The sequence below is a fragment of the Syzygium oleosum genome, unplaced genomic scaffold (genome assembly GCF_021117445.2).
Source record: "Syzygium oleosum isolate NSW1041296 unplaced genomic scaffold, Sole_v2.1 Sole_v2.26, whole genome shotgun sequence".
Classification (NCBI taxonomy): domain Eukaryota; kingdom Viridiplantae; phylum Streptophyta; class Magnoliopsida; order Myrtales; family Myrtaceae; genus Syzygium; species Syzygium oleosum.
Genome location: NW_026607510.1, coordinates 1882132 through 2026310, shown reverse-complemented (window position 1 = coordinate 2026310; position 144179 = coordinate 1882132). Strand labels below are relative to the sequence as shown.

At 41.9% G+C, this 144179-nt stretch overlaps 5 protein-coding genes and 1 long non-coding RNA gene across 9 annotated transcripts; 1 reads left to right on the top strand and 5 right to left on the bottom strand.

The window, feature by feature from the left end:
• Nucleotides 1-36699: 36699 nt before the first annotated feature.
• LOC130134984 (uncharacterized) lies at nucleotides 36700-39102 on the bottom strand. The gene is made up of 2 exons (XM_056303125.1): nucleotides 38928-39102; nucleotides 36700-37373 (listed from the first exon to the last, which is right to left on the bottom strand). The coding sequence occupies exons 1-2, from the start codon at nucleotides 39031-39033 to the stop codon at nucleotides 36700-36702; spliced, it is 780 nt and encodes a 259-aa protein (XP_056159100.1). The 5' UTR covers nucleotides 39034-39102.
• A 20835-nt stretch (nucleotides 39103-59937) lies between these two features.
• Nucleotides 59938-68069, top strand: LOC115682442 (auxilin-related protein 2-like). 2 transcript variants are annotated; one of them, XM_056303181.1, is made up of 9 exons: nucleotides 59938-60027; nucleotides 60124-60699; nucleotides 61520-62993; nucleotides 63078-63213; nucleotides 63307-63404; nucleotides 63521-63586; nucleotides 64146-64235; nucleotides 65964-66140; nucleotides 67195-68069. In XM_056303181.1, the coding sequence occupies exons 2-9, from the start codon at nucleotides 60212-60214 to the stop codon at nucleotides 67231-67233; spliced, it is 2568 nt and encodes an 855-aa protein (XP_056159156.1). In that variant the 5' UTR covers nucleotides 59938-60027; nucleotides 60124-60211; the 3' UTR covers nucleotides 67234-68069. The 2 variants fall into 2 exon arrangements, with proteins under 2 accessions (XP_056159156.1, XP_056159155.1); XM_056303180.1 differs by having other exon boundaries at nucleotides 59959-60699.
• Nucleotides 68070-70899: 2830 nt separating this feature from the next.
• Nucleotides 70900-76812, bottom strand: LOC130134519 (probable glucan 1,3-alpha-glucosidase). Of its 3 annotated transcripts, none has more exons than XR_008814496.1 (7): nucleotides 75081-76812; nucleotides 73633-73906; nucleotides 73404-73539; nucleotides 72948-73158; nucleotides 72639-72845; nucleotides 71509-71965; nucleotides 70900-71162 (listed from the first exon to the last, which is right to left on the bottom strand). XR_008814496.1 is itself a non-coding variant. In XM_056303179.1 (7 exons), the coding sequence occupies exons 1-6, from the start codon at nucleotides 76662-76664 to the stop codon at nucleotides 71597-71599; spliced, it is 2781 nt and encodes a 926-aa protein (XP_056159154.1). In that variant the 5' UTR covers nucleotides 76665-76812; the 3' UTR covers nucleotides 70900-71162; nucleotides 71591-71596. The 3 variants fall into 3 exon arrangements, 2 of the variants coding, with proteins under 2 accessions (XP_056159154.1, XP_056159153.1); XM_056303179.1 differs by having other exon boundaries at nucleotides 71591-71965; XM_056303178.1 differs by lacking the exon at nucleotides 70900-71162 and having other exon boundaries at nucleotides 71265-71965.
• Nucleotides 76813-78862: 2050 nt separating this feature from the next.
• Nucleotides 78863-85485, bottom strand: LOC115682478 (uncharacterized). The gene is made up of 10 exons (XM_030606708.2): nucleotides 84941-85485; nucleotides 83762-83859; nucleotides 83625-83670; nucleotides 82653-82735; nucleotides 82501-82565; nucleotides 81280-81341; nucleotides 80984-81043; nucleotides 80731-80763; nucleotides 79550-79615; nucleotides 78863-79451 (listed from the first exon to the last, which is right to left on the bottom strand). Exons 1-10 carry the CDS (start codon nucleotides 85346-85348, stop codon nucleotides 79407-79409), a joined length of 966 nt encoding a protein of 321 aa, XP_030462568.1. The 5' UTR covers nucleotides 85349-85485; the 3' UTR covers nucleotides 78863-79406.
• A 2367-nt stretch (nucleotides 85486-87852) lies between these two features.
• Nucleotides 87853-88811, bottom strand: LOC130134981 (uncharacterized). Its single transcript, XR_008814481.1, has 2 exons — nucleotides 88584-88811; nucleotides 87853-88224 (listed from the first exon to the last, which is right to left on the bottom strand). It is a non-coding gene; the product is annotated as an uncharacterized LOC130134981 (long non-coding RNA).
• An 8164-nt stretch (nucleotides 88812-96975) lies between these two features.
• Nucleotides 96976-111956, bottom strand: LOC115682470 (beta-galactosidase 10-like). Its single transcript, XM_056303124.1, has 14 exons — nucleotides 111876-111956; nucleotides 106096-106184; nucleotides 104759-104864; nucleotides 104149-104236; nucleotides 103922-104040; nucleotides 103260-103421; nucleotides 102872-103080; nucleotides 102318-102427; nucleotides 101863-101972; nucleotides 101453-101560; nucleotides 101026-101130; nucleotides 100699-100910; nucleotides 100365-100494; nucleotides 96976-97023 (listed from the first exon to the last, which is right to left on the bottom strand). The coding sequence occupies exons 1-14, from the start codon at nucleotides 111954-111956 to the stop codon at nucleotides 96976-96978; spliced, it is 1677 nt and encodes a 558-aa protein (XP_056159099.1).
• Nucleotides 111957-144179: the final 32223 nt, after the last annotated feature.

Sequence of the window (144179 nt, the reverse complement as noted above, 5' to 3'; positions counted from 1 at the left end):
CCTTTAATCGGCACATCATCGACTAATTAGCCATGCGATTGTCAATCAAAGCCACATGATCAACTTCAAATCTCTAATAAGCCATATGATTTCATTTTATCACATCCTAATTTAATCTAAACCGTAGGATCAAAATTAGCACATAATCATGATAATTAAGCCCTAAAATTAACCTTAACCAATCTAGAACCAATGGGGGCCATATGATCAATGTCCAAATCATCCAATTCAGCCACTACTACATGATTATTGCACCCACAAGACTAACCCACGAATTTAATTAAAACAACCACTAAACAATCATAATTAGTCAAATTAAGCACAATTAACAACATTAAACATATGCTCAAGCTCAAGTCACATAATCTACCTATCTTAACATTCAAATCAGCCACATAATCATCAAATCCAGCCAACAACAAATCCTCAATTCAGCATCTACCATAACCCCTAAATTACCCTAACAACCCCTAAACACTATCCATTGGTAACCGACTAACCTAATCAAGGTTTAGGGAGTTACTTACCACTAATTTAAGCTAAGAACCAAGCCCAAACAGCAGCAGCAAGCCACGGCCAGATCAGGAATTTCCGGCGAACGGCGGCGGCCAAACGGCGATCCGGCGAACGGCGGCTGATCCGGGCGTGAACGGCGGCTTGGGGCTGGCTCACGGTGGTCCACGGTGACCAAGGGACGTGGGCTGAGGTGCTGGTGGGTGGTGGTGAGGCTCACGGCCAAGAGGGAGGAAGAGAGAGAGAAAAAAATGAAGAGAGAGAGAGCAAGGAAAAGTGAGGAGAGAGAGTGTGAGCTGAACATATCTCTCAAAATAGAGGGCTACGATGAGTCCTTGATGCCTAAGCAAAAATCCAAAGGCTAGGAATGCATCTTGGCAAAAGGCTTCTAGAAGGGTATTTTTGTAATTAACCAAAACGGGCAAGGGCAAAGTTGTCCAAGAGGATTTTCGGCCACTAGGGTAAAAATACCAACAAGTCCTTCCACTCAACAAATAAACTCTAGAACACACAGGGGTAAAATCGTCTTTTCCAATTTTCGAGCCAAATTTCCCTTTTTTGCGAATTTCTGAGCAAACCGATAATAAAGCAAGCTTAATGCGGCGTCGTCCAATATAATAATTTTGATATCCTTGAAAGTTCAATACCAAGTTCGGATTACAATTCGTGGCCAAAATCGATCAAACGCGACTTTCGTGTATCTCAAACTAACGGGCAACTTTTAGGGTTTACGTGTGTCGACCCGTGGTTGATTTGATATCAATCCACGTTTAAGATTACTCGAGCCATGGTGACTTCGGTTGTCATGTAATTACGAGGGTCAATCATTAGTTCCGAATGACACGATCGTTAGAAATTTGATTTTGGAACGTTCGAAATGCATACAACGATTAAACGGAATCACCCGTGACTCAATTGTATAACATTGTTAAATTGTTCCATAATCATTCTTGGATCGGCCTATAATGGCCCAAAATATCCCTTCGTCAATCCTTATGGTCGAAGTGTCGATCCAGATTCGAGTTCTTGGGTCATGGGTACCAAAATCCTAACTAGCCATTCCCTAACGATTAGTATTCTCAAAAATGGCCAATTCCGAGTGAGATATAACAGAAAGTGCATTGATGATAATATCATTTCATAGATCCCGAAAGTGGGTCGAAATTCAGAATGTCACACCTTCTGCTCGTCCGCCCGTCACCGTCGCTCGCCGGCTAGCTTGCCCGTCGCCAGCTCGCCCGGCCAGCTCGCCGTCCCCACCCAAGAGCTGCTCGCCCGCAACTTGTCTGCCAGCCGCTCGCCTAGCCGAGCTCGTCGCCGCCCAGCCAGTCACCGCTCGCTCGCTGTCGCCGCCGCAGCTCGCCCAGCCGCCAGCTCGTCCGCTCTTCCACTAGTCGCCGTCGCCGCCGCCCACGAGCTCACCCCGCTCGCTGGCCGTCTGCCCGTCGTCGTGCCGAGTCGCTCGGCCTCTTGCCCGACCGCGTGCCAGCTCGCTCGCCCGTCGCCCGCGTCGAGTGATCGGCCACTTGCCCCGTCCAGCCCGGCGCCTCGCCCGTCCAGCTCACCGGCCACTCGCCCGTCCAGCCCGCCAGCTCGCCCATGCCCGCTAGCCGCTCGCCCGCCCGGACGCTCACCCGACCAACTCGCCCGTGCCTGGCTGAGTGCCTTGCTCGTGGCCGAGCGCCGTGCCCGTGGCCGAGGGCCGAGCCGAGCGCCGTACCGAGCGCTTTGCCTGTGGCCGACCGCCGTGCCCGTGCGTGTGCCGAGCCCAGCACTGTTCACCCGGGCCATTTCAGGCCATAGCCGATTTTTCCCAAAGCAAACTTAGGTAAGTGACTTCCTAAATCCTACTTAGTATGATGGGTATTTTTAGACTTGTTTAGGGTGTGATTAGTAAGGGATTAGGGATTAAATTAGGCGTTGATTAGTTAAATTGAATGTGCTCAATTTATGGATTATTGTGTTGGTGATTGTGTGGCTGATTTAGTGATTGAATGAGCTGGGTCACATGACCGAGTTGTCGTGGTGTTTGTGGGTGAAATGGAATATTTGAATGTGCTGACTTGAATGTCGGATCGGTAGGCCGATGTGGGGAGCATGGCTTGAATTGGGTGTTATGGCATGTCAGATTGACATTGGTGAAAGCTTGGTAATTTGAATGTGAACTGTATGACGTGTTAGATGGCAAATTGTGTTGTGGTGCATGTGCATGAGGAATGTCCTGAGGCGTGGTTACGCGGGACTGAGCACGGATTGATCGGAGGGCTGCCAACCTGAGGTGTGGTTACGTGGGTGTGGCTACAAAGGCAAGAAATGACCTGAGGCGTAGTTACACGGGTCGAGAGAAATGTCCTGAGGCGTGGTTAAGCGGGACTGAGCTCGGTTTGATCGGAGGGCTGACCTGAGGCGTGTTTACACGGGTCGTGTGAAAGTGTGAAAGGTCCAGTGAGAGACGGAGCCCGACTTGATCTGAGGGCTGGCCTGAGGCGTGTTAATGCGGGCAGTGTGAAACGACCTGGGAGGTTGTGAGAAAGTTACTCGGCCACGAATGCGAATTGAGTGTGATTGAATTGATTGAATGTACGTGGTTATGGCGTTTGAGTGGCAATGTTATGTTCTTGAATTACTACTGCTTTATGGTGGATATTCTAATATGCAGAGTTGGCATGTAGGTCGAGGCGAGGTAACTATGTTGTGTGGAATTGATTGTGTTGGCTGGTGGATTGCATGTTAGACTTGTCTGGGTACGCATTGGCCTAGGTGGGGTATAGGTTGTCTGCTTATTGAGATTTATTCTCATTGCTGTAGTGCAAACATTTTCAGATCCCCGACCTTGAGTATGTCGCCACCTAGGCGTTTTGGGATTCCTATGCATACGGTGCATGAGGAGACCGAATATCTGGGACTGAGCCCGGATGAGACGTACATTAGGCATCTCACCACTGTTTGGGTTGACGTGGGATTAGAGGAACTGCAACGCCATACCTATTTGGCTTGGTCCCATCGGGTCGGGTTGGTGACTACTGGGCCAATCCGGGGTTTTGAGGGGTTGCAGCATGCTAACGAGGGTGCGGTGAATTGGGAGCCCTAGGACAAGTTTACTCCCGATGGTGAGGTGACGGATCCCGACAGTCCACCGGAGAACCCTGGTCCAGAACCTAAGCCCGTTCCAAAGCCTGAACCCGAGCCCGAGCCCGAGCCCGAGGAGCCTATGGTGTCCGAGCATGAGGAGGAGCCTATCGAGATCGACTCGGACACGGAGTCAGAGCCTTCGGGGTCCGATTCGGATTGGGCACCGTAGGGATGTTTAGGTGTTAGGCCTGGAAGCCTTTTTGGGAGAGTCCCTTTTTGTGCAGTTAGTAGTCTACCCGGCCACCTGTTCCTTTTTTATGACGAAGGTGGATATTAACCATAGGGGCCTAATGTATGAATATTTGTGATTTCAAGCTAATGTTATGTGTTTATTGATTTGCGTTTGTTCTACCCCATTGTCATTATTTATTGTCTGGGATGTTTAAATTTTGCTTCCGCCTGCGTACGACTTTGGGTGTTTCGATTGGGGTCGGCGACGCGTCCTGGGACGTCGCGATCAATATGATCGAGGAAGGGGTGTCGCGAGCCCGTCGGGGTTCGGGGCGTGACAGGTACGACCGATATATCCCAATCTCCCACTCCGTCAAAAGGGACATCAAAACCTCGAACAGGACCGAACTCGTCCAGCCCATCTCGGAAACACCAGGCAGTATAAGTGTGGGCTTGCCAAAGGGGTTGCCCTATATCTACCCAGACTACTGTAGTATGCTTAATCCAAGCCATATTATCATCTATCGAATACTCTACCACTGCATGGTCGGTGTGCATAGGTATACCAAAACGCTGAGGCGGTGGCGGTGGAAGATTCATGGTCCAGGCCGGGGTTCTGAAATTGTTTGGTTAAACAACCATGAGACACGTCTTAGCAAGTAAACACCCTAAACCCCACCTAGGCTAACACGTACCTCCAGACAAGTCCAAACACAACAACACTCAACAAACACATAATAGGCACACAATTGCACTTACCTGGACTCTTAATGCGTACAATCTGCACATTTGTCTCAATTACACAAATTCCAACCACATACAAATTCCAAATTAATTTCATGCCCAAAACACAAGTCGAACATATGGCATTTCCAATTCCGCATTTCACACACTCGTTCATGCCTCACCACACTAATTTCATTAAACTTGCCCACGACCCGCGTAACTACGCCTCAGGCCCACTTTCCATCTACGGTCCACATACGACCGTCTCATATTCACGACACTCCTTAGCCCACGTTACAGTACACGCATCAAGTTTGTCTCTTGGCCGCGTTACAGTACACGCCTCAAGCTCAACATCCTCCACCTACGGCACAACCCGCGTTACAGTACACACCTCAGGTTGGCGATCTTCCGGTAATACCGGACATCGTCCCGTGTTAAAGTACACGCCTCAGGACGGCTCAATTCCCCGCGTTACATTACACGCCTCAGGGACTTTCGTGACCATATGCACGACATATCATGTAAATTTTTCACCCATTCACACGTTCGATCATCATACGAACATGCTCGATTGACACACCACATGCCAAATTACCAACCGATCCAATTCAGCCCATACACGCATCAAACCTCACACATTTCACATGCTCAATTGGCACACAAACATGCCCAATTTCCAGCCAATCCAATTCAATTCGCACATGCACAATTTAACTCGAATTTTTGCATTTTAAGCCAAATTTCACCATTCACGGGCGTCGTACTCCTACCGACAACCCCAAACCAACACGTACTATATCTTAATCACCAATATGCATCAATTCAGCCACAGAATGAACAGTGATTCAGCCACCACAGAAAATCACTATAACGGCACATTTAGGCCCGTTTTTCACGCAATAAGCCATAATAATCGCTCGTAATCATTCCAATCACAAAATCAATCAATTCTAACCTCCAATCCACCTAAAAAATCATCACAATTTCCTCCCAACAACTCAGCCAAAGCAGTCCAACCATTCCTCTACGATTAACCCCTAAAACTTGCTAAAACGGGCCCGAACTAACCCGAAAATACCCGTTATCCTAGGTGAGGGTTAGGGTATCACTTACTTGTGATCCTACGCGAAATCGAGGTCTCAACGGTGGCTGGACAAAGAGCAAACAGCAGCGGCGGCGGCGACAAGCGGTAAGGGTTACCGGAGGTCACGAGCGGTGGCGTACGACGGCGATTGGCTACTGGCTTTCTTGGCTGCTCTTGGCTGAAAAAGGGTGGCTAGTGATGGTGTTTCGGTGAGGGGGAAAAATAGGGGAGAGAGAGAGGGACGGCAGTGGTGATGGTGGTGAGACCGCGACTTCCAGGACGACCGGACGGCGGCGATCCTTCACGGCGGCAATTGTCACGCCCCGCACTCCTCGGTGCGCCACATCCCTCGCCAAGGGTCGATTGCGTGTGCGACGTCCCAGGACGCGTCGCCGACCCAACACCCAACACAGAGATTTAAAGCACATGCGGAAGTAATTAAAACCACCCGTACATTAAAATACACCTAACCAAGGATAGCCATACAACAACCAGCACGGATAAATATACACTTGTTTTGACATTGGGAAACATATACAATGTTCATATACAGCCCACACTCAAAAATCAAAAGCGGGTACGTGGCTCGGCAATCAAACACTATATCTAGCCAGGGCTCCTCCCAAAACGTTTCAATACGCCTGCCATCCTCAGGGCCGGGGGTCTGAAAAATTGGGTTTCAACAACAGTGAGAATAAATCTCAGCGAGTAATTCCCTAAACCTAAATTAGGCTAAAGTGCACCTCCTGACGAGTACTAAATCAACACCCCAAGCAAATCATAATTGACTTAGGCCCTCGGGCCCAAATCCAACACTCACCTTGCCCTGCAGGTTAGGCACTTACAGTTCAAGCATAAAACATAGGACCCAATCGCAGCACACGTACACATCATTTGATCACAACGTATGTCATGCTTATGCTCGTGCTCACACGCGTGCTCACGCCTCATCAATGCATTTTCGCACGCTTGCACTCTAGCATACTTGCCATTTATCAATTTCTCCTCCGACCCGCGTTAAACGCATCAGGTCCGACCCGCGTAAAACGCATCAGGTCTATCACTATCCAACACTTCCTGGCCCGCGTAAACGCATCAGGCCCAGTGTCTCTAGCCCGCGTAAACGCATCAGGCGCAACACCGATCTCCATATACGGACCGAACCCGCGTAAACGCATCAGGTTGGCCGTCTTCCGGCAATCCGGGCATCGTCCCGCGTTAAACGCCTCAGGACGGGTTCACTACCCCGCGTAAAACGCATCAGGGTTTATTGTGATCACACATTCACAAGCACCAATTTTCATCTGAACCCCGCGTTAAACGCATCAGGGCATTTTAGGTGATCACAATGCACATGTCACTCGAGCACACTTGTAAATGCACATGCCGTGCCAATGCTCGTGATGCAAACTCATGGCTATAACGTTCACATGTGGGCATTCACTTGCACCGCACCACTTACTCAAATCACGATGCAATCATGCGCATTTGCACCACGCATATTCAATTTCATAAATCAACATGCCCAATCAGACAATCAATTCAAATCAGCCATGACATCAACTTGACACACAATCCATGCACAATCCACACAACCGGGATAACAAGAACCCTCGCATTCGAGGCCCGCCAAGCTATTCCATTCTTAGTCCCGCTAAACAAGCAACATGGCATCCTAAAATCAATCACAACAAGGCTCATTTAGCTAGTCAATTGATCAATGCGATCATTCCCGGTAATTGCACAATTAAACTTCAAATTGATCATGCCTCGCCTAAATCAAATCCTGTCGTGGCCAGCCACTATACCGCAATGTCTAGGCCAATAAATATCTTCAAAATGCCCCCATTAAACTCCCCAAACCATCATTCTAATCAGCCACCACAAAGATCAAGTGAGGCACGCACTAAAATCCATATTTAAAGCCCGAACTTACTCCAAACTTGGACCGCTCCGAACCAATCTGTCCAGCCATCTCACGGCACCTCGCGGGTCACTAAATCTCAACTAAATTGTCGCACTAAGCCCGTAAAATAGCCACCAAGACAGCCACCATTCGGTCTCCCAATTTCACCCGCTAAATCCACAATTCCGTCCAAATCAAGGCATCTATGCTTCGCCACATCACAGCACTCTATAGACCACTAAACCTCGATTAAATCATCACTCTCGGTCACCAAATATGCCACAAAATCAGTCCCTAACAGCCACCGTTTGGATCACGAGTTTCTCCCGCCAAATCCACAAATTCGATCCGAATCGAAGCACCCAAGCTCAGCCGACTCACAGCACAATACGGCCTCTAAATCTCAATTAAATCATCACACTAAGCCTCGAAATCAGCCACCATATCAGCCTCTAACAACCTCCACAATTTAACCCCTAAAATACCATAATTAACCCCTAAAACCCATCTAGAAATGCAAATTGTCCTAATTAGGGCTTAGGGTCAAACTCACCGGATGTCCTAAGCTTCAAACCGAGCTGAACACGTGGTAATGGCGGCTGGACAGCGGCGGTCCCTCGCCGGAACAGTAATGGCGGCGGCGGCTCCGGCGAATGGCGCGAGCGACGGCGACGGTCTAAGCTAATCCACGGCCTAGAGAGGGAGAGAGAGGGGCACGGTCAGAGATAGAGAGGGAAATGGAACGGCTGGACGGCCGGGCGAGGCGACGGATCCGCGCCGGAACAGTGACGGCGGCGGCGGAGCTCCTCCGGCTCAAGGCCTCTCACGGCCAAACCGAGAGAGAGAGAGAGAAAGAGAGAGAGAGAGAGAGAGGAAAAATAAAAGAAAATAAACTTCATTCAAATATTAATCGCGATCCGATGGCCCAAATTAAAAACCGAAAGTGGTCTACCAGTCCAAAATAAGCCTCGCACATAAAAAGGGACAAAGGCCAAATTAATTAGACCAAATCATAACGAGAGAGGTCTACTAGTCCAAATTCGCACGTGGTCAAAAACTCCCATTTTTCCATCATTCCTGACAATCTCAACGCTGGCCACACCAACATCGACACCGTCCAATTTATTTTGTCCCGAAATTCCCGGAAATCGACTGCCAAGTTCGGGATCCAAATAACGGCCAAATTTGATCGAGTGCGATTCTAGCGAAATCTCTAATTTAAAATGATAACCGGGAGTGATCAGTTCCCGGGCGAGATTTTACTATAAGCACACTGACAAATTACGCGTTTTATAAATCCCAAAAATGGGCCGAAATTCGGGATGTCACAGCAATGGCTGGCTTGGCCTGCTGGCCACGGTCACGGTGGAAGGAGGAGGAGGTTCGGCCGAGAGGGAGAGTGAGGGAGAGAGATTGGCGTGAGGGAGAAATGACAGAGAGAGAGAGAGAGAGAGAAAATGAGAGAAATAGTCTAATTTACACCAATAATTGGTGTCTAACCCCCTAGGAAATGACCATCCTACCCTCCTCTGTATTTTCAAACAACGGTCACGATTTAATCTTATCTTGAGATCGACGGCCAAGATCAATCCTTACCAAAAATATCCAATGGCAAAATTGGAATTTCACAAAATTTCCAATGGCAAAATTGTCCAAAAATTTTTATCTCTAAAGTTGGTGTGAAATGACCAAAATGCCCCTCTCACATTATACTTGGCCTTAACAAAGTCCCAGGGGTAAAATGCTCATTTTTCATTTCTTGCCAAAATTCGAATTTTCTGAAGAATCCGGACAAATCTGAAGCTGACCGCGCTAATAACAACGTCATCCAATTATCCTGTCGTGATTTTCGAAATTTTCAATGCCCAAACTTGGTCTCTAATTAATGAGTAAATTTAAATAACGTAACTTGAGCGTATCTCAAACTAACGGGTGGCTTTCGGGAAATTCGCATATTCGACCCGTGGCCGATACTGAATCAAGCCACGTTTAAGTTCACTCGGGTCGTGACGACCTCTGTTGTCACGTAATCGTGAGGATCGATCGCTAGTTCCGACGAGCGCGATCGTTTGGTATAGGTTTAGGGTCATTCGTCAACTCATCTCGTGGTCCAGCGGAATCACCCGCGATCCACTCATATGACAACGGCAAACTGATCCATAACTATCCTTGGATCGGCCTACCTTGGCTCAAAATGTCACCTCGACAATTTTTATGGTCGAAAGTCGGTTCACGATCGAGTTTCTTTGGTCATGCGAATTTAAATCCCTAATTAGCCATTCCCCAATGGTTAGCATCCCAGGAGTGATCAGTTCCGGGCGAGATCTAACTACAAGCACGTTCATAAAATCATCCATTTTATAAATCCCAAGTGGGTCGGATTTCATAATGTCACAATGTTAGTGTCGCTTGTGTCACATAGGATAGCTAGTGCTAACTAGACCGCCACGTCGGGAATTTTCGACCAACAATTGGCTACAATGACTAAATTGACGAGGGGTCAAAAGGTTTAGGAATTAATTGGTACTATTAAAAGGCTTAGGACTAAATTGGCCAAATGGAAGGTCTAAGACTGAATTAGCACAAATGCAATAGGTTTAGGATATTTTTGGTAATATCCCCTTTAATTGGTTAATCACATATATAGATTGTGTTAAATGAATTGTTAAATAAATAGTAATCTACGGTTTAACATTAACAAAAATAAACCACATACCTTAGCTAGATATTGTATACAAGGCATCTAATGTTGTCCAAGTTAAAGGCATGATTATTTCCTTTTCAAATAAAACTTTTAGGAGTTTTCTAACAAATAAATATTTAGTTCTGCTATAATTTTTTTTATAGGTATAACAACAATAATGTCTGATAGTTACTAAATAGAGAAACATTTTAGAGCATGAATATTTATCGTGATTGTCAAAATGTTCATAGTAAATTTAATTATGTTATAAATAATAATACTTGTTAAACTATCGTCATACCAATTGAATGGATCATAAAATGTCACGCCCGAACCCTACGGCACGCGACGTCCCTTCTTTGGTCGTATCGAACGCGACGTCCTAGGACTCGTCGCCGACCCGAAACCCCGAATCAGAGAAAGTACACATGCGGAAACGATCACACACCCAAACACAAACAAACGTGACCAAGATAGCAACGGAAGACAAACACAGCAACATACTACATAAACATGTACTTACATTAATCAAAAGAGGATTTACAACATCCAATTATAACTTAAGTATACATAGGCCAAAAATGGGTCAACAAGCCACCATCGTCAAAAAGGGACTCGTGGCTCGGGGCGGTTAGGTACTATATCCAAAAAGGGCTCCCTTCAAAAAGTGTCGGCCCTAAACGCTAGCTATGCTCTAAGCTAATCCCTAGGTGGTATCCAATCTGAGTCGGATCCAGAAGACTCAGATGAATCGTCGGACGGCTCGAACTCGGAATCCATAGACTCGGGCTCGCACTCGACCTCCAACGGCTCCTCCTCGGGATCATCCTCGGGTTTCGGCACCTCTTCGGGGTCCTCATCATGCTCTGACTCCAACTTCATCGGCTCCGGATCGAGATCGGATTCCCACTCCATAATCTCCTCGTCTGACTCAATAATGACGGGCCGTGGATCAGAATCCGCCTCGGACACAGAATCGGGGCTCACTATCTCCCCATCAGCTGCCTGCGGGTCCCACTAACCTAACCCGTCGATCGAAACGTCAAAAGTCCTAAGAGGTCCGTAAAAGCCGAACTGGTCCCGAAAGCACCAACCAAGGTAAGGATGGGCCTTGAGCTGTGGCCCGCCCTCGTCGAGCCATACGATGGTATAATATCTAATATAAGCCTCCCCGTTCCAACCGAGGTACTCGATCACCGAACGCTCTTTACGGTTCGGGATTCTAAAATGTAGCGGTACGCTGGCCATCCTCAAGGTCGGGGGTCTGAAATGTTGGGGATTACAACAGTGAGAACGAATCTCAGTAAATAGGCCCCCTAAACCTAACCTAGGCTATCATGCACCTCCAGACAAGTAACTATCCAATCAAACAGTCGAGTAATCAAACGACTTAAGCCCTTGGGCCCGAATCAAGCACATAGTCAACCCTGCAGGTTAGGCACATAATAATAATAATACAAAAACCCATCATGGCATATACACATTATCACTTGGCCACGAACACTTGCCATTCACATGCTTACATTCAGTAACGCACACTTCGCACACGAGCCAATTTCCAGTTAATCTCCGACCCGCATTAAACGCATCAGGTCCATCACTGCTCGGGACTCGCGTAACACGCCTCAAGTCCATGATACAACCCGCGTGAACGATGCCTCAGGTTAGCCATCATCCGGTAAACTGGGCATCGTCCCGCGTTAAATGCCTCAGGACGGGTTCAATACCCCGCGTTAAACGTATCAGGGCTTATATGGCCACACATACACACTTCACCAATTATTATATGAACCCCGCGTAAACGACGCCTCAGGGCATTTTAGGCGACCAAATGCTCAATGACACCCATACACTCGCATGATCCACATTTCATGTCATTACTCAATATGCATAAAATCATGGCCACATACTTAAACAATCAAGGCACTAACTATGTCCGCATTATCCATTCAAATTAATCAATTCAACATGATCATTGACCATTCAAGAGTATGCAGCCAAGCCCCACAATGTAATACACATATGCCACATTGAAATTAAGCACGGAATTACGCGTCTCAATGGCCCACATTGAACCTCATGTCACGGCCACACCAAACAATCATCACATCATACAACTATTCAAACCATGCATGAATCAGCCACTTCATGGTCCCACCATAGCACGCATAGCAATCCACATTTAAACCATAGACTAACTACATGTAGTCCAATCAAGCCGACACTTCTCAGCCATTACACAGACCACTATACGCCTCTAATTCGCCTTTAAAACAGCACATTAGGCTACTAAAATCACCTCACCATCAGCCCTAACCATCAGCCATTAAACAACCCCCAAATCTCCCTAAATAACCCATAAACTTGCTTAAAAAGCACAAAAGCCTAAATAGGGGTTAGGGTTTCTACTCACACTTAGTCCTAAGCAAACAAGGCTGAGCAAGGGGGCAGCAAGGGCGCCGGACGAGCGGCAGCAGCAACGCCAAGGCAGCAGGGCACTCCCAGCAGTCGCGGCTCCACGGCGGAGACGGGTGGCTGGGCGGTGGCAAACCAAGTACTGGTTGTGGCAACAGCGACGTACGGCGGTGGGGGTGAAGCTCCGAGGTGGTGTCGAGGTCGCCGGTGCCGGAAGAGGGAGAGAGAGACAGACAGACGGTGCTGGCGGTGAGGCGAGCGAACAAGGGAGCAGTGGTGGTGGGTGGAGTGGACGGCGGCTCTCGGGCGGCGGACGGCCACGACGGGCTGGGGGTGGCGACGTACAAGGCGGCTAGTGGTGTTGGTCGGAGGTGGTGGCGTCGGTGTTGGTCGGAAGGGGAAGAACGGAAGAGAGAGGGAGAGCTCGGCGGTGGGGAAAATGGCGAGAAGCAGTAGCAGCAGCAACGGGTCGCCGGATGGTGGACGGCGACGGTGCGGCGGCGGCACGGCTGGACACGGTGGCGATTGACTGAGCAAGGTGACGCGCAAGAGGGGGAAGGGGAGGAGCTCGGCCGAAGGTGAGGGAGAGAGAGAGTGTGTGATATAAAATTGAGTGAGTGGGGGTTGGTCAACCAATTTGCTTAAAATGACAATCTTACCCTCACCACTATCTAGCTCATCCAAGGGTCACAATTTAAGCACACATCAAGTCCCACTAGATCCAAAGGCCACAAATGGTCAACCCCACTATCACCAAGGGGCAAAAGAGGAAAGAGAGCAAGAGGGAGAGGGGTATTTTGGCCCTCTAATTTCCGGCCAAGGGGGGGCTTCCCAATGCCCAAATTGCCCTTCTTGATTCAAATGAGCACACTTAATCCTAGGGGCAAAACGGTCATTTTCCATACCCGAACCAAATTGTACTTTTCCGACAAATTCGAGCGATAACGAGGTTGGCCACGCGTCTTGCGACGTCATCCAATGAATTAGTCATATCCGTTCGTGAAATTCAACATTCAAGTTCGGAAATCAACTCAATGATCCATTTCGCTCAATTGCGATTTTAGTATCTCTTACTAACGGGCGGCTTTTTAGGGGTTACGCGTATCGACCTAGGGTTACTCGAGTCATGGTAGCCTTGATCACCAAGAAAACGTGAGGGTCCATCACTAGTTCCGGATGTCACGATCGGTCGGAATAAGTTTTGGGATCGTTCATCACGCACACAATCGGTCATGCGGAATCATCCGCGATCCGATCGTACGTCGTTGGCAAATCGATTTGCAACCCTTCCTTGGATCGGCCCACATTGGCCCAAAATATTCCCTCGTCGTTCCTCGGAATCGAAGGTCAATTCACGGTCGAGTTCTTGGGTCCACGTACCGTTTTCCTAGTTAGCCATTCCCTATTGGTTAGTATCCCGAGAGCGATCGGTTCCGGGCGAGACTTACTAAAACGAAATGAGAAATACACATCTATTTCATTGATCACGAAAGTGGGTCGAATTCAGAACATCACATAAAATAGACGATTTTTATTTTAACGAGTTCTTAAAATATCTCATCAAATCCTCTCCTCTACTTTAATTCTTTCTATTTAGAATAGGTATAATGACAATGTCTTAGAATTACTAAATAGGGAAACATTTTAGAGCATGTAATCTATCATGATTGTCAATCTGTACATAGTAAATTTAATTATGTTATACATAATAATACTTGCTATACTATCATCATACCAATTGAATGTATCATAAAATAGATGATTTTTATATTAATGATTTCTTAAAATATCTCATCAAATCCTTTCCTCTACTCTAATTCTTTCTATGTAAAATAGCAAGAGAATGTCGTTTCTATTCACGGGCAACAACGGCTTGAGATATTTTTCTCATTTCTTCATCATCTCTATAAGCGACGTAAGTATTTGCATCTTGATGATTGCATACATTAGGAATGTCTTTTGTGAAATTAAAACTCCGTTCAATATTTAACCGCACACAGTTGGAAAAATATTTCAGATTAACTTTGTGCATATCACCTATCTAATGTTGCTTTTTTCCATATGACTTAAGAAAGATTTCGCTAATCAAGCTAGAAAATGCAGAAGACAAAGTTTAAATATGTGAGAAGCATCTTTATTACTATGTTAACGTATGAATATTTGATCAATTACTTTTCTAAGAGTCTAACAATCTCCCACTCTCATGTCTATGTGCCTCGACATCCTTAAACAAAAAATGGGAAAAAATCATGGCATAACTGAACACTACATCTCTATGTTTATATTTAGTCAAAAAGTGAGGATAAAATGCTTGTTAAAATTATGGATTAATCTTTAAAATAAGGTCTACTAATTGATTGTCACTTTGAGAAGTGTACACATATAAACAATTAAATATTTTATCAATATATAAGGATACATCATTCCTTTTATATTTGCCCGGGAAGGTCTAAAATTCTTGTAGTGCGAAACTCGCTTTATGACAAGTTTACATCGTTATGATTTATAATATTATTTTTAATCCATGATTTTGTTGCCCCTATTTTTAGGATTTCAATTGGAATTTCTTTGATTTTATTACACTAACTAATCCGTCTGGAGAGGAACAAGATCACAAAACATATTTTTTCTTTTCTTTTTTTAATCGACAATAATCCTTTTTTTTTTTTGCAATTACAAAAGTCTATTAGTGGGAAAAAAAATATCGCTAATATAGAGAACCTTTAGTTATGATACAAACGTTAGTAATTATTTGATTGAGGAAGTTTTTGCTTCTCTGAATTCGCTCATTAAAGAAAAACCGTGTAACGCAGCGGCCAAGGTAATAATAATAGTATTTACAATAATTATAATAATAACAACAGAAATAATATGTATATGGCACTATGAACTTTTTGTAACAAGAATAGTTATGCTCGTTTTGTATAATCTTCCCTCACTTAATGTTTGAGTCAATAAAATTTCATATCCTTATAAACAAAACAAAGAAAAAAAAAGAAAAAAGAGAAAAAGATAAGTTGACTCTTCCTCTCAAATATGTGACGATAACAAAAGATAACATAAAGGATAAGAAAGCAGAAAAACTCACTCCACGTCCGAACTTTTATTGGAAAATCTGACTCTTCATTTTCGATCGCCAAATCTTATTTTCTCGAGAAAATTCATCCGCACTCGTTTGGTTCTTGCCAAGATGTGACTCACGAACTAAAAGTGATAATTCCATGAAAGTCGATTTTACACAAAACCAGTGAACTGCCTAACATAACCCTAAACTAAGAAGCTCGATAAGGAACTAATCCTTTTCTCTTAGTATGGCTACCATGATGAACTCCTCCTTTGATAATTAATTACACCGATTAGACTCCAATAATGGCCATATCCTTAAACTTATAACAGTGTTATCAACGCGAAAATGCCTCTCGAATTTTTTTAAAGATTTGACAAGTACCTTTCTTGTTGGGTAGCAATTCACGACTGCTCCAGGCGACTGCAACATTCCTGATCTTTTCTTCAGGCTCATTGTCATTAGCAATCATATCTTGTGAATCCAGCTTGTTATATCAGGTCAGAGAGAGCGAGAGAATTTTCCAACTCCTCTCTCTCTCTCTGCTCTGATAGAACAAGCCACAGATTCACAAAGCTTTGTCGATTTCTCTTTTGAGACACTTGGTATTAAGATTTAGATAGGCTTGTGTGGGTTTATCTTGTAAGCACTCATCTGTTTTATGAAGAGTGAATAAGTGAGGGCCAAGTTTTTTAAAAGCAGTTATTGTGACATTCCGAATTTCGGGCCATAGTTGGGATTTATAAAACGTGTAATTCGTCAGTGTGCTTATAGTAAAATCTCGCCCGGGAACTGATCACTCTCGGTTATTGTTTTAAAATTGAGATTTCGCTAGAATCGCGCTCGATCGAATTTGACCGTTATTTAGACCCCGAACTTGACAGTCGATTTTCGGGAGTTTCAGGACGAAATAAATTGGTCGGTGTCAATATTATCGTAGCCAGCGTTGAGATTGTCACGAATAATGGAAAAAGGGGAGTTTTTGACCGGGTGCGAATTTGGACTAGTAGACCTCCCTCGATATAGTTTGATTTAATTAATTCGGCCTTTGTCCCTTTTTATATGCGAGGCTTATTTTGGACCGGTAGATCGCTTTCGATTTTGAATTTGGGTCATAGGATCGCATTTAATATTTGATTGAAGTTAATTTTTTTTTATTGTTTTTCTCTCTCTCTCTCTCTCTCTCCCCGGTCACCTTTTCCCCTTGCGCACGTTTGCCCCCCTGTCAGACCCATCCCTTCTCCTTCTCTCTCTTCCTTTTTCTTTTTCTTCTTCCTTCTTTCTTCTTCTTCTTCCTCCTCCTTCGTCGCTCGATCGTTTTTGCTTCTGCTCGCACCGGCCAGACGCCCGACCGAGCTCGCCTCCGGCCCGTCGCCGTCGCTGCTGCCGTCGCCGCCGTCGCCCGACCCGAGGCGTACCGCCGCTAAGTCGCCCCGCGACCGCCGCTCGTCGGCCTTGTCCACTTGTCAGCCGGCCACATCCCACGCTGCGCCACCGCGAGCAATGCTTACCGGCTGCAGCTGCGTCCGCCGTGGTCAGCGTTGCCCGGCCGTCCGCCGGCCTGTCCTCCGTCGCCCGGCCACCCGAGACGCCGCCGTGCCACCTCCGGCCGCCGCGCGACTTCCTCTCCCCTGTTTCTCTCTTCCCCGACGCCTTCCCCAGTTTCGGCTCCCAGCTTCGCCGCCGCCGCGTGCCGTCGTTCCGGCCGCCGCCGCTCGGCCTCCGCCACCCAGTCTCTCCCCTCAGCCACCTCCGCCGACCTGCCGCTTCCCCCCTTGGCCGCCACCACCTTTCTTCCTCTGTTTTTCTTCCTCCCCGACGCCTCCCCTGTTTTGGGCTCTCCCCGGCGCCGCCTCGACCAGCAGCCGCGCGCCGCCGTACCGGCCGCCGTCGCTGCCCCGTCTACCACCACCTAGCCCCGGCGACCCTGCCCAGCCAGCCCGAGAGTGCCCCGAGCCGTGGCCGAGCCCGCGCCCTTGCTCGTTCGGTTCAGCCGAGGGAGGGGCGTCACTGTTCATCCAGGGCCGTCACTGTTCATTCCGGGGGTACTGTTCATCCGGGGCCCGTTACTGTTCATTCCGAGTACTGTTCATCATCCGGGGCCCGTTACTGTTCATTCCGAGTACTGTTCATCCGGGGCCCGTTACTGTTCATTCCGAGTACTGTTCATCCGAGGCCCATTACTGTTCATTCCGAACACTGTTCATCAAGGCCCGTTACTGTTCATTCGGCACTGTTCATCCGGCCCGTTTTTGAGCCCGTGCGGGTTTTTCCCGAGCCAAATTGAAGTAAGTGACTTCCTAAACCCTATCTAGTACTTTGGGTATTTTATGACTTGTCTCGGGTTTAGAACGGTTAGAACGTGATTTAATTTAATTATATTATGATATGATTGTGCTAATTGGATTGGATAAAATGATGTGCATGATTTGGGTGATCGTACGTGGTGGCCGACTTGAACGTCGGGTTTGTGGATTGACGTGGTGAGTTGTGAATATGGATGGTTTAATGCAATTGGCGTGAAATTGATTGAATTGAATGGCGTGTGCATGCCTGTCGATTATAAGCCCGGATTGATCGGAGGGCTACGGACTTGGGACGTGTTGACGGCGGTCCGTGTGAAGGCATGAATGGCCGGTGTGCCAAATGGATGCGGGCTTGAGACGTGTTGACGGTGGCCCGTTAGAGGTGTGTTGGACCGGGACGTATTTACGTCGGTCATTGGAAATTGAGCCCGGATTGATCGGAGGGCTACGGACTTGGGACGTGTTGACGGCGGTCCGTGTGAAAGCATGAATGGCTGGTGTGCCAAGTGGGCCTGAGGCGCAGTGGCGCGGGCAGTGAGAATGGACCTGAGGCGCAGTGGCGCGGGTCGTGAGAAAGATGTTCGGCCACGCATGCGAATTGAGTGATTGAATTGGCTGGTTGAGCGTGTGATTGAATTGGCTGGTTGAATTAGTTGGATTGATTGAGTGCAAGTGTGGTTGGTGTTTGAGCGGTTGTGATGTGCTCTTTAATTACTATTATTGTATTATCACGTTGTGACTAACGTGTAGAGTTGGCATGGGCTTGATGACGAGGTAAGTACAATGATGCGAATTTTATATATTATGGGGTAGATTGCATGTACGACTTGTCCGGGTACGCATTGGCCTACGTGGGGTATAGGGGTTGCTTATTGAGACTCGTTCTCACGGTTATTATATAACCATTTCAGATCCGCGACCGTGATCGATTCGGAGATGCCGCCAGAGCTCCACAGAATTTAAAGATAGATCATATACCCTGTCTTTTGAGTACCTTTTGTAGAGGAGATAAGTTTGTCAACCACCGCCCCCTTTTGAAAATTGTGGCTTTAAATTTGGTAGCCTGGATTACTGTTTTGTATTAATGACTGCTTTATGAAATTATTGTTTCGTGCTATCCTCTTGTCATCTTGTTAGTTGTCTGGGTTGTTTTATTTTGCTTCCGCTTGCGTAGTTCGTTTGGGTCGGCGACGCGTCCTGGGACGTCGCGTTCAATACGACCGTGGAAGGGGTGTCGCGAGCCCGTTGGGGTTCGGGGCGTGACATCCCCGTTGAGTTGGTATCAGAGCAAGGTCAGCTCGATCCCAGTGGTCGAAACCGGAGTGATAAGGAGCGATGACTTTGGGGTAGCCAGTTAGGGAGATTTGTGTGCAATGCGTACCCCAGACTGTGTGATTGTGATTTGCTAAGTGATTTTTATGCAATAATGTGTGAGGTGCAGGTGCGTCAGGACTTGAGGTAAGTGCACGAACTCGGTTGACTGAGATTGAGTGTTGTATGTGATTGGCTGCCTGCTTAGTGAATTATTGTTGTGATTCGCTGCCTAGGGCTTTAGACTGGTAGAGTTGGCCTAGGTTTTTAATTCCTGCGTGGAACTTAGCAGGTGAGCGTTTGTGAGAATCGGTACGATGAGCAGTCAAGGTCGAGGTCGAGGTAGGGGTCGAGGTAGAGGTCGAGGTCGAGGTCGAGGTCGCATAGCCCCGTTAGCTGGAGTTATGGAGGATAATAGAGTGGATGAAATCTGGAGGGCGCTCGAAGAAGCAGGAATATTATCTGGTAGACAGACGGGGGAAAGAAGTGCTAATGTCGCCGCTGCAGCTGCCAGCGAGATTGTTGGGAATAATGGAGATCAAGGGAATAATGTAATTGGTGGAAATCCTGGTCCAGTGCGAGTAAATGCGATCAGGCCAATGTCCAAGCTGGTCGAACAGTTTCTGAGGTTGAAACCCCCAAAGTTTGATGGGAGAGGTGACCCCGAGGCTGCACCGAGATGGGTAGAAGAGCTAGAGAAAGCTTTTGAGGTGCTGGGGTGTACTGAGGAAGAGAAAGTAACCTTAGCAGTCTACCAGCTTCAGGAAAATGCCAGCGATTGGTGGAGAGCCACCAGAGGTCAAGTGTTCCCCGCTGGTACTGCCCCAAATTGGACCGTTTTTACCGAGACCTTCAACGGCAAGTATTTCTCGGAAAGTGCCCGAGAACAGAAATTGGCCGAATTCATGAGACTCCGCCAAGGTCAAAGGTCAGTAGATCAGTATGAAGCTGAGTTTGCAAGGCTGTCCAAATTTGCCCCCAGAATGGTGGAGGACCCAATGGACAAAGCTAGGAGATTCCGGGATGGGCTGAAACCGGACCTTCGCAGTCAGATGATCTCATTGAACTTGAGGGGCTATAACGAGATATATGAAAGGGCCCGGGCAATTGAGCGAGATCAAACGGATCGGGCCGCCGCCGGATCGCGGTATGCCCCGACTAGGGATGACCGTCAACTTGGGAAAAGGCCCATGGCGAGAAATAGTCGCTTTGTCCCTCCCGTTCGGAGGAATATTGGGAAGCCAAACCGTTATCGAACGCCCCATGTAGGCTAGGTGGAGGAAGGCACTTGGAATGGACCGTGCCCAAATAGGAGCGGAGTCTGTTTTGTATGTGGCGGAAGGGGCCATCGGATGAAGGATCGCCCAACAATAGGCGAGTGGGTCGCTGCACTCCCGCCGCCGCCGCCCCGGAATGGAAATCAAACTAGAGCTATCCAGCCGGCCAATCAGAATAGGCCGCCGGCCCAAGGCCGGGTGTATGCAATGGCAAGGAGGAGAGGCTCGGGACGCGCTCGGCGTGGTCACGTCGCTCTCTCTGCGTGATCATGCTGCATATGCCTTGTTTGATCCGGGCGTCGCATTCATTTATATCCGAGCGATTCGTTGAATTATCCGGGATTGAGCCGAAATCGCTTGATGTTATGCTGTGTGTTACTACTCCACTGAATGATAAAGTGCTGATTGCGTTTGGATGTCCCGATTGTAAGATAGTGATCGGTGATAGGGAAGAAAGGATAGATTTGGCGGTTTTATCTATGCATGACTTTGATGTGATTGTCGGTATGGACTGGCTAGTCAAACAGAGAGCTGTTATGGATTGTAGTAGCAGGGTGATCCAATTTAATCCGGTTGGACATCCTAGATTTGAGTTTGTGGGAAACCGAGGAGGAACCTCGATCCCTTGGATTTCGTCGCTCGAGGTAGCCAAGCTTCGGATGAAGGGTGCCAAGGATTTCGGCAAATGTAGTTGATTCGGCGATTTGGAGAGCCGAGGCTAGAAGATATAGCCGTGGTGTGCAATTTTCCCGATGTCTTTCCTCGGGAATTGCCGGATGCCACGATAGAGAAGTGGAGTTCGTGATTGAGTTAGCCCCGGGGACGGAACCAATCTCGAAAGCGCCCTATAGGATGTCACTTCTCGAATTGAAGGAATTGAAGGTCCAAATGCGGGAGTTGCTAGATAGAGGCTTTATCCGCCCGAGTGCGTCTCCATGGGGAGCACCGGTTGTTATTCGTGAGAAAGAAAGATGGATCTTTGAGGTTGTGCATAGACTACAGACAGTTAAATCAGGTGACCATTAAGAATAAGTACCCACTACCAAGGATAGATAGATGACCTATTTGATCAGTTGCAAGGAGCATCGATGTTTTCAAAGATCGACTTGAGGACGGGGTACCATCAACTGAGGATTAAAAAGGAGGATATCCCAAAGACGGCATTCGGGACGAGGTATGGGCACTATGAATTCACGGTAATGCCGTTTGGACCGACTAATGCCCCTCGCTTGCTTTTATGGACTTAATGAATCGGGTATTCAAGGAGTTTTGGATCGATTCGTCATCGTCTTCATAGATGATATTTTGGTGTATTCAAAGAGCCCCCGAGGAACATGAGGTACACTTGGAAAAGGTTCTACGAACGTTAAGAGAGCATGCACTGTACGCTAAGTTTAGCAAGTGCGAGTTTTGGCTTAACCGAGTAGCATTTCTTGGGCATGTAATTTCCGGAGAAGGAATCTCCGTGGATCCGGCAAAGATTGAAGCAGTGATGGATTGGCCGAGACCGACGACGGTTACTGAGGTTCGAAGCTTCTTAGGACTGGCAGGTTACTATAGACGATTTGTGGAAAGATTCTCAGCAATAGCCACTCCATTGACAAGGTTGCTTAAGAAGGAGACTAAGTTTGAATGGACGGAGAAGTGCGAAGTGAGCTTTCGGGAGTTGAAGCGAGAGATTGACGATCGCTGCGCCATGTCTAACGATCCCTTCAGACCGGGAGGATATGAGATTTATAGCGATGCTTCGCTCAAGGGATTGGGATGCGTGCTAATGCAACATGGAAGGGTGGTTGCTTATGCATCGCGTCAGTTAAGGCCTCATGAGATGAACTACCCAACTCACGACTTGGAATTGGCAGCAATTGTTTTCGCACTTAAGATTTGGAGGCACTATTTATATGGAGAAAGGTTCCAAATTTATACGGACCATCAGAGCCTCAAGTATTTATTTTCGCAGAAAGAATTGAATATGAGGCAAAGGCGTTGGATGGAGCTTTTGAAGGACTATGACTGTGATATTTTGTATAATCCCGGAAAAGCCAACCGGGTAGCGGATGCCTTAAGCCGGAAATCGAGCATCGCGCAATTAATAGTCAAAGAGTGGATTTTATTGGAAAAAGCGCGAGACTCAGAGTTTAAGTTCGAGGTAGGACGCCTCTCCAGTTTGGTGGCAACGTTAAGGATTGAACCGGAAGTGCAAACCAAGATTAAGGCGTTACAGTCTACGGACCCTGAGATTCAGAAAATTCTGGAGATGGATGGCACTAAGAGGAAATCGGACTTCCAAGCGTCCGAGGACGGAATTCTTAAGTTTCGAGGACGGTTGTGCGTGCCAGATGATTTGGAGCTTAAGGAAGAGATTTTATCGGAAGCTCATAGGAGCAATTATAGCATTCATCCGGCGCACGAAAATGTACGGAACCTTCGACAAGCATTATTGGTGGAATGGAATGAAGGTGGATGTAACCAAGTATGTGGCCAAGTGTTTGACGTGCCAACAAGTGAAGGCACGCATTGTAAACCTGGTGGGATGTTGCAACCGTTGGAAATCCCAAATGGAAATGGGAGCATATTACGATGGATTTTGTAACGGGATTGCCAAGAAGCCGAGGGAGACACGACTCTATTTGGGTGATAGTGGGCCAGATTGACCAAGTCGGCGCACTTCACGGCGGTGCGAAAGGATTTTGAACTAGAAAAATACGCAGATTTATATGTACGGCAGGTAGTCCGATTGCATGGAGTACCGGTATCGATCACTTCGGACCGTGATTCCCGGTTTACTGCGAATTTTTGGAAAAGTCTGCAATTGGCCATGGGGACTAAGTTGCAATTCAGTACGGCCTATCATCCTCAGACGGACGGCCAGTCTGAAAGGACGATTCAGACATTGGAAGACATGCTGCGAGCATGTGTTTTGGATTTTAAAGGTGGTTGGGAGGAACAGCTGCATTTGGTCGAATTCGCCTATAATAACGGCTTTCGAGTATTGGGATGGCGCCGTTTGAAGCACTTTATGGCGGAGCGTGTAGAACACCGTTGTGTTGGGATGAAGTGGGGAAAGAAGTATAACGGGTCCAGAGTTGGTTCAACGATCGGTAGAAACGGTAAAGATTATCCGGGAAAGGCTAAGAACAGCTCAGGCCGTCGAAAAAGTTACGCGACCGAAGACGTAGACCGTTGGAGTTTCGAGTTGGCGACCATGTGTTTCTTAAGGTCTCGCCGATGAGAGGACTATCTCGGTTTGGCAAGAAAGGGAAACTAAGTCCAAGGTATATAGGCCCATTCGAGATTTTGGAAAGGATTGGGATGTTGGCATATCGTCTCGCCTTGCCGCCGAATTTGTCGCAAGTTCATAACGTCTTCCACGTGTCAATGTTAAGAAAGTATGAACCGGACCCGACCCACGTGCTGAACTACGAGGAAATAGACGTGGACGACGAGTGTCGTACGTGGAAAAGCCGGTTCGGATCGAGGACGAGAATGGAGCGAGTGTTGAGGAACAAGACAATTCCGATGGTTAAAGTGATTTGGGAACACCATGGAACCGAAGGTGCGACGTGGGAAAGTGAAGAGTTGATGCGACACCGGTACCCCCATTTGTTTGAATAGTTGGGTTGGATTGTAAATTTCGAGGACGAAATTTTTGTAAGGGGGGAAGAGTTGTGACATTCCGAATTTCGGGCCATAGTTGGGATTTATAAAACGTGTAATTCGTCAGTGTGCTTATAGTAAAATCTCGCCCGGGAACTGATCACTCTCGGTTATTGTTTTAAAATTGAGATTTCGCTAGAATCGCGCTCGAGATCGGGTGACCGTTATTTAGACCCCGAACTTGACGATCGATTTTCGGGAGTTTCGGGACGAAATAAATTGGTCGGTGTCAATATTATCGTAGCCAGCGTTGAGATTGTCACGAATAATGGAAAAAGGGGAGTTTTTGACCGGGTGCGAATTTGGACTAGTAGACCTCCCTCGATATAGTTTGATTTAATTAATTCGGCCTTTGTCCCTTTTTATATGCGAGGCTTATTTTGGACCGGTAGATCGCTTTCGATTTTGAATTTGGGTCATAGGATCGCATTTAATATTTGATTGAAGTTAATTTTTTTTATTGTTTCTCTCTCTCTCTCTCTCTCTCTCTCCCCGGTCACCTTTTCCCCTTGCGCACGTTTGCCCCCCTGTCAGACCCATCCCTTCTCCTTCTCTCTCTTCCTTTTTCTTTTTCTTCTTCCTTCTTTCTTCTTCTTCTTCCTCCTCCTTCGTCGCTCGATCGTTTTTGCTTCTGCTCGCACCAGCCGACGCGACCGAGCTCGCCTCCCGGCCCGTCGCTGCCGCCGCTGCCGCCGCCGTCGCCCGACCGAGCCAGGCTGCCGCTCGCTCGCCCGCGACCGCCGCCGTCGGCCTTGTCCGCCCTGTCGCCGCCACGCTCCACGCTGCACGCGAGCTAGCCTTGCCGCGGCAGCCCGCCTGTGGTCCGGCGTTGCCCACGGCCCGTCCGCCGGCCTGTCCTCCGTCGCCCGGCCACCCGAGACGCCGCCGTGCCACCTCCGGCCGCCGCGCGACTTCCTCTCCCCCTGTTTCTCTCTTCCCCGACGCCTTCCCGGCGGCTCCTGGCTTCGCCGCCGCCCGTGCCGTCGCTCGCCCCGCCGCCGCCGCCTCCGCCACCCGGCTCTCCCCTCGCCCACCTCCGCCGACCCGCCGCTTCCCCTTGGCCGCCACCACCTTTCTTCCTCTCGTTTTCTTCCTCCCCGACGCCTCCCCTGTTTTGGGCTCTCCCCGCGCCGCCTCGACCAGAGCCGCGCGCGCCGTGCCGGCCGCCGTCGTTGCCCGTCTACCACCACCTAGCCCGGCGACCACCGCCCGGCCCGGCAGAGTGCCCGAGCCGTGGCCGAGCCCGCGCCCTTGCTCGTTCGGTTCACCAGGGAGGGCGTCACTTGTTCATCCAGGGCCGTCACTTTGTTCATTCCGGTCTTGTTCATCCGGGGCCCGTTCTTGTTCATTCCGAGTCTTGTTCATCCGGGGCCCGTCTTTTTTCATTCCGAGTCTTGTTCATCCGAGGCCCATACTTGTTCATTCCGAACACTTGTTCATCCGAGGCCCATTACTTGTTCATTCCGAACACTTTGTTCATCAAGGCCCGTTCTTGTTCGTTCGGCCTTTGTTCATCCGGCCCGTTTTTGAGCCCGTGCGGGTTTTTCCCGAGCCAAATTGAAGTAAGTGACTTCCTAAACCCTATCTAGTACTTTGGGTATTTTATGACTTGTCTCGGGTTTAGAACGGTTAGAACGTGATTTAATTTAATTATATTATGATATGATTGTGCTAATTGGATTGGATAAAATGATGTGCATGATTTGGGTGATCGTACGTGGCCGACTTGAACGTCGGGTTTGTGGATTGACGTGGTGAGTTGTGAATATGGATGGTTTAATGCAATTGGCGTGAAATTGATTGAATTGAATGGCGTGTGCATGCCTGTCGATTATAAGCCCGGATTGATCGGAGGGCTACGGACTTGGGACGTGTTGACGGCGGTCCGTGTGAAGGCATGAATGGCCGGTGTGCCAAATGGATGCGGGCTTGAGACGTGTTGACGGTGGCCCGTTAGAGGTGTGTTGGACCGGGACGTATTTACGTCGGTCATTGGAAATTGAGCCCGGATTGATCGGAGGGCTACGGATTTGGGACGTGTTGACGGCGGTCCGTGTGAAAGCATGAATAGCTGGTGTGCCAAGTGGGCCTGAGGCGCAGTGGCGCGGGCAGTGAGAATGGACCTGAGGCGCAGTGGCGCGGGTCGTGAGAAAGATGTTCGGCCACGCATGCGAATTGAGTGATTGAATTGGCTGGTTGAGCGTGTGATTGAATTGGCTGGTTGAATTAGTTGGATTGATTGAGTGCAAGTGTGGTTGGTGTTTGAGCGGTTGTGATGTGCTCTTTAATTACTATTATTGTATTATCACGTTGTGACTAACGTGTAGAGTTGGCATGGGCTTGATGACGAGGTAAGTACAATGATGCGAATTTTATATATTATGGGGTAGATTGCATGTACGACTTGTCTGGGTACGCATTGGCCTACGTGGGGTATAGGGGGTTGCTTATTGAGACTCGTTCTCACGGTTATTATATAACCATTTCAGATCCGCGACCGTGATCGATTCGGAGATGCCGCCAGAGCTCCACAGGAATTGAAAGATAGATCATTTACCCTGTCTTTTGAGTACCTTTTGTAGAGGAGATAAGTTTGTCAACCACCGCCCCCTTTTGAAAATTGTGGCTTTAAATTTGGTAGCCTGGATTATTGTTTTGTATTAATGATCGCTTTATGAAATTATTGTTTCGTGCTATCCTCTTGTCATCTTGTTAGTTGTCAGGTTGTTTTATTTTGCTTCCGCTTGCGTAGTTCGTTTGGGTCGGCGACGCGTCCTGGGACGTCGCGTTCAATACGACCGTGGAAGGGGTGTCGCGAGCCCGTTGGGGTTCGGGGCGTGACATCCCCGTTGAGTTGGTATCAGAGCAAGGTCAGCTCGATCCCAGTGGTCGAAACCGGAGTGATAAGGAGCGATGACTTTGGGGTAGCCAGTTAGGGAGATTTGTGTGCAATGCGTACCCCGGATCGTGTGATTGTGATTTGCTAAGTGATTTTTATGCAATAATGTGTGAGGTGCAGGTGCGTCGGGACTTGAGGTAAGTGCACGAACTCGGTTGACTGAGATTGAGTGTTGTATGTGATTGGCTGCCTGCTTAGTGAATTATTGTTGTGATTCGCTGCCTAGGGCTTTAGACTGGTAGAGTTGGCCTAGGTTTTTAATTCCTGCGTGGAACTTAGCAGGTGAGCGTTTGTGAGAATCGGTACGATGAGCAGTCAAGGTCGAGGTCGAGGTAGGGGTCGAGGTAGAGGTCGAGGTCGAGGTCGAGGTCGCATAGCCCCGTTAGCTGGAGTTATGGAGGATAATAGAGTGGATGAAATCTGGAGGGCGCTCGAAGAAGCAGGAATATTATCTGGTAGACAGACGGGGGAAAGAAGTGCTAATGTCGCCGCTGCAGCTGCCAGCGAGATTGTTGGGAATAATGGAGATCAAGGGAATAATGTAATTGGTGGAAATCCTGGTCCAGTGCGAGTAAATGCGATCAGGCCAATGTCCAAGCTGGTCGAACAGTTTCTGAGGTTGAAACCCCCAAAGTTTGATGGGAGAGGTGACCCCGAGGCTGCACCGAGATGGGTAGAAGAGCTAGAGAAAGCTTTTGAGGTGCTGGGGTGTACTGAGGAAGAGAAAGTAACCTTAGCAGTCTACCAGCTTCAGGAAAATGCCAGCGATTGGTGGAGAGCCACCAGAGGTCAAGTGTTCCCAGTGACGCCCCAAATTGGACCGTTTTTACCGAGACCTTCAACGGCAAGTATTTCTCGGAAAGTGCCCGAGAACGAGAAATTGGCCGAATTCATGAGACTCCGCCAAGGTCAAAGGTCGGTAGATCGATATGAAGTCGAGTTTGCAAGGCTGTCCAAATTTGCCCCGAGAATGGTGGAGGACCCAATGGACAAAGCTAGGAGATTCCGGGATGGGCTGAAACCGGACCTTCGCAGTCAGATGATCTCATTGAACTTGAGGGGCTATAACGAGATATATGAAAGGGCCCAGGCAATTGAGCGAGATCAAACGGATCGGGCCGCCGCTTCTGGATCGCGGTATGCCCCGACTAGGGATGACCGTCAACTTGGGAAAAGGCCCATGGCAGGAAATAGTCGCTTTGTCCCTCCCGTTCGGAGGAATATTGGGAAGCCAAACCGTTATCAGAACGCCCCATGTAGGCTAGGTGGAGGAAGGCACTGGAATGGACCGTGCCCAAATAGGAGCGGAGTCTGTTTTGTATGTGGCGGAAGGGGCCATCAGATGAAGGACTGCCCCAACAATAGGCAGGCTGGGTCGCCTGCACTCCCGCGCCGCCCCGGAATGGAAATCAAACTAGAGCTATCCAGCCGGCCAATCAGAATAGGCCGCCGGCCCAAGGCCGGGTGTATGCAATGGCAAGGAGGGAGGCTCAGGACGCGCCTGGCGTGGTCACAGGTACTGTCTCTCTCTGTGATCATGCTGCATATGCCTTGTTTGATCCGGGGGGCGTCGCATTCATTTATATCTGAGCAGTTCGTTGAATTATCTGGGATTGAGCCGAAATCGCTTGATGTTATGCTGTGTGTTACTACTCCACTGAATGATAAAGTGCTGATTGCGTTTGGATGTCCCGATTGTAAGATAGTGATCGGTGATAGGGAAGAAAGGATAGATTTGGCGGTTTTATCTATGCATGACTTTGATGTGATTGTCGGTATGGACTGGCTAGTCAAACAGAGAGCTGTTATGGATTGTAGTAGCAGGGTGATCCAATTTAATCCGGTTGGACATCCTAGATTTGAGTTTGTGGGAAACCGAGGAGGAACCTCGATCCCTTGGATTTCGTCGCTCGAGGTAGCCAAGCTTCTGGATGAAGGGTGCCAAGGATTTCTGGCAAATGTAGTTGATTCGACGGCTGGAGAGCCGAGGCTAGAAGATATAGCCGTGGTGTGCAATTTTCCCGATGTCTTTCCTCAGGAATTGCCGGGACTGCCACCTGATAGAGAAGTGGAGTTCGTGATTGAGTTAGCCCCAGGGACGGAACCAATCTCGAAAGCGCCCTATAGGATGTCACTGTCTGAATTGAAGGAATTGAAGGTCCAAATGCAGGAGTTGCTAGATAGAGGCTTTATCCGCCCGAGTGCGTCTCCATGGGGAGCACCGGTGTTATTCGTGAGAAAGAAAGATGGATCTTTGAGGTTGTGCATAGACTACAGACAGTTAAATCAGGTGACCATTAAGAATAAGTACCCACTACCAAGGATAGATAGATGACCTATTTGATCAGTTGCAAGGAGCATCGATGTTTTCAAAGATCGACTTGAGGACGGGGTACCATCAACTGAGGATTAAAAAGGAGGATATCCCAAAGACGGCATTCAGGACGAGGTATGGGCACTATGAATTCACGGTAATGCCGTTTGGACTGACTAATGCCCCTGCTGCTTTTATGGACTTAATGAATCGGGTATTCAAGGAGTTTTTGGATCAGTTCGTCATCGTCTTCATAGATGATATTTTGGTGTATTCAAAGAGCCCCGAGGAACATGAGGTACACTTGGAAAAGGTTCTACGAACGTTAAGAGAGCATGCACTGTACGCTAAGTTTAGCAAGTGCGAGTTTTGGCTTAACCGAGTAGCATTTCTTGGGCATGTAATTTCCGGAGAAGGAATCTCCGTGGATCCGGCAAAGATTGAAGCAGTGATGGATTGGCCGAGACCGACGACGGTTACTGAGGTTCGAAGCTTCTTAGGACTGGCAGGTTACTATAGACGATTTGTGGAAAGATTCTCAGCAATAGCCACTCCATTGACAAGGTTGCTTAAGAAGGAGACTAAGTTTGAATGGACGGAGAAGTGCGAAGTGAGCTTTCAGGAGTTGAAGCAGAGATTGACGACTGCGCCAGTGCTAACGATCCCTTCAGGACCGGGAGGATATGAGATTTATAGCGATGCTTCGCTCAAGGGATTGGGATGCGTGCTAATGCAACATGGAAGGGTGGTTGCTTATGCATCGCGTCAGTTAAGGCCTCATGAGATGAACTACCCAACTCACGACTTGGAATTGGCAGCAATTGTTTTCGCACTTAAGATTTGGAGGCACTATTTATATGGAGAAAGGTTCCAAATTTATACGGACCATCGAGCCTCAAGTATTTATTTTCGCGAAAGAATTGAATATGAGGCAAAGGCGTTGGATGGAGCTTTTGAAGGACTATGACTGTGATATTTTGTATAATCCCGGAAAAGCCAACCGGGTAGCGGATGCCTTAAGCCGGAAATCGAGCATCGCGCAATTAATAGTCAAAGAGTGGATTTTATTGGAAAAAGCGCGAGACTCAGAGTTTAAGTTCGAGGTAGGACGCCTCTCCAGTTTGGTGGCAACGTTAAGGATTGAACCGGAAGTGCAAACCAAGATTAAGGCGTTACAGTCTACGGACCCTGAGATTCAGAAAATTCTGGAGATGGATGGCACTAAGAGGAAATCGGACTTCCAAGCGTCCGAGGACGGAATTCTTAAGTTTCGAGGACGGTTGTGCGTGCCAGATGATTTGGAGCTTAAGGAAGAGATTTTATCGGAAGCTCATAGGAGCAATTATAGCATTCATCCGGGCAGCACGAAAATGTACCAGAACCTTCGACAGCATTATTGGTGGAATGGAATGAAGGTGGATGTAACCAAGTATGTGGCCAAGTGTTTGACGTGCCAACAAGTGAAGGCACAGCATTGTAAACCTGGTGGGATGTTGCAACCGTTGGAAATCCCAGAATGGAAATGGGAGCATATTACGATGGATTTTGTAACGGGATTGCCAAGAAGCCAGAGGAGACACGACTCTATTTGGGTGATAGTGGACAGATTGACCAAGTCAGCGCACTTCCTGGCAGTGCGAAAGGATTTTGAACTAGAAAAATACGCAGATTTATATGTACGGCAGGTAGTCCGATTGCATGGAGTACCGGTATCGATCACTTCGGACCGTGATTCCCGGTTTACTGCGAATTTTTGGAAAAGTCTGCAATTGGCCATGGGGACTAAGTTGCAATTCAGTACGGCCTATCATCCTCAGACGGACGGCCAGTCTGAAAGGACGATTCAGACATTGGAAGACATGCTTCGAGCATGTGTTTTGGATTTTAAAGGTGGTTGGGAGGAACAGCTGCATTTAGTCGAATTCGCCTATAATAACAGCTTTCAGCAGAGTATTGGGATGGCGCCGTTTGAAGCACTTTATGGCAGAGCGTGTAGAACACCGTTGTGTTGGGATGAAGTGGGGGAAAGAAGTATAACGGGTCCAGAGTTGGTTCAACAGTCGGTAGAAACAGTAAAGATTATCCGGGAAAGGCTAAGAACAGCTCAGAGCCGTCAGAAAAGTTACGCAGACCGAAGACGTAGACCGTTGGAGTTTCGAGTTGGCGACCATGTGTTTCTTAAGGTCTCGCCGATGAGAGGACTATCTCGGTTTGGCAAGAAAGGGAAACTAAGTCCAAGGTATATAGGCCCATTCGAGATTTTGGAAAGGATTGGGATGTTGGCATATCGTCTCGCCTTGCCGCCGAATTTGTCGCAAGTTCATAACGTCTTCCACGTGTCAATGTTAAGAAAGTATGAACCGGACCCGACCCACGTGCTGAACTACGAGGAAATAGACGTGGACGACAGAGTGTCGTACGTGGAAAAGCCAGTTCGGATCGAGGACAGAATGGAGCGAGTGTTGAGGAACAAGACAATTCCGATGGTTAAAGTGATTTGGGAACACCATGGAACCGAAGGTGCGACGTGGGAAAGTGAAGAGTTGATGCGACACCAGTACCCCCATTTGTTTGAATAGTTGGGTTGGATTGTAAATTTCGAGGACGAAATTTTTGTAAGGGGGGAAGAGTTGTGACATTCCGAATTTCGGGCCATAGTTGGGATTTATAAAACGTGTAATTCGTCAGTGTGCTTATAGTAAAATCTCGCCCGGGAACTGATCACTCTCGGTTATTGTTTTAAAATTGAGATTTCGCTAGAATCGCGCTCGATCGAATTTGACCGTTATTTAGACCCCGAACTTGACAGTCGATTTTCGGGAGTTTCAGGACGAAATAAATTGGTCGGTGTCAATATTATCGTAGCCGCGTTGAGATTGTCACGAATAATGGAAAAAGGGGAGTTTTTGACCGGGTGCGAATTTGGACTAGTAGACCTCCCTCGATATAGTTTGATTTAATTAATTCGGCCTTTGTCCCTTTTTATATGCGAGGCTTATTTTGGACCGGTAGATCGCTTTCGATTTTGAATTTGGGTCATAGGATCGCATTTAATATTTGATTGAAGTTAATTTTTTTTATTGTTTTTCTCTCTCTCTCTCTCTCTCTCTCCCCGGTCACCTTTTCCCCTTGCGCACGTTTGCCCCCCTGTCAGACCCATCCCTTCTCCTTCTCTCTCTTCCTTTTTCTTTTTCTTCTTCCTTCTTTCTTCTTCTTCTTCCTCCTCCTTCGTCGCTCGATCGTTTTGCTTCGCTCGCACCGCCCGACGCCGACCGAGCTCGCCTCCAGCCCCGCCGCCCCGCCGTCGCCGCGCTGTCGCCCGACCGAGCCGTGCCGCCTGCTCGCCCGCGACCGCCGCTCGTCGGCCTTGTCCGCTCGCCGGCCCCTGCCCACGCTGCACGCGAGCAGCAGCAGCTTGCCGCTGCGTCCGCCGTGGTCCGGCGTTGCCCGGCCGTCCGCCGGCTCGTCCCTCCGTCGCCCGGCCACCCGAGACGCCGCCGTGCCACCTCCGGCCGCCGCGCGACTTCCTCTCCCCCTGTTTCTCTCTTCCCCGACGCCTTCCCCAGTTTCGGCTCCCAGCTTCGCCGCCGCCGCGTGCCGTCGTTCCGGCCGCCGCCGCTCGGCCTCCGCCACCCAGTCTCTCCCCGCAGCCACCTCCGCCGACCTGCCGCTTCCCCCCTTGGCCGCCACCACCTTTCTTCCTCTGTTTTTCTTCCTCCCCGACGCCTCCCCTGTTTTGGGCTCTCCCCGGCGCCGCCTCGACCAGCAGCCGCGCGCCGCCGTACCGGCCGCCGTCGCTGCCCCGTCTACCACCACCTAGCCCCGGCGACCCTGCCCAGCCAGCCCGAGAGTGCCCGAGCCGTGGCCGAGCCCGCGCCCTTGCTCGTTCGGTTCGGCGAGGAGGCGTCACTTGTTCATCCAGGGCCGTCACTTTGTTCATTCCGGGTACTTGTTCATCCGGGGCCCGTTCATCGTTCATTCCGAGTCTTGTTCATCCGGGGCCCGCATCTTGTTTCATTCCGAGTACTTGTTCATCCGAGGCCCATACTGTTCATTCCGAACACTTGTTCATCCGAGGCCCATTCGTTCATTCCGAACACTTGTTCATCAAGGCCCGTTACTTGTTCGTTCGGCAGCCTGTTCATCCGGCCCGTTTTGAGCCCGTGCGGGTTTTTCCCGAGCCAAATTGAAGTAAGTGACTTCCTAAACCCTATCTAGTACTTTGGGTATTTTATGACTTGTCTCGGGTTTAGAACGGTTAGAACGTGATTTAATTTAATTATATTATGATATGATTGTGCTAATTGGATTGGATAAAATGATGTGCATGTTTTGGGTGATCGTACGTGGCCGACTTGAACGTCGGGTTTGTGGATTGACGTGGTGAGTTGTGAATATGGATGGTTTAATGCAATTGGCGTGAAATTGATTGAATTGAATGGCGTGTGCATGCCTGTCGATTATAAGCCCGGATTGATCGGAGGGCTACGGACTTGGGACGTGTTGACGGCGGTCCGTGTGAAGGCATGAATGGCCGGTGTGCCAAATGGATGCGGGCTTGAGACGTGTTGACGGTGGCCCGTTAGAGGTGTGTTGGACCGGGACGTATTTACGTCGGTCATTGGAAATTGAGCCCGGATTGATCGGAGGGCTACGGACTTGGGACGTGTTGACGGCGGTCCGTGTGAAAGCATGAATAGCTGGTGTGCCAAGTGGGCCTGAGGCGCAGTGGCGCGGGCAGTGAGAATGGACCTGAGGCGCAGTGGCGCGGGTCGTGAGAAAGATGTTCGGCCACGCATGCGAATTGAGTGATTGAATTGGCTGGTTGAGCGTGTGATTGAATTGGCTGGTTGAATTAGTTGGATTGATTGAGTGCAAGTGTGGTTGGTGTTTGAGCGGTTGTGATGTGCTCTTTAATTACTATTATTGTATTATCACGTTGTGACTAACGTGTAGAGTTGGCATGGGCTTGATGACGAGGTAAGTACAATGATGCGAATTTTATATATTATGGGGTAGATTGCATGTACGACTTGTCTGGGTACGCATTGGCCTACGTGGGGTATAGGGGGTTGCTTATTGAGACTCGTTCTCACGGTTATTATATAACCATTTCAGATCCGCGACCGTGATCGATTCGGAGATGCCGCCAGAGCTCCACAGGAATTGAAAGATAGATCATTTACCCTGTCTTTTGAGTACCTTTTGTAGAGGAGATAAGTTTGTCAACCACCGCCCCCTTTTGAAAATTGTGGCTTTAAATTTGGTAGCCTGGATTACTGTTTTGTATTAATGACTGCTTTATGAAATTATTGTTTCGTGCTATCCTCTTGTCATCTTGTTAGTTGTCTGGGTTGTTTTATTTTGCTTCCGCTTGCGTAGTTCGTTTGGGTCGGCGACGCGTCCTGGGACGTCGCGTTCAATACGACCGTGGAAGGGGTGTCGCGAGCCCGTTGGGGTTCGGGGCGTGACAGTTATTAAATCGTTTCTTCTAAATTAACAAAATTGAAAAGAACCAATATTCTACATTTAATGAAAAGAGCAGCACTTTACACTAGTACATAGACAAACATGCTCTTTGCATCATTGGAAAAGAAAAAGAATATATGTTGAAGAAAGAAAGCATATAAGTTATATTTAATGTTTTCTTCTTCGTTTTTTTCACCCAGTTGTGTCAAACTCAAATGTCGATGACAATCTCGTTGTCCATAAGAGATTGCTCGATGGCCAAGTTGACAATTTTTGACCGGATTGAGAAAGATTTTTAATTAGAGGTCCACCAAAACAGATCCAGAAAAGAAACCAGAAAGAATTGGAGAAAGAAGAGTTGCAAGAATCAAAGGAAGTACCAAAATGAAGAGATGTATAATATATATAATTACTTTTGAGCGTTACTATTTCTCCTTGTTAATTATGGCTATTCATGAATTGAAATATGGAAAAAGGCAAGTCAAAAGTATAAATACCTCCAAATCTTGGAGCATCTGCAATGGGAGTTGAAGCAAAGATGGTGTAGCTGGTCAAGGATGAAGGTCAAGGAAGGAGGATCTGCGAGAGTTTGTTATTATATGGTGGGAAACCGCCTATGTAGTGGCGGTGGTGGGTTTCAATATTGGACGGCGAAAGAGGAAATTGCAAACATTATCATAGCTATTTTTACTACTGAACCATTGATGATAATCACTTTATTTTATCGAAAGTGTATTTTGGTCTTTTTCTTAAACGTTTGCTTCGTGGGGTAATATGGATAGAATTGGTCTTCGCTCCATGCAATTATTTTTTTTTTGGAAATAATTTATTTGAGATATAGTATATTTCCACAATGAACCGTGTTGGCTAATTCCATAATTTCAGTACAACTGAGTAATACACGGGAGGAGTCAATTTATCTTTTTTGAAATATATTAAGAGCACGTGTCGTATTCATATTAGGTCTATTAAGAACAGAAAAGCTTATTCGTTGCACGCTAATGTAAAATAAGTTAGTTACATCAACATACATATTAGTCACGGATTAAGTTCGAAACATATGCCAATGACAAATTATATAAAAGGAAATACTCATTATTGAAGGCGCAAAAGGGGGAGCATCAGGTCAAGATTGTCTTTACTCTAGCTTTAAACCCCGATTACACAAAGGACAAGAGAGCAGAAGAATTATCTTCTTCACGTCCAAACTTTCCAGGAAAATCTACGACTACCATTACATGTATACGTATAATGAACCAAATTTCTGCACGGCCAAAGCTATTTTTCACAGAAAAAGTTCATCCTTACTCGTTTTTGGTTCCTGCCAACACGAACTAAAAGCGAAAATTTCCTTACCAAAAAAAAACTAAAAGTGAAAATTTATCCACCAGTGGGTGGCTGCGTTGGTTTGGCTCCTCTTCCTCATCGCTGAGGGGAGGGGTTCGAATCTCCGGTCGCTAGCGTCTTAAGTGGGGGGCCTTGGTGGTGGGGTCCTGGGCTAGCTCCCCCCGAGGTATAGTCGCTGTTGGTTCTGTCCGGCTGTCAGCTGGTGGGGCCGTACGGGCGGATCCTCGGTCATCCAAAAAAAAAAAACTAAAAGTGAAAATTTCATGAAAATCTGGAACGATGGTTTCCACCGAAAACCGTATACAGAGAGAACGATTGAAGGAAGTACCTGACATAACCCTAAACCAAGAAAAGCCCAAAGAAGAAACTAACCCTCGTGCTCTGCGAGAGAGTTCCAAGAAAATCCATATTTTCTAAAACGTTCATGGTCTGTCTTTCTTTGGCTTCCGGGATGACCTCTTTTGTTCCTCCCTTTTCTTCTTGGCTTCCCTCTTCTTCTTATCTTGTTCCAATAAATATTCGAAATCTAGCCCATTCAACAATGCTCTCGTGCTCGGCTCCATGATCGACGTCACTTCTCTGTTCGAGTCACCTCGCTGTCGATTCTTGATCAAGAATCTTGCCCTTTGATCCTCCATTCCACGATTTAGCAATGGCCAATCCGTTGGACTCAAGTTAGTGCTATCGAGCGTGACAGCATCAGCATCTCTTCTCTGTCCGTGAGATCTCTCCACCGATTCTTGATCACGAATCGTCACCATTCTATCACCATTACAGTCACAAGCGTTATCTTCCTCTTGCTCGACTTCGACCCTCTTAGATTGATCATCGCCACAGCTTCCAAGAACACTTGCTTCCTTTTGTTCAACTTGGACATTCGTACTTTCATCATTTCCAACTCGCATCCACTTCTTCCACTCGACGGTGGCTTGATTACTATTATTAATCTCTTCCTCTTGCTGGGCCGGCCGCCTTCTTGCTTCAAATGCGACATTGACAGCCTCATACAACTCCAACCCAATGAACTCGGCTAGCGACTGAGTGAATGGGGCTTCAATGGACAGGTCGTTTCGGATGAGGATTGAATCTGGAGATTCTGAGGCTGCGAATGATAACCATTCTGTTTCAGAAATCAATTTCTGGCTAGAAATTAATTTTTCTATTTCTGTTTCTGGAGGAGTTTCTAAGCTAAAAAACATGTTTGATAACGACACAAAATTTCTATTTCAGAAACAGAAATTTGTTTGATAACGGCACAAAATTTCTCCTTCTCATGTGGCCGGCGAGTGGACGGCGGACAATCGCTTCATTTCTTTTAGAAATAGAATAAAAAAATTAGAAAATCTGGAAAATTCCTAAAAATCTAAAAAAATTCAGAAAATCCATAAAATTTTCCAGAAAATAAAAAAAAGTCAGATTTCGGGAAAATAGGAAATGTGTCCATTTTTTCCAAAAAAAATCAAAAATTTCAAAACTTCACAGAATGGCTTAGAATACCTGTGGCCACCCACTTTGAGTGAAATTTAAATTTTTTGAAGTGCCCAAAAAAATCAAAAAATAAAAAATTTCAAAACTTCACAGAATGGCTTAGAATACCTGTGGCCACCCACTTTGAGTGAAATTAAATTTTTTTATTTTTTTTATTTTTTTGGCACCTAAAAAATTTAAATTTCACTTAAAATGGGTGGCCACAAGTATTCTAAGTCATTCTGTGTTAAATTTTTTGGTTTTTTTTTGGGCACCTCAAAAAATTTAAATTTTACGCAAAGTGGGTGGCCACAGGTATTCTAAGCCATTCTGTGAAGTTTTGAAATTTTTTATTTTTAAATTTTTTTGGGCACCTCAAAATATTTAAATTTTACGCAAAGTGGGTGGCCACAGATATTCTAAGTCATTCTGTGAAGTTTTGAAATTTTTGATTTTTGGATTTTTTTGGGCACCTCAAAAAATTTAAATTTCACACAAAGTGGGTGGCCACATATATTCTAAGCCATTATGTAAAGTTTTGAAATTTTTGATTTTATTTTTATTTTTTTTGGGCACTTCAAAAAATTTAAATTTCATTCAAAGTGAGTGGCCACAAGTATTCTAAGCCATTCTGTGAAGTTTTGAAATTTTTTTATTTTTTTGGAAAAAATGAACAAATTTCCTATTTTCCCGAAATCTGACTTTTTTTTATTTTCTAGAAATTTTTATGAATTTTTCTGGAATTTTTCAATTTTTAAGGATTTTTTGGAATTTTTTTTGGCCGACGGGAGGCGGCTGGCCACCGATGGTGGCGGGAGGTGGCCGGTGGTCGGTAGCCGGCGGTGGTGGGAGGCAGCCGGTGGCAGGAGACGGTGGCCGGCGGCGACGGCCAGTGAAGGGTAGCGGCGGTCGGCGGGTGGCGGCGGCCGGCGATGGGCGGCGGGTGAGCGACCGACTAGTAGTGAGGGAAAGTGATGAGAAGAACAAAAAAATTTTGTTTCTCATTTCTGTTCCAAAAATAGAGAAGCTAAAAATTTTAACTTCTGATTTCTCTTTCAAATCTATTTCTGGAACAAAAATTTGTTCCAGAAATAGAAATTAAAATTGCGTTACCAAACGGATTTCTGTTCCAAACCTATTTCTGGAACAGAAATAGAGAAACAGAATAGTTATCATTCGCAACCTGAATCTCTAACTCTTTCCATAAAACCGGCAAGAAGGGATTCGCCCGATCTTCTCAGGGACGAACCGCAGCTTCGATGGCAAGTATTATCCCCTGATCTCTCCATTTGGTGATGAAGCGTATGGAAAATTGGATGGATGGGGAAATTTTTTTCTCAGAAAATCTTGCTCTTAGATATGTTATTCGGCTTTGTGTAGCTTTGCAAGTATGGGAAATCATATATAAAAATCGAACTAAGCGCCAAACTTTTCAAAACAAATTTTTTTTTTTAAAATTCGGTCCCCAATTTGTTTCCTCTAAATAAAGAAAACTGGACACATTTTACGAAATTTCCGTTTCTTGCCAGGGAACGCTTACTATATTATATTTGTTGTTACTACTAAATTAATACTGATTTCTCAACAGTTAACTATATTGATTTGTATTATGGTCATTTTTTCTAAAAGTTTGTTCATTGATGTAGGATAGATAGCAACGGGTCTTCGCTTCATACAATTATTTCTCAGAAATAATATATTTTTGCACGTATATACAGGACATAGCACATTCCATAATGAATCGTGTTGAATATAGGAGTCATCAATTTTTTTTTATAATATGTATTAAATAATCAAATATGTATTAGAAGATGTTTTATTATGCCATTTCAAGTAATAAAAAAGAACCGTTAGGGTTTACTCCGATGGCCACCCTTCTTACTTGGAAAGGAGGAGATAAGGAGTTCGATTCTCCATCTTCTCAGAGAGGATTAGGGGTGGGGACGTTTAGTTTCAGATGTGAGTATCGACTCCCACGCCCTGCAAAGAAGCGAAATGCTTGTAAGTATTCTCTCCATGGTCGTTGTCTCACGGTCCATTCTTGAGCGCTGCCGGCAAATGTGCAGAACGATTTGGTTGTCTTTGTGCCATCACAAAGGAGTCGATTTCGTGGGGAAGATGCTTCTAAAATGCAAGTTGTTCTGAGACATGATTAACTGAAAGAATTTAGCTATGGAGTTTATGAAGAATTCCTTTGGTTGGTCAGGAGGATTTATATTTATCCACACTACGTCATTCCTAAATCCTAATGTCTTCTAATCTAACTATGATTCCTAATACAAGTCGTTCTTAAAATGTTTGAAGTCCTGATTGGTTTAAATAACTTGGCTTACCATATCACATATGTAGATTTTTTTTTACCATGCATATCACATATTATATATATATATATATATATATATATATATATATATATATATATATATATATATCAAAATGGGACTCTTTCTCGCTAAATAAATTATTAATTGAATAGTAATCTACTGTTTAACTTTGAATAACAAGTCATTCGCTCCTCGAGAACTCAGTTAACTTATACAAGCAATTATTGTCAATGCTAAATTATATTTAACAGCTTCTTAATAGGCCTTGAGAAGAGCCAATGCATTGATATAATTAGTGAACTAAAGAAAATTACTATTTGTTCTTGTTTGCAAAATAGACCTACTGAAATAGATGGGTCCAATGGGGTTGATGCCTGTTCAAGCCTAATTCTGCTATTGAAAGTCGCTCATAAAAGAATTCTAATTGATTAATTTTCGATCCCGAACGGGCCAAGGTTTATTTATTTGTATCGCTTGTTTTGGCTGGCTATTTATCTTATTCTTTTAAATCAAATCTTACAGAGATATATCTATCCTTTAATCTATTAGATAAGTGTACAATACTCACTTGTAATCGTGTCACGTGGCTCAACTTCATGTGAACTTCTTTCATTGTTATTTCTATAGTGTATTCTAGAATAAACCTATGTCGATGGATTGAAATTCTTAAATATTTTATGGATGTAGATTCAAAAGATAGTAACTATTTGGAGATATATGAATGATCATGGAGTTAACCAGAGCATGAAAAATAGATGGATTATATTAATCGATAGTCTAATGTACAAGTTGAAAAACTAAACCATCATAACTGAATACATATCTGACGCAGTTTTTATACATAATTTAAGAAAATTCCTAATTCCTAAACGCCTTGAAAATTAATCAACTGCGTTCTCTTCAAGTATATCCTCTTTTCCTTCCGGCTGCTCCATCTATCGATTTCGATTTCTGATTTAAGCAGAAAAAATCCTCTGGCGTCTTCTTGAAGAATGAAAAACTGGAGCCATCGTTCCGATGTGGAAACTCCTTAATTTCCTTGAAAGCACTGGCTCGACCAGAAGCCTCGGAACCAGAATTCCTTATAGGTTTGACAACCCGGCCTTCATCGTCCCTGAGTCCATTTATAAGTGAATACACAGCGGATCCGATGAAGTCGGCCGGCGACTGCGAGAATGGCGGTTCTACGAGATGGTCTGGACCGATGACCCTTGAACTATGCTCTTCTTGCTCCATTGAAAAGAAATTGGGTTTGCTCGGGAAGTTGAGTGCTGAATTGTTGTTCTCGTGGGACATGTCGTCTGTGAAACAACTAAGTTAGAATTTGAGAAGTTCCTTTGGATTATATATACAGCACAATTCCTAATCCTACAAGAAGTGGAATAGTAATTAGGTTTTGTTCTCACTGGCTTGGAAGGCTTCTAATCCGAGTAGCTTTTTAATTCCTAGTCGTAATAAGTAATAACAAAACCATGGAGATCCAACGGTTCACAAGTTTTCAATCATATTATTAATCTTCCACGTATGTCCAGATCCGCGATAACTGGATAAGCTTTGCATTCTTTGAACAATTAATTAACAAGCCCAAGTTGCAAAAAAACGCCAATTCAAGAAATAAGTACAATAGAAGACCTAAAAAATTTCCCATTCATAGATTAAATCCGAATCGTTTTGATAAGTATAGTGAACACCCTTTTGAATTAGGTTCAATTAAGACCTAATATCATCGCCGGCGGCATTTCTTTCTCGGATAATCGTTTCACTTCAACTTTTAACAAAATTAGGCATGAAGCACAATCATGCCAATAATACAGACGATTTATGCTGTTGAATAAGGAAATAGGATTTGGTCATTTGAAATTAGATTTTGAAAAGGATCCAATTATCACACATATAGAAAACAAAAATTAAGGAAATAAAAAAGATACTTTTGACTGTATAATGAGATATCTTAAATTATTTAATCACATGATATCCTCTAAAGTATATGATCCCAGCTTATGTATAATGTCCCCCAAACTTTTCAGGATAATCTAATCCAAAAAAATTCCTACTCGTTTGGTTCTTGCCAAGATACTACTCAAGAGTCACGAACTAGAAGTTATAAATCCATGAAAATCTGAAAGCAAAGCCTTCAACACAAAGCCCTAATGCAGAAAGAGAACTGATCACCGAGAATTAGCTAATAAAACCCCTAAACCAAGAAAAGCCCCAGAAACATTGTTTCCTCATGCTGTGAGGAAGTCCAAGAAAATGCATCAAACTAATCCCACCTCCTTGTTCCACTTCTTCTTCTTCTTCTTCTTCTTCTTCTTCTTCTTCTTCTTCTTCTTCTTCTCTTGCTCCACTGCATGACCGAACTATGGCGACCACTTGACCCAGTTGCAAAATTTGCCTGCAGCGCTTTTCGTCCCATGTGATCTGTCCATCGATTCTTGATCATCAATTGTTTTCGATCATCATCACTTCCTCGATCATGCTCTTCCTGTTGTTCACTTTCATGGTCTGTATGTAGTTCGATCATATCCAACCTTGTTGACGATGGTTCCTCTCATTCCGCTGCTGTTTTCTTGCTTTGAATGCTGCATCATTGACGGCCTTGTACAACTCCAATCCACAGAACTCAGCTAGCGACTGAGAGAATGGGGCTTCAATGGAGAAGTCATTAATCTGAATGAGGACTGGACCTTGTTGATCATGAATAGTCTTCTTTAGATCATCGTCACTATTATGAACATTCCCATTCTTCCTGTGCCACATTGATGGCCTCGTACAACTCCAACCCACAGAACTCGGCTAGCGACTGAGTGAATGGGGCTTCAATGGACAAGAAATTCTGACTGAGGATTGAATTTTGTTGATCACGACTGTCGCTGTTTGATCATCATCGCAGTCACAAACGTTCCCTTCTGCTTGTTCAACACCAGCGAAGTTCGTGTTTGGTCATCTCCAAATTCATTGACAATGGCATCATTATTAGTCACTCCTGCTCGTTGCACTTGCAGTCTTCTTGCTTTGAATTCGACTTTGATGGCCTCGTGCAACTCCAACACACAGAACTTGGCTAGCAACTGAGTGAATGGGGATTCAAAGGACAAGTCGTATCGCATGAGGTTTGAATCTCGAGATTCTGAATCTATCGCTCGTTCCACTAGACCGAAGAGAAGTGACTCTCTGGGTCTTGTCGGGAACAAACTGCCGTCGCTTCGATGGTGGTTGTTGTTCATTGATCTCTCCATTTGGGGATGAAGCGTATGAAAAATTTGGAAGACTGCGGAGATTTTTCTCAAAGAATCGCTCTTAGATATAAGGCTTTGTGTTCTTCGGCAAGCGTTGAAGGTCTGTATACATGAAGAGTAAATTGAGCTCCAAATTTTTTTAAAAGGGTTTAGTTATGGGAAAATGACCCTGAAGTTTTGTTTTATATTGTATGTGCTCATTAAAAAAAAATTTAATTCAATCTTTTCGTTAAATTTTCAAAGTTTCAATCAATGTAATCCTTCTGTTATAAATTCTAAACACAAATAGTTAGAGGTCTTTTCCCACTGCTCAACAAAATAATCTGATTATAAAGCCACCCTTTTTCCACTTTATTTATGATTAAAACGCTCTTTAACACAGTATTCTAACAATATTGCCCGTTATCGGTCCCACTTTTTAGCATCTATTTGTCCCTTTATTGATTTCCTATTTCTTTAATTGTGGGAATCACATCCACTTTCCATAATCATTTCTCTTTCGCTTTTTGGGTCGAACTCTATTCTCCCTCAATAAGCAGTGAAATAACAAATCATGAAGGTCACGTCCTTGTGCTCGCATATCCTAGGCAGAGCCAGATCAACCCACCATCGGGACGTTGACGAAGCCCTCCTCCTTAACCACCTCCATTTCCGCGGCTATTGATATGACTCGCTCGATCACATTGTAATTCACGCTCTTTGCGAGAAAAATTAGCCCTAATTGGTCTGTGGATATTTTGGATAGCTAGATGGGGAGAAGGCGAGGAAATTGATCGTCGGGCTCCGGAAGGTAATGAAATGCCAAGAGAATTTGCTTGTCAGTAACGCTGCTTTTGCAAATCTCATTGATTCCTCATGCAAAGAAAGATTTTTCGATGAAGTGTGCGGAGAGTATATGCCGCCTCCCCATTACCCTTCTAGCTCCTCCTCCTCATTGGCACAGACTATTCCACCTTCACTAGGCTCATCAAATGTAAAGTGCACAACATCCTCATGCCCTGCTAGTATGCGCTACTACCCCTTGTTGCCGTAAGACATGTGGCACAAAGCCTTTCACTCAAGCGGCTCAATAAGGTGCAATCATGAGTCATGAGAACCAGTTCAATTGCCTCCGCCTACACAAACGTGGAAGACTCCATTTCTCTACCACTCTATTGCTATGAGTCGTTACAAGAGAGAGAACATAGAGGAGGAAGAAATCAAAGTAAGTGAACGTGGGACCCACAAGAAAAGAAATTAAAAAAATTAATAAAAGAAAATCGACACGATAGAAAAAAAAATGAAACAATACTTTGTTAAAACATTGACAAAAAAAGGGATGCTAAAAAGTGGGACCCACGAATGGCAATATAGTCAGGGGTCTCTGGTGGTGGTCGAATTCACCAAAAATAATTCCTACTCTCTAAATCACAAATAAATTGTACTTAGGGTGAGCAGAGTCGAATCCACAGAGACTGACAAATTGTTAATCCCTTGAAAACCAAGTAAACAATAAAAACAAAATTAAAAAGGGAGGTTTATGCAGAATATGCTTAAATAAAATAAGCAAACAAAAATTAAAGAAAATCAGATTATGCAACATCTAGCAAAGGTAATCTCATTCAAGTTCGGAAGTTGATCATTGAGTCAAACGAATAATCTCAAATACTGCAATAGACTGGTTATGATTGTTGAAACACTTCTAACAACCTAATCTTTCCTTAATATTAGATTAACCGGACACGAGCCTGTGATTAATCCCTTATTAACGAATAACCCCGACACGCGCCAAGGATTCAATTCGCCAATAGTATGAAAAACGAGAAAAACCCAACCCTAGCCAATAAATTACACGCGTAACTTATTCAAGCTAGATCATATATTCTCATAATACAACTTGACAATCTGGTTTTAATCAAGTCATATTATTTGTCATTATTATTAAAACACCTAAACAATTACGGGTTTGGGTATTTCAATTGGCAAACTATCACCCTGTCAATTGCACAACGAGCTCTTATTGTAACAACCAACAAAGCAATGGTAAACAATAAAATAAAGAATATATAAATACTGCAGAAATTAAGAAGGAGGATTAAGTTTAGATCTCACAACTTGAATGAACTTGAACTTTGATAATCCTTTGCTAGATTAAAGAGGAGTTAGCCACACATGGCTACAAAATGCGCAAAATTATATGTTTCTGAATTTTCTGGAGTCAAGTCTCTCCTCCCCTCTTGCGATCAACCTCTTAAATAAAAAAAAGAGAAAGTCTAGAAAAACAAATTCTATCCAACATGGAAAGAGAAAAAAAAAAGGGCAAAAACTTCTCCGTAATGTCCCTAATTAAGAGTCATATTTAAGTACAAAAATCCTCCACAATCAGATCTGGAAAATATGGAAATTAATGGCCAAATCAAGTTCCCAAATTCTGCATCCGCGCGACCTTAAACCGTGAGCACGGATCTCTGAAAAATGGATCTTTTACATGTAGAATCCCAACCATCAGCTCAAAAACACATCAAAAGTGTCCAAAATCTTCACGATTGCATCATTCACCATCACCTAACCACAATGCATAAAAACAAATAAATTACACTCTATTTATTCGAATATTTTCCCAAAATACCACCAAATATAATCAAAATATAAGTCAATTATACACATCATCAAACTCCCCCACACTTATCCAATGCTTGTCCTCAAGCATAACCTAAATCTGTCAACCAACAACGTCTAGCCATCACTTGCACAAATCCCAACATAATAAACTCAACATAACCAACAAGTCTCAATTTCTCAAGCAATAAATAATTGATTTTAATAATTCTTATCATCGTAAAACACAAGGCTCGAACATTTTTAGAATATTCACACAAATGAGTTCCATATAAGTTAAGTTAATGCATAAAGAATCATCCCTCAACCTGCCAAGTCACAAATCTCACACAAATTCAAGCAATAAACAAGAAATTGATGTGCTTTTAAATTATTGCAACACTTTTAGGCTTGCCTAGGGTGTCATAGACCTTTTGACACGAAAGTAGACCAGTTATGGTGATTACCCCTGGTTATTCAGCCCATCACAATCCTAAGTGGCTACTAGCACTGCTCATATTCTGCTAGCTTTTTTTTTTGCCTGAGTGTCAACATGGGGCGCATGAAAACCCCTGGTTACTTAAATAGAGCAGAACAGCAAAGCAAACATAATCAAACATTATACTTTTCTCCTTTTTTATTTTTTTTGCAGCAACCTCATTTCCAGCACACATTCACATGTGAATAATTATGTGACTAGGCAAGTTTAGTGAAAACTCCATATGCATATGACGTAGATTTAAATCAAGCAAGTTAAGCATATTTCACCTCATTAATTCAAGCCTCATATTTTATGATAAGAAGAACGACCAAAATCAATCATTTATTTCACGAAAAATTAAGAATAAATCTGGTTATATTAAGTTTATTACATAATCTAGCATATTTTATCAATTCAAGACAAGAAGAGTTGCACAAATTCAAACTAGAAGTTAATGATTTAACTAGATAAAAGCTATGGTCAAGGACAAACAAAGTGATAAGCAAGTTCCTCCCCCACACTTAATAGACACATTGTCCTCGATGTGTAGGAAAAAGAAAAGCACAAATGAAAAAGAAAGAGGAGTTTAACTTCCCTGAATGGTGGAGAATATGGAATCACGACGGTCTAAGATGGGCAGCTGAAGTGGACAGGGAAACCGTGCCCGCGTTGGGAGCTTGAGTAGTGCACTGTTCCTGTGGGGAAATCGGACAAGGCACGATGGGCTATCTTTGAAGAGCTTATGCTTGTTGAGACGGGCTCTGGTTTTGCATCGCGGGGGGCGGTTGTTGATGGAGAAGCATGAGTAGACATGTATAAGGGTAAATAAAAGAACAGAAATTAGGGTAAATTATTGGAGAAGATGACAGTAAATAAAATGAACTGAAAATGAACTAGAAATAAGGCGTGGGCATGCCTTAAACTTGGGTTGCCTCCCCAAAGCGCCCTTGTTTAACGTCCTAGGCTAGACGACCTGCATTTTCATTCCCCCTCATTAACCCTGTCCAGGGTTATTTCCTTTTTCCTATGAGCCTGAAACCTTTCATAAAATGGCTTGAGACGATGTCCATTCACTTTAAAAACCTTGTTTGTCTCTAGGCTCTGTATCTCCACTACACCATGAGAAAATACATTAGTAACAATAAAAGGACCAATCCACTTGGACCTTAGTTTTCTAGGAAATAATTTCAAACGGGAATGATAAAGTAGAACTTTTTGTCCAATTGAAAATTGTTTCCTAGAAATTATTTGGTCATGAAAATTCTTTGTCTTTTCCTTGTAAATTCTGGAGCTCTCATATGCATCAATTCTAATCTCCTCCAACTCCTGCAATTGTAATTTCCTATGTTCACCAGCCTGATCCATCTTCATGTTGCATTGCTTGATAGCCCAATAAGCGCGGTGCTCTAACTCCACAGGGAGGTGACAAGGCTTACCAAAAACAAGACGATATGGAGACATGCCTATAGGGGTCTTGTAGGCTGTACGATAAGCTCAGAGTGCGTCATCCAACCGTAAACTCCAGTCTTTTCTATTTGGATTGATTGTCTTTTCAAGTATGGACTTAATTTCTCTGTTTGACACTTCAGCTTGTCCATTCGTCTGTGAATGGTAGGCAGTGGAGGTGCGATGAGTTACGGCATATTTGGTGAAGAGCGCTTCCATGATGCGATTGTAGAAATGAGTCCCTCTATCACTGATAATTGCCATTGGCGTTCCGAACCTAGCAAAGATGGGAGTTTTGACAAAATCTGCGACAGTCTTAGCATTGTCGGTTCATGTGGCCTTGGCTTCCACCCATTTAGAAACATAATCTACAGCAAGCAGAATATAAGTATGACCAAATGAAGGTGGAAAAGGACCCACAAAATCAATACCCCATACATCAAATATTTCACAAACAAGTATAGGAGTGAGTGGCATTTGATCTCTATGTCCTAAATTACCAATTCTTTGACAATTAGCATAGGACTTACAGAACATATAAGCATCACAAAATAAAGAAGGCTAATACAGCCCATACTCTAATACTTTGCGTGCTGTTCTCTTGGGTCCAAAATGACCTCCACAAGCATAAGAATGACAAAATTTCAGAATTGACTGAACATCTACCTCAGAAACACATCTCATAATAACTTGGTCAGAACAATGTTTCCACAAATAAGGATCATCCCATACATAATACTTAGTATCCCTTTTTATCTTATCTTTTTCAGACCTAGTTAATTCATTAGGGAATGTACCAGCTACTAGGTAATTCACAATATCAGCATACCAGCGAGCTGTACTTTGCATAGAAAATAAATACTCATCGGGAAAGTCATCTTGCAAAGGCTGTGCTTCTTCAGCGATAGGTAATCGACTAAGATGGTCAGCAACCAGATTTTCAGACCCCTTTTTGTCTCTTATCTCCAAATCGAATTCTTGTAACAAGAGAATCCATCTGATCAGCCTCGGTTTTGCCTCCTTCTTTTTGAGTAAGAATTTCAACGCTGCATGATCAGAATAAACAATCACTTTAGTGCCCAATAAATAAGAACGGAATTTTTCTAAAGCAAATACAATAGCTAAAAGTTCTTTTTCCGTCGTGGAGTAATTGCACTGAGCACTATCCAGCGTCCTCGAGGCATAGTATATGACATGTGGATTCTTCTCAATTCATTGTCCTAGAACCGCGCCCACGGCTCTGTTGCTTGCATCACACATGATCTCGAAAGGGTAATTCTAGTTTGGCGTCTGGATAATTGGTGCAGAAACCAACATTCCTTTAAGAGTATCAAAAGCTGCCTTGCACTCTTCATTGAACTCAAATGGGACATCTTTTTGCAATAATTGACATAAGGGTTGAGTGATCTTGGAAAAATCCTTGATGAAGCGCCTATAAAAACCTGCATGCCCAAGAAAAGAACGCACCTCCCACATACTCACGGGGTAAGGCAAGGATTTAATAACGTCTATTTTAGCTTTATCTACTTCAATTCCTTTAGCATACACAATATGTCCCAAAATTAACCCTTGATCGACCATAAAGTGACATTTTTCATAATTCAACACAAGATTATACTCTAAACACCTCTTCAAAACTTTTGTAAGGTTAGCCAGGCACTCATCAAAAGAATTACCATAAACAGTGAAATCATCCATAAATATTTCTATGATATTTTCAATATAATCAGAAAATATGCTAACCATACACCTTTGGAAAGTGGCTAGGGCGTTACAAAGCCCAAATGGCATCCTCCGGTAAGCAAAAGTTCCAAACGGGCAGGTGAACGTTGTCTTTTCTTGATCTTCGGGTGCAACCGGAATTTGGTAGAAACCTGAATATCCATCAAGACAACAATAATGAGTTCTACCAGCCAATTGTTCAAGCATTTGATCAATAAATGGAAGAGGAAAATGATCTTTTCTAGTTGATGCATTTAATTTTTTGTAATCTATACAAACCCGCCACCCGTTTTGAACTCGGGTGGGCACCAACTCACCATCTGTATTCTCAGTCACTGTTATACCTGTTTTCTTGGGTACTACTTGAACCGGGCTTACGCATTTGCTATCAGAAATTAGATAAATCTTACCAGCATCTAACAATTTCAAAATTTCTTTCTTTACAACTTCCATCATAGGCAGATTCAAACGCCTTTGAGCCTCCCTAATAGGCTTGCTATTTTCTTCCAATAGGATCCTATGCATGCATATAGATGGGCTTATTCCTTTGATATCTGCAATTGTCCATCCTATAGCCCTTTTATGTTCTTTTAACACTTCAATCAACTCTTCCTCTTCTCCCTTGCTGAGTTTACTTGAGATGATCACTGGGAGGGTATCCCCTTCACCTAAAAATGCATGCTTCAAATGGCTAGGCAGCGACTTTAATTCCAATTTAGGAGGCTGCAAAACAGAAGGTAAAAGAGTGGTGTAAGATGTGGGCAAGTCTATAGAAGGACTAGATCTTACCTTAGGCTTAAGTGCCTCCAATTCATACACTACTTCTTCCAATTCATCATCAATTAAAAACTTTCTTTCAACCTTACCAATGCTATCCAGACTCATACTTTTGCAAAGCGCAACCATCAACTTGTCATCCTCACTTAACTCAAATGTCTTTTGGGTTAATGGTTCAATAATGTCAATGTTGAAAACACAAGGTACATCATCAGGATATTTCATGGCATCATAAACATTAAATTTAATCACATCACCATCAAATTCCATAGTTAATGTACCATTATGTACATCGATCTTTGTTCTAGCAGTACTAAGGAAAGGTCTTCCTAGCAAAATATCATATGAGTTTGAGGATTTGTCATCCTCCATATCTAAAATAAAGAAGTCTGCAGGAAAAATCATACCATTGACCTGAACTAACACATCCTCTAACACACCTTTGGGGTAAACAATTGACCTATCGGCAAGTTGAATTACTACCCCAGTTTCTTTTAATGGACCAGCATTTGAAAAAGAATAAATGGACCATGGCATCACATTAATTGAAGCTCCCAAATCACACATAGCTCTTTTTATTCCCACATTCCCAATAGTGCAAAATATAGCAAACATACCTTGGTCTTTGCATTTGGGGGGTAGAAATTTTTTTTGAAGAACAGCAGACACATTTTCCCCCATACTTACCTTCTCATATCCGGTCAACTTTTTCTTATTAGTGCACAACTCGTTAAGAAATTTTGCATACCTGGGTATTTGCTTAATTACATCAAGCAAGGGTATATTCACCTCCACCTTTCGGAATGTTTCAAGAATTTCTTCCTTCTCCTTTTCCTTCTTTGATTTGGCTAATCTTTCTGGAAAAGGAGGTTTGGTCTCCAAAATTTTGGGCTTCTCAGGTACAGACTTTTCAGGCTGCTTTGTCTGTTTCTTAACTATCACCTCTGTTTCTTTTTCTGATGCCAAGTCATGCTCACGTCTTTTTCCAGCAATAGGTTCCAGCTCTTTTCCACTTCTCAAGGTAATTGCGCTCGCGTTTTCTTGAAGGTTCACTATTGTTTGGGAAGGCAATTTTCCTTGAGACTCCAGCTTGCTTAGGGACGTTGCCAATTGGCTAACTTGATTCTCCAAATTTTGTATGCTCGCCCTTGTCTCCTGTTGAAATTGTTGAGTGTTAGTCGTAAAAGACTTAACTATCTCTTCAAGAGACATACCTGGTGCTGAAGAATTTTGCTGTGGTGGGGCTGATGGTCTTTGATGAAATTGTTGGAAATTTTGCACTCTAGATCCATAACTAAAGTTTAGGTGATCTCTCCATCCCGGATTGTATGTATTTGAATATGGATCATACTTCCTTTGTGGTAGGCTAGGAAATTTCCCAACGGCATTTGCTTTTTCATGGGTATCATCTTGCAAAGTGGGGCACATATCCGTATAATGACCGGTATAACCACAAATCCCACACACTTTGGCTTGTTGTGTATTCCCTACAACCATATTTTGAACCAAAGAGGTTAGTTGATTGATTTTGCTCTCAAGGGAAGATGCATTTACCTCATTAACCCTTCTTGAGGGTTCTTGGTGAGACCCAAATTGCTTGGAATTGGCAGCCATGGTAGTAATTAAATCACGGGCAGATTGGGGTGTCTTGTTGACAATAGCTCCTCCACTTGCGACATCCATCATCTTTCTCTCCATGGATAACAATCCTTCATAAAAATACTGAATAAGGGCCTGATCTGCAATTCCATGTTGGGGACAGCTTGCACACAATCTTTTAAATCTCTCCCAATATTCATGGACAGTCTCCGTATCCCGTTGCTTAATCCCACAAATTCCTCTTCTTATTCCAGCGGCTCGGGAGGCAGGAAAGAACTTGTCAAGAAAAATATTTACCATGCCTGTCCATGAAGTAATAGTCCTAGAAGGTAAATAAAATAGCCATTCCTTGGCTGCATTAGCTAAAGAAAATGGAAAGGCCCTCAGCTTAATTTGCTCTTCCGTTACTCCTTGTGGTTTCATGGTGGAACAAACTATATGAAATTCTTTGAGATGTTTATGAGGATCTTCATTCTCTAATCCACGAAAAGTGAGCAGCAAGTGGATTAAACCTGATTTCAACTCAAATGGAGCCTCCATATTTGGGTAAGTGATGCACAGAGGCTGTTGATTGACTGGAGGGGCCGCTATTTCTCTCAAAGTCCTATTTTCTTCGGCCATCTTTTCTTCTTGATTAGATTCGCTGGAAGAATAAGGCAGTTCAAGGGATGCTTCATCTTTAGGCGCTGAAATTGTAGATGAAGACGCTTCTTTTCTTAACCTCTTAGCTGTCTTCTCTATCTCAGTATCGTACTGGAGTTCACTTGTACGATCAGACCTGATCATCAAAGAATAAAATCAATTAAAATCAGTCCCCGGCAACGGCGCCAAAATTTGGTGGTGGTTGAATTCACCAAAAATTGTAACAGTATGAATTTTCGATCCTTTTCCCGGGATTTAGGAAATGAATTTGACCAATGCACTTATAGTGAGATCTCACCCGGAAATGCGCATTCACGGAATGCTAACCTTAGGGGTAGGGCCGTTACGGGATTGAGTTCGCACGACCAAAGAACTCGACCTGGGTTCGATCTTCGATCATATGGATTGACGAGGGAATGTTTTGAGCCAACCGAGACCGGTCTACTTGATTGATCGTGTCCGAAGGGAACTAGCGACAGACCCTCGCAATTGTATGACAACCGAGGTCGTCCCGGGTGGAGTAAACTTAAACGTGATTTGACTTAGTGTCGGTCACGGGTCGAGAGCGCGTAATTCCAAAGAGCCACCCGTTAGCCAGAGATAAGCTAAAGTTGCGATTGCTCAATTTTAGTCATTTCTTGGAATTCGGGCCCGGGAATCGAGAATTTTGAAAGTGACAATTTTGGACGGCCGATGACATTTTTGGCTTGGCCAACCTTGGGGCCACCCATTTCTGCAAAAAAATGGATTTCGGTCCGAGGCCGGGAAAATTACGGTTTTGCCCCTGTGGGCACCGAAGCTGGATTCGGAGGCCGTTTGAGGTTATTTTTCGCGGCCAAGGTCATTTTGGGGTGGCCACGCATACCAGGAGTCGTTTTGGCCAAAAATTGGAATTTCGACAAAAATTGAAAAAATAATATTATTTTATTCCCGAGACTTTGACGTGGATTTTCGAGGGCTTGCGCGATGAATTTCGCGATTCCGACGCCATATTATGTTGGCCACGCATATATGGAACGCGTATGTGCAAAAATTGGAATTTCGGTTCGGGATCGGAAAATTACGAAAATGCCCCTAGGCCATTTTTAATTAATTCCGAAATTTGGATTAATTTTGGGATTAACCAAGGTGAGTTAGGCTTAACTCAGGTCTGGTCAACCATGGTTAAGAGCAAATGACCATTCTACCCCTAAATTATTGGACTGGATCATTTTTGGGCCCTTGGATTAGGGACAAAATTGTCCAATGGGCCTAGATTGTGACACTTGGATCCCACTAAGCTATCTTTGACCCATTTGACCAGATAGTCTTCTCTCTCTCTCTCGTGCAGACCCATTCAGCCATTTTTTCCCCAGAATTTTCCTCTTCTTCTTCACGTTTCGTTCTGCAGTCCGTTTCGCCATTTTCTAGATCGTTCACGCCGAACATACATCAATGGCTTGCCCCCACCAAGCCAACATCACCAGCAACCATTTTCCACCTCGCGCAGCCACCACGGCCCAGCTTTTGTCCAAAACAGCCTTGTTTCTCTCGTTTTTTCTCTTTCCCGTCTCGCAAACAAGCATCACGCCGGAGCTTTCGCCGAGCTCCGATCGCTGTTCCATCGACACCCGGCCGTCCACTGCCTCGCCGTGCGTCGCCGTCCAGAAGAAGTCCGTACGGCGTCAGATGCAGTCGTTTCACCGTCCGTACGGATCACTGCATTCACGCCGGACCGTCGGACGCCGCGGCTGTCACCGGCACCTCGCCGGCCACCGTCCCAGCCCTGTCCGTACAGTGTCCGTACGGCGTACTGTTCACCGTGTCCGTACGGGGTACACTGTTCACGCCGTCCGTACGTCCCCCGTGACGCTGCTGCCGCTGTCCCGGCCCGTTCCAGCCCCGTTCTGTCTCGCCTTTTTAGTAAGTGTTTTCCCCAAATGTCATTTAGGACCTCGGGTATTTCTAGGCTCGTTTAGGACCCGGTTTAGGCGATTTTGTGACTGTTTTAGGGGCTGTTCGGGACTGATTTGAGTGACTGATTGTTTAGATGATTGTGGACTGTTTGGCGACGGAAATTCGAGGTTTAGGAGGCTCGGTTAGGACTGTGATGTTGAGGATCGATCGGGGTTGAATGGTGTGATTAATTGGAATTGTATTGGTTTAATCGGGTTTATTGGATTAATTGTTTTGTGTGCTGTTGTTGGCTGGTTCTGATTTGTGCATTGGGCTGAATGCGGTATGGTTGTGTGCCGTGTTTGTGTGGCCGTTAGGTGTAGGGGCGTGGTCGTGTGAATATGCATTGAATTCGCGTGCCAAGAGTGTGTGATTGGGTGGCGTCTTCGTGTGACGAGAATGTGAAATTGTGAAATGTGTGTGTGAGGTGTGTATGTTTGGCAGTGTATTTGTGTGGTGGCGTGGCAAGTGTGGTTTGAGTGGAACGAGGGTACGGAAATGTGAGATTGGTTGGAAAGGTCCGTCCTGAGGCGTGTACGTTTACGCGGGACGATGCCGTCCCTGACGAGGTGACGATGCCCGGCCCGACGGGGTGTCGATGCCTGACGTGGTCAGAAGACCGTTGGCCTGATGCGTTTTACGCGGGCGCGGTAGAAGGAAAGTGTGTGTAGGATTCCGTCCTGAGGCGTGTACGTTTACGCGGGACGATGCCGTTCCTAACGAGGTGACGATGCCCGGCCCGACGGGGTGGCGATGCCTGACGAGGTCAGAAGACCGTTGGCCTGATGCGTTTTACGCGGGCGCGGTAGTGGTGGAAAGGTTGAGAATGAGTGGGATTTGGCAAGACAAGCGAGAGGATTGTGGAAAGTGACGCATGGTGTGAGTAGCGTGCGAGCGTGTTTGTATCGCGCGATGTGATGCTTAATTATGGGTAGAAACTGCTAGGCACGGTATGGGACGTGCCCAAGTGGTTTCTGTCTTATAATTGAGGCACGCGCGCGTCTGTGATTCCTTGCTGTGATGTGTTGGCTGTGTTATTGTCTAACGTGCAGGAACGTGCGTGATGGATTCCGGGTAGGGTCGCATGTGATTGTTAGTTTGGCCGATCGTGTGTTATGTGTGTTTTCGTCGGCGGTACGTGAGTGCCTACGTGGGGTTTGGGGTTGTACACTTATTGAGATTCGTCTCACGGTTGTATAACCGCCACTTTCGAACCCCGGCCCTAAACCCGGAAGTGCGCCTTTTCTTTTTGGAAGTCCGGGAGCTGCTGTTGGTGCCCGGTGGAGCTGCGGTGAGTTCCGAAATTCAAGCCGAGATTCGAAGCGGCCGGAAGAGGGCGACCCTTAGGTTTTTCCTAGGGTGTTTTAGGGGTTGTATAACTTAGGTTATCCGATAGTGAAGTTAAGATAACCAAACCCCTGAACTTTTGTTTAAACGGTGACTGAGGATGCTAGTTTGTTAATTATGCCTGTAATATGATGTATTTATATTTGGTGTTGTATGAATATGTGGTTGCTGGATTGTTCTGTTGTTCTACCCCGTTGTCGTCATTATTTGTCCGGGGCTTTATTATTCGCTTCCGCATGTGGCTCTGATGTTCGGGTTGGGTCGGCGACGTTCCTGGGACGTCGCATCATTTCGACCGGAGTAGGGGATGTCGCGAGCTCGATGGGGTTCGGGGCGTGACAAAAATAATTCCTACTCTCTAAATCACAAATAAATTGTACTTAGGGTGAGCAGAGTCGAATCCATAGAGACTGACAAATTGTTAATCCCTTGAAAACCAAGTAAACAATAAAAGCAAAATTAAAAAGGGAGGTTTATGCAGAATATGCTTAAATAAAATAAGCAAACAAAAATTAAAGAAAATCAAATTATGCAACATCTAGCAAAGGTAATCTCACTCAAGTTCGGAAGTTGATCATTGAGTCAAACGAATAATCTCAAACACTGCAATAGACTGGTTATGGTTGTTGAAACGCTTCTAACAACCTAATCTTTCCTTAATATTAGATTAACCGGACACGCGCCTGTGATTAATCCCTTATTAACGAATAACCCCGACACGCGCCAAGGATTCAATTCGCTAATAGCATGAAAAACAAGAAAAACCCAACTGTAGCCAATAAATCACACGCGTAACTTATTCAAGCTAGATAATATATTCTCATAATACAACTTGAATATTTGGTTTTAATCAAGTCATATTATTTGCCATTATTATTAAAACACCTAAACAATTACGGGTTTGGGTATTTCAATTGGCAAACTATCACACTGTCAATTGCACAACGAGCTCTTATTGTAACAACCAACAAAGCAATGGTAAACAATAAAATAAAGAATATATAAATACTGCAGAAATTAAGAAGGATGATTAAGTTTAGATCTCACAACTTGAATGAACTTGAATTTTGATAATCCTTTGCTAGATTAAAGAGGAGTTAGCCACACATGGCTACAAAATGCGCAAAATAATATGTTTCTGAATTTTCTAGAGTCAAGTCTCTCCTCCCCTCTTGCGTTCAACCTCTTAAATAACAAAAAAAAAAAGAAAGTCTAGAAAAAGAAGTTCTATCCAACATGGAAAGAGAAAAAAAAAGGCAAAAACTTCTCCTTAATGTCCCTAATTAAGAGTCCTATTTAAGTACAAAAATCCTTCACAATCAAATCCGGAAAATATGGAAATTAATGGCCAAATCACGTCCCCAAATTCTGCATCAGCTCTGCATCCGCGCGACCTTAAACAGTGAGCACGGATCTCTGAAAAATGGATGTTTTACATGCAGAATCCCAACTAACAGCTCAAAAACACATCAAAAGCGTCCAAAATCTTCACGATTGCATCATTCACCATCACCTAACCACAATGCATAAAAACAAATAAATTACACTCTATTTATTCGAATATTTGCCCAAAATACCACCAAATATAATCAAAATATAAGTCAATTATACACATCATCAGTCTCGCTTTTTTCACTCCCTCTTTGACTAAAACACTTCTCAGCATAATAATCTGACTATAGGGCTACCCTTTTTCCACTCCTGAAATATAAAATATAAACAAATAATGCAAAAAAATATTTAAATACTATTAAAAATTGTCCACGTCAGCGCTGGCCACACCACGTAAGATGCCGCCACATAGGATGGACAGCGTCCATGTTAGCGATTTCCAGCTTAATATTGGCTAGATGAACTGAATTAGCACAAATGCAAAAAGTGTTGGACTCAATTGACAATAAAAAAAAGATTTAGAACTGAATTGACAAAATTACAATAGGTTTAGGACTTTTTTAGTAATTTTCTCATAGATGGAGCAATAGACCAATAGATGAATGGATGGCTTTTGGCCGAAAATATCGGGAGAAGAAATTCTTCACGAGTAGTCTAGATAAGCATTGATATCTTGTTGGTCGATAGTCACGACTAATGTACATATTGTGATTTCGAGAACTTGTAAAATATAGAAATAGATCTTGTATGGATATACATATACATTATGTCAAAATCATATGGACTTCGTTAAGATTGGCATTTTCAGGAGTCGGTTCGAATTGGCTTCAATTGATTGCAGTTTAGTGCCTTTTCAAGTTTTGGTTTCAGGCGCATAAACAAATCAACTGTGCTTGGATTGGGATGTGTTTAAATTCAAAGTACTATTCAGTGACGACCCGTTTGTCTTATTCACCAACCTTTTGTAAACCATTAATTTGTGGTTGACAAGATAAGGTGGAACTGAGATTTCAATGAAAATTTCTTATTTCTAGTGTAATTATTCGTTTTTAGGCAAAAGACAACTTTCAAACAATGAAACGCGGTTGGATAACAGAAAATACTAAGAAGAAAAATTATGCATTCATCAATTTACAATATAGTTTTCGTGTTTGTTTGTTCAATGAAAAACCATTCTTGATAAATTATTTCTAAACTTTCTAGCATTGGATGATAGAAAACTAATCGATCGAGAGAAAGCATTTTTCATTGACTAAAACAAGTTTAGATTAGGAAAAACGACTTCCCATTTTAACAAGAAAAAAATAATTTTCATGATTTGGTACTTCGCGTCCAAATGAAAAGATTAGATTCTTTTGTGTAATTTCCTATCTCTCATCAATTTTTTTCTATTTTTCCAATGATACATATATGTATATGTATAATTTGTTTTTACAAATATGTTCGTCTATCTCCTCAATACTTCGATAATACTCATGTTCTTCTACATTCCCAAAACATATGATCACATATAATACTTACAAATATGATTTCTTAATTTCTTTCCTAATCTCTTTATATCAATGTTATTTTGATGGATTACAAAATAAACATAAAAGGTTAATTCCAGTTTGTTAGTCATTATTTGTTATATATATTGATATATGCTACCTTTAGTAGATTCATTTTGCAATCGCAATTAATGTTGATTTCATTAATTGAGGCACTTGTCATTCCAATGTTTTCACAATTTTTTTCTTGAAAAAAAAATAAAGTTGACTTCTTGAACATGAACTTCAAATATTTTGTTTTTCCAAATTTCTCCAAAGAAAAATTAAGAAAGCACATCACTCTTTCTTAGAGGACGGACTATTATTTTTACATTAATTGATGTAATCAAACACATTTAAGGAAATGAATAATGATAAATTCAAACATGACACGAATTGATTCTTATTGTATATAATCAATTTTTAACATGTTCAATAACAGTACAATATTTTTTATTATATTTTTTAATTAAGCTACACAAGAATTCATAATCTGAATTTTAATTCGAGGTATATGGTGTTGCTCATATCTTACAAAGATTTGCTTATTTATAGATCAGATCATATTAGAGCTCTTTTTAGAGAAGAATTATCATGCGATTAATTTAGGGAGAATGATACAAATAGTTCAAACTTTGGCCCAATATACAATTCGTTATTAAATTTTTAATTTATTTAATATTATCCCTAGACTTCAACCAAATGTGCAATGTCGTTCCTAAACTTTTAATTTGTTTAATGTGATTCATGAACTATCGCCATGTGTAAAATGTCATCCTTGAACTTTTAATTTGTTCAATATGGTCCATGAATATTTTATACGTGTTCAACTTGATCTCTGGACTATATGAAAATATTTAATATTGTTCATAAACTTGAATTAATGAAGCATAACATTGGTTATTTTCATAGACTTTAGGGACTAGATTAAATATTTACTAAATGTTCAAAAACCACATTGAACAAACTAAAAGTTCAAGGAAGTCATTGCACGTCGAGTCAAATTTCAGGAGCTATATTGAACGAATTAAAAGTTTGAGAATTTAGAGTTCGGAAACCATTTGTGTAATTATCTTATTAATTTATGAAGTTACTATTGACCTTGTCCAAAAAATTATTATCTTAAAAAAAATTTTGCCCAAAGAAAGTTCCAAAGATCTCTCTCTCCTCTCTCTCTCTCTCTCTCTCTCTCTAGTTTTCTAAACCGGCAAAGATCAAGTAGATGGAAGAGGAGGCAATTCACGGTTGATTCAAACATTCTGCTCAAGAAATGGTCAGATTCGGCCCCCCATTTCTTGATTTCTTCTCTCAAACGCCCCGAAAACGCGTTCCGTCATCTCTCAATTCCTCAAATTCTTCCGTGATGCAGAGATTCAATTTCCCTTTCCATGTCCTAATTCCGGGGATCGCGTGATTAGTTTCTTGCACATTCTTGTCGTCGTCGCCGCTGCTTCATAATGAACGACTTCGACGGCCTGCTCGCCGCCGATTTCGGCCTCAAATCGCAGATCAAGTCGGCCCCAATGTCCGCCTCCAAGCCTTCTTCCAATTCTCGACCCTTTCCCGTTGACCCAGATCCTGTTTTGAGCTTTAGGGGCGCTCAAAGATCGGAGAAGTTCGACAATTATGGTGGGTTCGACCATACGAAGCAACCCAGGAAGCCCGATTCCGGTTCCGTGCCCATTTCGGGCTCGAAGTCGTCTTCGAGCTTGCCGCTTTACGATAAGCCCGTTTATGATGGAGATAATGATGTGCTGGATCGCGTGCTCGGATCGAGGAGCTCTTCTAGCGGGAGTGGCAGTGGCCACTGTGACGATCTTTTAGCTGGAGTTGGGAAGAAAGACGACGGTTCTAAGAGTAAAGCTGCGAAGAACGGCGATATGGGTATGCAGCATTTCGATGGTTTGATGCCTGGATTTGGTAGGAAGGCTTCTCCGATTGGAAGGTACTACTTTTGTATTATTGTGTGCCTGTATGGTCAATGTTTCGTGTATGCATTAGTGAACATGCTTGGTCTACGGTGGACGTGAAGAGCCTGCATAATCCTGCATAGTGCGATTTCTTGGCCGGTAGTTAGTGCTTGCTCATGTCCACTTGCAAGCCTAGAATTCTTGGTACAACGAATGATGCCGTTATGTAGCTGGCCTGGGCAAATGAATTCTCAATGTTGGTGAATGGTTCGGTGTGTTCTACTCTGCCGTGATATTGTCTTGAGTTTACTAAATCTCTATGAATGTGACTTGTCTCTTATTAAGTTGCAAAATGAGTTTGTCTTGCTCTCGCAATTTGACACTATATATATGTGGTATGCAATGCCAAGTATGTGAGCCTTTACTCCAAGAATAAGGGGTATCTATAATGTCCATTGCTCCCTCCCCTCTTGTTGACTGATGAGTTAAGATCAGTGATCTAGTGGGGTTGTGGTGCTTTGCTAGGGGTGTTGTTATCCTTTTAATACTTTTAAGATGTCATTGTTATACTTGGTAAATACTCTTTCCTGTAAATGGTTTGGTATATGGATGGTATTCACTTGGGACTGTTCTGACGAGAGGCGTCTGTGGTAGATCTCATTAATTCATTGGGGAATGTGCAAATAATGTTCACTCTTATAATAATTCACGTTATGAAATAAAATAAAATTAAGGCATGACAGCATCTATTCTTTGCTATTATTTCTATTTTAGTTTCCTTTTCTTTTGATTTTTGTACTCTATGCTTGATATGAAAATGTTGGTTACTTCAAGTTTTATCTTTCTCCTCTTCAGACCAAATCCTGAGTCAAGTTGGTCATCTAGGCCTAGGGCTCACACTAGTAAAATGACAGAAGACCCCTTTGTGGTATTGGGATCTACCTCACCCCATGTTGCCTCATCTTCTAATAAGACAGGTAAAGCTGGAAGCACGGCAGCTGATGGTTCATCTGCTTCCGCCGGCGAAATCCAAGATGATTTGGAAATTCTTAATAGTATTAGAAAATCTGCACCATCCTTTTCATTCAATAAGAATGACCAGTCAAGGAGGGAAATGAATGTGGACAATGGCAGCAAATTTCAACATACATCTTTTGACATGGCTTCAGGCTTGAACAACTCCCGCAAATCTACTGGTCAGACTGCTTCTTCACCAATATATGGCAGGGGCAGTACGCATGACACAAAGACCCAGGGCGATACTTCCCCTTGGTCTGAGCGGAATGCGGGATCATCTGATGAAGTTTGGCTCACTGTGTCCGAGATTCCTCTTTTTACACAACCAACAACTACGCCTCCACCATCTAGACCCCCGCCCCCTCCACCAGCCCGAATTCCAAAGGCAGGAAGTAGATTATTTGGATTAAAAAGTGCAAAGAAGAAGATCAATGAATCCTCTTCATTCCCAAATCCCGCTCAACGCTACCACAGTCCAAAGTCAAACCCTTCAATGACCAAGGTCTCGTCTCCATCAGCTGTGGATGAACTTGAAAAGTTTGCCAGGGACAGTAGCCCTAATAGTCCCGATGATCTCGTAAATGGTCTTTCTAGGGAGGAACAGGCTAGGAATTCAGAGGTAGCTGCGTCATCTGCAGCTATGAAAGCGGCTATGGATAGAGCTGAGGTAAAGTTCAGGCATGCGAAGGAAGTAAGGGGTAGAGAGAGTACTAAAGCTGCCAGAAGTAAAGATGCACAGCTGGAAAAGGATGAGAATGTACATGACTCTCAAGAGCAAGCTTTCAAAGAAAAACAAAGGGAAGAGGAAGAGAGGGAGCAAAGGAGACTTGAAAAGGAGAGAGAGAGAGCTAGAGAGATTGAGAGGGAAAGGGCTCGACAAGCTGTGGAAAGGGCTACAAGGGAAGCTCGTGAGAGAGCAGCTGTTGAGGCTCGCCTTAGAGCTGAAAGGGCTGCTCTTGAGAAAGCTAATGCTGAAGTCAGAGAACGAGCAGAACGGGCTGCTGTCCAGAGAGCACAAGCAGAAGCCCGTGAAAGGGCTGCTAATGAGGCCAAGGAAAGAGCTGAGAAGGCTGCTGCTGAAGCAAGGGAGAGAGAAGCACGCGAGAAGGCTGCAGAAGCTCAGATAAGAGCGGAAAGAGCAGCTGTAGAAAGGGCCGCTGCAGATGTTAGGCAAAGGGCTACTACAGAGGCTCGTCAAAAAGCAGCGGCTGCTGCTGCTGGGGCTTTGAGGGCTAGTCAACACAATAATGATAATGATCTCAATTCCTTTTTCAAGATGGGTTCTCATGCCACCACAGCTCCAAGGCCAAGAGTAAGTTCATCGGTATGGATGTGAAAGTCTTTCTTCTCATGTATTGCTCATTCTGTTGTTAACCTCTTGGAACATATGCCTCAGTATCCTGAATTTGATGCAAAAGCTCAGAAAAGGCAAGGGCCTGAAGCGGCAAAGACATCTGCTGCAACATCATCTAATATAAGAAAAGCGTCTTCAACGGCCAATCTTGTTGATGATCTTTCCTCTCTTTTTGGTGGTACTATTCTAGAAAGATGGTTTTCTTTTAATGTCATGGTCATCATTTTGTGTTTATTGCTTGCTGAATATTATTAATCCGTTTGGGCACAAGGTCCTGCACCATCCGGAGAATTCCAGGAAGTTGAAGGTGAAAGTGAAGAAAGAAGAAGATCCAGACTGGAACGCAATCAGAGAACGCAAGAAAGAGCGGTAGGTTTTCATTTTGGCAATTTTTTTTCTGCAACTCTGAAGTGAGTGCTTTTTCAGCTGAAGGTGTTTCGAATGTTGAGTGTATTATGTTTTTACTCTTTGCATGTTTTATTCAGGCCAAAGCACTCGCTGAGAAAAATCAGCGTGATCTTCAGACTCTAAAGGAACAGGAAGAGAGACATGTAAGAGGCTTGAGTTTCCCACTCTGTGTATAGTTTCACCAAGATGCCATAGGTTTTCTATCATACTTATTTGATGTTGTGGCTGTGACATGGGAAAGGTGGAGTTATCAATGTAGCCCCTCAAAGTGGAATCAATATGACCCCATCTGATATGTTATGCTGCAATTTCTATCTGATGTTTAAGGAAAATGATAAGTAGAGTAGGAGGTGTAGTTGCTGTAGTGGGGATTATAATGGGTGTTAGAATCGGAAAGCAACACAGGGGCTTAAGTGCATAGACTGAACCCCTCCCCCCCCCCCCCCCCCCCTCTCTCTCTCTCTCTCTCTCTGTGACATGATATTAGTTAGTTATGCCTCATTACTTCCCAAAAAGTTGTCTTCATGGTGCCCATAAATGCTTGGAGTTGCATATCTTTGCGTGTGAATAATTCCTCTTGCTTCTGATTACGCATTTATCTTCTCGGTGAAAAGCTATATCCTATATGGCTATTTGCTGACACTCCTGCTATTAAGTTTTCCTTAAGTTAACGTTAACCGCTTATCTGACAAATTCCTTCAGAGGATTGCTGAAACACTGGATGTTGAGATAAAGCGCTGGGCTGCTGGAAAAGAGGGTAACTTGCGTGCTCTGCTATCCACTTTGCAATATGTAAGTTAGATGTGTTCCTCCATGTTCTTTTCCCTGTTGTGCATTGCTTGCAAAAATACAGGCTGCATCTTCTGGTACTCATGCTCTGGGACGTCAAGAAGTCCCATGAGGACTTAAATTAGTGTAGCTAATGCATGCTTTTTAGGTAAATGATGCTTTGGACGTGGCCTGAGTACTTTAGGCATTGTTTTTTTTTATTTAATGATACTGGCATTGGATGGGTGCAACAACAAGTGTTATGCAATCTTCTGTTACTCATCCTTTGGGACATCAAGAAGTCCCATGAGGACTTCTATCAGTGTAGCTGTTGTATTAATACGCATGCAATTAGGTAAAATGATGCTTTGGACGTGGCCTGAGTACTTTTAAGCTTTATGTTTTCGGATTAACTGATATCCACATTGGACAGGATGCAACAACAAGAGTAAGACAAATGCATGGGAGAGAATAGGCACCCATCTGCATTGAAGCTGTTACTATCTCCTGTCTTGGTTTCATTATAGATTAGATTTGTTAAAAGAATGCATGGTTTATTCAGATGCGATCTTTTGGTATACAAGTAATGGAGCATTAAATATTTTTCCTCACCAGAGCCAAAAACTGATGTTCCCCGTTTTCAAAGCTCCAAAAAAAGAGGTGGATTTTATGTGGTTCAATATTGAAATTTGCGGTGGTAAATTTGGCTGAATATGGGATGGCCATTCTTCTTTAGCATTTCACTCATGACGAGTTCTTGAGATCCTTGAAGTCAGTATGTATAACATGGGATTATTGGATAATTATAGCAGGATTTTAATAGATGACACAATAATGCACTTGAGTCCTAAAACTCACTTTTTGGATTTAAATCATAAAACTTGTCACAGTCGTTCATTTTAATCCTTCTGTTAACTCCGTTTGGCTTTAGTGGATGGAAGATCTACGTGGCTTCTTTTTTTTCCTTAAAGGGCACATGGCGTTTCTAGGACCCAAGTGCATCTAAGTTGCAAGTTTTAGGATTTAGATGCACTAAGTGAAAGTTTTAGGACACAAGTGCATTATCATAACAGATTGTAGGACTTACCTTGTGATTGTTACTATAAACACAATAGGGAGATGTCTGAGTGTTCTTCTTGAATGGCAGTTGTGGCACTCTCTCACAGTAATCAAATGCTTTTCATTGGAAAGCAGTACATAGGAAACAGTTTTGCATGAAAAAGATGTAGGTGCAAACTTTGTGTCACATCACAGTGCCTACAATAAACACAGCAAACCCAGAAGATTTAAAGCTGTTGGCGGTGATAAGAGGGATCATGCACTTACAGAAATTCCTCATTGGTCTACTTGATAGAGAAAGTAGCTACTTTCTTGCTTCGTGTGCATGAGTTCAGATGTTTTTTGCTTTAAAAAATTGCACTGGACACATTGAGGTTTAAGGAAGATGCTTCCAAGAAATACTGCTTGTGAGCCATGTTAAACTGATAGCATTGTTGAGCTTTTGCTGACTTGATCTGGATGTACTCCTGCATAGGACTGTTTTGCGTATTTTTAAGCTACCTGCTTGTTTTTAAGCTACCCTGTGTTTATCGGCATATATCACCCAAAGTTATTTATTAGACATTTTGCTCAAATCTCATATCAACTTTTTATGATTGTATCCTCTACCATTTATTTCTCTTTTTCAATTGTTTGAAGAATACCTTTCTGGTGATAAGGCTAAGCAATTTCTGTTAATCATATTCTTATTAGGTGCTCTGGCCTGAATGTGGTTGGGAACCTGTTTCTATGACGGATTTGATTGCTGCTGCTTCAGTTAAAAAGGTCTATAGGAAGGCAACTTTGTGTATTCATCCTGACAAGGTGCAGCAAAAAGGTGCCAATCTTCAGCAGAAATATATTGCTGAGAAGGTTTTTGACCTCCTTAAGGTATTTAAAATGCAAGAGCTTTGAAATTGTCATCTTATTTTTTTGGTGGACTGAAAAACATTAGGACAGTTTCACAAAAATAGCATTGCTAACATCGGAAAAATACAAAATGACTCTAGTCTCACCCATTCATTGGCATGCCATAAGCCGCATCCATGATGCAGTAGATTGTGTGTCTTAATCTTGATGTTATGCTTTTCTTTGTATTCTATGGTTGGAGAGTAGGGTTAGTCCCATATTATCAGGTTTGAATGGAGGGTAGGTCCTACATTTGGATCTGATTCTATTATGCATGTGGAAATCAGTTAATATTTTTTTTGTAATGTACGTCATTGGATTTGGCAACTTTTGCTTTGCCATTTTTTAGGAAATACCAGCTACACAAACTGATCTGCTTGTTTTCTCATTAGTTATGAAAATTTTGTCGACGGAAAACATTAAGACATTTGGAAAAGAGCTCATATAAAGAAAATGCTCATTTGCATGATTGAGAAGTTATTACAAGGTTACATTTTGGATGCTTTATTTAATGTTCTAAATCATTTTAAAGATCATTAAAAGAAGATCCATCCTCTTCAAAGACTTCATTATTTTTTTTTTCCTTTCCCTTTGGGTACTTACCAAATGAGGAATAACAGTGGGAATTTTCTCCAAAAAATAAAAAATTGGTAGGAAGTTTCTTCATCTTTTGGCATGTGAATACCCTGCCAGGTCTGCAATTCTGGTTCCCTGATCTTGCAGTGGTGCCCCTTTAGCAGTCTTTGCGCTTCTGGAAGTACCTTATTCTTTGTTGGTTTTCCGTAAACATAATACATCATTAACAATTCTTTTGGAGGAGGGTAAATGACCCTTCTGAAGATTCTCCCTCAGCGCTCTCTACTTTTGGTAATGTTTGCTCCATGTGATTATGTGGGAAAGAAGTTTTTTTTTTGGGTCAAAGCGGGGAAAGAGGTTTTTACTACTTTTATGGGTGCCATTTGGTTCTTGTTTCGTGGTTTTAGTAATACGACATTCCAATGTCAGCGTTGATTATGAATTGTCCTTGTTATTACAGGAAGCTTGGAACAAATTTAATTCAGAGGAGCTCTTTTGAATTTTTGAGACAACCTTTCAGCTTCAAGCTATTTTAAGCAAGCGTACCATTTCTTTCCTTGGCGGATACTCCTGGAGGACAATGAATGTCTGAGGAATATAATCTTGCCAATATTGCACCCATTTTGAAATACAGTATATTTAAGGAAGTTTACCCTCAGGAGCTGCCAAAACCGTTCTCCTCATAGCCAATGATTTACTCAGGGTTACCAAACAAGTACATTCACTCAAGGACTATAAGGATCTTGGTGATCCTTATGTTGTAGGTTACTGAATGGAAGATCCTGTGGTCGCGCCTGCAATGAATTTCCTCTGCATTGTCTGAGTGAGGAGGCTCAAACGCATTGCCTTTTGGAATCCCCCACCCAGCAAATATAATAGCATTGTGTATACATCTCATGGAATTGGAACATTAACATCCATACCAGATTGCTGGTACACTTGTGAGAGATTTTTAGCATGGGTAAATTGTCGATATTCCCCTTTGAGGTTTTTAGCTAGCGAACCCCCTCCACTTTGAAAACAGTGAAAGCAGTCCCTATGCTTTTGATATTGGTGATAAAAGTCCCTCTGTACCCCTTCCCTTATGCGGTAGCATGTGAGATTGCTACTTCACCAGATACCTAAGTCCAGTAGAATTGTTGTCAAAAGTAGGATGGAGGTCTCACCAATATCCAAAGCTTGTGGACTAACTATACTAATTTTAGACTAGAGGGGTTGCTGGCTAAAATTGCGCAAGTAGCGGAGGTGTCTCGACGATTAAGCCCTCTGTTTTGGTTGTATTCAGATTATTGTCTATAAGGAAGCTGAATGGCGACGGGTACTTCCCTTTGATTAGTTTCTTTTCCTCTCTTCGTGAACAGGGATTCTACAATCGCTCAGCCCGGTTATTATAGTTACTTTAGCATTGAAGCAGATGGGTTTCTTTTAGTTTTTAGAGATTTTTGGATATGGTAGATGTCTACAGAGGATTTACTTTTTCCAGGGAAATGTGCAGGGCAATCTATGACTTCAATTGGGTCTGCATGCAATGGAACAGTGAAACATTCTAAGTGTCGTTTGGCCGTTTTTGTTCCTTTTGGGTTCTGGTTTGTTTAGAACCGGAAATACTAAACTAAAACTGCCCTAAAACCTATTGAGAATACTTAGTTTGGGTTTGGTTTTTCTGACACCCTTGGCTGCTGGCGCTAACATACAAATTGTAGTAATTTCTGCGAGACGTCGAGTAGATCTTACTAGGCATTAAGCAATCCAGATCAGAGCAGCTTCATTACCTCCTGGCCGGTGGCCAAGTCATGATCAATCAAATAGAACTAACTTAGAGAATTTGTAACGGTGGTTCCCACTATCGGGATCATTATAATCATCGTCGATAAACTAAGATCTACTTTGCCTAAAGCCGCTCAATCGGGTGATTAGCATTAAAATTAAGGATGGGAGGAGTGAAAGATAAGAAGATTTCAAATAAGTACGAGGATTCAATTCACAAGTCGACTATATTAGCTAGTTAAATATCTTTAAATAAGACTGCTGAGTGTTGACTAAGACAGTGTTTTGTTCAATCTCCTAACCAATTTCCATCCTCCTTTAATGCACGATTCTTTCATATTGATCCTGACTCAATTTTCCGCTCCAAGGGAACTCAAAGGTCGAAGACTACCGACCGGCTAGAGTGAATTCAAGCATACAAAGCGATCAGAGAAACCCGAGTCACAGTTCAATTCAACTCTTGATTACGTGTTTGACTCGGGCTCCAACTCATCGTCGAGCTTACATGATGATGATAACATATTTGATCGCATGCTGGGATCGAAGAGCTCTTCTATTCTGAGTGGAAGTGATTATTTTCATTACATTTAGCTTGATTTTGGGTAAAGGAGCGGTGGCTACCAAGGAAGTAATAACACCTAAAGAGGCTAGAGCAAGGCCTAATTGAAAATGAATCGAATTATTGATTGTGTCATAAAGACCTTTATGTCCACGCCCCAATCACACCCCCCCCCCCCCTCCCCCCGCGGAGGAATATGTGCTTCTCAAAGATATTTTATATTGTGCCCAATCCCGAAATTAGTTCTATACATATGACCAGCAACGAGAAAAAGAAATGCAATAGCTAAATGATGATGAGCAATATCAGTCAACCATAAACTTTGCGTTTGTGGATGGAATCCCCCTAGAAGGGTTAGAATGGCAGTTCCTGATCCTTTGGTAGTGTCGAGGTGAATGGCAATCAGCCTTAGAAGCATTTTGTTGAATTGATACCTGGATCCAGTCTAATATCTTCTTCGATAAACAGGTAGTTTTTAGTTTTCATTTGACTTTTATGCTCAATTCACCTTATAATGTTTCGATTGATCAGATGGTCGAAGTTAAACGTCAACTTGGTGAACACGTTGTAATTTTGGGAGACTTTCATGTCAACCATACACTAACTGTGACTTTCATGTCGAACGATTCCACCGAGCAGCCAGCCTCCTGTTCACACTAATTTTTAATCTAGGTGAACCGCGAGTAATTCATATGCTTTAGGTTTAGTTATCCATGATTGTGTCTGTAACTGGACTCTCTAAAACAAAGGTGAGTTTCTCTGTCCTGGACATCAGGTATGTTGGACATCATTACTTTCCCTGATTCAAATTACTAGTCACTTATAAAAATATTGGGACAATGCCACATGAAGTCCTGCAATCAAGTTCTAAAATCTAAAGTTTTCGAATCGTGCAATTAAACCCTAAATCTTGCACAGAAAATGCAATGGAGGGCTACTTCTGCTTGACTAGACTCTATGAACTGAAATTTCTGCTAGCGACTTTCCAATACCGAGTAATGGTCTAACCATCTCTCTATCTAGTCATGGCCACGGTTCGAAACCGACCGGTTCCGGTTCGTGGCCAAGTATGAACCGGACGGTTCCGGGCCGGTTCCGATTCCGGTTCAGGTTCGGAACCGATTCCGGGCCGGTTCATAATTTTTCTTTTCTGTTTTTTTTCTTTTTCTTTTCCTTTTCTTTTTTTTTTCTTTTCTTCCTCCGCCGGCCATAGCCGGGGCCGGCGGAGGTCGCCGGCCTCAGCGAGGCCGCCCTCGCCGGCCTCGGCGAGGGCCGCCTCGCCGGGCCGGGCGAGGCCGGCCTCGCCCGGATCGGGCGAGGCTCGACCTCGCCGGCGTCGGGCGAGGCCGACCTCGCTTGAACTGGCAAGGCACGCCTCGCCAGGCAGAACGGCGAGGCCGGCGAGGTCGAACCCTTGCCGGATCTGGGCGAGGCTCGACCTCGCCGGCAAGAAGCGGCGAGGCCGACCTCCCGAGGCCGACGAGGTCGAACCCTCGCCGGATCTCGGGCGAGGCTCGACCTCGCCGGCGTCGAGCAAGGCTCGACCTCGCCGGCGTCGGGCGAGGCCGACCTCGCCGCAACCGGCAGCGAGGCCGGCCTCGCCGGCCGCGAGGCCGCTCGCCGACGCCGGCGAGGCTCGACCTCGCCTGCAACTGGCGAGGTCGAACCCTCGCCAGATCTGCAGCTTCTTCTTTTTTTTTTTTTTTTTTTTTGAACCGGGCCCGTAGGGCACGGGCCGGTTCCGGTTCCAAACCGCGGGCCCGGTCAACGGGCCGGGCCCGGGTTTGACCGGGCCGGTTCCGGGCCGAAACCGGCCTGTGGCCATGACTAACTCTATGCTTTTCTTACAGTAATCTGATAACTGAACAGTTAATCTAGTACAATCCTCAAATTGTAAATTCGTATCAACATTCCTCACTGTCATTCACTCTTCCAGAGAGAATGAGTAAGCAGAACAAAAATTGACTGAAAAATAACCAGACAGATGACTTTCTGTTGCATAGTGATTCAGGTCATCTTCGAGCAATCCTGGAATTCCGGTTCTTACTTCTCAGTAACAAAACCAACCAAGTTGCTAGTTCCATTTGCCCAATTTGCGAACTCTGCAGAAGGAAAGGGAGAGTGCTTGTTGTGCAATCATAAGCATAAATTTCAAAGAAAAGAAACCCAGCATTTATAGCTGAACATGGAAAGGACGACGGGTCTGCACAGAAATCTAGCATCAGTTACAAGCATTTATTTGTCACTACATAATAGTGTCGAAAAAAGGAAAAAAGGAGCTTCTTCTGAACATCAGAATTCCTTTCCCTGTGAATCACTAACTATTAGTCCCGCCATACGCTGGTTAAAGGAGGGTGAAATGTGATGTTTCCATAACACAAGCATGGGCAATATACGAGCATTTATGAGTAGGCTACCCAAAGCTGATCAAGAAAGCGTGAAACCCACCTATGTGCTTGACAACGTGGACCCAATGACTACAATTAATTTCAGATGTGCGAGTGGAATAAGGAATTTGGGAAAAGCTCACTTGTTCTTACAGAACTTTTATTATCCAATCATCTGCAATTCGGATGCCAGGTTTCCGTATGGTCAAAACACCAGAGCTGCTTTTTCCTTGAAGCAGAAGGGGCCCGAATTCAATCTGGGCCTTTAGATTTCCTGGCTCGATGAGAGCATTCTTTGGCCCACCAGCATGTCCAAGAAGTATGATCCGCTCGATTATGCACTCTGATTTAAATGGAAGATTACCAGAGGTAGCAGGTGCCATGTTAAGTGATGCAAGTTTGCCCTCAGCGAAAACAAATCGCCGGTGAATGTATGCCCCATGCTTGAATTCAAAGCTTTTCCCATCATCAATATAGAGTTCGCCTTCGGCTGCTTGGGAACTATTCAGAGCTATTACCTGAAATGAGATAGGAATGCTGTAAGCAACACTCACAAGTCACCAGTAACAGCATTCACGGGACAGGAAAAATGGGCCTTCATAATGTCTGCATTAGGAAAATAATCACATGCACAAGCAACACTGAAAGAAGTGTAAAAGCATCAAAGGAAAAATCTTACAAATCTGGACATATTATAGGTGGATGATATAAATAAATAACAGTTATCCACAGAGGAACAGTACTGAGAAAGAACATGAAGACAGCAATTACACCATCTCAGAGGTTATTGCAAAATTAAAAAGTGCCATTTCCAGGAAGCAATTTATTAGATGGTCTTTTCTCTTTAAATGCTGATAATCATAATTACAATAAGCCAGTAGTATGATTCCAACATAATCATTGGTTATTCTAGAGGTTACTTCATATTGCATTGTGCAATAATCAGATAAGTGCATCAAGAATTCTTCGACTCCAATATCATATCAGAACCGTATAATAGGAATAAATTGATCATTCATATGTTACATGATTCCCAGTTACATGCTGAAGCCAAGACTGAAAGTTACAGTAAGGCCCAAAGGCTTTCAGAAAACATAAGCAAGGGAGCATTTATAAATTGCTGTGTGTATTTAGTAAGCTTGGAGCATAACAACTTGAGCCTCGAAATGACAAGATATTGTCAATACATACCAGAGTGTAAGGATCATTCACCATCTGTGTGGTGCTACGACGAAACCGATCTCTTCGTGGTATGATGGTTCCAGCCCTCTGGAAAGCCGGAACATGGTCTTCTGAAGCTTCCAGCTTGTGAGTTTTACTGCCCACGTATGCTGTCCCAGTTCTTAGGTCATACCAAGACTCTTTCCCCGGCAAATATACTGATACATGTTTGGCACGCTGGTCCAGAAGAGTAAAGTATGCTTGATATTGCTACTAAAAGACAATAAAAGAACAACAAACTGAGGTTCCAAAGAGGACAAAAAAGCAATGATAAAGCACCTCAGTGAAGATGCCTTGGACCAACAGACTATTTCCCACCATGAATGCCTCGTCTTTGTCAAAAGTAGCTTCATCAAAAGGGAACTCCATCCACAGAGGGCGTAGCACTGGAACACCAGTGACGTTCGCTTCTCTGAACAATGTGTAAAAGAGTGGGAGCAGCATGTAGCGTGTGCGTATGGCATCTCTCACCAGTTCAGTATTGCGCTCTCTGTAACAACATAAAGAACAATGGCAGACCGAAATCAGCATCAGAAGGGGCCGACGGGGTTGACAGTATAGTATTGTCTGAATGGTCACCCATGATGAGGGACTACCACAATGGACGTGCTACTTTAAATCATTGTATCGAGTTACAGACCCACTTGTCCTCCTATTAATTAGGGAAAGCGTAACATTTTCCCACAGAAGAATACTATGATCCATTCACAACTTGGATATTAAAGGACAACCTACCCAAACGACCAAGGTTCCCGTCTTTTCGTGTCCTGATGGGCATGCCCCCTGAAGAAAGGATAGTACGCAGCAAGTTGATACCAGCGGACAAATAACTCAGGTTCAGGGTTGCCAAAATAACCACTAACATCCGCACCTACAGACGATGCAAAGTTACATTGCAAAGAAAAATTTTAAAAAGAAAAAAGAATCTCACATCAACTATTAATTCTAATCAATCAAAACTAACCAGTGAATGAAATTCCAGTGAGACCGAGAGCCAAAACCATGGGAACTGAAACCCTGAGCTGATCCCAATCTGCTGTATTATCTCCAGTCCAGATTGCTCCATACCTTTGACTTCCGGCAAAAATAGCTCTGGAAAGAACAAAAGGCCTGTCATTTCCATTTCCTCGCTTTAAGAGCCCATCAGATGTTGCCATGTGGAAATAAAGACCATTGGCATTATGCAGTTCTCGATGTTCCACACCTCCATAGTGTAAAGCATCTCTTGGCATCGTCAGCTGATGACAAAAAAAAATTCAATCCACCATGATTCTGTTATTTAAACAAACCCAGGTCGATAAATTAGCTATATGCTATTCTTATACGACGAATAACTTATCCACTCTCAATTCTCAATTCATTTTTTCCTTCCACGATATATCAGAGCGGGAGAACAAATTCTCCTCAACCAAAAACAACTGGCGGATTCTTCTTACAAATTGCCAAGAACAAGATTTTTTGGACAGTAGAACTTCTCGTTCTGTTTAACATCGTAACCTTCTGTATATACTGATTACACACAAAAAGTCTTGAAGAAGCCAAGATGAAGTTATGAAGCTTGACATGAGTCTACCTTAGACAAATATTTCAGCCTACCATTTTAAAACTATAAAAGCTTATTCAATCTTTCTTTTCTGTCAATCTATCTTGCATCACAAGTAAGTACAATAATTGTTCCCAGTCCAATGGTCAAGTCACTAGATTCCGAGACAGATGGTGTACAACAGATTAGAACTAGCAAGTCATGCTTTGCACAAGCCTAACTGAGAAATTTAACGTGTAATTAAGTTACCATGGGATGGTTCTAGCACATAAGTTGCCTAAATAAAATTTAAACACCCCCTTCCCCCAAATTGAAAAGGGAAAAGTCCGTAACTCCTCGTGCTGCCACTGAATATAAACCAGAATGCATAAGCATCAGTCAGAAAAATTAAAATTAAATTTTCTTGAATGGAATCGATAATGCAGCATAAAACCCCAATGTTGACGTTTCTCCAAGACACAGATAAAATGATAAAAGACCTGCTTACTTAACCTTGTTAAGGATATCAAGTTCTTTAAGTATTTACTTTTCTGGTGAAGCTAAGAAACTTCGCATAAAATTTGCAAAAGAAATGCAGAGATATGACTAATGACTTCCACAAGCATTAAAAAATTACTATCATAAGTCTCATCCAAACGGTCAAGGGTTAAAAGCTCTTCATGGTCTGCAATAGCTCTAGTTCTTCGCACTAGCACCAACATAAGGTCCTATGAGCATTCCCCACAGAGTGATGTGACCCAGGTACAGTTTAAGATATGATATTTGTAAGAGAAGTGAAGGTGTATCATGAATGGTAACCAATAAAACCTAATCTCAGCATGCATGTGGACTTTAAGAGCCAAAGAAAAGAACATAAAGAACATACATACCTCAGGACCGTTAAAAACAGAAGGCTCATTCATGTCATTCCATATGTACAGCGAAGGTGTTGAGCCGACATAGTTTTCAAATGAGAACCTGTCGGCCCACCATGATCTGATTTCCGGATTTAGCATATCAAGGTATGATGATGAACCGGGCCAACACCAACCATCAAAATCGTTTCCGGAGGCATCCTTGATATAATAGCCATTCTTGGAGGCCTCCTTGTGTATGAAGTATGACCCGTCACGCTTAATATGAGGATCCACAATTGTCACCAGGTGCCTACCCTTTGCAGCTAGCTTCCGTTGCATCTCCTCGGGATGAGGGAAAGACACCTTATCCCAGGTGAAGTACCTCCTGCCGTCTGTGTGGTCAATATCGAGCCAAAGAACATCACAAGGGATGTCATGCTCATCGAATTTGGAATGCACGTTCTCAACATCCTCCTCATCCCTGTAGTTCCATCTAGACTGGTGATAAGCTGTGGCAAACAGCTGAGGCATTGCAGGCATACCCGTCACACTAACATATCGCTTCACGACATCCTTAGGCCCTGGACCAATGAAAAAGAAAGCATCCACGATCCCAGCCTCGCTCATCCAAAAAGTATCCACCCGCTTCTGCGACGAAGGCAGCGCAATCCCGGAATCAGCATCCCACCCCTCACCGAGAACATCAATCTGCATCTCGGCCGCATTCAACCAAAAGAACCCGGAAGACCCTCTCGCCTTCCCATGGGAAATCATGAAGGGAATCGACCCATAAAGCCCAAAGGGAGATTCATGCACGAACTCAAACACATCCAAATTAAACAACCTATACGGCTCCGAGTGCTCGATCCCGGGTCCTCTGGTCGGTTTCAAGGCCAGACTAGTGGCGTGCTCGGGAATACCGTAAACAAAGTCAGCCCCATAGAACGAAACATCGAAGCTAATGGATTGAGGACCATAAGGCCTAGTATCCGTATGGGACCTGAACCTCTCTTCCCACTCCTCCCCTTCTTTCTTCGCCCTCAACTGCTCGAAGTCGAGCAAGCCATGGGAATTCAAAGACAACACGCGATCCCCACTCGATCTCTCGCGAACATAAACCTCGAAAGGGTCGTGACGGACCACCCCCTCGTGGTCATCCGACAGGAACACGATCGACGAGAGATGCTCGTCGCCGCCGACCTTCTCCGTGGAGAGCCTCTGCAGCCAGAGCTTCTCGGACTCGAACCCGGGGACGACCACATCGGGGACCTGGAACCGTTTCTTGGGGGATTCGAGAGATGGGTCCTCGTCAATCTTGACCCTCAACACGCCATCCCGGTAAACGGAGAGGGTCAGGGCGAGGGGCTTGACCGGCTCTTGATCCTCGCGATCTGGGTCCGGTTCTCTGGGGGCGAGCTTGGCGACGAGATCGCCGCCGGAGACGGAGACGTGGGTGGCGACGAGGGCGCAGGAACCGGGCTTCCGGCCGCGGGCGCGCTTGCAGAACGGGGTCTGGTTGCAGTTCCGGAACTCCTCCTTCTTCCAAGAGCGGACGGAGCCGGGGCTCCAAAGGAGGACGAGGAGGAGGGAGAGGAGGAAGAGGAGATGGGTCCTCATGAGGGGGTGGAGGAGGAGGAGGAGTGGAGATGGTGGGAACCCTAGAGGGACGAGTTGAACGGAGAGCTACGAGAGTTGAACAATGGCGTCGTGGGTCTGCGAGGTCAGTGTCTGCGAAGACTACACCAAAGCGACTCACTCAGTAAGAAGACGGGGGGGCCTGCGCGGAGAGAATACGATTCCCAAAACGCAGCGCCGTTTTAGGACCGATGAGTGCTTCCTAGAACGGTATGTCGTTGTGCTTCCCTCGAATTTGTATTAGTATTTTTCGGGTTTGAGATGAGGACGCAAATGGTCGCTGAACTTTTACCCAACGTGTGATATGGCTCCTAAGCTATTTTGTTCAATGTGATGCTTAATGCGCAATATAGTTCCTGGACTTTTAATTTGTTCAATATGGTCTTTAAATTTTTTTTATACATATTTAATGTAGTCCATGAACTATACGAAAATGTCTAATATTGTATTTTCATTAATTCAAGTTCATGGATAATATTGAATATTTTTATATAATTCAAGGATTATATTGAACATGTACCAAAATTTTAGGGACTATATTGAATAAATTAAAAGTTTTATGAACCACATTGTACATTAAGTCAAAATCAAGTAACCACATTAAACAAATTAAAAGTATATGAACCATATTACATATTGGGTCAAAGATCAGAGATCACATTGAATAAATTAAAAGTTCAGGAATCATATTGTACATCGAGCTAAAATTTAGAGATTATTTGTGTCATTTTGTCTTTTGATTTTCTAGCGAGTACTTTCTACAAAAATACACTTTTCTTCGTATGCAGGGAACACACATAACGATATATATTTTTCAAGTTTTCTTGACCCAATTTCTTCCTAACTCTTATTTTTTTTTTTTCATCTCGGTTGAGATTCTTCACAATGTTCACATAATGTAATTTGTACTTTTACTCTTGTAGAAGTTGGATAAAAATAAACGTGATTTAAATATTTTTTTTCACTAGTTTTCAACCGGTCTCTAATATTGAAAAGTAAAAGCACTATAGTTTTTCTACATCATTGAAATTGAAATGAGAATGATTTTTCACACCGAAATGTATTTTAATTCTGAAATCACACTAAAAAATGCCATTAAAATTTTCTCGAGATCTAACAAGTAGTCCCAATGGGTAGATGCATTCCCCATTTGGAACTATGGATATCATGTGAGCAAAAGCCTTGTCTCGATTGAAAAGATAAGATGCACAAATATTTTTTCACCCAATGAAAATTTATTCTTGAGACATATTGTCATATTCACTTATGGAAAAAGTACTGAGCTCCAGCTAAAATCGCTTGACCCTTTTCTGAGGGTCCGTTTGATTGAAGAAAAACTGTTTTCGAGAAATTTTTATCCGACTTTTTAGTATTTGAATTACGGAAAACTAATTGATTTACGAAAAGAGCTTTCCATGAACTAAAAACAAGCTTAGAATAAAGAAAGATGACTTCCCTCTCGACAAAAAGGAAATCACTTTTCCTAAATCATCAAATAAATGAAAACTAACTATTTTTCTTGAAAATAATTTTCATGAAAAATATTTTCCTTTATCATTAACTTTCCGGTAAAACAAACACATCCTAAAATGTAAATCACAATCCCACACTGAAACAATGTTTGCACCGAATACTCTCTATCGTTCGGCATCAAGTGTCCTTCCAGCATACTAAATAGCAAATGTACGGTGTATAACGTAAAGAGAACAAGGATATGCCAGAAGATCATATCATCTAAATCTCAAAAAAATTGTGATTCCCGTTTCGTACTATGAGTAGAACGAGAATGTTGGCGAATATTTAAACTAGTCAGTCGCATTCTTGGCTTCACAGAGTTACATCTTATTCTCACACACAACGGTGAGAAAGCATGCGGAGGTTGGCATTTGCACATGAGAAAATTAGGCTACATGACCGAACGACCGATCGCTCGTCTCATGGTAGGTTTGGGACCATCGCCAGGAACATGAACAAGCATTACCGATTTCTTGCAAATTAAGAGAGAAAATCTTCTGATACAACTGAAAATTTGAGATCAGCTATCTTCACTGTCGATAAGAGAACTGAAACAAAACACTAACCAGAACCTGTCATCAACAAGAAGTGCATGAGTATGAGGCAAGAAAGCTACGTAGTTCTCGATGAACTAACGAGTGTCTAAAGACCTATACCTCAATGTATTAGCCAAATAATCTCAAGAACAAACATCTTTAAAACAATCATCCGAGCAAGCCATCTCACAATAAAAGATGGTAGAAGTTGCATTCCACATCCCAACCTATACATCAGTACCAGGATCTCCAACACATCCAAAAAACAAGGAAAAAAAAAAGACTGATGGATAAATTCCTTACGGATTACAAAATTCACGTCCATCATGTACAGTGTCCATATCTTTCCTAGACCAGACATCTCCTCAACTTCTATATCGACCTGAATTCTTGTAGACAGACCAAGCCAAATGATGTGAAGCAAGCTTTCTTCATGAGAAACCACTGGTCAAAGGGGCCAATAAAGAGGAATAGAAAGCATTAACGCAAATAATGACTACTTGCAGTTTTGCACCTTACCGCAGAGAGATTCTACCATTTACAATAAGACGGGCATAAGGGCAAAAGAACACTACAAGTTTAAGGCCTTTCTTTGGCATTGCTTCTTTAGCCAGACTGGTCTTTCAAGACAGCCACCTAACACCCTATATTCTGTGTCAGCCAAGCTCCTTTGTCATCTTTCTCCCATCAGTGATTCAAGCAGGGCAGCTTCTTCCTCCTGAGAGAGAGAGAGAGAGAGAGAGAGAGAGAGAGAGCAACCGTGTTATTATTTTCTTTACTAGCGTACATCCGGTATCAGCAAAAGATGACCCTTACCACTAAGGCATTGAACTCAGTCTCTTCATCTATGGCACTTATTATGCAAGGGTCCTCCAACAGATCCTAATAATTCAAAAAACAAAGAATTGTTTCAAAAATATTCCACATATTTGCATATTAATGTGGATTCAGTATTATGAAGTATATGCGTCGTAGACCCATCACAGAACTTGTCCATCACTTAGCTTTTTCATGTTGGAAATTAGAATCATAAATAATTGAATCGAATGATCTCTAGATTGATCAGAAGATCCTTTCAATTGGCTTTTGCCTTTCACATGAGCCGTTAGATCATGTGGGACCATGACTCTCTAGAAGCACACTAGCATTCATACTGAGTTTCCACCCACAGAGTAGAAAATAGATTGCTCGATAACAGACTTAATTACCATATACTATAGTTGTTGTCAGGATGGCATGAGAGAATAAGTCGCAACGCTAAATGCATTCTAGGTCCTTAAATTCTCCAGTACGGGATTAACTCACAGTCATCAGTGCATAAACATAATCAAGAATCCACTCGCACATATTCCAGCATATACACGACATCATGCTACACTATGATTTTCAACTCAATAACCCAGTAAGTATGTCAATTGTGAAGTATCACCTAAAAAACAATAACACCTCCAAGATCCTGGTTAGTATCTAATTTCCAAAGAATTGCAAAGCACAGCTTATTATGCCAGAGCACAACTATGTTTCCTTTAAACAGTTTTATAAATTAAAACATGTTACATAATAGAAAATCAAACAATTCTATATGATATTGAAAGAGAAGTTTGTTCTGTGCTCAATCAGAAACAGGTACAAAACAGCATGTGGAAAAACATGAGAAATCTGTCCACAACAAACATCAAGCTATCAGTTGGTCATCAAATCTTATTCCCAGTCTATGGTAATTCAATGATGTCCAAAAGCAGAAAATGACTAAAGCAACTCAAAACAGAAAGCACCAATCAACTGGAGATCTATCGACTTCAACTCAGTTGTGCACTCACAAACTTCTTGTATTTCAAGATAATATTACTTTTTATGGGGTAATTTAAACTGCTACAAAATAGCATAGAAGCCATCACTGCAATCTATAGGCAATGCATCCCTCAAAACACAAAAAATTAGTGACAAAAAAAATTCTATTCAAAATCAAAATTGCAATCAGGAAAAGAACTGCTTACATCATCAGCAATCTGCAACTGCCCATTGTGATCCTGCAGGACAAAATCCAGCTTGAGAGTTCATGGTTAACTCTAGCAATCACAATTTTTTCTACTCAGCTAATGGGCATCTAACAACATTCAACATAACAGGCAATGTTCTTTCTTCTACCTTTTTTGTGTATTGAAAAGCATGAGTAGAGGAATAAATCAATCACTTGATTTGGGTGAGAGCACAATTTTTTTCATTATGGCCTCAGTAGCAGGAACTTACCTTCACAGCAACAAAAAGAAGTGGATCAGAGGGTGTATAAATCATGTAATGTGCACCATCCTACAACCACAAAGCAACAGAAAGAGAGCATAATAGAATTAAAATCAATAGTTTCATCTAAAATGCCTAGTACCTTATCAATACAGGAGCTATCATGTTTGGAAACCGTTATCTAACGCTATTGATTAGTGCTGCAGGATCATACTGTCCAACACAACAGGTAAAATAGGACAAATGGAAACAAAGTGAAAGGAAAGAGAAAATCATTTCTACTGGGGAAATGATCATTGCATTACCATATGAAAGCATGTAATTTCCACTCCTTCAGTGGGTAAGCCATCAACATCTTGACCATCATCTGCAAGATAATAAGCATCTTGCTTCAATTGTCTTTCTGACAAATCCTCAGGTTTTGTTAATTGATGTTTGTAAATACATCACAAAAAGCAACTGACAAAAACATGGTATTTGCGGTTCCTTGCACATGGAAAGGGGAAGAGGAGAAGTACTTATAACAATTTCAAAGGTAACAATGACTCAAATAATCTGAACAGATAATGAGAATGCAAGCTTTTAGAAAATTGATTATCAAACAAGCAAATATTTCCGTTATAATTATTAAAATTCTAGTGGCACTTTCTAACATCAGGAAGCTGAAAGATGTATAGCATCAGTAATAATTCTGAAGCAAGATTTCATCATTTTATAGATCAAATTAAACCAACCAACATTCTAAATCTGAACTAAGTGCGCCGATTATCAGTGACTTCTTTCTAGATTTGGAAAAACAATTTAAGAATTTATGAAAGGTATTTTGATAGCAGAGTTTCAAATTAGATTGCTCGCCGCTGCCATATTTAAACCAAAACTCAAGTTAAATAAGATGGTCAAAAGTACCGGTCATGTTTAAAATTTATCATCAGCTTTGCAGTGAAACCGCATGCATAGAAATATAGGGATGCTCAGTAGTCTAAAGACACAACACATGAGTCTCCACTCTCCAGCATGGAGTTGATTCTCTAAGAAGTAATCTACTATCAGAAAACTCCCACAAACATAAGAATTCATTTCTAAATCCAATAATACACAGAAGGAGATGCCAAATGCATTAACTGAGGAAAGCCCCAACAGCTTTTATTTTACCTTCCAGAATTATAACCTTTTTACTCAGAGGAAGCAATAGAGAAAGAGAGAGACGATGATGAAGTGAGACGCCAGACCCTACTGAAGTATTGACTCATATATACAGGCATGCATTTCGCACCTGCTATATCAGTATGCCCATCACGTGTGACAAAAGGGGCCAGTGATGCATAAGCAACATATTGACTTACAAGGTTTGCGGGGGAGGCAGGCACTTGCATCAGCATTATCTTGCAAGCAATTATATGAGCTAAATATACCAGTCTACATGTGAATACACATACACCAATAATTGGCACAAGTATGTAAATGCAGTAAAATTAAGTATTTCAAGAGTCAGAATAAACATTTAATTCAGAAAAGAAGGTCATTACCTGTTCGGAAATCAAATATATCATCTTCCGAGTAGCAAAACCCTCCCCGAGCAGTATAACAGAATCTGTTAGGAACAATGCAAGCAAATTAATCCAGCAAAAATACATTTGAAGGGGTAAAAAATAAAGTTCTTATAGTAGAGAGTACTCACCCGCTATATACCAAGTGCATGTGTATCTTTGCAAGAGCAAAAGCTGCAGTAGGGAGTATTGATTCAACTTCTTCGTCACTTACCTAATAAAACAAACTTAGTGAATCTCAACGAGCAAAATATGGATACCACAGCAACAATAGTTCAAGACATTTTTGTAGCTTTAGAAGTCAATGCCCATTACAACACAGGAGAATCTTCCCGATAAAGAACTTCATAGCTACCATTAGCCATCATTCTTAGTATAGCTACAAGAGAAAAACTAACAACTGATTGGAAGTACATGGAGCTTCTCAAGTCCACTCTCACCCAGCCTTTCACACATCCTGTTCTTCTCCCTCCCTACTCCGTCACATCTTAGCTAATTTAGTTATATTTTTCAGAACAGTCATCTTGCTATTGCTCCTTTTTGCTTAACAAAAATAATCTAAGATTTCATTGAAAGAAACAAGATCTCCTCAGAAGTCACTGAGTTGAAGGAAAGAATAACTCATAATCATTCAAGAATTGTGAACCATAAGAAAACTACATCGCAAATGCATTTAGCTCCGTGCGTATGCATAAAACCCTATAATGCATCCTCCTAGTATCTTAGGTTGAAAAACAATGAGCTATTGACATTTCAAATGCTATGGGAAAGTTGTAAGAGAGGCTGGAGAGAATCAACAAGGGGAAAAAGGCATTCACACAAGGAAGAAACATGCAAATCTCAGGTTGAAAAACAATGGGATATTGACATTTCAAATGCTACGGGAAAATTGTAAGAGAGGCTAGAGAGAATCAACAATGGGAAAAAGGCCTTCACACGAGGAAGAAACACGCCAATCAAACAAAAGAAAATGTAAAAGTAGAAAAATTCCACATACATCAATAAGACACCAAACCACTAGTATCAAGAGATTTGTCAACAACAAAAACAGACCTGAATAACTTCAATACTAAAGAACTTTAAATTAGAGACAATGCACATACAGCTGACCAGCCATCAATATTGGTGCTCTTCAATATCTGGACGGGCCTGCTCAAAAACCAAATCCATGTTATAGATAGTAAACGAGGGGACAACTCTATACTTTATAGCCTAGTGTTGCAATGGAACCATAGCTTACGTGTCTGCAGGGCAAAGCAGCATACATTCATCACCGCTTGAACTTCTGAAAATTCTCCTTATAACACACTCCAAGGGAAAGTTGTTAGTAGGATCAACCTGCCAATGACCACTTCAAAAGTCATGAAAACTTGAATTTATCACGAAAAGAAATCTTTATAAAAGAGAGACATAAGACTGAGAAATAATATGTTTAAAGGAAAGTGCATTTGTTATATATCCAATATAACCAGAGCGAATCGTCAAATACCTAAGCCAAAAGTGTGCCTTAGTTTGTACAGATATGACAGCACAAAACACAGATTGTGGATGTCATCGTGGCCAGGTAGCGCATTAAAATACAAATCCAGGGTATGATAATCCTAAGAAACTAGCATACCAGCACCACAGCATACAACACTCAAAGTATCTAATAGTGAAATTATTCACAGAGAAAAATCTTGTACATACTAATAATTCAAAGAACGCTGCCATTGAAAAGGACTACTCCTTCAATCACTTTTCGAATTTAGGAACAGTGTAGTCCGCTACATAAGTTAAAAGTTCCCTTATATTCCTATTTCATTAATAACAGCAAATTTTCATTGAAATGGTACGAAGGGGGTGCCGACCCCTGTGGAAAAATCATCTACAAGGTAAGGCGTTTGACAGATGTAACTGTAACGCATCAAGATCTGCCAATCTAGTGTGATAATTAATGGAAAAGATAATGCAAAAGAGCCATGAGTCATATTTACTTACCTCACATTCCTATTTCACTTTATCCCCTCAACCTCAATTTTTTCGTGTTCTACTGGATAGCTAAGAAAAAAACTATACAAGGAGTGGATTTGAACTGAGATTGGAGCCTAATATATAGTATTCTCAGTAAATTCTTATCTTTCAAAGAACACATCCATCCCACATTGCGGATATGAAGAACAGTTGTCTTAAAACAATCATCCATGTTGCCCACCACTGAGCTTTCAGTCATCAAGCAACCCTCAGATCAAATTTGGCATTGGACTCCCAACAATAGACCTAAAATGCACAGAAGTGTATTGCAGAAGCCAGGAAAAAAAAAACACCATGGACGAGTTCAAACGCGGAATCCCAAATTAACACAACAACCGACAAAGAGAATCACCAACCGACCACGCAAAACAGCAGAAAAGACACACAGGAACCCGACTCAACTCACAATCGCAACCAGGCGCTTGTCCGAAGCCATGACGACCCTGCCCTGATCATCCACCACGAACCCGGCGGGCGGCTTCGGCAACGGCGTGGGATGAAACCCCGCCGCCAACGAACGCTCCCCATCGTCCTCGCCGATAACGAAATTATCGACGACCTCGACATCCTTCGCGTCGCCCGACTTCTTCTTCCTCTTGCCGGCGCCGGAGGACTGGCGCTTCTTCACCGGGCTGCCCTGCGGCTTCGAGGCGCGGCAGAGGAGGGGACCGGAGGCATTCGGCCTCGGGTTCGAGACCGCGAGGAGCGACCGGAGCGAAGGTCGCCCGGGGCTACTACGGCGGCGGTGGGGGGAGAAGGATAGGCCGTGGAGAGAAGTGAGAGCGGGAGGAGCGGAGGTCGAGACGAAGGACATCCTGCCGCGCTGCGCCGGGAGCGGCGGGGGGCTCGGTCGCCGGAAGGGTTCGAGCTTCGGAGGTCGCGTGGTTAGTCTGCAATGGCGGAAGAAGAAGAAGAAGGAAGAAGAATCATCTCTTGCTGCAGAGACAGCGCAAAATGAAGCGGCATTTTCTTAGCTAACACTGAAATATCTTTCGGATTATTTATTTTTATTTTTTGCAGTAATTAAAAGTGAAAAAGAACATAGAAAAGAAAATCGTTAATAAATTAGCTTAATACCACGAAAATCCTTAAATTAGTACACACATGACAAATTTACCCCAAATTTAATTTTTTGACCACGAAAACCTCCAAACCGGTACACCCTTGACAATTTTACCTTTCCTTAGTTTCCGTGAAATTTTACCGTTAAATTTCCGAGTTTGATGTCACGTGCCAGTTGACGAGTGTACCAGTTTGGGTTTATAAGTGTACTAGTCTGTGATTTTTCATTAAGGGTGAGCAAGATGGATCACCCAAACCGGGACCGGACCGGACCGGACCAATCGGCTCTCGAGAATATCAGTCCGATTCTCGGTTCCTAAAAGTGGAACCGGTTTCCGGACGGTCTGGTTCCCAGTTCTAGGGTGTGAACCAGATCGGACTGATAAATATATATATTTCTAATTTTTTCATATATATATTTATTTACTTTTTAAATTTTTTTTAAAAAATAGAAAGTCTAATTTAATTTTCCCAATTCCTTATTGCCTTTACCAATAAGTGATTGGTCCTATTGGAACTGGACCAAACCGGACCGAACTTCGGTCCGGTCTGGTCCACGGTCCCAAGGCAAGCCGATCTGATCTCCAGTCCTAAAAACTGAGAATTGGTCCTCCTGATCTGGTTATCGGTTCTTGAGTTGGATCGGACCGGACCGGGAACTGCTCACCCCTACATTTCATAGTATTAATCCAATTTAATGGAAGGTAAATTTATCACAAATGTACTGGTTTGGGGTTTTTGGCAGTTAAGAAATTAATTTTGGATAAATTTGTCACAGGTGTATCAGTTTGGAGTTTTTATTGTCAAAAAATTAATTTGGAGTAAATTTATCACGGATGTACCAATTCGAGCTTTTTCCATGATATTAACCCAATAGATTAATAGAGCAATTTTCAGAAAAAAAAAATTCCATGTATCTCGCTATGACATGTTTGCAAAAGGATATTTTGCACCGGTGTAAATAGAGAAAAATTAGTACATATCGAGGTTTTCTAAATCACGTGGAACAAGAGACTTAATCTTCGATATGTATGCCTTAAGCGAGAAATAAGATAATTAATTTTTTGTCAAAAGTAAATAAACAAATGGTAAAGCTACCAAGTATTCGATAAATTTTAAGGACCAAGCAAGAGAGTGAGAATGTCGCGAGATCTTAATAAACAAAAGGGAAATTTCGAGATATAAATACATTATATACTTAAATTTTCGAGATAATGACACAAACCGTCCTTATGTTTTAGCCCAATATATAATGTGGTTCCCGAACTTTAAATTCGATCAATATGGTCCCTGAACTTGAGCCTAATATATAATATCGTCCATAAACTTTTGATTTATTTAATGCGGTCCCCTAACTTTTGGTACATATTTAATTTGATCTTTGAACTGTATGAAATGTTCAACGTTGTCCTTAAACTTGATTTAATAGAATAACAACATTGAACATTTCCAAACAATTTAGGAACTAAATTGAATATGTACCAAAAGTTAGGAGACCACACTGAATATATTAAAAGTTTGGGGGTGCATTGCATATTGGGTTACAGTTCAAGAATCACGTTAAATAAATTTAAAGTTCAAATACAATATTGTACATTTTGCTAAAGTTCAGAGATCATTTATGCCATTTACCCTAAGTTTGCGTTTGAGATTCTACAATGGAGATTGTAACTTTCCCTATAAACGAGTACAAGCCAAATGAAGTTTACAAATCTCCAAAAATTATCATAAAGTTCCTAAACTTACCGATAACGCGTTATACCCCCTTTTTTTTTAATATCTCATTTTTCCAGGGCACTGGACATGCCGGAATCCGACCCGACATGATTCATCTTTTTGGCATCCGTTCAATGCTCAACCACAAGAGAACCATGTATTGATTAAACAGGAAGCTGTCAATATCTCCAAAGCATATTTTACGTCGGAGGGACTCTTTAACATTCTCCTTTTCGTTTCGGTCCCTCGCCAGATTTTTCGCTACCAAATTATGAATTTTTCTGCTAGCAAAACGGGCAACGAGGGAATAAAGTGATAGCAAAGCAGTCAATGAGAGACTTGGCATGCAAGATTTGCATGAGTTAGATTCATTCTAGGACAACGGAAGGGATGATTGAAGATAAAACCAGCAGCGTATCCCATGATAATACTGCTAAAATGGTTTCATCTCAAGGGAAGAATGAAGCCTCCCGCTCGCAATTGGTATATGAGACGCCTTGATTCGAAGATCCGACAGCATTTTCATATGATGCACGGGAATCTATGTCGCAGATCTTGCAATTATTCATAAATATGCACCGTGGGTAAATTTCAGAGAGCACTGTTTGATGCCTTCTGACATAGTAAAGCCGATTGATATCGCAAACTAGCATGTCCTCTGCACAGCTTTTGCTGGAAAATGGAAAAGAACCTAAATCTCACAAATTATAAGCCGAGTAGCTACTTTCGCGAAATAGAGAGTAGAAAAGATATCATGGAATGGAACCTCCGGCTTCTGATCTGCTCTCTGCTAGTTCAATATCACATGCAGACTGCTTCCACGGCTAGTTTCTTCGTCGAACCAGGACACGGGTCCTTACTGAAGTCCCCTTCGGTTAGCTCTATAGTACATTCATTTCTGTTTAGGCAGGCCTGCGGCGACGAAGTGTGTCAGAGAGGTTACAATGCTATGCAAATAAATCATTTCTACTCTTAAGACATGAACTTCTATAGAAGCTACAAGCCTGAATACGAAATTAGATAACTAGAACATGGCAAAGACCTTCAGCAACAATCAAGAGGACTGTGCGTCCAGAGGCGGTATAGGTGAAAAAGCATCGAGTCAAGTAGATGTTTAAGGTATTATCACTGGTGTTGTAGAATGTGATTCACTTTCAGGATAAAAAAGTCTGAGCTTTGCCCTCGGCTCATAGGCAGATGACGTCAAATCAGTAACACGTTGAGTTTAGATAATGTTGATCATTATTAGAAGCCAATAGCGCTAGACTCACCTTTTCAACCACGGATTTGGACGAGGGATCGTGGCAGTCCCCCAAGCTGTAAGATCCACAAGATCCTGCCGGATTCCCAAAGCTTGCAAAATTAACAGCAGATATTTGGGTAGAATCGGGGCATTTCAAGTGAGCTCTGGGTGCTTTATCTTGACTGCTGTCATCATCTATATCTGGCTTCCAAGATTCTAAGTCGATGGATGGGTAATCTTCTGCAATAGAGCTGCAAACAGTCACTACAAAAAAATCGGGTTTTTCCGACGAAAATTTCCGACGAAAAATTTTTCGAGCACTTTTCGTCGGAAATTTCCGACGAAATTTCCGACGGAGCACTTTTCGTCGGAAATTTCCGACGAAATTTTCCGACGGAGCATTTTTCGTCGGAAATCTCCGACGAAATTTTCCGACGAAAAAATTTTCGTCAGAAATTTCCGACGATTTTATTTTTCGCGGAACTTTTCATTGCAAATTTCCAACGAAAATTTTTTCGTCGCAAATTTCCAACGAATTTTTGCGACGAAATTTTTTTCGTAGCAAATTTCCAACGAATTTTTTCGACGAAAAAATTTTCGTCGGAAATTTCCGACGAATTTTATTCGTGGCAAATTTGCAATACGAAATATGATGTATTTGATATCTGTCCCGACCCCTAATTTCTCTCTGTCGACTGATTCCTCTTATCCTCTCGCTGTTCTCTCTCCGTCTCTCTCTTTAATTTCTCTCGAATTACTTATCGGTGCACGCGCAAATCAATCTCGGTAAAGCTTTTTCGCCGGTAAGTGTCGTGGCTAATTTCATGAATAATTGGCGACGAAAACGGTTCGTCGCAAAATTATTCTTCGCTGGATTTGTATTTGTTGGTGTTATTAAAAAAAAAATTTTCCTTTCCTCACTGGTTTGGCCGATCGCCGGCCATGGGGCGAGGTCCGGTGGCCTGGCCATGGCCGTCGGTCAACCTCGCCGACGCACAGGCGGGCTAGCCTCGCCGGCCAAGCTCGCCGGCCATGGCGAGCTCGGCCCGCGCCGGCGCGAGGCAGCCCTCGCCGGCACCGGCGAGCTCGAGCTCGCCCGGATGTGGGCGAGATCCGGGCCTCGCCCGGCCATGGCGAGCTCGAGCTCGCCGGCGGCTTGGCGCCCTCGCCGCACCGGCGAGGGCCGAGCTAGCGGGCGGCTTGGCTGGCCATCGCCGGCATCGGCGAGGGCCGAGCTCGCCATGGCCGGCGAGCTCGAGGTCGCCCGGATCTGGGCGAGATCCGGGCGAGCTCGCCATGGCCGGCGAGCTCGAGCTCGCCCGGACCTCGGCGAGATCCGGGCGAGCTCGAGCTCGCCGGCGGCTTGGCGGCCATCGCCGGCCGGCGAGGGCCGAGCTCGCCATGGCCGGCGAGCTCCCGGCTCGCCCGGACCTCGGCGAGATCCGGGCGACCTCGAGCTCGCCGGCGGCTTGGGCGGCCCTCGCCGGCAGGCGAGGGCCGAGCTCGCCATGGCCGGCGAGCTAATGCTCGCCGCGGCTTGGCGGCCCTCGCCGGCAGGCGAGGGCCGAGCTCCCCATGGCCGGCGAGCTCGAGCTCGCCCGGATCTGGGCGAGCTAATGCTCGCCCGCGGCTTGGCCGGCCCTCGCCGCATCGGCGAGGCCGAGGCTCGCCATGGCCGGCGAGCTCGAGCTTGCCCGGATCCGGGCGAGTTCGGGCGAGCTCGCCGGCCATGGCGAGCTCGGCCCGCCCGGTTCCGGCCAGGGCGCCTCGCCGCCGGCGAGCTCGATGTCGCCCGAACTTGCCCAGGGCGAGCTCGCCGGTCGCCGGACCGCGACCGGCCAAGAAGAAAGGACAAAAAAAAAAAAAGAAAAAAAAAGAAAATATAAAAGATAATTAAAAAATTAATTTTAAGTCATTTGTTTTTATTTCAGGTACGTGTCTATTTGAAGGTCTCGCAATCCAAGTGAACGTTGCAATTCTCATCAAATAGACCACTTTCTACTACAAAAGTTTCAGTCAAATACTTGGTAAGTTTTCTTGACATGGTAATTTTTTCATTTTTTTCAAGTTGAAAGTAATTATTTCGTAAAAAAGAAAATTGTAATTGTTAGAATTTTATGGTTTTAATTAACAATATTAAACAATAGATATGATATTTTTAATATTGTACGAGAATTTTTTTATTTTTATACAGACACAATGCAAAGAGACAGGGGTTGGATGTATAATAAGAACCTACCTGGACGTCAAGGATTGACCGATGAGTTTCGAATCGGGGTGGAACTATTTTTGGACTTTGCTAGTAATAAATATGAGTTCATGGATGGAAATAAGTTAAGGTGTCCATGTAGAAAGTGCAGTAATGGAAAATTTCAAGACATTGACATAGTTAGAGAACATCTTTGTAGATTTGGGTTTACTCTGAACTATTATAATTGGACTTAACACGGTGAACCATTTATATCTGATAGCGGATATCGAAGAAGCGACCAAATGTTTGTTAGGGAAGAATGTAGCTATTATGACCAATTGAATCCATATCAGGGGATGGTGTTTGATGAAGCAGGCCATAATTTTTTTCCAGAATCGAATCTTGCAAGTACTAGTTTAACTCCTCCACTTGAACAAGTGGGAACTAGTCATGCATCACAATTGGAAGAGGCAGGAGTTACAGGTTTTGATGAGAATGTGTGTGATGGAACTTTTCAATCTAATCGGTTATGGGAAGAGTTGAAAACAGCAGATGAACCTTTATGGGCGAGGTTGTGACAACCACACGAAAGTATCGTGTGACAAGAAAGATTAAATATCAAGGCGAGCATAATGTGTCTGTGGATTGCTTCAACTCTTTTGTTGAAGTAATGCGGGAAACAATGCCTCGTGATAACATCATGCCAAGTGACTTTTACGATATGAAAAAGCTAGTGGAAAATTTAGGTCTTCCAGTTGTAAGGATTGATGTATGTAGTATGGGTTGTATGTTATATTGGAGAGATGATGAAAATGCAGAATCTTGCAAATTCTGCAGCCAACCTAGGTACAAGATTAACAGGCGGCAAGGTCGTAATCAGAAGCGTAGACCATGTAAATAAATGTTCTACTTGCCCTTAATCCCTAGGTTGCAAAGGCTTTATGCGTCTCAAGCTACTGCTGAACACATGACTTGGCATGCAAATCATGAAACAGAAGAGGATCTAATGTGTCATCCTTCGATGCGAGAGGCATGGAAACAATTTGATAGAACATATCCCGAGTTTGCGATAGAGCCTCGAAACATCGGGTTAGGTCTCGTGTGCGATGGTTTTGCCCCATTTGGGAAATCGGGAAAAAGTTATTCATGTTGGCCGTTATCTTAACTCCGTACAATCTTCCACCCGGTATGTGCATGAAGACACCTTATATGTTTTTGACATTGATCGTGGTAGCCCGCAAAATCCGAAAAAGTTGATAGATGTTTATATGCAACCATTGATTGAAGAGTTACAACGGCTATGGGATGAAGGTGTCCCTACGTATGACGTTTCTACCGATTAAACATTTGTAATGAAGGCTGCTCTTCTTTGGACGATAAATGACTTTCCAGCTTATGGAATGTTATCTGGATGGAGTACAGCTGGGATCTTAGGATGTCCGATATGTATGGAGATATCGAAGTCATTCAGATTAAAGTACGGTAAGAAGGCCAGCTATTTTGACTGTCATAGGCAATTTTTGCCGCTAAAGCATACATTCAGAAGGAATAAAAAAGAGTTTATCAAGAATAGGATCGAAAGAACATATCCACCATTGAGGTTGACCGGTGATCAAATTTGGGAGCGAGTGCAGGAGTTTCCAACGGTTGTTGAAAACCCTCACGGCACAACTATTGGGTACGGAAGTACACATAAATGGACTAAGCGCAGTATATTTTGGGATCTACCATATTGGAAGGCCCATCTTATTCATCATAATCTTGACGTCATGCACATAGAGAAGAACGTTTTCGATAATGTCATAAATACTGTGATGGATGTCACTTGGAAAAACAAAAGACAACTTGAACGCAAGAAAAGATATGAGGATATTTGCGATCGGCCAACACTAGATGTGGATGCAAGCAGCGGGGGACCAAAACCAAAAGCGGTTTATACATTGGACAAGAAGCGGAGACGGGTCGTTTGTCAATGGTTGAAATCGGTGCGATTTCCGATGGATATGCTTCGAATCTAGGGAGATGCGTTGATTTGAATGAATGCAAGTTGATAGGTCTGAAGAGTCATGATTGTCACGTATTTATGGAAAGACTAATTCCAATAGCCTTCAAGGAACTTTTACCAAACTTTGTTTGGGGCGCCATTACGAGTTAAGTAATTTCCGCACGATATTTGCTCAACATTGAAAGCATCACATATGGAGAAACTAGAGAGAGATATTCCAATTATTCTTTGCAACTTAGAAAGGATATTTCCTCCATCGTTCTTTGATTCAATGGAGCATCTCTTAGTTCACTTGCCTTATGAGGCCAAAGTTGCAGGTCCCGTCCAATTTCGATGGATGTATCCATTTGAGAGGTAAGTTTTTTGTTAAATAAATTTTAAAGTACTTCATTATATATTATGTTCCGATAAATTTTTTTGTATTGCAACTAGGTTCTTATATCATTTGAAGAAAAAAGTGAAGAATAAGGCATGTGTCGAAGCTTCAATTTGTAATGCATATATTGTGGAAGAAGTGACAACATTTGCATCATACTATTTTGAGCCGCACGTGCGGGCAAGAGGCGGAGAGCAGGAAGAAATGATGAGGGCCCCATTGATCCCAATTGCAAATCATTCTCTATTTTCAATTATTTGAGTCGACCAAGCGGCGCAAGTAAGTTTCGGCACTTAACAGGTGAAGAAAAGCAGGCAGCCCATACATATATTTTACTGAACTGTCCAGAAGTTGAGCCATACTTCAAGTAAGTGTACATTTGTAAGTATATGTATTGTGTGTCAAAGATTTGCTAATATATAAATGGTATTTGTTAATAGGATTTTCCAAAATTCAATGTTTGGACTACCACCGAATGAGTTCGACCGTTTGTGCCAGGAACAATTTGCAACATGGTTCACAACATATGTAAGTTGTATGTGGAAGAAATGCAAGTTATTCGAATTTTTTATACATCATATATTAAAATATATATTATTGACATTACGTATGTGACCTTAGATTCACAGTAATCATGATCATGCGACGGAGCAAGGATTGCTATATCATCGGCGTGGGGTCCAAAGTCCGAGTACGAACTTGGCCAGCATATTTCATAAACGGGTACAATTTTCACACTCGAACATATGGAATGGGAAAAGCCACAATGAATAGTGGTGTGTGTGTTCGATCATCCAATGGTGGCGATTCGAAAGATGATTTTTATGGGTTGTTGGATGAAATCGTAGAGATAGAGTACCATGGACCATTAATTTTGCGGGTTGTGTTATTTAAGTGCATATGGTTCGACCCGTCAAAGGAATGAATGTGCATACGAAGTTTAATTTGGTTGAAGTAAATCACAAGAAAAGATATATGAAATATGAACCATTTGTCTTAGCACAACAAGCAATTCAAGTATATTATGCATCATATCCTAGTTTGAAACGTGACAAAGCCGATTGGTGGGCTGTATGTAAAACCAAAGCACGGAAAAAATCGAGGAACACTGGAAGGACACAACATATCAACAAGAGAAAGTTTGTCACACGATTGAAACCGATGAATATACCATTCCAACTTTACGAGATCCATGTGGAGCGATGATCGATGTGGATCCAACTGAAATTCGCGAATCAAATTTTGAAGTTGGTATAGAACTTGATTATGAGACAGATGATGAAGATGATGCGCATGAAGTAGATGAAGACGAAGATGAAGACGAAGACGAAGCTGCAGATGAAGATGAAGATGAAGATGAAGATGAAGATGAAGAATATGATTTTTGATACTTTTCACTATTTATGTGCAATTATTATTATTATTGCGACATGTTTTTTTTTTCTCATAAATTTTTGTTATTGTTGTTGTCGTCGTTGTTGTTATAATTAGAATCATGACTAATTCGCCACAGAATTAAAATAGTAGGGAAAAATATTAGAATTTTGCAACGAATTAGCATTTCGTTGGAAAAATTTCCAACGAATTATCATTTCGTTGGAAAAATTTCCAACGAATGAAAATTCGTTGGAAATGTTTCCAACGAAATGTAAATTCGTTGGAAATGTTTCCAACGAAATGTTTTCCAACGAATTTACATTTCGTTGGAAACATTTCCAACGAATTTACATTTCGTTGGAAACATTTCCAACGAATTTACATTTCGTTGGAAACATTTCCAACGAATTTTCATTCGTTGGAAAAAATTTCCAACGAAATCCAAATTCGTTGGAAATTTTTCCAACGAAATGCAATGTCGTTGGAAACCATTTCCAACGAATTTGCATTCGTTGGAAACCATTTCCAACGAAATCCAAATTCGTTGGAAACATTTCCAACGACATTGCATTTCGTTGGAAAAAGTTTCCAACGAATTTGGATTTCGTTGGAAATTTTTTCCAACGACATAGTATTTCGTTGGAAAAATTGCCAACGACTTTGTATTTCATTGGAAAAATTTCCAACGAATTTTCATTCGTTGGAACCGTTTCCAACGAAATCGAAATTGGTTGGAATAATTTCCAACCAATTCTATTTTCGTTGGAAAAGTTTCCAACGACATCCCAATTCGTTGGAAACATTTCCAACGAATTTGCATTTTGTTGGAAAGATTTCCAACCAATTTCCATTTTGTTGGAAAAATTTCCAACGAACTATAAATTCGTTGGAAATCTCAAAATAATTTTCCCGCAAAAAAATATATAAGCAAATATTTTGCCACGAATATGAAATTTGTGGGAGAAACCGTAGGAAATTTCCAACGACGTCCAAAGTCGTTGGAAATTTCCCACAAAATTGAAATTCGTGGGAAATTTTCCAGCAATTTTCTCACGAATTTCAAATTTTCGGAAATTTCCCACTAACTTCAATTTCGTTGGAAATTTCGTGGGACATTTCCAACGAATTAAAAATCGTTGGAAATTTGCCTTGAATTACATCGAAATATTTTAAATCGTACGAATTTCCAACGAATATATGCCCATGTGGAGATTCGTAAGTACTTCATTTTTTTACGTATATATAAATTATCGATGTAAATAAAATTGTTCGTGTTGCGAATTATCCATATGCTTCATTGTCTCATTGTCCGTATTGTTATAACATGTTTTCAGATTCACGGATTCTACGCATGTTGTGAGGGAACTGAATAAAATAGTCAATAACTTGGATGGGCCAGTTTATTACTTTTAGCGGCGCTCCCGCGAGAACTAAAGACTTTGTGGTGGAATGAGTTTAAGGTTAGTGTTGTCTTCCTTCACAAACTAAGTTCGGTGTAGCATATTGATGGTCAATAATGAATTTTGTCACGAATTGTCTGGTACATTGTAATGGATATGTGACATGTGACCCTAGTGGATAATTTTCAGTTGTTTTTCTATTAATTGTAGCGTAAGTTCACGTGGGATGAAATGGAAGAGGATGAGGTTAAAAGAATTTTCAAGAAGAAAATCGGTGATCACATGCGATATGTGATAAATAGAGCAAAGAGAAAAAAATGAAAAGCCGACCTTTTTTACAACTGACAATTGGACGGAAATTACAAGAACTTGGGAAACTGAGAAGTATAAGCTAAGGTGTGAACAGAACAAGAAGAATCGAGCTTCTAGTTCTAGTGACGGGTCTGCGTCTGCCACATATGCTGGGGGCTCTATCAGCATCGGGGAGCATAAAAGAAGAATGGTAAGTCTGTTTATACATGTCAGTGCATTTAATGTAATGATTAGTCATTTATGTTTATATTTTGTAGGCAGATGAATTGGGGACGGAACCCACTTTTACAGCTACATTTGAACGCACATTCCAAAAAAAAGATAAGACATGGACTGGCGCTCGAGCAAAAGCTACTAAGGTATGTAAGGTTATAGTTCGGACTTATAGGAAACTAGAATGAAAATCATGAATGTTTTAATATTTATGGTAATATATATGAATTTATTTTATTTCCATCTATAATGTTAATATAGGAAAAATATGATGAACTTTTAATGAGCATTGCTGGTGGTGATGGTGGTGATGGTGGTGGTGGTGGTGGTGGTGATGGTGGTGATGGTGGTGGTGATGGTGATGGTGGTGATGGTGGTGGTGATGGTGGTGATGGTCGTGTTGTGTCTGAGCCATCGGTTGACAGTATGGCATTATGGGTGGAGGCAGCGGGTGGGATGAAAGGAGGAAAAATATTTGGGATGGGATCCTTGTCAAGGATGTACAAATCGAAGGTTGGTGCAACTTCGTCCTCCAATGCAGCTGTTTCAAGGAGGACATAACGTGAGGAGCAGATAACCCAAGAATTGAGCCAACTGAAGCAGTTGCTTGTACAGAAGGACGAAGAAACGAAGTATTTACTTGGACAGAAGGACGAACAAATAAGGGTGATGCAACAACAACTGCAAATTGTCATGCGACATCTCGACATCGATCGCAATGAGGTTCCTCCTCTTCCTCATATTAATCCAATTGATGATGGGCATAATGCTGAGCCACAAAATGATGCGGCGAATGGTGATGGTGATGATGATGATGCTGATGATTTTATTGTCAGTCCTTCCTAGTTCATTCTCGAGTACCAAAACTGCCAACGTTTTTATGGTTGTCCCGCGTTCTTTCAATGTTTTGAATGTATTACCTTATGTTCATTAGTGCTTAGCTGCCTCTTCGTATTATGAGATTGAAAATCGAATATCATCATATGAGACTTTGCAACTTATGCATTGTAGAAATTACTATTGCTTTCTTACCAAAAAAAAATTAATATTGATAATAATTAGATTTAAAATCGAAATTATCGCTAAATAAAATTCGTCGCAAACTTAGCGACGAATTTTGTCACGAATAGCTTTCGTTGCAAATTACCAACGAAAATTGAATTTTTTTGATGGAAAAAAATCGAATTTCCAACGATTTTTGCATCGAATAATTAGCGTCAAATTTTGCAACGTATTTTCCCACAAATGTTGTTTTCGTTGGAAATTACCAACGAAAATTTTAACTTTTTGGATGAAAATTTCGCGGATTTTCCACGATTTTTTTTGCAACGAATAAGGATGAATTTATATATTATTTTTCGTTGGAAAAAAAAACAATTTATATATTATTTTTCCAACGAATTAAATTTTCGTCGGAAATTACCAACGAAACTTGCAATTTTTTGTCGGAAAAAATTGCGATTTCCAACGAATTTTTTTTTCGTTGGAAATTAACAAGGAAAAATTTTTGTCGGAAAAATCCCACATTTCCAACGAATTTTTTTTTTCGTCGGAAATTAACAACGAAAATTGTAATTTATTGTGGGAAATATTCGGGATTTCCAACGAATTTTATTTTTGTCGGAAATTACCAATGAAAATTCGTTTGTCGGAAAAATTCGAGATTTCCAACGAATTTTTTTTTCGTTGGAAATTAACACGAAAATTGTTTGTGAGAAAAATTCCCGATTTCCAACGAATTTTTTTTTCGTCGGAAATTACCAACGAAAATTATTTGTCGGAAAAGTTCGCAATTTCCAACGAATTTTTTTTTCGTTGGAAATTAAAAACGAAAATTGTAATTTCGTGTGGGAAATATTCGAAATTTCCAACGAATTTTTTTTTCGTTGGAAATTAACAACGAAAAATTTTTGTCGGAAAAATCCCACATTTCCAACGAATTTTTTTTTTCGTCGGAAATTAACAACGAAAATTGTAATTTATTGTGGGAAATATTCGGGATTTCCAACGAATTTTATTTTTGTCGGAAATTACCAACGAAAATTCGTTTGTCGGAAAAATTCGAGATTTCCAACGAATTTTTTTTTTGTTGGAAATTAACACGAAAATTGTTTGTGAGAAAAATTCCCGATTTCCAACGAATTTTTTTTTTTCGTCGGAAATTACCAACGAAAATTATTTGTCGGAAAAGTTCGCAATTTCCAACGAATTTTTTTTTCGTTGGAAATTAAAAACGAAAATTGTAATTTCGTGTGGGAAATATTCGAAATTTCCAACGAATTTTTTTTTCGTTGGAAATTAACAACGAAAAATTTTTGTCGGAAAAATCCCACATTTCCAACGAATTTTTTTTTCGTCGGAAATTAACAACGAAAATTGTAATTTATTGTGGGAAATATTCGGGATTTCCAACGAATTTTATTTTTGTCGGAAATTACCAACGAAAATTCGTTTGTCGGAAAAATTCGAGATTTCCAACGAATTTTTTTTTCGTTGGAAATTAACACGAAAATTGTTTGTGAGAAAAATTCCCGATTTCCAACGAATTTTTTTTTCGTCGGAAATTACCAACGAAAATTGTTTGTCGGAAAAGTTCGCAATTTCCAACGAATTTTTTTTTCGTTGGAAATTAAAAACGAAAATTGTAATTTCGTGTGGGAAATATTAGCGATTTCCAACGAATTTTATTTTTGTCGGAAATTACCAACGAAAATTCGTTTGTCGGAAAAATTCGGTATTTCCAACGAATTTTTTTTTCGTTGGAAATTAACACGAAAATTGTTTTTGAGAAAAATTCCCGATTTCCAACGAATTTTTTTGTCGTCGGAAATTACCAACGAAAATTGTTTGTCGGAAAAGTTCGCAATTTCCAACGAATTTGTTTTTCGTTGGAAATTCAAAACGAAAATTGTAATTTTGTGTGGGAAATATTCGAAATTTCCAACGAATTTTTTTTTCGTTGGAAATTAACAACGAAAAATTTTTGTCGGAAAAATCCCACATTTCCAACGAATTTTTTTTTCGTCGGAAATTAACAACGAAAATTGTAATTTATTGTGGGAAATATTCGGGATTTCCAACGAATTTTATTTTTGTCGGAAATTACCAACGAAAATTCGTTTGTCGGAAAAATTCGAGATTTCCAACGATTTTTTTTTTTCGTCGGAAATTACCAACGAAAATTTTTTTTGTCGGAAAAATTCGGGTTTTCCAACGAAGTTTTTTTTTCGTTGGAAATTAAAAACGAAAATTGTAATTTCTTGGCCGAAATATGAGGGATTTCCAACGAATTTTTTTTTCGTCGGAAATTACCAACGAAATTTTTTTGTCGGAAAAATGCGGGATTTCCAACGAATTTTTTTTTTTCGTTGGAAATTATCACCGAAAATTATTTTTCGCAAAAATTCGCGATTTCCAACGAATCTTTTTTTCGTTGGAAAGTAAAAAAAAAAAATTGTTTTCCGAAAAATTCGGGATTTCCAACGAAGTTGTTTTTTGTCGGAAATTACCAACGAGAATTGTATTTTTTTGTCGGAAAATTTAGCGGATTTCCGACGATTTTTGCAACGAATATTTTGCAACGAATTTTTCCAACGATATTTAGCGACGAAATTTGCCACGAATTAATTTTCGTCGGAAATTACCAACGAAAATTGAAATTTTTTTTCGTCACTATTTTCGTTGGAAATTACCAACGAATTTTCCAACGAATTTTCCAACGAATTTTTCCCACGAATATTTCCAACGAATTTTTCCAACGAATTTTTTCCAACGAAAGAATTTCGTTGGAAATTACCAACGAAAATTTAAATTTTTTGTCGGAAAATTTTGCGACGACTAATTACCAACGAATTTTTTTTCGTCGCAAAATTCGTTGGAAATTCGTTTTCCAACGAATTTTGACGAATTTTTCGTTGGAAATTTCGTTGGAAAACTCTTGTTTTTTTGTAGTGAGTTGACATTTTCCGCTTTGAGAAGGTGACTTTCGTTGGATCGCCTCCTACCTCCTCCAAGATAACAAGAACGTTTCCAGATGGCTTGAACCAGGATCGTGGGACGTGGTACCTGTTCCACATAGCAGAACAAACAATAGATATAACATGACAAGAGACAAATTTCCACTGTATATATCATCAAGTTTGAGAAAGTTGATCCACTAGGCATCATCTAAATTGTCATAGAGAACATCATTCCAAATAATCTTTGGAAGAAGACTGGGCAGTTGCAGTATCACTTTGTGTTCTAATTTTTAGAGTATGAGTTTTGTACCATCTCTGGCTAGGCTCTCCACATCCAGTGACGCATTTGTCTGGCTTGAAGCTGCCTCTGTAGTCGCACCCCTTGACACAGGGGTTCTCAAAGGAGACTAACCTAGGCCAGTAAATTCCTATAGGCTGTCCGTTTAACCATGCTAGTCCTTTTCCCATATGGATCATATCCAGCCCAACAGGTTCACTACCAGTTGGAGGGTCCACAATAGCCTGCAATATATAAAATTAAATTTTGAAAGATGGCACATTTAACTAATAGTGCACTCTTTGAACCAATGAAAACAATTCCAATGAATGCAGCGGGCATTGTCCAAGCACTCTTTACCTTGTACCACGTGAGTGGCTGGTTCTTCGGTGGTTCTGTTGTCGAAACCCAGTTTATGCTTTTCATACCAAATGGCGCCCCCAACTGTTCTCCCTCCAATCCAATCTGACAACGGAGCAAAGAACAGGTCTTTAACTTTTAAGACGACTAAACACTTTTTAATAGAGCACTGCCTATATTAATATTCTTTTCGTGGATAGTTTCTTGTGTTAATCATTCAAGTTATTAGTAGGTTCTGTCTCAGCCCCTCTCATAGGTTACAGTAACTTCATTCCCAACAGAATAGCTGCTCTATGCTGCAAGCAGAGATGGCATTTGTAGCCACGCTAATGTTTAAGCGTCACATGATATGATGTTTCTCTTCAACGAAAGATCACAATTTCAAAAACAAGAAAGATGAATTACAGAAGGAGGAGGAGGATAATACCTTGTAGGTCCATGTATATCCAGATATGTCCAATAACCCCTTGTTCAATCCCTTGATCTTCACATTAGTCAATCCAGCTGGCATCCATTCATAATGAGGCCCTGCATTCTGAAATCATCCAAAAGAAACAACCTAAGGATACTGAGCAATTAATAAAGGGCACAAAGAAGGAAGGACCTTATGAGCCAAATGGCATATAAGAAAAAGAAAGCTCTTGCTAACTTTTTATCTTTATCTGAAAAACGGCTTTGATCATCGTCAGACTCTCTTCCGAGGACCCTTTTAAACTGCACTCCACTACTTTAGTAAAGTTGGCCATTCTTTTGCTAAACAAAAAATTTAATGACTAGGGGCCAAAAGGAAGTTATTCTTCATAAACCTCGGACCAGGAGCATGAACATGGGACTCACTTGAATTCCGACTGTCAAGCTCAAAATAATGATATCATTCTTTCCAGCCTTGAGAGATATGGGAGCAGAGAAGTTGAAAGGTACGTTCGACCCATTTCCATAACCACTACCTGAATATTGACAGTGCAATAATCAAACACCAAAGTTTGAAGTGCAGCTGCGCATTATGAGCAGATGACTGAATGAAAGATCTTCCTCCAACATATAACATGACAAGAGCTCGCCCTTAAAAACAATATGCCACTAAAAGCAGGCCATGGAACGAAAAAGACATCACATGATGAAAAATCCACACTCATGAACTCTCAAGCGAAGATCAGTTTGCACCACACATGGCTGATAAAGACATGGATGAAATGGAGGCATAATTGAAAGCAAATGCTAGGCCACAACTTGAAGGACAAGTGGAAGAAGTTCCCTCTAGGAAGAAATCTCAGAGGAGACACAACGCTAACCTTGAAGTTTCTGATTCACAAAAGCACGGAGACCATGACCCTTTGATTCAACCAGAAGGAAAGGTCGGCTTCCTCCCTTTAGGCAATCCTCATTTTCCGCGACATTTATACTAAGAATATGCAAAGAAAAAGCATTCATCAGAAGTTGCTCAATCAAGATCCGTTCATCATCAAGATGTATACAAGGGCACATTCGCTAGGAAGCTAATCTAACTACGAAGAAAGTGAAGAATCCAAAAAGAGGCCAATTGCTGATAAAAAGTATGAAGAAAGTGCAGAAGAATTAGAAAGGGAGAAAAGAGGAATAGAAACACCGACAATATTATACAGATATATGCAGAAATAATTGACCTCCTCAACTGTGAACGTCGAACATTATCTTTGCTTTTTATATAGTTCCACTTCAATCTGGGACATGGTAACCATATGTATATTTTGGGTAGGAATAATTTATTAACAAATATGCCAGTGACTTTCTACTAGTGATCCTCTTCTCTGCATCAGAAAGGGCCACTATATTTGGGTAAATGAAATCTACAGAGATAAAGAACAACCTTGTTGTATACCAAAGGTAGTCTGTTGTATACTTTGTGGTGTTGAGGTGATCCGCAAAACCGTTCAGACTAAGGTCTTCTTTTCCCCATAGTCCAGGTTTCTCGGTGAATATTTCCCATTTAAGAGCTTTCAGATCCTTATCCAATGATGAGGCAGATGGTATCAAAGATTCTGGTACCATATTGACCACGGAGCTCTGGGAGCGAACCTGTTCGAGTTATGCTGTTAACACTGAGGTGATTCTAGAGAGGACTCGTAAGAAAACCAAAGGCATGCACACCAAAGGGAAAAAATATGGGTCCAAACCCAAGCTTTTGTTTAAGAATGCGATGCATCACAACAAGAAAAATGCTTATTATAAAAAGTCATAGGAGTTCAAAGTGTTACCTTTGCTGAGTTAAATACTACATTCTTGCAGTCAGGAAGAATGCTGACTGACCATGCAGGCAGATGATAAGACATGTTTCGGAATTGTACTGTCTTGTCTTCTTTGTCAGCGATGTTTGCCAGAAAGGCAACACAAAATCCTGAAGAAGTGTAGACATCGGCCTATGCAAATTTTGGTCAGAAAATGACAATTCAATAAGGTTAATCGGGATTGGGAAAAAAAGGTTGATTTGTCTCAAAAGTTGCAACACATAAAAACCGTAAAATATATCATAAAGGAATATAAACAGTAAAAATCAGAATATGCATCATTGCAACTACTAAGTGTGACACTTTTTCTCAACCGTCAACTATCAAGAGATGTTCTAATTTTAATAAGCTTTTAACTGGAAAAATATTCCAAAGTACCCTATCAACTTGCACAAACGAACATGATTTCCAATATAACTCCTCATGTAACTTAGTATGATCCGATTTCATGTGACAAGTGCCAAAGAAAATACGGCAATGATGTTCTGCAGACGATGAAGTAAACAGGTGATTAAGTAAAAAGGTGATGCTATGTTGATGTTAATATTTGATAAAGGTCCCAGTTAGCATCAGAACAGAAGTCATAGCATTGAGAAGTGAAAAACAAACCACAGAAAGAAAGAATCGATCACCTCGGCATTGGGACCTAATGACAGAGTAGTTGGTTCACTGTTCAACAGCGCTTGCTCACATAACATTATGGATTTGTTAAGGTCCTTTAGATGTCCCCACTTCGGGAACCTTGGTAAACCTGAAAGCAAGCAGTCAAATTAGTAGCCAAAATATACTCGAACTTTAAAAGCACTCATAATTATCAATTTTAAACATGCGCATGTACATGCAAACAAACTATGCTTACCATATTCATCAATTGGTGCCTCATAGTCATAACTTGTGGTGATGAATGGCCCGCCATTAGTACGACCAAAATTTGTTCCTCCATGATACTAGGCAAGACAGAGCATAACATAGGTAATTAGTATATGAAAGGATGAGTCATATACAAGGTTAATTACCAATCAAGCACTAAATAGAGGATGAGATACACATCCAAATCTATCTATACATCAATTCATACCGTAAACTTGACTTCCATCATTAGCGATCTTCATTAATGATGGGTGACCTCCTTCATATAAAAGAAGAATATCCACAAAGTTCCGCAAATGATAGAAAACTCAACTAGTAGCATATCCACCTACTTTATTAACCAGTAAAAGGGCGAGAGATTATTTTCTTTCTTCTGGAAAACTAAAACCAGTATTATAAAACAGGACCTAGAGATAAAAGAAATAGTATCATACTTCTACTAAGGAAGATACTTCTTTGCAGAAAAGTTATCAATTGCAACCCTCACATCAAATGTTCCAATTCCTTTAACGTAGGAAATTATATACAGGTACAGTTATTGGACAGGTCGATTGGCTAGTGCATAGAAAAGGGTACGATTCTAAAAGAAGCGAATTTACCATGTAATATTTTTGCACACACCCGCCTTTCTGGAAGAACCGCGCAACTGAAAATGCAATGTCTTCTGGTGGCCGGTGTGGATCTCTCCCCCCAAAAGTCTTAAACCTGAAAAAGGAGGGTCATCATAATTTATCAGGATCACATGATTCAAAAGGAACCACCTGTATTATTTTAGCTGCATGCTCGGTGCATATTTAACAAATAGATTTAACTCTATCAACAAGTTACCATCTAAAAAGGCTGATATCCTGGTCTTTCTATGAGACATCAACAATGTGTCATGAGACAATAAAGTTATGTGGGCTTGTTTCTTAAGTATTTAAACTAGTCCCAACAATTAAAGATCGTTCACCTATGAAAATCAATCAAGCAACTCATTAGTCCATTGTTGCTTGAAATGCTAACTTAAGTCCAAAATTTCTCGATTCCCCAAAGCTACAATTCTCTGCAGCACAACTACAACACGGCACAGATGTTGCACAGCAACAGCAATACTATATGGACTATCTGTGTATAAGGCCATTAGGGACCCGATATGCAAGCAGAGTGGAATATTTTAACCCAAGAGAAGACTTGTCTTCACAATGCTCTCTCGCCAACAACAATACTTAAGTACAGTTTGGAGAAAAACAAATGAAAGAATTCAAAGTTTCCTGACTAAATCGTGTTCACCTGCCTTTCGTAAACAAAAACAGCGGCAATGACTTTACCCAGGAACATCCTAAATAATTAAGACAGTCCCACAAAAAATAAATCCTTAAGATACTTTAAAGATTATTGAACCAGGACAGAAGGAACTCTCCGGAGAAGGTAATATTACAAATCAAATCTGTACTATCACAGATGGACCAACATGATACTAAGGATCACATGCACTGGGCCTAATTCACCAGGTGTATGCAATTTGTGGCCGTAATACAACAGATGCCATAGTGAATCTGCCACCAAATCAGAATTTAACCAAACCAATAATGTAGCACAGTACACAATTCTTCATGAAGGTCCACAGAGACAACCAGCTTCTGCAAACAATACATTTCAAATACTTTGAGAATTACTAAAAGCGTTGTGCAAGTTTAACTCTCTTCATTCCACTTAGTCAAATATTAGATGCAGGTTCTATCATGATTCAAGTAAGGCAGACAAACCAAAGAAAGGCAGGGATAGTTAAAAGGAACCAAACCTAATGGAAATGGTAAAGTATGTGTTCATTCAGAAAGAATGGAAGAACTTAAAGAGAAGTTAAGTGTCATGCCATCAAAATTCTCCAAAACGCAGAGGAAGTGCTATCAGAAAGAATAGGAATCAACTTAAGCATCCTGAAAAAAGACATTACCATCCAGGCCAATTTTCAGTCCAAATTTTGGGCTTCTTTGGAGAATTGGGAACATAATGATCACAATAGAAGGCATTGCAAGTAGCTATCTGCAGAGCACGAGAAACTCCAGTTAAAGATGAATGGCGATAAAATAAGTCTTTGGTTCACCATGCCAAAAACAGGGAATAACGCTACTTCTAGTACTATTTAGTCTCAATAATGCAACCCCTCAAAATCAGAAAACATCAGAGAGCAGATGTCAGAAGTATCCTCATCAAAAGCAAAATATATAGTTAGCATTTTACTGCACACAAATGCTGCAGTGCACTTTCAATGTGCTTGGATTTATGGTGAGACCTTGGTTTCTTAGCCTGAGCTATTGCCCCATTGTTGTCATAAAACAATGTAATCGGCTGTTCAATGGAAGGACCCACTCCTGTTTTGAAACGAATTTCTTCATCCAAGCCGCTTCTTTCGCTGCTTCAGAAGCAGCTACATACTCTGCCTTAGTGGTGGAATCAGCAGTTATGCTCTATTTGGAACTTTTCCAATTAACTGCACCACCATTGAGCATAAAGACAAATCCATAAGTAGACTTATAATCATTAGGATCTGATTGAAAATCAGAATCAGTAGATGCTTCAACTTAAACTCTCTTTCTCCATATATCAAGAATAGATCCTTAGTCCTTCGTAAGTACTTAAGAATAGTCTTGATTGCTATCCAGTGCTCTTCCCTTCATACTGATATCTACTAGTAACGCTTATAGCATGCGCAGTATCAGGTCTCGTACATAGGATAGCATACATTATGCTACCAATAGCGGATGCATATGGTATTTTTTCCATTCACTCTCTCTTCAGGATTGTTGGGACACATATTCTTGGAAAGGTGGATTCCATGCCCAGAAGGCAACAATTATCTTTTGGAATATTGCATGTTAAAACACGTTAACACTTTGTCTATGTACATAGATTGTGAAAGGCCAATCAATCGTCTCGATCTATCTCAATAGATTTTGATACCTAATATATAGGTTGCCTCTCCTAAATCATTAATGGAGAATTTATGTGGCAAGAATAGTTTAATCGATGATATCATTGGTATATCAATCCCGATCAAAAGTATGTCATTAACATACAAAACTAGAAACACAATTGCATTCTCATTGATCTTTTTATATACATAAGGCTCATCCGGGTTTTTTTGATGAAATCAAACGATTTGATTACCTCATCAAAACGGATGTTCCAACTTCTGAAGGCTTGTTTGAGTCCATAATGGCTCTCTTAAGCTTACACACCTTCCGATTACCACATTAGATTCAAAACCCCTTGGTGGTTCCATATGTCTTCTTCGAGGAACCTATTTAGGAAAGCCGTTTAGACATCCATATGGAATATCTCATAGTCAAGGTGCCCAGCTATAGCCAACATGATCTGAATGGATTTTAGCATGGCTAACAATGAGAAAGTCTCATCATAATCAACCCTTTTTTTGACGATATCCTTTTGCTACCAACCGTACCTTGTAAGTTCCAACTTGACCATCAGCATTTATCTTCCTCTTTGTTGACACCTAAATTTTAACTAGTTATTTAGGAACAATTGCATAGAAAATTAAAGATTAATTTTTTTAATCCCTAAACAAAAAATATAATTAGATGGCATAGCATATAGTTTTTAGGAGCATTTATCATATAGCTTAGTTACATTTTGCATATTAATTGGACCGGCGGTGGATGGACTCGAGTGAACGGCTCTGAACTTAATGAAATTGGACTAAGCCCGCGTTCAAGAAAATTCTTGGCCAAGCCCATGAACATTATAAGAGCTAAAATTTTCATTGGAAAATGTCGAGTTGGAAAATATTGATTTGTTAATCTTGATATTATCACGATTCAAACTGAATGAATTGATATTATCACAGAGATATTGTAATATTTTCTTTGAATCAAAATAGGAAATAATTGCAAGCAAAAAAACCTAAACTTTGCCTATAAATACATTCAATGAGGATTCTCTCGGGAGGAGGCAACAATTGAGAGAAACAGAGAGAGGGGGCACCCAATTCATACACACGGAGAGAGAGAAGCAGAGTAGTCGTGTGGCCTTTAGAGAAAAAGAGAGGGGGGTCTTCATCATCATCATCGTGGCTTTTCCTATGTGAGTCCACATTGTGAGAGAAAAAGAAAATCGTGAAGAGAGGGGGATTGAGAGTTCCACGTACGCAATACAGAGAGAGAGAGGAAGAAAAAACAATAGAGAGATTTCCTCTCCTCCTGTAGTTCGCTGCATGTGGCCATCAAGCTCCACGATTGTCACTGTGCCTGTGTTTCTACTACCACTTCCCACGTGGTGACGAGCAGCACGTCCCTCTTGGAGCCCCTTCGGCGAAGTCCAAACTGATCCAAGCCTCAACGACGAAGCCTTCTATTCATGGAGACGAGTCGAGCCTATTGACACCAGAGATTTTCCTCCGAGGCGCCTGCTATTTCCCGACTAGCTCCTGCGACGATCGGCATTGCTCGCTGTCCGCTGCTCTCTGCTCTGTTGAGCTGCCGCCCTTGACGACGAAGAGTTGCTGCTGCCACTCCGTCTTGACGCCCAGCACCTGCCGCTTCTGTTTCGCGACACCCAAAGGCTGCTCATCGCCGCCGGTGTTGTTCCGTGCAAGGTCAATCCTTGCCGGCACCACATTCGCCGGTTCCGTTTGCCGTCGGTCCTCTGATCCGCACTCCCGATCCGCCGGCGATTCGAATTTGGAAAGTTATTTGCGCATTTAGGTAAATATCTCATCCGAATCAATTTGGATATTTTATTGCTTATTCCATGCTTATCGTTATCTAACTTTGCATATTTGAGCAATAGGCACTATTTCAATTAGGATTTATTTCCTAATCCGCAACACGATATGATCTTTTGATTCTATCTATAACCCTTTAGGTGGAATTATTAGATTGCGCGGTTAGAAAATTTATCTTGATCTTTAAGCCTTAAGATTATGATATTGATTCTATTTTTGCGGAAATATCAAGTTGATGGGATAGCGTTGCTAATTGTTATTTTTGGTGGGTGATTAGTTTGTTTACCTTTGATTGCTTACTTTATAGAATATATATTGCACGTTATATAGGTTAGTTTTAATAATAAAAGAAATCCCCCTTGCTTAATTTAAAAACTGCGATTTAACTGAATATTCTTTGGAAATCTTGAATGTGTGTTACTTGTCAAATTTGGATAGAATTTGAAAATTTCGAAATCTTTTGAATATATCCAAGATATTCAAGATAGCAAAATCTTTTCAAGATGTGACCGGTTAGGAAAATCTCCTAATCCGCAACCGCACACATGGGAATCAGTCTATCTATCAGGCTTTAGATAGAGTTATTTCCATAGCGGGTATTTCGAATTTTTAGGGTCGATCTGTCAGGCTCCAGATCGAAACTTAATTCGAAAGATTTAACGGTTATAATGTTTCTATTAAAAGATTTGCGACTTGAATTTAAATTTGAAAATGCATAAAAAATACAAAAAAAATTCATAAAAAGAAAATCTAAATTTTTTTTTTGTACCTTTGAACTCTAAGTCAGAATTCATCAAAATTGCCGAATTGAGCGTTTTTCTTGAGATTGGTACCGAAAGGACGTTAGGATAATCTAGCGTAACCAAGTCCCCGGATTTATAATCTTTGGTTCGTAGAAATAAAATAGTATTCCTGCTATTTTATTTAGGTTTCTAATCAATCTACCTTAAATGATTAGTGGCGGCTCCCATTGAAAATACTTGCATGCTCATAATTGGACATAAGTTGCGAATTGGTAGAGTTTGGGAGAACTCGAGCTAGGTTAGTTAATTTAATTGATCTAGTAATCCATTAGCCTAAGATTGGAAAACCTGATTTTTAGGTCGCGACAGCTTGGCGACTCCGCTGGGGACTGACTTGAATTTTTTGAAAATTTAAGGAGGACTTAGGCCAGAAAATTTTCATGGAAAAATCACTCGATTTGGCAAAATTTGATTGAATTCTCATTCTTAGGTGTTAAATGGTTTTGCAGAATGGGAGTTATAAGGGGAGTAGTGATTGGCTAACCCTTTGTTTTGCAGGCTTGGTGGATTGGAATTGTGATTTAATTTTTGTACTATTGAAGCAGTGTTTGCATGTAATTGTTGTGCATGATTTACCATATTTGCACTACATCACACACAACCTGTGACCGGACCCGGGTCACACCCATAGTTTTAAGATGGTATTTAGATGGTTCTTTAACCTTGGCAGTAAGGCTTCGCTAAAGGTTATCCCATTTGGATCCCGAAAATTTTTCCAAAAAATGGCTCAAGGGCCGTCCTCATGCACATGAGGCTACGATGCATGGGGGTTGCCCTTGTTGACCGAACCAAGCCGAAGTGATTGGACCCGACTAGTCATGACTATTGTATGCGAGGCTGCGACTAGTCATGATGATTGTGCGCGAGGCTGCGACATGTCGTTCCGTTCATCATTTCACTTTGCAAAAGCCTTTAGGGTAGATTGATTAAGATTTAAACTCACGATTCATGTGTATGTCTCTGTGATTGACACTTTCTCCCCAAAGGTGGTAATTTCTTGAGCTTTATCTTTGGTTTTCTTTATCTTATTTTGGGTCGGTCCTTGATTTAGGTTGAGTCATTTGGCACGTGGTCTATATATGAATGGGTCGCCTCGATATCCGTTTCGTGCCTACTCCGAAGCTAGAGCTCAAGAAGTTATGGGGCCAGTTGAAGCCAGATGGTCAGCAGTACGTTCTCAAGCGCATTGGATTCATGCTGCCAATCCTAGACATAGATGTTCAGAGCGGGATCATGCAGGCACTTGCTCATTTTTGGTGCCCCGAGACGACCACATTTGTGTTGGGAGGTAAGTTTGAGCTGACACCGACTCTGGAAGAATACAGTATTGCCATTGGAAAATCGATTGAGTTGGATATAGTTGAACCACCCATTCGGGTAGATCCTGTAGTAGCGCTTGCTAAATTTTTGAGTTTGACCAAAAAAGAAATTGAAAAAGTGCTAAAGGGTAATTGTCAAGCATGCCCAGTATCTTTTCTTATTGAATGTTTCGAAAATAGCTCCGTCCTCATGAGATCTAAGATTTTTATCTTAGTTTTTTTTGGACTCATCATTTTTCCATTCCGTCAAAATGCTATTGATCCTGTGATAGCTTGGACGGTAAAACTAATATGTGGTGGAGTTAGTTTCATAAACACAATTTTGGCAGAGACTTTCATATCTCTGACACGATTCAAGAAAGAAAAAGATAGAACTTTTCGAGCCCCAATTGAGCTTTTACAAATATGGCTTTTCTCACACCTTTCTCAATTTGGGAAAAATATGACTGTATTTGAAATGGGCATGACTAATAACCCTATTTTAAGGTTCAAACAAATACAAGATCAAACTAAGAGTTTGCACTATACATAATAGGTCCATCTATTCAAGGATCCAAACTCTAAGATTTTCCTTTGGCAAGCTGTGTGGTTTCGGGAGGTTGAGGCTCGACTATGCCATGGCGATCAGAAGCCCGTACCTTTGATGGGCATTTATGGGGCAACCAGCTATCAGCCTCTTCGAGTTACACGACAATTCCGAGTTTTGCAGGATGTCCCACCTCCACTCAGGCCCAATGAATTTCAAGTCCAGTTCGAGAAGGGCGAGTGCTACAGAGCCGAGCTTAGGCGTCATTCTGAGGCTTGGCAGAAATGTTCCACTCAGAAGCTGATTTGGCCTGCAAATGAGCCCACCGAAAGGATGAAGAGTCACTTTGCCACGACCCGGTATATTCAGTATCATACCATCCCTGCTGAGATACTCCCGAAGATCCCGGTTGTGATAGTACGGCATACCCGTCGGACCCAAATCAAAATCAGTGAAGAAAAGGCGATGAAGGCCTAGGAAAAGGCAGATGCTTTGGCTGAAGAGAATGCACGATTACAACGTGCCTTGAAGGCCCATTCGTCTATAGATCACGTGGCCTCAAAAAAGAGGAAGACCATTTGATTTCATGTTTGGTTTAGGGAGTTTTTCTTTTTTTTTTTAGGAGGAAATGCTAGCTTACTATTGACGTTTTCTGGTAATAGATGTTGCTGTTTCTGGGCGATCTTTCTAGGAATTCCTTTGAGACATTTTCCATTTTGGGCAATTCAATGAGAAACATTAAGCTATAATTTGTAAATTTTAGAATTAGTCCAAGTTTTTATTTTATTTATTACTGAATAAAGCAATCTGGAATTTTGAAATTTACTGGATGAATCAGTCTTTCGAAAGAAGTTTCGTCTTGGGGGTCTGGAGGATGTCATGGACCGACTCGCTATTCTTACTTGTTGTATTTATTCGATTGTTACTTTCTGTAGGTAATTTGCCACGGATCCCCCTCATCCTTATAATACTCGATCAGTGACCAAAAGAAGGATGGTCAATCAAGCTGAGATTGCAGCCATGATTGACGAAAAGCTAAAAGAACACATGAATGCAATGAATGAGCAGATCGCGGCTACCATGTCCAAAATGATGAGTGATCTCATGGCCAAGCAGCAACAGATCAATGCTGCCTCTCCATCGGAGATTCCACCTCCAACCCGTCAAGGCCTCCGCCTTGACAAAACTCCCGCAGTAAACACTGATCCAACCTTTCAACTGGATGATGCCATTTTGACTGACACTAGTGTATCTCCGGCGGCCCATGTTCTTCATCCACCCCCCAATGATGAGAATGCCAAGTTGCTGGCTAAGCTCGACCAGAGGTTACGTGAAGTGGAGGGAACTCAAAGTGTTCCGCCTGTTGATTTGTCTATTTTTGCCCGGGTCCAAGTGCCCGATAAATTCAAGATGCCAGCTTTCGAGAAGTATGACGGCACCTCAAACCCAATTCAGCACATCGAGATGTACCAGGGGCTCATGAATAGATATATTTCTAACGGACCTCTAATGATCCAATCCTTTCAAGCAAGCTTGAAGGATGCTGCAATGAGGTGGTATACCAACCACCAGATCAACCGGAAGGAGTCGTGGGAAGAGGTGGCAAACCTTTTTGTCAAGCACTTTAAGTTCAATCTCGATGTCACCATTACAAGGAAAGACCTGGAGAGAGCTGAGCAGAAAAAAGGTGAGACTCTAAAGGAGTATGCCACTCGCTGGAGGAACATGGCAGGACAGATCATGCCTGAACCCTCAGAACGTGACTTAATGAAATTGTTTGTGTCCACTCTACCGCAGCCGGTTCATTCACGAATGTTAGTAACGGCCGTCCAATCTTTTAGCCAGCTGATAGCCATGGGTGAGGAGATTGAGTCCGGACTCAAGAAAGGATGGTACAGTGAGTCGGGTTCATCAGGCAAGAGATTTGCTAGTAAGAAGGACAAAGAGCATGTCCCTGAAGTCAACATGACTTATGTACAGAAGACGCCAGCTCAGGCCCCGAAGCTACAATTTACCACCCAGTAGCCAGCCTCTTATGGGCAGCAAGGCCAGCAGAACCCACGCCAGCAGCGCAAACCTCGCCAGTTTACTCCACTTCCTGGAACGTTATCTCAGGTACTGGCGGTGCTAAGGAAAAAGAACTTGCTGAGTTCAGAACCACAAAGATTTAACGCTACCGGCTTTGCAAGGTACGATCCGTTAAAGAAATGCGATTACCATAGAGGTGAGGTAGGACATTCGACAGATGATTGCCAAGTGCTCAAACATCGAGTACATGATCTACTCGAGACTGGAGCGTTTGCACTACAGCCAGCCGGTAAGCTTAATGTGCAGAACAATCCACTCCCTGATCATTCGAACAGTGCAAATGTTGTCCTTGGCCCAGGGGTCAAGCAGGTTCAAGACTTCAGGGTCCCTTTCGAGGATATGTTCGATGCTTTAGTCCGAGATGGTTATGTTTCGACTGGCGAAGTGGTGTCATTCAGTGAAATAGAGAAGAAGGTGGATGAGTTGGTAAGAGAGGGAATGATTGGGACAGCGGATGAATTCGGGGTAGTGGCCACTATATCTCAGGTCATCATTGACTGGAATGAAGAACTCGTAATGTTGACCGATGAGTAAGTTAAGTTGGATCCTGAGCTAACTGACATGCCCCCTCTCGAGGACGCCTCTGACGATGATCTCGGGATCGTTATACCCGATGCTTCTGAAGTATTGGTGCTGGCATCACCTCAGCCCTACGCTTATGAAAGTGACAAGATGGTTCCATGGTCATACAATGTTGATCTGATAATGAGGTCAGGGCGAACTTATGCTGATAATCAACCGGCCAAGCCAGTGGCCGAGAAAGAAGCAAAGGAATTCCTAGCTGTGATTAAGGCTAGTGAATATAGCGTGGTTGATCAGTTGAGAAAGTTACCTGCACAAGTCTCGTTGTTGGAACTTCTCCAGACATCAGATAAGCATCGGGGTGCTCTGATGAAGGTTTTGAGCGAGATTCATGTGCCCGAGACTATTGAAGAATATAAGCTAGAGGGGTTTGTCGGGGCGATCCTCCTCAAGGATCAAGTAGCATTTTCTGATGAGGAAATCCCAGTTGAAGGACGTGATCATAATAAGGCACTTCATATATCAGTGAAGTACAAGGAGACTCACATGGCTAGGGTGCTTGTTGATAACGGGTCAGCTTTGAATTTGTGCCCGTTGGCTACTTTGAAAAGGCTAGGCATTGATCCATCTACCATGCAAGCAGCCAGGACTTCTGTTCGAGCCTTTGATGGAGTAAAGAAGGATGTGATAGGCCAGATTAACTTAGAGCTGCAAATCGGACCTTCGGTGTTCGATATTCTTTTTCAATTGCTGGATATCCCTTCTGCTTTTAATTTCTTGCTGGGATGGCCATGGATCCACAATGCAGGCGCAGTGCCCTCCAGTTTGCATAAGAAGATCAAGTTTGTGGCTGAGGCAAAGTTGGTTACAGTTTATGGAGAGGAAGATCACCGAATCTTCAATGCGACATCGGTCCCATACATAGAGCTTGATCATGTTGAGGAGGATAGCTATCATTCATTTGAGATAGTTCAAGTTGTTCAGGCTTCCTCTGATATGCCGTTGTCCGTTCCTGAGGTTTCTAATGCAGCTATCATGGTGGCCAAGGTCATGGTCGGTAATGGTTTTGAACCAGGTCAGGGTCTTGGGAAGGAAGGTCAAGGCATTCATGCCCCGATTGAGACAAATGGACAATCCTACAAGGCTGGTTTGGGATATCATGGGCCGGGAAGCCGCGGACAAGACCTCGGTTGTTGCAGAGGCCGAAGAGGAGTAGGTCAAAGTCCCTTACCACCTCCCATTGACCACATCTTTCGCTCAGCTGGAGTAGTGGGGGGGGGTATGAGCGTTTAAAGCCGAGCCCGACTGAGGATGATCTCGGGCTTGTCTTTCCTAAGTCGCCACAAGCCCTAACTGACTTGCCTAAGAAGTACGGTAAAGCGATTTTGGTTAGTTTGTCTGATGATTCTGAGGATGACCAGCCACCCTGTATTTTCAAGAAACCGGAGTTGAGGGTGGTGGACATTGACTTTAATGATAGTATACCCTACCTCACCGGTTGGTTTGCTGAGACCTCCATTGGTGCAATCACTGAAGGACCACTTGAAAGGATGGGCGCTGGCCCTCAAGAGTAATTATTTCCAGTTTTCGTATCTCCCCTGCGTGGGAATCTTTATTGCTTTTTTTCGATTTTCATTCATGTTGCATTTAGGTTTTTCAATCCAATAAGATGTAATTCATTGATTCGATATCAGTAAAATTACAGAGATTTTTATCATTTTGAATCTTGTTGAAGTGCCTCAAACCAACCCGATGACGATAACTAACGATTGAAAAAATTTGTCATCTGCGGTAAGAACTGAGGGTTGGGCTTCTCAAGAATTCTCGTCTCGAGGTCTTCGAAAGCAAAATGAATTTCAAAAAGCAAGGATCAATTTTCGAAAATTGCATGTAGTTAAGCCCTGTCTTGTCTTTTTGATCCTTTTTTTTTCATGCTTTAGGACTAATCTCGAGGCATGCGAAGGGATGGGAATCGTGGATCCTCATATATGTGATGCAAGTCAATCCGATGACTCAGACGATTCTAATCCGAATGATGAAGAGATACGACAGAACTTGGAAATCCATGAAAAATCCAAGCCTCTGACTGTTGAAGAAACCGTAGTGATCAACCTTGGCGACACGGAGAATCCTAGAGAGGTGAAGATTGGGGCATGTCTCCCTGAAGATGTGGCCAAACGCTTGACCCAATTGTTGAAGGATTATCAAGACATCTTTGCCTGGTCTTATGCTGACATGCCGGGTCTCGATCGATCGATCGTCGAACATTGTCTACCGACTGATTCTTAGGTTGAGTCCGTGAAGCAAAGGCCGCGAAGTGCTAAGTCAGAACTGGCAAAGAAGATCAAGGAAGAGGTCATGAAGCTTCTTGACGTGGGATTTATTGAGACTACCCAATCTCAGAATGGGTCGCTAATATAGTCCCAGTGTTGAAGAAAGACGGTCGGGTTCGAGTGTGTGTTGACTATCGAGATCTGAATAAAGCTATTCCTAAGGATGATTTTCCACTCCCACACATTGATGTGCTTGTGGACAGCACAGCCGGGTTCGAACTATTTTCCTTCATGGATGGTTTCTCAGGTTATAATCAGATCTTGATGAATGAGGATGATAAGTTGAAAACAGCATTTACCACTCCATGGGGGACATTTCATTACAAGGTGATGCCCTTCGGTCTCAAAAATGCTGGGGCAACTTACCAGCGGGCAATGGTCACGTTGTTCCATGACATGATGTACAATGAGATTGAGATCTATGTTGACGACATGATTGCAAAAACTCAGCGTGGAGAAGATCACATAGAAACCTTGACGAAATTATTCGACAGGCTTTGCAAGTTCAAATTGCGCCTCAATCCGGCAAAATGCGTGTTCGGGGCAGCCTCTGGCAAACTACTCGGCTTCATTGTCAGTAACAAAGGGATTGAGATTGACCCGTCAAAAGTGAAGGCCATTTGTGAAATAAAATCTCCCTCTTTGGTGAAGGAAGTTCGTAGCTTAATGGGTAGACTAAACTATATAGCCAGATTTATTTCTCAGCTATCTGAGACAGTGAAACCTTTCTTTAAACTTCTCAAGAAGAATGCGCTGGTTAGATGGGATGAAGAATGTGAACAGGCATTCGACAAGCTTAAGCACTACCTGATGAATCCGGCGGTGCTTGTTCCGCCGACGCCGGGGCAACCTCTAACACTGTACCTTACAATCCACAGTGAGTCCTTAGGCATCATGCTTGCTCAGAAAAGTGAGGAGGATGGAAAAGAGCGTGCGATTTATTATTTAAGTAAGAAGTTCACCACCTCTGAGATGAACTATTCTGAAGCAGAAAGAACGTGCGCATCACTAGTCTGGGCTACACAGGTTGAGGCAATACACTTTGCACTATCAGATATTGCTTGTAACAGAGCGTGATCCCGTCAAATACTTGCTCAATCAACCCGCTTTGGTTGGAAAACTGGCAAAATGGCAGATTCTCATCTCAGATTCAATGTTCAATTCTTGTCTCAAAAATCAGTCAAAGGACGAGTAATTGCTGACGTCCTGGCCGAAAATCCTGGGAAAAATGAGGATCTGGGTCTGCTAGAGGATAGAGTCATGCCAATTGATGAGTATGTATGGACCATGTATTTTGATGGGGCCGTAAACTTGTCAGGATCAGGTATCGGGGCAGTTTTAATATCCCCAGGCGGACAACATTATCCAGTGGCAGCAAAACTTATATTTCCTTGCACGAACAATATCGCTGAATATGAAGCATGCATCCTCGGGTTACAAGCTACAATCGAAATGGGAGTAGCTCGACTTAAGGTGTTTGGAGATTCAGCCCTCATTATTCTTCAGACCGTTGGTAAGTGGCAAACTAGAAATGCTAGGTTGCAGCCCTATCACACCTATCTAGAGGAGTTGGTGGAAGAGTTTGAAGACATTTCGTTTGAATACTTGTCAAGGACTCAAAATCATTTTGCCGATGCTCTGGCTACGTTATCAGCAATGCTACGAGTAACAAGTGGGTTAGAAGTTGAACCTTTAAAGATAGAGGTCTTACAGAAACCGGCTTATTGCATGGCCATGACAGAAGAGCCCGACGGCAAGCCGTGGTATCATGATATCAAGGCATATCTTCAAACACAGGAGTTTCCTGAGAAAAGTACCGCATATGACCAAAAGTATATTAAGAAAATGGCGTCGAAGTTCTTCTTGAGCGAAGAATGCCTATACAAGCGGTCTTATGATTCGGTTTTATTAAGGTGTGTTGATTCAACCGAGGCTGTTCGTTTGATGCTAGAAGTACATGAGGGAGTATGTGGTCCGCACATGAATGGTCATATGCTAGCAAGGAAGATAATGAGGATGGATTATTACTGGCTTGCATTCAGCATGTCCGGAGTTGTCACAAATGCCAGATCCATGGTGACAAGATTAATACTCCTCCGAATGAATTGCATCAGATGTCTGAACCATTGCCATTTTCTATGTGGGGCATTGATGTGATTGGCCCAATCAATCCTAAAGCGTCAAATGGACATCGGTTTATCCTGGTCGCTATCGATTATTTTTCGAAGTGGATCGAAGCTATGTCCTATACGACAGTGACGGCCTGGAATGTAGTGAAGTTCATTCGTCGAGACATCATTGCTCGATATAGTGCACCTGAGACCATAATTACTGACAATGGGTCGAATCTAAATAATAAATTGGTGGATGATCTGTTCAAGGAGTTCAAAATCAAGCATCTGAATTCCTCTCCATATCGTCCGCAGATGAACGGAGCGGTCGAAGCAGTCAACAAGAATATCAAGAAAATTTTGGCTAAAACAGCTGAGAACTATCGTGATTGGTATGAGAGATTACCTTTTGCACTTATGGCATATCGGACTTCTATCCGGACATCTACAGGGGCAACTCCATATTCTCTTGTGTATGCTATGGAAGCAGTTCTACCTGTTGAGGTTGAAATTCCTTCGTTACGTATTCTTTCACAGGTACAATTGTTAGAAGCAGATTGGATCTAGTAGAGATTGGATCAGTTGAACATGATTGATGAGATAAGGCTTAGAGCTCTATGTCATGGCCAGTGCTACCAACAACGAGTTGCTAAATCTTTCAACAAGAAAGTGAAGCCTCGACATTTTCAGGTAGGTGACCTTGTCTTGCGGAAGTTATTGCCGATAGTTCCTCTTGCAGAAGGAAAATTCGCCCCAAATTATGGCGGCCCGTACATTGTGAAGAAAGTCCTTCCAGGAGGTGCTTTGATTTTGGCCGAGATGGATGGTCGTGTTTTTTCCAATCTAGTTAATTTTGATTCTGTGAAGAAGTATTACACTTGATTTGTACTCATTCTGACTTTGTTTCTATCAAGTCTAAAATTGAATTTCATGAATCAATTGACTTTCTTGTTATGTTACTAAGCTTTGTTTGAGGAAAGCTTTTGATCTAGCAATCTGTTTCTGCCCTAATGAAGCGATCATATTACATGAGAGACTTCAAGATGACGAAAGGCAAGTCATTTCCATACACGTCCTGAATAATAATCCCCAGTGCGAGTTGAGTGAAAATTCCGTGCTGACAAGGTAAAGAATTATCTCACGAAAAGTATGACGACCAAAATGATGAGAGGCATTCATTCCCTCTATCTAAACACTACATGTTATCATTTGCTTAACCCTTTGAACGGTGTTTCATTTGTTACCCCTATCAGGAACAACCCCATACTGGGGCAATTTCTTAGAAAGTTCAAAATGGTTAGAATTTTCTTGCTTTCACTTGCATCAATCTTCAAGTATATTTACTGCATGCAAATTCTGTGTTAGCTCGAGTGCCTTAGATATGACGAAGAGCATTTCTTTCTATATCCTTACACATTAGACCCTTTGGATACCCAATTTGAGCGGTGAATTCATTTCAACCCGATTGATGATCATTCTTGTGATAAACAAATGAAATCATCTCAAAGCAAGTTCAAGGTGACTTGAGGCAAATGGGAGCTCAAAAGAAAATTCATCAGAAAGGACGCAAAAGGACTCCATTAAATCGAAGTTCTTTCTCTCGGAAAAAGCTCTCTTTAAAAAGAGGGAGAAAAATCTCTCGAAAAGAAAATCTCTCTCTAAAAAAAATGATGAGAGAAAGAAAGGCTTCGGCGAAAACTGAGTCGATATGCAAGATCATTCTTCAAGGAAAAGACCATTTAAAGGTTCATTTGTGGAGTAATTGCTAGAGATGGATCAATGGTACCAGTAGCATGATTGGATGATCACCAATTTCCATGTTCATAATACCCCCTTTGATGGAAATAGGCCATCATTTCAAGCCTACCCGAATCTATGTTACAACCCTTACCGAAGTCTCTTCAGAATAGGGCACTTGAGTTAACGTAGAGTTTCAAATGCTTATAAATGTTGCTCGAAGAAGTGCGAGCAAGATTTTTCTATCTCATTTTTTGCAGTGTTCCTGACTTATAAACCCGGAGTAGCTGGTGATATCAATTCTTTCAAAACTATGACTCTCATGAGTCCCCATTGTGAAACCTTTGACCAAGCCTGTGTTTCAGTCCTTATCAAGACCTCTCAGATTGGCCAAGTCATACTGATTTTAAGAATATCCGAACCCTTGTCAAGCACGATAAAGAGAGTTTGAGTGATTCTTATACCCGCATCAAATGTCGGGTCAAAAGCCTTTCATTGAAAGTGAGTGGAAAGTCCTTTCTTATTAAAGGTCTCTCATTTAATGTGATCAAATTGTCAAAAGGACGAAATTGTTGTTCTTATTGATAAATTCCCCAGTGAAGTTTGGTAATGCAGGCATATTCATAAATTATGTTTTCTTTGCCCATGCGAATGTGTTATTTTAACCTTTTCTTAGGTAAAAACAGGTGCAATGCAATTAGCTCTGTCATTTTTATAACATAAGAAGAATTCAGGTACGTATGCTAATTATTCTTCATTGTTTCTCTTTTCGTGTTCACTCAGTGGAATAGGAGACATGATCTCTCTCATATGTTCATCAAGTGGAATAGGTGACATATCTCTTTGTGTTGCCCAGTGGAATAGACAGCATACCTCATTTCATGTTTGCCCAGTGGAACAGGCGGCATAGTTTCTCATTCAGTGTTCACCTAGTGGAATAAGTGGCACAACTAACCTCATGCTCACCCAATGGAACATGTGACATGATCCTTTTCGTGATTGCCCGGTGGTATAGGCAACACGTCCCTTTTAATTCTTTCTTCATATCATGCGTTATTTCGCATCTGTAGGAAACTGCAGGTAATAGATAAGCAATCTTGTACCTTGAGAACTTTACTTCCAGTGGACTAGAAGTTTGGAGATCGAGGGAGTTCACAGCATTATAAAGCTTTCCCTCACTTGGGCGCTTTTTGTGCGATCCGTATGTAAGGCTCTTTCATCGAAGTGAGAAGCCTTAGCATACATTCTTTATTGTTTGCATATCATGCATCATTGCATTTGAAAAATTGGAATTAAAACCTCCACCAAAAAAAAAAAAAGAGAAGAAGAAGAAGATCATTCGTCATTTTGCATGGTTTAAATTTAGGTTTCAGTCTTTGAGCGAAACCTCTGTGAGCCTCCACTCAAAGAGGGGCAGCTGTTGACACTTAAATTTTAACTAGTTATTTAGGAACAATTGCATAGAAAATTAGAGATTAATTTTTTTAATCCCTAAACAAAAAATATAATTAGATGGCATAGCATATAGTTTTTAGGAGCATTTATCATATAGCTTAGTTACATTTTGCATATTAATTGGACCGGCGGTGGATGGACTCAAGTGAACGGCTCTGAACTTAATGAAATTGGACTAAACCCGCGTTCAAGAAAATTCTTGGCCAAGCCCATGAACATTATAAGAGCTAAAATTTTCATTGGAAAATGTCGAGTTGGAAAATATTTGTTTGTTAATATTGATATTATCACGATTCAAACTGAATGAATTGATATTATCACAGAGATATTGCAATATTTTCTTTGAATCAAAATAGGAAATAATTGCAAGCAAAAAAACCTAAACTTTGCCTATAAATACATTCAATGAGGATTCTCTCGGGAGGAGGCAACAATTGAGAGAAACAGAGAGAGGGGGCACCCAATTCATACACACGGAGAGAGAGAAGCAGAGTAGTCGTGTGGCCATTAGAGAAAAAGAGAGGGGCGTCTTCATCATCATCATCGTGGCTTTTCCTATGTGAGTCCACATTGTGAGAGAAAAAGAAAATCGTGAAGAGAGGGGGATTGAGAGTTCCACGTACGCAATACAGAGAGAGAGGAAGAAAAAACAATAGAGAGATTTCCTCTCCTCCTGTAGTTCGCTGCATGTGGCCATCAAGCTCCACGATTGTCACTGTGCCTGTGTTTCTACTACCACTTCCCACGTGGTGACGAGCAGCACGTCCCTCTTGGAGACCCTTCGGCGAAGTCCAAACTGATCCAAGCCTCAACGACGAAGCCTTCTATTCATGGAGACGAGTCGAGCCTATTGACACCAGAGATTTTCCTCCGAGGCGCCTGCTATTTCCCGACTAGCTCCTGCGACGATTGGCATTGCTCGCTGTCCGCTGCTCTCTGCTCTGTTGAGCTGCCGCCCTTGACGACAAAGAGTTGTTGCTGCCACTCCGTCCTGACGCCCAGCACCTGCCGCTGTTGTTTCGTGACACCCAAAGGCTGCTCGTCGCCGCCGGTGTTGTTCCGTGCAAGGTCAATTTTTGCCGCCACCACATTCGCCGGTTCCGTTTGCCGTCGGTCCTCTGATCCGCACTCCCGATCTGCCGGTGATTCGAATTTGGAAAGTTATTTGCGCATTTAGGTAAATATCTCATCCGAATCAATTTGGATATTTTATTGCTTATTCCATGCTTATCGTTCTCTAACTTTGCATATTTGAGCAATAGGCACTATTTCAATTAGGATTTATTTCCTAATCCGCAACGCGATATGATCTTTTGATTCTATCTATAACCCTTTAGGTGGAATTATTAGATTGCGCGGTTAGAAAATTTATCTTGATCTTTAAGCCTTAAGATTATGATATTGATTCTATTTTTGCGGAAATATCAAGTTGATGGGATAACGTTGCTAATTGTTATTTTTGGTGGGTGATTAGTTTGTTTACCTTTGATTGCTTACTTTATAGAATATATATTGCACGTTATATAGATTAGTTTTAATAATAAAAGAAATCCCTCTTGCTTAATTTAAAAACTGCGATTTAACTGAATATTCTTTGGAAATCTTAGATGTGTGTTACTTGTCAAATTTGGATAGAATTTGAAAATTTCGAAATCTTTTGAATATATCCAAGATATTCAAGATAGCAAAATCTTTTTAAGATGTGACCGGTTAAGGAAATCTCCTAATCCGCAACCGCACACATGGGAATCAGTCTATCTATCAGGCTTTAGATAGAGTTATTTCCATAGAGGGTATTTCGAATTTTTAGGGTCGATCTGTCAGGCTCCAGATCGAAACTTAATTCGAAAGATTTAGCGGTTATAATGTTTCTATTAAAAGATTTGCGACTTGAATTTAAATTTGAAAATGCATAAAAAATACAAAAAAAATTCATAAAAAGAAAATCTAAAATTTTTTTTTGTACCTTTGAACTCTAAGTCAGAATTCATCAAAATTGCCAAATTAAGCGTTTTTCTTGAGATTGGTATCGAAAGGACGTTAGGATAATCTAGCGTAACCAAGTCCCCGGATTTATAATATCTGGTTCGTAGAAATAAAATAGTACTCCCGTTATTTTATTTAGGTTTCTAATCAACCTACCTTAAGTGATTAGTGGCGGCTCCCATTGAAAATATTTGCATGCTCATAATTGGACCTAAGTTGCGAATTGGTAGAGTTTGGGAGAATTCGAGCTAGGTTAGTTAATTTAATTGATCTAGTAATCCATTAGCCTAAGATTGGAAAACCTGATTTTTAGGTCGCGACACTCTTGAAGACCCGTTTATAGCCAATTGGTACAATACCATCAGGTTGGTCAACGAGAGTCCAAACATCATTGAGTTACATTGAATTCAATTCGGATTTCATGGCCTCAAGCCATTTACCAGAATCGATATCGGACATCATTTCCTCATAAGTGTTAGAATCACTAGATTGATCATTGTCATTCACAATGAACAAAAGTTCTGTCTGTTCAATCAAGTGTCCATAACAAACAGTTGGGCGAGACATTCTCGAACTCCTCCTAAGAGGTTGTGCTTATGAATTTCTCACTGAATCTAAAGTCTGTGTCTAAACCTGGTTAGATTGTGCGTTTGAACCTCCCACTAAATTTGAGATCTATGTTTGAACCTAGTCGTTTGCTACTCCATTGTTTTCTTCTTGTAAGTCTATTTTTCGCCCAGCTCCATTTTCTTGGATGAACTAATTCTCCAAAGAAGAAGCATGTCTACTGAATGAAACTCTTTGGTCAGAGTGAAAATTGAAATGGTATCCATCAGTTTCTTTTGGATACCCAATGAAGCAACCCTATTCAGATCTTGCCTCCAATTTGTCCGTTTTTAGCTTTTTGATATAAGCTAGATAACCCTAAATCTTACTATGATTAAGACTCGGTTTCCTACCATGCCATATCTCATATGTAGCTATCTCAAGGGACTCTGTTCAACAAATATGTAGCTGTCTCAAGGGCATATCCCCAAAGGGATATTAGCAAATCGGTGTAACTGATCATGGATCGCACCATATCTAATAAAGTATGATTTCTTCTTTCAGATACACTATTATGTTATTGAGTTCCAAGAGGTGTCCATTGTGATAAAATGTCATTGTTTCTAAGATCAGGAATTCAGCACTAAGGTATTCACCTCCTCGATCATATCGAAGAGCCTTAATACTCTTTCCTATCTGTTTCTCAACTTCAATCTTAAATTCCTTGAACTTTTGAAAAGACTCAGATTTACACTTCATTAAGTATAAATAACCATACAGTGACAGATCATCGGTAAACGTAATGAAGTATGAATAATCACCTCTAGCTGATTCATTAAGTGATCCACATACATTCGTACATATCAGACCCAGTATGTCAGCACTTGCACATTATGTCCTACAAAGGGCACTTTTGTCATTTCTCCTAGAGGACATGCCTCGCAAGTTGAATACGGCTCAAAGCCGGATGGATCAATGTATCCATATGTACTTAACTTGGTGATCCTCTCTTCTCCAATATGACCTAATTGGAGATGCCAAACATATTTCGAGTTTAGACTATCTTTAGGCCGTTTATTGGTTATGACATTTATATTATTTTGCTTGTTGACATTGATAATCACATTACCAAACATTGTAATGGTATAATAATTATTTATTAACAAAACAGAACCAACACATCTCTTATCGCGATAAATGGAACATACTATCTTAGTAAAAGAAAATTCATAATTCTCTTTACTCAAACAAGGTATAGAGACGGGATTCCGAACCGCATTCTTATAATGCAAACAATTATTGAAATCCAATACATGTCTAGAGGGCAAAGACAAATGAAAAGTCCCTATAACTAATGTAGTAACTCTTGCTCAATTTGCAAATGTCAAGACAATCTCATTTTGCCCTAGCATCCTGCTTATTTCCAGATTTTGCAAGGACATACAAATATGTGAAGTTGGAGCTGAATCTAGAACCTATTAGCTAGATTCAGAACCAACGGTAGGTTAGTTTCAACATGCATAGACACCATATCTTCATAAGATTGGTCCTTCGGCTTGACCTTCAAGCTCGCAAGGTACTTCTTATAGTTCCTCTTTCAGTACCCCTTGACACCATAGTAATGATATTTCCCTTTTTCTGTCTTAGGCAACCGATGTAAAACCAATTTTATAGGCCTTTTCCATTTCCTTTTCTTCAAAGTAATCTTACTCTTTGAAGAGGAAGCTTCAGCCATAGTCATAACAATGGGCTTTGTGTTGTGCATTTCCTTCTCACAAACCACCAGCATACCATGTAACTCAGCAAGAGTTTTCTTCATCTTATGCACGTGGAAGTTTTGGACAAATCCAGAGAAGGAATCGGGCAAAGACTGGAGTATAAGATCCACGGCTAATTCATTATTCATAATAAGATTTAGCCTAGTCAACTACTCAATATCAGAACATCATCATTCACCAATAATCCCTCAGCCATCGTCATATGATACAATCCCTTAGATATCTCATACCTAGAGATTCGACCATTCTCGTCGAAAAATTCCTTCAAGTGCGTGATGACACACGTCCGGCAAGGATGGTAGGAAAATGACCATTTCCGGTCATGTTTGGCCACTCCAAGCCTTGGCCGGCCAAGCCCTCTTCCTTGTATCCAACAATTACCAAAATGCCCCTTAGAAATTACTAAAATGTCTTTGAAGGCCATGTCACCAATCCATGTCATCCAATTTAAGCTAATAAGAGCATTTCCTTAATGACTAAGCAAATGATCTTGGCCATCCATCAAGAGCACATCTTCGCCATGTCACTTATCTAGGTGAACCAAATTTAACCAATGGGAGATGACCTTAGCCATTAAGGAATCAAGGAGAGCCAATAGATCAATCTAAGGGCCATAATTCAAACTAAAGGGGGGTATATAAGCTTTTTCCCTCCAAATTTTAAGGGGGTTAGCTATTTCAAAATATGCAAATTCTCTCTCTAGGATAAAACTCTCTCTCTCTCTCTCTCTCTCTCTCTCTCTCTCTCTCTCTCTCTCTCTCTCTCTCTCTCTCTCTCTCTCAGTTGGCCGAAGCTCCTTCGCCTAAGCCGGCCTTCCTCCGGCAAACCACTGCCTCGCCAACACTCCCCAGAGCTCCTCCAAGCTGGTCGCAAGAGCAGCTGGCGCTATCCATAGCCGGAGCTCCCTGATCCAACCACATTTCCCCTCGGCTTCAAAACTGGCAATCACGCCGGTGAGTTGTCCAGCCAGTTTCCAGCTCCATCCGGCAGTCCAGCGGCCTCCTGTGGTGTCCCGAGTCTTACGACCGATTTCCTGAGTCTTACGACCGATTTCCTTAGTCCCTACACGTGGCTGTGGTGGCTGGCCAGAGTTGAAACAGCCACCGGAACCGCTCTATCTCACTTGATTTCGATTATTGTTTACTTCTAGTTCTTTATGGGGAGCACCTTGACTCCTTTTCTCACATTGAGATCCTCATGTTGTGATCTTGATATCAGAGAGCTATCCTCGGCGCCATCTCGAAGATTAGTGGTGGCAGAATAGCTCTTACAAGCTCGACGAATTCATCATACAAGGTATGTATCAACAAACCGAGTTTATGATGGACTGATTGAATGATTTAGTTAATAGCATGAGTGAAGTGAATCAAGGCCGATCATGAATATATGCTTGCTGTTTGAATGTGAAGAATGATGTATATTGATTGATTTATACATAGGAATCGATCAATGAATGCTAGGAACATTGATTGCATGTTCTGTGATTTTCGTGCACTGAGGAGTTAGTAACCTTCTACTGCTAATTTGAGCCTCTAGATGTTGAAATCTGGAAAAATGCTTAACTAGAGATTCGAAGAACACGTTCTAAGATTGGATTTGATATATCTTGTGTCATGAACGGACATCATTTACTATGTCAAATCGTCATCAGAACATTTTATCAGAATCTGGAATGTTAGTTTATCTGTTCTATTTTTGTGATTCCTGACCGACCTGACTCGGTTCGGTAGTTTTTATGATTTTTTTTGTTCTTCATTTGAGAAAACTTCCTTCATAAAACTTGTAAAGGACATCTTGATATTTCAAGAATAAAAATTTCAGAAAATTTCACGATGATCTGGTCAGCACGATCAGTTCTCAAAGTACCGCCTTTTGGTCTGTAAAAATCGATTTCCGACTGACCTTTGTCCGTTCTTCAATTTTTAGAAATTTTTGTGTTCAAAATCTCAGAAAATGTTCTTCATAAAAGTTTTTACTGAGTTCCTAAGCTTTTCAATGATATCAATTTTATCAAAATTGAAGCTCATATGAATGTTCAAATGTTTGATCATTTTGTTGATTGGATTATGTATTCAGATCCAGAAATTCAAGCCTCTGAGCATCCAAACATGTTTTGGCAATTTCGATAAACTTGATGTCCTTTTTTGCGAAAATTAAAACTTCAAAGTTGTTCATTAGGGTCTTAATTTGAAAATTGAAAAGTTTGAGGACCTAATGACAACATTTGGGAGGTCAATTTCATAAAAAAAATCCGGATAAGGTCAATCTGGTTTTCAAAAACGGTTTGCAACTGAGTCTTTGGTGAAAATCGATTTTCTGGGAAAGATCATGGGGTTTTTAGCAAAAACTCAAAACATGAAAGCTTTTCAGAACATGTTTTCCTAAATGTATACAGAATTTGGTGCTATTTAGAGAACGTTTACTATTTTTCCCGCATTTTTTCAAATTCCGGGCCAAAACTGGGTCAAGTAGGGGTATCCGGGTCAAATTCCAATTTTCGAAAAAATTGGGTGAAAACTGGTCAAAATGGTCTTCATAAATTTTGGTCCTCATGTTCTAAGCTTTCTAATGATGTCTGATTCATTTCATTTGGACTTTGTTTGGTTAGTCAATTAGGATCGAACAGAATCTGTTTGAATTTGTGATATCAATTGATTGAGTAATTATCAATAATCTCCTTTCTTTTTAAATAATTGATTAAGAATCTGAGTGATTTGGCCTAATCGCATGTTTAATTCATCACTTATGCATGTGGTTGCTAGATGAATGCTTAGGCTTGATGCATGTTCAGCGGGTAGTCCATGGTGGACACTTAGAACCGACGTTAAGGTTAATTGATATCGATTGCCGTTTTGTGAACGCAAATGGTGGCCGATTATCATTAACCGTTAATTAATCAATCATAGCTGATTAGGTGGCTGGGTGATCGAAACGCATGAAATACAAAGGCCGATCCCGAGGCCAATTCAATACTTTGATGATTGAATGTAATTGCCTTGCTTTGATCGCATGTTGCATCATTTGTTTGAAATGTACAAGTTTAAATGTAAAATCGATACCCATGAGGCGATCTATGGTGGAGGAGGCCTAGAGTTTTGAAGGGTGGAGACCGATGTCCAATCCGTTTTTAATTTTTGTTCCCAATTTGATACTCGATCACGTCTCGGGTTTTCCCATTTGTGTTGTAAAAACACTCGACGAGTTGTGCGTTTTCTTTTCTTGCTCTTAGATTAGCTTGTCTTTCAATACATTGGGTGTTTACTTTACGTACTCATCTTTCAATAAATTGTTTGTTAAATTTTCGTTTCTATACTAAGCTAGGATTAGTTTACCATCACAAATGGAAAATATAAAAACAAGATGCAAGATCATTTAGTGGATTAGGACTTTGACATGAAGATAATAAAAAACAAATGCATGACAACTTATATAACAACCAAATTAAGTTTAGCGGTACCCAAAATGCATTAATGGAAACATTAACGTAATCTAGTCCCCGAACTTAGATATCTCTGGTTTTGTAGAAATCGAAACGAAATTCCCGCGTTTTGATTGTCTATTCTAACTGACCCCCAACAAAGGCTAGTGGCGACTCCTATTTGTTAAAAAACATAAAATCAATCCCATGTCATGCGAGGTATGGATTGATGGAGAATCCATGTTCGTGGTTAATGGACCTTATTGATGAACAAAAGAATGATGCTTCGTAAGCCGTCTTTTGGGATGTGCCATTCGAGCCGTTTCACAAACAATTACCTCTAAATCCGCACCCCCGAGGCAGCCCTCGAGGGTTGGGTCGTGGCACTCTGTGACATTCTGAAATTTGACTCATTTTCGGAATTTATGAAATGATTATATCTTCGATGCATTTTAGTTAAATCTCACTTGGAATTGATCACTCTTGAGAAGACTAACCATTAGGGAATGGCTAGCTAGGAATCAAGTACGTGGACCTAAGAACTTGGCCGTGAATTGACACTTCGACCATAAAGATTGATGAGGAGATATTTTGGGCCATTATAGACCGATCCAAGGATGGCTAAGGGACGATTCGTAAATGTTATACAATTAGATCACAGGTGATTCCGCTTGACCATTGTATGAATTTCGAACGATCCTAAACCTAATTCGAACGATCGCGTCAATTGGAACTAGTGATTGACCCTTGCAATTACATGACAACCGAGGTCGCCATAGCTCGAGTAAACTTAGATGTGGCTCGATATCAAATCAGCCACCAGTCAATATGCGTAACTCCTAAAAGTTGCCCGTTAGTTTGAGGTACACTAAAGTCGCGATTGATTGGTTTTAGCCATGAATTAGAATCCAGAATGGGATGTCGAACTTTCGAGATTTCACAAAAATTTATCGGATGTCGTCTCATTAAGCATGGTCAATGGTTAGGTCGCTCAGAATTGTCGGAAAAGTGTAATTTGGACTGGGTATGGAAAAAGACCATTTTACCCCTGGGGATATTTGAATTCATTTGAAAGGTTGAAGGGCAATTTGGACTTTTGGACTTTCCCTCCTTTGGCAGAAAATCATGGACCAATCTGCCCCTCCCCATCTTGCTTATTTATTTTTGGTTGCCATTTGTAATTTTGGGAAAATAATGTGAGAAAAATTAGGGACCTTTGGATCTTGGCTTGGGGAAGAGGGTAGAATGTGAGCCATTGGATATGTGAGTGGAGTGGGTGATGGGGTTTTGTTATTGGGGTTAGTAAATTTCAGATCATGTTGTCTCTCTCTCACTCTCTCTCCCTCATCCTCTCTTGCTCACTCTCTCTTCTCCCTTGTCCTCCATTTTTGGCCGAGCTTCACTTTCCCTTCACCTGGCCCGACCAGCAGCTGTTCCAGCCACCGCTAGCCACCGTGATGCCACCAGAATAGCCACCGTTCGCCAGTCCTGCTGCTCACGCCACCACCTCTTCCTTCTCCCTATTTCCTTGTTGTTTTTTGACCTCACTAGTCACCACTGAAGCCAACACCACCCCTCACTGTGACCACCAGTTTGTGCTCGCCTCAGCCATGGACCGCCGTGATCGGAGCAGCCGCTGTTCTTCCCATCCGACCGCCGGAACAGTAGCTGCTTTGCTGGGTTGATCTTTCTGGTTTTAAGCTTAGGCTCCTCGTAAGTACTCCCTAAGCCTTGATTAGGATAATGGGTTATCAATGGCATGTTTAGGGGCAGATTAGAGGTTGATTAGAGTTGGTTTGATGACTGGTTGTGCTTGGTTGATGATTGGTTGTGGCTGAGTTATTTCTCGGATCTGATTGCTGAAGTGCACTGTTGTTTTGTTATTTTTTTGGAGATCAATGTGGACCGAATTTGAGGAATTGTTCTTCATAGAAGTTAACTCTAACATCTTGAAGTATGTCATATATTAAATCTGGAATTTTTTGAGGTCGTTTTGGGATATTCGAAAGTCCATTTTCGGACCGTCACAGCTCTATCGGATTTACTGTTCACCCAACTGGCGTGTCTTTCTGAATTTTTATAAAATTTTCCAGACCTCTTTTCAACAAACTTCCTTCATGAAAGTTGTCAAGGAAACTTGTGTCTATGACATATACAAATTTTAAGGTTTTCCAAGGAGATTTGGTTACTGATTGAAATGGATTTTGAAGGCCGAACGGTCTGCCTGGTGGGCAAATTTTCAATCTGATTTTGGGTGACAAAACGAGCTGTTTACAATTGGAATTGGATTTCGTGTCCCCATGAAAAATGTTCATCAAGATGTTTCCAATGACATATCCAAAATTTAGAATTTTTAGAGTTGAATTACTATTTATTTCGAAAGGGTTTCGGTTACTGTGCAATTGCCAATTTTAAGCCCGATTATGTGCAAATTTAGTTTCTCTCTCTCGGCAACTTTTCAATGTTGTTGCACGTGAGGGCGTGGCTGGTTGTGAGCTGAGCATGAATTGAATAGCAATTGGCTAATCGAAAGATGAGAAATTGGTTTGAGTGTTGAATGCTCGTATGCTCACATAATACCCCGAGGCATTTTACGTGGGGTTATAACCCATCTTGATGCGTTTTATGCGAGACGATGCTCGATTTATCGGATGCCCAATGAGTGACTGGATGCCAATCGCGGTGGAGGCCGGGTTGATGCTCCTTGTGGAATGCCATCTTGATGAGTGTGATGCTGGACGATGCCGTTGCTGACGTAGCAGGATGATGCCTAGTTACGCCAGAAGCCCTATAGCATGATGCGTGTTATGCGGGTTCGGTGAACCCGAGGGGCCGCTAATAATCTGGACCTTGTGTTTACGATATGCATTGTGGTATGCCATGTGAGATTATTATTGGGCATGTCCTGATTATTAAGTGTGCTATGCATGTACTTGCCCCGGTTCGAGTTGTGATGTTCGATGATTTGTTGCCATATTATGGTGGTGTACTAATGTGCAGGTCTTGTGTATGTGCTAAGGCGAGGTAAGGACGCCTGTGTTTGATGTGGCATGTTGAGTGATAAACCTTGTATGCTCCGAATTGTCCTGCAATACGCATTAGCCTAAGCGAGACTTAGGTAGTGACTTATTGAGATTATTCTCATTGTTGAATTATAAACATTTCAGATCCCCAAGCCTTATGATGATATGGAAGATCCGGGGATGCCATCAGGGTACCGTGATGATTGATGATGGATCTAGTTCCCCCATCTTTTGAGAGACCCCCTTTTGAGTAGTGAAGTTAGGCTTACCCAACCACCCGACCTTTTTGAATGTGCGTGGTTGTAGTGACGGCCTCTAGTAAGGCTTGTATGATGTGAATTTGTAAGTAACATTATGTTTATAAAAGTGCTTTGTTGATGAGTTTCCAATGTCTCTTTACTACCCCGTTTAAATGTATGTTGTAAGGAGAATTCGATTTGCTTCCGCATGTGTTGCTCTTCTGTTTGTTCGTTGGGGTCGACGACAAATCCTGGGATGTCGCATTCTTAATGACCGTGGCGGGATGACGCGTGCCCGTGGGGATCGGGGCGTGACACACTCCTTAAGATGGAAAACGGCAATCTTCATTGGGTAAACATTACTAGTGGGGATTTGAGTCGACCGGCCCATAGTCCACCTCACCTGATAGTTATTGGTGTTTTATGAACTTAGTGAGTGGATGAACTTATCCAACGTATCACATGCGAGTCCCAATCATATCTTTGGCCTTTGAATCACGAAAATCTCACCTCACAGATATTGACCTCATGATCATAGTTAAGTCTAATCCATTATCTCATGCAAGTATTTAGAACATAAATGAGTCTCTCACCTGACAATTATTGGAAATCATTCGACCTAAACCCAACATCATCATATGTATAATGGAGTGGTCCTATATTTCGAATGGTAATTCACTCCTATGTATCCATAGCCGATCAATCAACCACTAGAATATTGGATCAAACCACGACGATGGAAGGCCACGAGTTCAAACACCCATTTTGACTTAATATTATAAATAATAAGGTTTGGATTGTAATCAACGGGCTCACCTTGCATATTAACAATTAATATGCATATCAGATTAACATTCATAGGCCACCCCCAAAAGGATTCTCATAACAAATGAGAATTTGGCCATTAGATCATAAAAATCAATGGGAGCCAACACCAATTAAACACACGAAAATGTTTAAAGATGGCTCTAATACCACTATTGGGATTTTGTGTGAAAAGCATGCATAAGTAAAAGTAAAAATTCGAAGCGGAAGCAATAACCTATACATATATATCTCCAAAATATTGTTCATGCATTTTAATAAGAAGTACGTAGAAATGAAGGAGGGCTAATCGCATTACCCTTGTACGGTGCTCAAAACAATTTGATTATGATGTTCTTCAGTTTGAGACCATAAATGTTTGATTTTCTCTTGACCTCTCTAAAGTAATCTAGTTCTGATGTTCTTTAGTTCCAGCCCCATAAGGTAGCGAATGATAACCATTCTGTTCCAGAATGAGTTCCTGAAACAGAAATAGATTTTTCTATTTCTGGTTCCAGGATGAGTTTCTGAGAAAAGAAACCCGTTTGATAACGACAAAAAATTTCTATTTCTGGAACAGAAACCCGTTTGATAACAGCAAAAAAATTCTATTTCCTGAAACAAAAACCTGTTTGATAAACAACACAAAATTCTATTTCCAGGAACAAAAATCCATTTTTTTAGAAATGGAATACAAATAATTAGAAAATCCAAAAAATTCCTAAAAATCTCAAAAAAAATTCAAAAAAATTTGAAAAATTTTAGAAAAATTCATCACAATTTCCAAAAAATAAAAAAATTCAGATTTCGGGAAAATAGGAAATTTGTTGAATTTTTTCAAAAAAAATCAAAAAATCAAAAATTTCAAAATTTCATAGAATGGCTTAAAATACCTGTGGCCACCCACTTTTAGTGAAATTTAAATTTTTTTAGGTGCAAAAAAAAATCAAAAAATAAAAAATTTCAAAACTTCACAGAATAGTTTAGAATATATGTGGCCACCCACTTTGAGTGAAATTTAAATTTTTTAAGATGCCCAAAAAAAATCAAAAACTCAAAAATTTCAAAACTTCACAGAATAGCTTAGAATACATGTGGCCACCCACTTTGAGTGAAATTTTAATTTTTTGAGGTGAAATAAAAAGTAAAAAAATCAAAAATTTCAAAACTTCATAGAATGACTTAAAATATCTGTGACCACCCACTTTGAGTGAAATTTAAATTTTTTTAGATGCCGAAAAAATATATATATATAAAAAAAAAATTTTAAAACTTCACAAAATGACTTAGAATGCCTCTAGCCACCCACTTTGAGTGAAATTTAATTTTTTTTAGGTGCCCAAATGGTATTTTTTATTTTTTATTTATTTTTTTATTTTTTTCGGCACCTAAAGAAAATTAAATTTCACTCAAAGTAGATGACCACATGTATTCTAAGCCATTCTGTGAAGTTTTGAAATTTTTGATTTTTTGCTTTTTTTCTTTTTTTCGGCACCTAAAAAAAATAAAATTTCATTCAAAGTTGGTGGCCACAGGTATTCTAAGCCATTCTGTGAAGTTTTAAAATTTTTGCTTTTTTGCTTATTTTTATTTTTTCCAGCACCTAAAAAAAATTAAATTTTGCTCAAAGTGGGTGGCCACAGGTATTCTAAGCAATTTTGTGAAGTTTTGAAATTTTTTATTATTTTTTTATTTTTTTCAGAACCTAAAAAAATTTAAATTTCGCTCAAAGTGGATGGCCACAGGTATTATAAGCCATTTTGTAAAGTTTTAAATTTTTAAATTTTTTGCTTTTTTATTTTTATTTTTTGAGGCACCTTAAAAAAATAAAATTTCGCTCAAAGTGGGTGGCCACATGTATTTTAAGCCATTCTGTAAAGTTTTGAAATTTTTGCTTTTATGCTTATTTTTATTTTTTTTGGCATCTAAAAAAAACTAAATTTCACTCAAAGTGGGTGACCACAGGTATTCTAAGTCATTCTGTGAAGTTTCGAAATTTTTTATTTTTTTTATTTTTTTCAGCACCTAAAAAAAATGAAATTTCGCTCAAATTGGGTGGCCACAGGTATTCTAAGACATTCTGTGAAGTTTTTAAATTTTAGATTTTTTGATTATTTTTTATTTTTTTTGGCATCTAAAAAAAATTAAATTTCGCTCAAAGTGGGTGGCCACAGATTCTAAACTATTCTGTGAAGTTTTGAAATTTTTGATTTTTTGCTTTTTTTTCCCACCTCAAAGATCGTGACTTCTAGATGAACAAGGCTGCGCATGACAACGATTCTGTGCCCGGGAACAGATTCTGCTCAGAAATGATTCTTTTTGATTCTGTGCCCGGAATTGATTCTGAGCATTTTAAGGCATTTGTTAACGGCCAAAAATTCCATCCCTGGAATAGAAAAAGAACAGAAATGCGTTTGGTAAAGCCACAAAATTTCTTTTTATTAATAATATTTTTAAATATTTTAATATTTCTTTCTTTTTTTCTTTTCCTCCTTCTTGGCCATAGCTTGCTCGCCGGCCATGACCGGTAAAATATTTTTTTATTAATAATATTTTTATTAAAAGTATTTTTTCTTTTTTTTTGCCATGGCCTGGTCACCGGCCATGACCGGTAAAATAATTTTTTTATTAATAATATTTTTTATTAAAATATTTTTATTAAAAATATATATTTTTATTTTTTATCTTGGCCATAGCTTGCTCGCCGGCCATGACCGGTAAAATATTTTTTTATTAATAATATTTTTATTAAAAGTATTTTTTCTTTTTTTTTGCCATGGCCTGGTCACCGGTCATGACCGGTAAAATAATTTTTTTATTAAAATTTTTTTATTAAAAATATATATTTTTATTTTTTTTGGCCATGGCCTGGTTGCTGGCCATGGCCGGTAAAATAATTTTTTTATTAATAATATTTTTTATTAAAATATTTTTATTAAAAATATATATTTTTATTTTTTTTGGCCATGGCCTGGTTGCTGGCCATGGCCGGTAAAATAATTTTTTTATTAATAATATTTTTTATTAAAATATTTTTATTAAAAATATATATTTTTATTTTTTTTGGCCATGGCCTGGTTGCCGGCCATGGCCGGTAAAATATTTTTTTTATTAATAATATTTTTTATTAAAATATTTTTATTAAAAATATACATTTTTATTTTTTTGGGCCATGGCCGGTAAAATATTTTTTTATTAATAATATTGTTTATTAAAAATATATATTTTTATTTTTTTTTGCCATGGCCTGGTCGCCGGCCATGGCTGGTAAAATATTTTTTTTATTAAAATGTTTTTATTAAAAATATTTTTTTTACCATGGCCTGATCGCCGGCCATGGCCTGTAAAATATTTTTTTTATTAATAATATTTTTTATTAAAAATATACATTTTTATTTTTTTTGGCCATGGCCTGGTCGCTGGCCATGGCCGGTAAAATATTTTTTTATTAAAATATTTTTATTAAAAATATATATTTTTTCTTTTTTGCCATGGCCTGGTCACCGGCCATGGCAGGTAAAATATTTTTATTAAAAATATATTTTTTTCTTTTTTATGGCCATGGCCTGGTCGCTGGCCATGGCCGATAAAATATTTTTTATTAATAATATTTTTTATTAAAATATTTTATTCTCGTCAGATCCGGCGAGGGCGGTCCTCGGGCCGGACATTAGAAGCTAAATTAAAAACCAAGAAAATGAAGAAGAAAAAAAAATTGATTCTCAAAATTATTCCTAGAATCAAGAAGCTACTTTTTTTTTTTATTCTTGATTCTGCTCCAAAACTGATTCTGGGAACAAATTTTGACAAAATTGTGCCCAGAATCAAAAAATTAAACAAACGCATTTCTGTTCCCAAACTGATTCTGGGAACAAAAGAACAGAATCAAACACTGTTTGGCAAGTTGTCATGCGCAGCCCAAGTGTTTTGAAGAAAGAGTTATCTCAGAAATGATTCTCATTTTTGGTCTAGAAATAGAAAACCTACTTTTTTTTGGTTCTGATTTCTAGTTCAAAATCGGTTCTGGAACAAAAAGTTGTTCCAGAAATAGAAAAAATGAAATTGCGTTACCAAACGGATTTCTGGTCCAAAGCTATTTCTGGGAACAGAAAATCATTTCTGGACAGAACCAGAATGGTTATCATGCGCTACCTAAATGTGACTTTCTGAAATCTGACCCACTTGAAATTTATGAAATGAATAGTTTATGGACGTGCTTGTAGTTAAATCTCGCCCGGAATTGATCACTTCGGGAATACTAACCGTTAGGAAAAGGCTAATTAGGGATTTAAATTCACGCGACCAAAGAACTCGATCGTGAACCGACTTTCGACCACGAAAATTGTCGAGGTGACATTTTGAGCCAATGTAGGCCGATCCAAGGATAGCTAGGGATTAGTTCGCCATTTTCATACGAGTGGATTGTGGGTGATTCCGCTTGACCACGAAATGAATTGACGAATGATCTCGAACCTATACCAAATGATCGCGCCTGTCGGAACTAGCGATCGATCCTCGCGATTAAGTGACAACCGAAGTCGTCCCGACCCGAGTAAAATTTGTACGTGGCATGATTTAGTATCGGCCACGGGTCAATAATGCGAATTTCCCCAAAAGCCACCCGTTAGTTTGAGATTTATTCAAGTTGCGTTATGTAAAATTTAGTCATTAAATTAGAGACCGAGTTGGGCATTGGAAATTTATAAAGTCACGACAGGACATTTGGACGATGTTGTCATTTGCTCGGTTAGCCTCGGATTTGTCTAAATCCTTCAGAAAAATTTAATTTTGGCGAGAAATGAAAAATGACCATTTTACCCCTAGAGGTTTGTTAAGGCCAAGTATATTTGGGAAGGGCATTTTGGTAATTTCGCCCTAGCCTTAAAATTAGAGATTTTTGGACAATTTTGCCCTTGGACTTTTTGAGAAATTCCCAAATTACCCTTGGATATTTTGGAAAAGATTCTATCCGGACCGTCGATCTCAAGATAAGATCGAATCTAAGCCGTTGATTGGATTTGTGAGAGAAGGGCAAGATGGTCTTTTGGCCCTTCAATTATTGACCTTGGACTATTAAAGTCCAAACTCCTCTCTCTCTCCTCACTTTCTACCTCTCTCGGCTCACTCACTCTCCCTCTCCTCCCTCACCGATCGCCGCCCTCTCCCCCTTGCCGTGCCGCCGCTCACCGGCCGTCCGTCCGCCGTGCCACCGCCATCCCGCCACCGAGCCGCACCACCCCCCCTCACGCCGTTCCTCTCTCTCTCCCTCTCGGCGATCTCTCTCTCTCCCCTCGTGGCCGTGAGTGACCGCGGCCAAGGAAGCCGCTCGCCGTCGCCCGCCGTTCAGCCGCTCGCCGCCGCCGCGTGCCACCGTGAGGCCACCGATCAGCCGCCCCCTTCCCACTCTAGCCGAGCCAGTCTAGAGTTCGTGTAAGTCGCGCCCTAAACTCTATTTAGGATTTCGGGTATCAACGGACGATTTAGGGCTGAATTGAGTTGATAGGTGACGGTTTAGGGGTTAATTAGAGACTGTTTAGTAGTTATATTAGTGGACTGATTTGGGGGCTAATTATGGCTGATTTATGAATGAAATTATGATGATTTCGAGACTGATTTGGTTCCGAGTTAGATGCTGGAAAATCGGGAAATGAAATGACGGGCATATAGTCCAATTTGGAGACGATTTGTGCCGGTTTGATGTGCTGTGATGTGGCTGTGTTGTGGTGCTTGTTATGGCTTGAAATATGCGTGGAAATGTTGAATTTGTGGCTGTGATTGTGGCTGTGATTATGGGCCTGATGGCGGTCGTGATTGCTCGTTAGTTTGCGAAATATTTGATTGAATATGAGTTGTTGTGTGCACTCATGGGCTGAGTTGCGTGGGTCGTCAATTTGGCCATGTTTGGGCTTTATCTGAGTATGTGAAATGCGTGGAGTTGGATGCGTGCATGAGCCGGATTTAATCGGCTAGTAATTGGGCTTGTTAGTGTGAAGATCGAGCGAGTAATTGAATGGGAAAGTGTGTGAAATGTTGTGCATAAGGTTACGAAAATCCTTGAGGCGGTACCATTACGCCGGGAATTGATCCGTCCTGAGGCGGTACGACTACGCGGGACGATGCCTGGTATTACCGGAGGACGGCCAACCTGAGGCGGTACCATTACGCGGGTTGTGTCGTAGGTGGTGGGTGTTGAGCCTGAGGCGGTACCATTACGCGGGCAAGATACACGGCCTGAGGCGGTACCATTACGCGGGCCATGAAGTGTTGTTATGAGTTAGTCATAGTGAACCTGAGGTGGTACTACTACGCAGGTCACTGGCGAGTCGAGTGGAAAAATGAGATAGTCGCAGTGAACCTGAGGCGGTACTACTACGCGGGTCACTGGCGAGTCGAGTGGAAAGATGAGTTGATCGCAGTGAACCTGAGGCGGTACCATTACGCGGGTCACTGGCGAGTTGGGGGAAAGGAATGTGATGAGGCAGGAATGAATGCGTGAAATGTAATTATAACGTGCATGTGATTGGAAATTATACTACTGTGGCTAACGTGCAGGTTGCACGCTGAAAAGGCCCAGGTAAGTATAAATTGTGTGCCTGCTATGTGATGGCTGAGTGTGGTCGTGTTTGGGGTTGTCTGGAGGTACGTGATAGCCTAGGTGGGGTTTAGGGTGTGTGCTTATTGAGATGTAATCTCATGGTTGTTTCAACCAACAATTTCAGAACCCCGGCCTGAGCAATGAATCCCCCACCGCCGCCACCTGAGCATTTTGGAGTACCGATGCACACCGACCACAGTGTTGTAGAGTACTCGATAGACGATAATATGACTTGGGTTAAGCATACGACGGTAGTTTGGGTAGACATAAGACTACCCCTTTGGCAAGCCCACACGTACACCGTCTGGATGTTCAGAGACGGGGTGGATGAGTTTGGTCCCGTCCGTGGCTTTGACGTCCCCTTTGATGGAGTTGGGGATTGGGACCTATCAGCTATACCCCCTCCCGACAGCGAGATGACGAGCCTATAGACTAGCCTGGCGCAGTCCGGACTTCAGCAAGCGCCTACAGCACCTGAGCCCTCGGGGGCAGAGCATGAACCGGAGGAGGAAGAGTCCCAGGCGGGGTATGATCCAATGGACGTGGACCTCGAGGTGATCCCAGAGGAAGAACCAGAAGAGGAAGAACCCGAGGCAGAACCTGAAGAAGCCCCAGAAGATGAGCTTGAAGAAGAACCAGAGGATGTACCCGAGTATGAGCCCTGATATGATCTCGAGTTTGTGCCAGAGGACGAGTTAGATGAGGAGTCAGTTGAGGAGAAGCGGGTTGAAGGTCCAGTGGAATCGGGTGATATAAACAACCCGATTGAGATTGAGGCCGAGCCGGAGTCCTCAGAGGAGTAGACAGTTCAGGGGAATTCAGATTCGGATGATGAGGAATCAGACTCTGAGTGGACGCCAAGTAGAGGGCGTAGGGGCTAGTGTAGGGGTTGGGAATAGGCTTTTTGAGGTGTTCCATTTTTGGACGATAGGGTACCCAGGCTATCGATCATTTTGGATATCGGTGGTTTATAGTGTAGAAGTTCGGTGTGCTTGTGTATATGGTGATTTGTAAATTGTGAATATTATATAAGTTTGGATGAGCAATGGATGTGTTTAATCTCCCCTATTTACCCCAGTTATTATTGTCCGGGTATTTGTGGCTTTCGCTGATTGATATAAATCTCTGATCAAGTTGTTTGGGTCGGCGATACCCTGGGACGTCGCTTTATTCGACTAGAGAAGTATGTTGCGTGCTTGATGGGGTTCGGGGCGTGACAATAAATGTCTGACCTCTAGTTCAGACACACCATCATTCACGCGTCGAACGATAGAGAGAAATTCGAGTGAGTTCACCACATCAATTGTGCTAGCAATTGTTCTTGTGTGTTAAAATTTTGGTTGACGTCTATCACACTTATAATCAGTCTCAGATCCAATTTATTTAAATCAATTCGGCCATTAACTCTGAAATTGTTTCAGAGCATTAATTCAGCCGCTGATTCTAAACCGTTTCGGATTCTAAATTTGGACGATGATTTTGAAACCATTTCAGAGCATTATTATGAGCATTAATTCTATAACTGTTACAGAGCATTAATATGGGCACATACCATTATAGAGCATTAATTCAGCCATTAAATCTGAAACCGTTTCAGAGCATTAATTTGGCCGTTAATTCTAAAATCGTGATTGAACCCTAGCAATGGCCACTTCCTTAAACTCATATCAGTGCTATTGAGTGTGAAAACCACATCGTCTCTTCTCTGTCCGTGAGATCTCGCCATTGATTCTTGATTATCACTTGGTGTACTCGAAACTTCTTCAAGTAATTGTGATGACATTCTTGCTTCCGATGCGTGGCTAATTCCTTTTATTTCTCCCGCGATAAAAATGTCACTTTTTCTTTGATCGAATCCCTCTATTGATTCTTGATCTTCGACCTTCGCCATCAGATAATTAGGAACATCATATCTACCACTCGTTTCGGTCGACCCACATAGTTCGATAATCTCCTGCTCCATCAGCAACACTATTACTCTACCAGCCAAAAAGGTTTTCCAGTAGAATTTGCTTTACGTAGGAGAAATCCTGGAATAACCAAACAAGTGGACGGCATAATTGTGACGATCTAGAACTCTCCAAATTGGTCGCCAGAATGGTTTAGGTTTTGTGAGCTTGGTATTCTTTCCATCAAATCAGAGAAAGAGGAGAATTCTTTCTCGGTGTGTAGCTTCGGTAGAAAATTTTGGCTTTGAAATTCTTGGATAGAAAATATCAAAGGGCTTATGGAAGTTTAACTAGTAGTGGCAGGTATGGATCTCTTACATGAAGCGTGAAAAAGTGGTTAAAAAATTGTTAATTCAGTTTTCAAAGCCTTGTTCCCTTAGACATTCAAGAAAACCAAATGATTTAAATATACATATCAACATAATCAGTTCAAGGAAACCGAACACATTTTGCATTAGTCCTCCCACTCGTTCTCAGTCGACCCTTGCAGTTCGATCATCTCCTGCTTTATCAGCAATACTACTACTCTGCCAGCCAAAAAGGATTTCCAATAGAATTTGCTTTACGTAGGAGAAATCCTGGAAGAACCAAACAAGTGGTCGGCACAATTGCAACGATTTAGAACTCTCTCCAAACTCGTTGCCAGCACGGTTCGAGTGTTGTGAGCTTGGCATTCTTTCCATCAAATTAGACACGGAGGAGAATTCTCTCTCGGTGTGTAGATTCGGCGGAAAACTTAGGCTTTGAAACTCTTGGATAGAAATTATCGAACAGCTTATGGGGGTTTAATTAGTAGTGGCAGGTATGGATCTCTTATATGAAGCATGAAAAAGCGGTTAAAAAATTGTTAATTCAATTTTCAAAACGTTGTTCCCTTAGACATTTAAGAAAACCGAACGACTTAAATGTACATATCAACATAATCAGTTCTTTACTTCCTTCTTTTTATCAAGAAAACCAAACACAATTGACATTAGTCTTACCACTCACTCTCGGTCGACCCTCGTAGTTCGATCATCTCCTGCTCCATTAGCAGCACTATTACTCTGCCAGCCAAAAAGATTTTCCAGTAGAATTTGCTTCACTTAGGAGAAATCCTTGAAGAACCAAACAAGTGGCCGACACAATTACAACGCTATTGAAGTTTCTCCAAACTCGTCGCCAACACAATTTGGGTGTTGTGAGCTCGGAATTCTTTCTATCAAATCAGAGACGGAGGAGAATTGTCTCTCGGTGTGTAGCTTCGGTGGAAAACTTAGGCTCTAAAACTCTTGGATAGAAAATATCGAAGGGCTTGTGGAGGTTTAATTAGTAGTGGCAGGTATGGATCTCGTATATAAAGGGTGAAAAAGCGGTTAAAAAATTGTTAATTCAGTTTTCAAAGGTTTGTTCCCTTAGACATTCAAGAAAAACGAACGACTTAAATGTACATATTAACATAATCAGTTCTTTGCTTTCTTTCTTTTATCAAGAAAACCGAACACATTCTACACATATTCTAAATCAGTCCTACCACTTGTTCTCGGTCGTCCCCAGCAATTTGATCATCTTTTGCTCTATCAGCAATACTGCGACTTTGCTAGCCAAAAAGGTTTTCCCGTAAAATTTGCTTCACGTATAAGAAACCCTTGAAGAGCCAAACAAGTGGCCGGTACAATTGCGACGATCTAGAACTCTCTCCAAACTCGTCGCCAGCACGGTTAGGGTGTTGTGAGCTCGGTATTCTTTCCATCAAATCAAAGACGGAGAAGAATTCTCTCTCGGTGTGTAGCTTCGGTGGAAAACTTAAGCTCTGAAACTCTTGGATAGAAACTATCGAAGGGCTTGTAGAGGTTTAACTAACAGTGGCATGTATAGATCTCTTCTATGTCGGATGAAAAAGCGGTTAAAAAATTGTTGATTCAGTTTTCGAAGTTTTGTTCCCTTAGACATTCAAGAAAATCGAACGACTTAAATGTACATATCAACATAATCAGTTCTTTACTTCCTTCCTTTTATCAAGAAAATCGAACACATTCTACATCAGTCCTACCACTCGTTCTCGGTCAATCTTTGCAATTCGATC

Coding starts and splice junctions, on each gene's coding strand:
- LOC130134984 (XM_056303125.1), bottom strand. CDS start 39,033: ATGGAGAGATCAGGGGATAATACTTGCCATCGAAGCTGCGGTTCGTCC. Junction 37,374..38,927: donor GGAAAGAGTTAGAGATTCAG/GTTGCGAATGAT, acceptor TCGCAGCCTCAG/AATCTCCAGATTCAATCCTC.
- LOC130134519 (XM_056303179.1), bottom strand. CDS start 76,664: ATGAGGACCCATCTCCTCTTCCTCCTCTCCCTCCTCCTCGTCCTCCTT. Junction 73,907..75,080: donor CTGTTTTTAACGGTCCTGAG/GTATGTATGTTC, acceptor TTTTGTCATCAG/CTGACGATGCCAAGAGATGC. Junction 72,846..72,947: donor TCCAAGGCATCTTCACTGAG/GTGCTTTATCAT, acceptor CTTCTGGACCAG/CGTGCCAAACATGTATCAGT.
- LOC115682478 (XM_030606708.2), bottom strand. CDS start 85,348: ATGTCCTTCGTCTCGACCTCCGCTCCTCCCGCTCTCACTTCTCTCCAC. Junction 82,736..83,624: donor ATATTGATGGCTGGTCAGCT/GTATGTGCATTG, acceptor TTGTTTTATTAG/GTAAGTGACGAAGAAGTTGA. Junction 81,044..81,279: donor AAATTACATGCTTTCATATG/GTAATGCAATGA, acceptor TTGTGGTTGTAG/GATGGTGCACATTACATGAT.
- LOC115682470 (XM_056303124.1), bottom strand. CDS start 111,956: ATGCCGTACTATCACAACCGGGATCTTCGGGAGTATCTCAGCAGGGAT. Junction 104,237..104,758: donor GTGTGCAAAAATATTACATG/GTAAATTCGCTT, acceptor TGTCTTGCCTAG/TATCATGGAGGAACAAATTT. Junction 103,422..103,921: donor CATTAGGTCCCAATGCCGAG/GTGATCGATTCT, acceptor AAATTTGCATAG/GCCGATGTCTACACTTCTTC.
- LOC115682442 (XM_056303181.1), top strand. CDS start 60,212: ATGAACGACTTCGACGGCCTGCTCGCCGCCGATTTCGGCCTCAAATCG. Junction 64,236..65,963: donor TGCTATCCACTTTGCAATAT/GTAAGTTAGATG, acceptor TATTCTTATTAG/GTGCTCTGGCCTGAATGTGG. Junction 66,141..67,194: donor AGGTTTTTGACCTCCTTAAG/GTATTTAAAATG, acceptor TTGTTATTACAG/GAAGCTTGGAACAAATTTAA.